The following is a 121,896-nucleotide window of genomic DNA, read 5'->3' on the forward strand; positions in this document are numbered from 1 at the left end:
GGAATGATGACCCATGCCTTTATCCTAGCACTGGGGAAGCAGAGTCTGAGGGATCTCTGAGAGTTCAAGCCAGCCAGTTCTGCATTGCGATTGCAGTCCAGCTGGGCTACACAGAGACTCTGTCTCAAAAACCACACATTTACATATGACATGAATGTAGAAGCAAAACTGCCTAAGGGACAAAGAACTAGTAAAGGGGAAGAATATATATATATATATCCTACACTCAGGGCCTTGAGAGATAGCAGTTAAGGACACTTGTTCTTGGAGAAAGCCCAGGTTCAGTTTCCAGCATCTACATGGTGGTTTACAACCTTCTATAACTCCAGTTCCAGAGACTTCCTCCTCTGACCTCTGAGGAGAAAGGTCACCCAGCATGAACTGGGTTCAAATACACACATGCAGTCAAAACACTCACACACATAAAAAGAAATAAAATCATTTTTAAATGTACTTTAGAGTATATAAAGAACTTGTGTGACTCAATAAGAAGAGAACTCAATGGGGAAATGGACAAAAGATTCAAATAGATGTTTCACCAAGGAGGACTAATAAATGATGTGATTATGAAAAGGTGTTCAACATTATCATCATCAGGGAAATCAAATGACAATGACAATGATATTCCCCTCCGCAATCACTTCAATCTTAAACGAGAACAAACCAGACTATGGCACGAGCCTTGTTTAAGTTGGGATTCCATTCCTGACGAGTTCCCACTTAGGGAACTAGAACTTGGTTGAACTGCCAAAGGGATCTTTCCCAACTTAGGTACACAGCCAAAACAACACCTAATGTGACCACTAGTCTGAGATGTGGATGATGCCAGTAAGAGAACTTGCTGAAAATGAGAAGAATTTGCTGCACCGATTCACAACATGAAAACATTTCACAACTCAGCTCCTATAATTACAGTTGCACCCACAAACAATGATCAATTTACAAAGGATTCTGAAATTACCATGGTCTTCCTCCCCTCAGTCTAGGAAGAACTACTTCTGAGCAAAGTTCCTGGGCCAACGAGAAGCCTCAGTGGGTGAAGACACTTGCCACCAAGTCTGACTTACTTGCCTTTGATCCTCAACCACCCAGGACCCACCATGGCAGAAAGTTGTCCTTGCACTTGTACATGAATGCCATGGCATACATGCATTCACACACACACACACACACACACACACACACACACACACACACACACACACACACAATAATAGTAATAAATAGTAATAATAACAATAATAATATGTGGGAGTCTGGCTCCCACCTTTTGAAAGGTTCTTAGTGGAGGAGAGAGGAATTAAGAAATGATAGATAGATAGAAAGAGAGACCTAGCTGGTGAGAAGAAAGACAGAAACACAGGATAGCTTCAGGAGGGCCTGGGTCAATACCCAACTGCCTTGTCCTTTATTGAAAAGGGCTTTTTATAACATGCCAAGAGGAGAGGCAAAAGACCTCCCCCTTGCAAGATCAAAGCACTCTGTATAGTCAAGTGTAGACCCTTCCAAACACCTGGTAAACATGCCCATGACCAAATCATTTCATTATGCAGCCCTGCTGGGTAACGCAAGCTTAGATTCTCTGACCCTGAGTAAGTTCTCACTAGGAAGCCTTTGTGGGCTCCCACAGTAATAATAAAAAAAATAAAGGCCTGACCCCCAACTCAAACTTCACCATGGAGTAGCTGAGACCTTAGACAAGTTACATAACATCTGTGGGTCTGTCTCCTACATGAAGTGGGACCATTCCCCTTACAGAACTGTCATAACAGCCTGTGAATCGAGGATCACTTGGCATGTGGCTCCATTCTCCCTAAATGGCTCAAGTGACTATCAATGATAAACCTGTCTGGCTTCCTGTGGTCTGCGAACCTACGCGAGTCTCACGAGCTGTAACTTGCTGTTCTGTGCCAGGTGCTTACGCCAGCAGTGAGCCTCTCTGTTCCCAGATCCTTTCTGCATTCTGCCCTGCTCACTGTCACATCAGGGACCACCCTCCAAGCTGTGCCATCCAGTGGGAGGCATGAGTGAGAGATGGGAGGGCGGGAAGAGGAGAAGCCAGAGTTCTCCCACCTGTCTGCCTGCGGCACTGCTTCTCAGGGCAACTCCTCCTGAGCCTCAGTCCCACTGAGCAGGCCTGCCCGGGTCCAGAGCACACTGGACATCAGCAGCATCCTCTCTCCCCTTCACTTCACTAGTCCCCATGGGTAGGTACTGCTTCCTGTCCTGGCTCAACCTCCTCACAGAAGTTCCTGTTTGCCTGCTGGGCTCCTCCACACCATCCGTGTAACCAAGTCCCTGTCTCACATCCCCTCCGCTCTGAGTAGCTGGTGGGGCTGCTGCTTCCCTGGTCGGCTTAACCACACAGATGGCCGGTCACCTGGTATGGAGGGCCCTTGAGATTTGAAGATGGTTTGTTGTAATTGCTTCCTCACTTGTACAGGGCCCACTGTAAGTGCCAGTCTGTAGCAGTCACTTTGCTCAGGAAGCCGTTTATCCTCTGGTCCTTTTAGGAAAGAGCGTGCTGCTAATTACTTATTACCCTAGAGGATGCTTCCGAGGCTTTGCGGCCAGATGCCCGGCTCTGGGCATTTGCTTAGGAGTTCGTCTCTGCTGGTGAGGCAGGAGGATAGAGAATATGCTACCTTTAGTACAGGAGATCGATTTTCCTGAATGAGATCCCTGTTTATGGCAGTTCCTTCTCACCTCTGGGCGGAGCTCTGGACACCGTGTTTCTTCCTGTATAACAGAGTTACCACCTCTCCACCCTCCTACCCCACACTTTCTAAGCCCCAAAGCTCAGGCCTGCTGCTGTTGATTTTACACACAACATGTAAATTCCACTCCATTTACACGGTGCTGGGTTCTAGGAGGTAGACAAGAGTTTGTCCAACAAATGTGCCCTTCTGGAATTGACAGCATAACTTAAAAATATAGAGCACTGAATAATCGCGCGCGCGCGTGTGTGTGTGTGTGTGTGTGTGTGTGTGTGTGTGTGTGTGTGTGTGTGTTTACACACCTGGTTGCACATGTGGAAATCAGGGCACAATCTCGGGTGCAGGTCCTCACCTTCACTGTTTAAGACAGGATCCCCTTTTGTTGATTGCCTCTGTGTCTGAGACACTGGCTGGTTGGAGAGCTTCCGTGAATTCACACTCATCTCCTCACAGAACCCTGGGATTACAGGTATATGCTATTGTACCCAGGTTTTATGGGGGTTCTGGGGATACAAACTCAGGACCTCTTGCTTTATGGCAAGTACTTTACCCACTAAGTCATCTCCCTGCCCTGTGATGGTTATCTAACTGTCAGGTTAACTGGGTTAAGAGAGAGCTAGGAGACTAGTAAAGCACATTCTGGAGGAGGTTCTGATTTCCAAGGACACTAGAGCAGGAGGGCCCTGGCCCAATGAATGGAATAATCCTTTGATGGAGTCATAATATGATGGCATTATCAGGAGAGGGTATAAAGTAGGAGGTGGAGCCTATTGGGGGAAATGTAGCACTTGGGGTGTGTCCTTGGGGTCTACATTTGCCCCCTTTCCCCTTTCTCTGCTCCCCGGCCACCATGATGTGAGCTGTTCTGTCAGCCACGACTTCTCTGTCATAGTAGACTTGACCTTCTGAAACGTAAGACAAAACCAAAACTCTTTCCTTCCTTCCTTGAGTTGTTTCTGCTAAACAATCTTTCCTGGAGATGAAAAAATTAACTAATAGAGGCACTATTCAAAAAAGTCAAAGCATTCAATCAGGCACAAGGCCTTGTCAGTGCACAGGTGCATTCTGGGCAATCAGTGCTCCCCACGGCTGCTTAACAGGCTGGACTTAGACGCCCAGCATGTGTTAAGTAGCACGGAATAAATAGCCCTGTGTGCACGGTCCTAGAAGGTGGCTGTGACAGGGATAGAGGAGTTCTCTTGACCACACAACAGAACTCAGGAAAGACATGAAGTGAGGAAGGAAAGAAGGGTTGTACGCTCTGATCACCAGGCTGCAGGCCTTTTCTTCATCCCCCATGAGCACGCTGTTGGGGCTTCTGAGTCTCTGAAAGCTCAGACACCTTCCTCCTCCTATGGTTAGCCATGTGATTTTCTGTTCATCACCTAAGACCCAACCACGTTCAGAAGAGGTGAGCAGGATCCTTTACCTGGGTCAAGGACGTATCAGTCAGTTACAATAGTATGTCTCATCAACCTGCGTCTGGAAAATGAAGCTTCTATTTATAGACATGAGAATAAATCAATCTGCAGGCCATCTGTTACCATTAAGACACCTAGACCTAAGAAACATGCAAAATAGGAATGGTCTCTATGTTTTATTTTAGGGTTAAACTCAAATATGTAAAAATGTGTGGCCCAGAGTACGTGTAGTAATGGCTCTCAAGAAAAATAGTCACTCTGTTGGGATACATCCATGACCCATATGGCTACATCCTTGCCTCCCTGTACTAATTGAAGTCTGTGGTATACATGCATAGCAAGAGAAGAGCATTCCATGCATTAATGTCAGTGTGATTATGTAGTATTCTACTGGACAACTTTCTCCAGCTCCCCTCCGCCTAACCCCAACCAGCACACCAGATCTTTGGCTTGTGCCTTCTCTGCCCTGGGAAGAAAGGTCTCAGGTGTTTCCCACAACCTTTCTGATCACCCTTCAACAGCCCGGAGTCTCTTGTCAGCCCCCACCGTCTGCTCTCAGCAATAAGTGTATCTTCGCAGTAAGTTCCAACCTTTACACACACCGGGTTCTCCCCAGGCTGGGCCAGCCTTGGGCAGGGGCAGGCCAGCATGGGATAGGGACTACAAGGCAGCTTCCCCTCTGGTTCACAACCTTGTGATCCTGCCATCTTCCACGAACCCTTTAGGTGTTGCTAGAGTTTTCCTGCCTGGCCCACAGTCAGGACAAATCTCTCTCACCCGCCAGTCCCAAGCCGCTCAAACCCGACCAAGTAAACACAGAGACTTATATTGGTTACAAACTGTATGGCCGTGACAGGCTTCTTGCTAACTGTTCTTACAGCTTAAATTAATCCATTTCTATTAATCTATACCTTGCCACGTGGCTTGTGGCTTACCGGTACTTTACATCTTCCTTATCCTGATGGCGGCTGGCAGTGTCTCCCCCACCCAGCTTCCTGTTCTCTCAATTCTCCTCTCTGTTAGTCCCGCCTATACTTCCTGCCTGGCCACTGCCAATCAGTGATTTATTCATTGACCAATCAGCAACACATTTGACATACAGACCATCCCACAGCACTTCCCCTTTTCTTTTCTTAAAAAGGAAGGTTTTAACCTTTACACATCTCCAAAGTCAGCTTGGTATATTTGGGAATTTGGACGTAGCTTCTCTTACTACTTCCTGCTGGAGGGGGGCGCTGTATCTTCTGGGGAAACAAAGAAAATTTTAGGATCATGGAGTAGTCCGTGAGGCTGTATCATCTGAGCCAGTTGCCTTGAAACGGTTCTGGATGTTGGATCATCTGGGCCATGGTGTCATCGGAGACCTTTCAGGTGGTCTTGGCTGGTCAAACCTGATGTGTCTTAATCTGGAACAAATCCATAGCCTCTGGCTTTCTGTGGAAACAAAAGCAGAGTCTCCTTTCCAAAGTAACATATCCTTATATCCAAATTTTGAAGTCAAGGTACCTTTAAAATATACATTTTGGCATAACTCAACAGCTTTTACAATCAAATGTTTTTCTGCAGTTAAAAATCCCAAAGACAACACAATCCAGATTCTCTGTGTAATATTCATCTTCACGTGGCTTATTTTTTTATATTAATTTTACTGTCTCTTTAAAGACTTTATTTTTTAAAACTATGTATTTGTTTCTGTAACTGTATATATCACCTTTTTAATCTCTTTCAAGCCTACGTATATTTTACACACATTTTAAACTATTACATCTGAATCTGTCTTCTCCCCAACTTCTCTCCCAAAGTGAATCCAAACATAATTGAGAGGTGGACTTGGCTATCATGGATTTCCAAAGTTCCATCTACCCTTAGAGAGGTTTCATCTGGGTTTCTCTGAGTCTCCCCTGCTGGGAATCACTCCTTCTGCTTCTTAGGAGACTATCTCCTGCACCCCAAGACGTTCCCCATTCAAAGATTGTTAGTGAGGCCATATTGTCCCAGTTGCCAGATTTAACATGTCCTGCCTACAGGTCCTCTTGACTCTTGAGAAGGTTCATGTATCCACCATGTAAAGCATAGGAACACGGGTCAAGGTTGCTATTCTTCCTTGAGCTTATCTTCCTTGGCTTGAGAAGGAAAGGCTACCTGTTAGGTGGGACAGAGTGTGCCAAAAGGGGTCATGACATGGGGAAACATACCAAGTCCAAGAGGACTCCAAATCTTCTGTCATGAGTGCTTTACTATAATCCTTCCATACCTTCCTATGGAGTATCATTTTAGCATCCATATGTGGACAGGGATGTGACCTAGTGGTAGTGGAGTGCTTGCTTCGAATGCATAAGGTCCTGGGTTCCATCCCCTGTATCACAAGGGAAAAAAAAACAACCTGCGGCTGACTCCCATGTCCAATGTAGTTTTAGATGCTCTGACCACACCTGCTACTTCCAAAAATTACCTAATCATAACAACACTCCCCACTCCAGACTTACTGAATTGTGTTGGGAGAAAGGCATGGAGAACCTCAGAATCAGTATTTTTAACTGCCTAACAGCAAGTTCTAGGACGTTCATCCAAGCTGTTCCCATGCTAACCCTGGGCTGGAAGCAAGCAGGGAAGTCACTTCACCAAGAGTGCTGGAGCGGGGAGGCAGGCAGGTGGGTGTGTCTGGCGGATGGCAGCCTTGTCTTTCTTGAAAGCTGATCAAACATAACAGCTGTTCCATCCCGAGCAGAGAGGCCAGCATATAGTAAGTCGCAGGTATAAATCTCCCTCCTGCCAAAGCCCAACAGCAGTGGGTGTCTGTTGTCCCCATCTTCCCAATCAGAAGAGCAGATCCCGCCCCTCCTAGGAATGTGAAGGCGCCTAATCAGATACTGGCAGCTCAACCTCAGAAGTACAATGCTCCAGGCAAAAGTGCCTTTATTGCTGTCTCAGGGAACCATTAGACCGTCTTTGCCAAGGATTTCCTGTCATAAATACTTCTGTTGTCTTGACTAAAGAAGTTGTTGATCTCAAACACCTTGTGCTGAGGTATTTCCTCTGCCTTCCTGTCCATGTTCACCTGGGCTAATGCTGAGCCCGAGGAAGACAAGTGGGTCAGGGAAAGGCCCCTCTAATCAGTGTCATTTTCCATCCAATGTTGTGTGAAAACCAACGTGGGAACATGTGTTAGTTGACAGAATTTTTAAAGTTAATATTTCTAAATTAAAATGATAACTACAGACATGCAGCCTTCCATGCAGCGTAGCTGGCGATGTGTTCTAGAATATTCATGATTCTCCATCTGTGCAGAAGAGAAGAAGCTGCACTAGCCTCGGTCTGAAGGCAGAGTTTAGGACTTGCTCTGCTCCTATGTACCAGCCAGTGCAACCTCAAGACACTCTTAAATTTCACTGGGTTTGGATTATTTGTCTGTATAGTACCCACCATCTAATCAGCTGACCTCTGACCTCAAGGGCTATTGGGGGGATCAGAGGATAAAGTGGCTGTGAGTCATGCCCTGAAAAGTGTTTTCATACATGAGGGGCTTTGAGGTACCTAAGCAGGAACAGACCCAGTACAGACCCCAGACACAGTGGGAAGAGGAGGGTGGACAGCACAATGGCCCAGGTAGTAATGTTGGCTTTCAATGGAGCCTTCATCCTCAGCTTGTTAGTCTAAGGATGTGAGATGTCACCCATTAAACCAGGACGTAGTGGCCAAATGTGCCCAAGTAGTCGTCTGTCTCCCTGCATCTAAATGTGGCCTTGTCATAGACAGAAGTTACTTGCAGTCCCCAGAGCCAACTCACACTGGTCAATCATACACATTGTGCAGCCAGCTGGATAGAAACTCTTACTCCTCAGAAACTGGCCAACACAAGCCAGGGCCAAGCAAGCCATACCACCAAGTGACTGCTAAGATGTTGTAGCCACTGCAAAAGTGGAATGGAGCAGACTGCAAAGATACCCCTCCATGGTGCCAGAAGGGCCCAGCGTTCAGGAAGTCCGCAGGAAGTATCTGCTGATGAAAATGCAATTGGAAGCAGCATGCCCTTCCTGTCTATGACTTCTATACACAAGGCTGGGCAAAGCAGAGATAAAAACATGCCAGAGGGGACAGGTCAACACACAGGCAGGCAGCATCCAAAGTACCAGTGGTGCTCGGCCGAGACCCAGTCTCAAAATGCCTTGACTTAGAAGAATCGCCTGGTCCAAGGTCACACACTTCCCTGTATAGCCAATGTTCTAGGCATGGAGTACAAAGACTCAGACTTCTAGCCTCCATTCACAGCATCTCTGAAGGGCTTCCTCATCTCCAGAGGTCCCTGGAGTCATCTGTGGCCTCAGTTATGACTGTCCTGAGGCCCATCGCCTCTCTCTGCCCCACCCTGCTTCCCTCCCCCTTCTGCTTGTGCCTAAGTGCACCTCCTGGGATGAGACAGAGTCACTGCCAATCCTAAAGAGCAGCCACTACGGACCCTGTGGCTGTCTGAGTTGTCTGCACACCGCAGTGGACAGGCCACACAGACCACCAAATGAATGATAAACACCATTCTGGAGTGTGGATAGAGACAGCGTGCTTCCTGAGCAGACCCTTGACTCTGCTGTGTCATCAACGATTCTCCAACAATTAAATGTGTGAAACTGAAGTCACGTGGAGTCACACCGCATGGATCAGCATCTTGTAAGTAGACAGTACAGACAGCTTCAGACCAGTAACACAGATCTCCATGTAACTCTACTTCCACTGCTACCAGTAATTTGAGTAAAGTGATTTGTCCCAGAAAACGTAAATATAAATAAAACAGCATCCTCTAACACAGATGTATGTCTTCTGTGCTAAGCTCTGTCTCGGGCTAAGGTCCTACCTAGCCCTGCCCACTGCCACTGCAGATCTGAGTCCTTCCAAAGACGTCACCATCATCTGTGAGTGTGATTTGTTCTCACATGAACTAACAATGTCTCAGGAGACCTCTTTCCTGCTCCTGTGCAGCCATCCCTTCCCCCACTCCACCGTCTCCTGTCACCTTCCTGACCCTCAAGCCCTTCCCTGTCTGATGGGGGTGTCAGAAGCAGACCTGAACATGGGGATTTATATCTTAGTAACTTCTTAGAGAGGGGCTCCCAAGAGAAACCAGAGGTACAGCACAAGACAGGAAAGTCCTAGAAACTCTGCAGAGACTTCCAGGTGGCTTTCCAGCTCTCACTGGGAGTCTTGGGGTGCTGGGCCCCAGTCACAGCTCTGAGTCTGTTCTTCCTGCCAGTGGAAACACAGGGCTCCTCTCCCTTCCTCACCCTGCCTCCCTAGCCTCCTCCCCACAACCATGGTGTGTGTGCATATGCCTGTGTCTGTGGTGTGTGTGCACATGTTCACGTATGTGAATGAGGGAAAGCCTCAACTCACACGTGACTGTCAGAAGACAACCCCAGGTGTGGATCTTCATCTTCCATCTTGTTGGAGACAAGGCCTCTTGTTCACATGCCACACTAGCAGGCCCTGAGCTTCTCTTCCTTAGACCACAGAGTAATCCTGACAGCTGTCTTTCCCTTCCCGTATCAGGGGCCTGTGGGTTTACAGACACACACTACTGTGCCCAGCTCTCTGTGGGTTCTAGGAATCCAAACACAAGCCCTTATGCTTGTGTGGCAAGTGCTTTATCCACTGAATCCTCTCCTTGGCCTCACATCATAACCAAACTCAGGTTGTCAGCCCTGGCAGCAGGCTCTTTTACACACTGAGCCACCCATTGAGCCACCCTGCCTCCTTCCTCCACACTCTGTCTTTTGACAGAGTCTCTCAGTGAGACCTGGGCATCATCAGTTTGGCTATGCTGGCTGCTCAGTCGTCTCCAGGGATCTTCTCATCTCCACCTCTCCAGAACTGTGATTACAATCATGAACCATCTTTTTTTTTTTTTTTTTTTTTTTGGTTTTTCGAGACAGGGTTTCTCTGTGTAGCTTTGCGCCTTTCCTGGAACTCGCTTTGGAGACCAGGCTGGCCTCGAACTCACAGAGATCCGCCTGGCTCTGCCTCCCGAGTGCTAGGATTAAAGGCGTGCGCCACCAACGCCCGGCTCCATCTTTTTTTTTAATGTGGGTCTGTGTGTCAAACTCAGGTCCTCACACTTGTGTAGTAGGTCCTTACACTGAGCTATCTCTTCAGACCCATGAGCAGGGACTTCTGACTGCTCCAGAACACCAAAGACTGAGGCCATGAGCTCTCAGGCACCCTAACCACCTGTGTGAATCACATGACTCCAACTCAGTACCAACCTCGAGGGAAGTTGTATGTGCCAGCCACAAAAAGAGAGCCAGAAAAGGTAGGGGTGGGCATGTGGTTAGAGCGAGGAACTCACATAGAACTGGGAAGACTATATGAGCAGCTACTGCAGCACCTCAGAGAAAGTGCAAAGACCTTTTGTGGAACCCTGTGGTGTTAGGAAAAGAAGGAACAGCCGCCTGAAACTGGAATCCCAGCCTGCTCTCTACGTTGTGACTATGAGCAGGTCCCAGCACCTCCCTGAGTCTTCCTCGCCATCTGTAAAATAATGAGACAAGCAAACTCTCTAAGTTCTCAGCATTGCAGTGTGATCTAAGTAGAATAACGTGGTGGAAGTGTTTGGTAAATCGCAGAGGGATTCCTGTCCTGGAAGATGCAGCCTGCTGTCACCAACACCGTCAAGTCCTATTCCAGCACTTGGCCTGGGATTTCCTCCCTTCTCCCCTGCATGCTCTCCCTTGCCAACTTCATTTACCAGCTCTCCTCACAGACTTTTCCTTCTGCACTGTGCACTGTTAAATTCCTAATTCAAAATAACCTGATAAAATGCTCTGGGGGGACTTGCTGCTTCCAAATAGATATACAAGGGTTGTGTTGGCCCCAAATACAAAATGCAGGGCTCCAGCACAGCAGAGGTACATTCCACAGGCCAGCAAAGCTCACCCCAGCCTCCAGCTCTCTGCAGCCAGCTCATTAAGACCTAATCACCAAGGGGCTGATGGAGAGGCCAGGTGGAGAAGGCTGTTTGTCCAGAAGTGCTCAGAGGAAATCAACTCATCCGCAGCAATACTAGCCAGGGAAGGACCCCAGCCGTAGGTCGCAGGTTCCTGCTCTCTTTCCCATCCTTTTCCTTGTTGTCTGGCATGCATCCCTGAGGTGGGGACCCAAAACACCAGCAACTGTGGGGGCTTTTTGCACCTCAGAATATGCAAGTTCAGCTGATCTCCAGGGCCAGCCGAGAGTGGACCAAGAGACTGCTGAGCTGTTTAGTTTTGTCCACATTCATATCAGCCCGCTAAACCAGAAGCAGTATGAGTGCTGCCATAGTGCCAGAGAGCAGGCCCTGGGCTCTGCTGATGACTTCTCAGAGTCCCTACCATCCTACAAGCCTCAGTGTCTTTCCCGTGCCTGTCAAATGCGCCAAGAGGGACCGGGAAGATGGGCAGAGCTAAGTGTGGATTCCCGGCATCCGCGTAAAGAGATAGACATGGCTGCCTGCATCTACTGCCCCAGGGCAGTAATGAGCAGAAGCAAGTGGGTCTCCAGAGCTTGATGCAAGTTCCAAGTTCAAACCCAGATCCTGTCTCAAAACTGAGAAAGACATCCTGACTGCAACCTCTGGCCTCCACAGGCACACACACAGGTGTGCTCACACGCACACAAGCTCATCACACACATGTGAGCATGCACACATCCAAAAGTACCACAAGGATCACAATAGAAAGAGATGTTCTCTCCAAGATAGGAAGTTTGTACAGGTAGAAGAGGCTTGGTGACATCTTTTCTGTGACTACCTGCTGTGTGTCAAATGAATATACCTTCTCCTTGAGCCCAAGGGGCATGTGATAGCCCTGGTACGGATGAAGAGACTTAGGGTCTGGATCTAGAGAAACCAACACAGGCAAATAGTCTATCATTCATTCATTCATTCATTCAGCCAGGGTATCTTGAAGACAACTGCTGGGTGCTAGCTGGTGACACACACTGCCGCTGACAGAAAGCACCATTCCTTACTGAAGCCCCACTTTCCTATGGATTGGAAGGCCTCTACCATTTATCTCCAGCCATGGTTAGCACAGAGTCTCCTCAGTGCTCCGTCCCCATAGTCTGTACTTGACTTCCACTGGAAGCATCACTGAAACAGGGAAACTAACTCGCTCTAAACTGAGACGCAGCACAAACCAGGCTTACTGACAGCAACAGTAGCCAGCATGGCAGTAGCTGGGCCTGTGAGATGACTCAGTATGCAGTTATGAGGATAGGAGGGAGTCATGCAAACACAACCCCAGTGCGAGGAATCCAATGTCCTCTTCTGACTCCATTCACACAGCTGCACACAGGTGCATGTATTCATACATACACTCACACACACAAGTAAGTGAATGAATGAATAAAATAATCTTAAAAGGGACAAGAGAACAAGTCCTACAGCTGTTATCTTAATCCTGTCCTCACCATCCTCCCTATCCAAAGTCCTACAGCCATCAAGGAGCAGAGGCAGGCCTCAAAGCCGTATCTTCCTGTCACCAGAACCCACACACTTGTCCATAACCCCTCTGCCTCCAACACAGTCGGTAATAAGCAAGTCCTTACCCACTGGGCCTCAGCTTCCCCATCTACAAGTTGTTAAGAGTTAGACTTGCTCTTCCACTCTTAACTACCTGGTGTCTTGACCTAGGGAAATGACCTAGGGAAACTAACTGGGGATTATCATGCTAAGAAAAATAGGCCAGACCAGAGAAACAAAATATGTAAATTTTTTCTCATACCACATTAGTTATGAGCTGCTATAGCAATGATTCTCAACCTGTGGGTCGTGACCTTTTCACAAGGGTCGTCTAAGACCACTGGAAAACACAGGTATTTGCATTACAATTCATAACAGTAGCAAAATTACAGTTGTGAAGTAACAACAATAATGTTAGGGTTGGGGCTCACCACAATGTGAGGAACTGTGTATAAAGGTCAAAGCATTAGGAAGGGTTAGAACTGCTGCCCTAGAGGAAGAGAATCAGCAGGTTATAAAGAATTGATTAGCCGGGCAGTGGTGGCGCACGCCTTTAATCCCAGCACTCAGGAGGCAGAGCCAGGTGGATCTCTGTGATTTCGAGGCCAACCTGGGCTACAGAGTGAGTTCCAGGAAAGGCACAAAGCTACACAGAGAAAACCTGTCTCGAAAAACCAAAAACCAAAAAACAAAAAGAATTGATTAAACCAGTTGTCTCACAGATGAGAGGCTCAGAACCGGGAAGTCGCTGTCCTGGCAGTCCCAATGTGGTACCAACAGCCTGGAGGATTCCTGGACAGTCAAAGGCGGAGGCCGGGAACTCACGGTTCTGGTACTAAGGAAGGTACCAGCAGCAGGGTGAACCAACTCAGCAGCAAGAGGGAAGGCCGGGTGGACAAAAGGCAAATCATCTCCCTTCTGCCATGCCCCTCTTTATCTGGCTGCTAGCAGGTGCCGCCCATGTTTGGGGTAGGTTCCCACATCCAATAAAGCCATCAGGACAGTTCCATAGTAGAGGCTTCCTACTCAGACATTAACACCAACCATCACAGGCACTGTAAGAGGAAGGCAGGTGTCTGGAAGGAGGGCAAAGCGAACACGAGATGGTGACAGGGAAAGAAAGCTAGAATGCTGTGTGCTTTCTCTCATACAAAGGAAATAGATTGGTGTGTGTGTGTGCATAAATGTGTGTGTGTGTGTGTGTGTGTATGTTGCATGAAAATAGAAGAAATCTATTCTATGAGCAGGAGGGGAGAGGAGAACATGGAGGGGAAATATGACCACAGTACATGATCTATCTATATGTGTGAAAATGACAAAACCCATTATTGCATATGCTAATTTTAAAAAATTAAATGTCTTGACCTAGAAGATAGAATAAGGGAGTTGGTCCTGTGCAAGCCTTCAGGAAGATTCCCTCCCTAGAGAAGGGGACGCAGTGCCCAGATAGGTGGAGCCTGAGCCTGGAGGAGAACAGCCTTGAGGAGGACGAGCCCCATTGCACAGCTTCTCCCTGGAAGCCGTGTGGCTCCCTGTGTGAGCTAATGGCCTCAGAATGACAGATTCCACCATGGACAGAAGGCATGGACACAGCACAACAAAACACCGAGGGATACACGGGAGGAGGTTGGGCTGTCTCACCCTTACGTGGTGTGGATAGTAGCATCCATCACTGTGGCACAAGAAAATCAAAACCAAATGGAATCCCCAGGACAAGGCAAGGATCTCTCTGTACTTGTGCAGAGGGACAAAAGTCACTATAGTGGGCAGGCACCTAGGGTAAGGAGGAACCAAGACTTTCAAAGTAGCCAATACCTGGGTCATCCCTATGATCTCTTATCTGGGTCTCTAATGATTACAGAGCAGGTGCCCCCCCCCCCAGGACACGGAGCCTGCCTGGCTGCCATCTCTGTGTAAGACCATCTCTACCTTTTTTTTCCGAAGGTCTTGAAGCCCCACCATGCCACAGAACTCTTCTGCTGTGAAACTGACATGATGGATCTCAGGTGGTGCCGTGAAGGGTATGGAGGGCTCAGGAACCTTCTAGCAAGTATCCTAACGGGAGAATGCTGCTCTCCTTGGGTCACAGCAAGGGGACCCCAAACACACTCTCCCTTCTGTCACAGTCCACAGGCACAGCTCCAAGTCATTCCTCATGAATACCCCTGTGCAGCATGCCTGAAAGCCCAAGGTGCAAGAGAGGACATGCTGGGCCAAGGTCAGGCTGGGACCACAGCCTGAAACCCACTTCCTCCAGGAAGCCTTCCCTACTCTCTTCTAGCATCTCCTCTGCAACCTCCCGATATTATAAAACAGAGGTTCTTAACCTCCCTAATGTTGCAACCTCATGTTGTGGAGACCCCAAACCATAAAATTATCTCATTGCTACTTCATAACTGTAATTTTGCTACTGTTACGAATCATGTAAATATCTGATATGCAGGATATCTGAAATATGACCCTTATAGTTTTGTTACCCCCTGCTTATAAGGCCAAGCCACACACCATCACTAACTTGATAACATGGTATGTGTGGCTTGCTTAGAACCTCACCCAGCCTCTTAAGAGAATCCTGGGTACTGTGGATATAGTTCTGTATAAATAAAACACTGATTGGCCAGTGGCCAGGCAGGAAGTATAGGCGGGGCAAGGAGAGGAGAATTCTGGGAAGTGGAAGGCTGAGTCAGGGAGACACTGCCAGCCGCCGCCATGACAAGCAGCATGTGAAGATACCAGTAAGCCATGAGCCACGTGCCAAGGTATAGATTTATAGAAATGGACTAATTTAAGATATAAGAACAGTTAGCGAGAAGCCTGCCACAGCCATACAGTGTGTAAATAATATAAGCGTCTGTGTGTTTATTTTATAAGTGGGCTGTCGGACTGCCGGGGCTTGGCGGGACCCAGAGAGAAAACTCCAGCTACACCTGGGGACATTCCATCCAGCTACACAAGGAGCATTCTATACTTGATCTGCAGCTCACAGGGCCCCGAGCACAGTGCATCCCAGGAGAAGCCTGTCTAGTGCAGGCTCAACTGGGGTTGGTTCCACATAGCCCCCTAAAGCAGAGTCTCCTCAGCCTACATGGACAGCATTTGCAAGGCTGGTGGCGAGCAGGGGCCAAGAAAGAGCTTGGTCCTAGCTTGGGGTTTGGGGTACAGTGGGCAGCTGTCCCCAAAATCACAGACAAATGAGTGCAAGCAGACTTCTGGGTTCTGCTCATGAGGGAGGAAGAGAATGTATCAGATTCCATCCCCAGTACAGCTTTAAGCCCTGCCCTGGACCTTTTTCTTTACTTTTTCCCTTCCATCCTTAATCCTAAACTATGATTTCCTGGGTGAGCTGCTTCGATCAGGTGGCTTTCCACAATGTCCAGTCTGTCTCGTCACAGACTTGTGCCCGCAGGGACAGCCTGCCAGCCATCCTGGATGGGCTGTCAGGGTGGCCCATGATGCATTTCCATATGAAAGCTTTCATCCAGAAATTACAAATTTTCTGGTAAGTTGTTTTCTAATTTAAGAGGACATCATCATATATTCTGATTTGTGAAATGTTGCAATGCCACTCAAGAGAACAAGTGGTCCGAGATCAGCCATGCCATACCTTGGATGGGGATGGGACAGACAGCCACAATTCCTACAGAACATCTCATGGCAGTAGCTCTGCATGAGCCTGTGCATTTGTGTGTGTGGTTTCTGTGTTCTATGTGTCTGCTGGGGCGGGCCTGTGCAGAATGTGGGAATGCTTCATCTCCACCCAGCTCTTGGGAAGCACAAGGGTGACGACCAATGACCAGGAATCAGGCTGATGGCGCTAACAGAAAAGACTCAGCCATCTTCCCAGTGAGGTTTCTCATCTAGCCTGGGCCCCCAACCAGCCATGCGGCAAAGGAGAATCACAGACCCATCAGGCTGGAAAGGTCCCTTGGTCAGGCTCCTCGCGTACAGAGGACAAAACGGAATCTCAGAGAGCGAAAGGGACTGGCTCAGAGTCATGCAGAGAAAAAGAGGATCTAGAATCGAGGTCTTCTGACTTCTTGCTCAGGGCTTGTCTTCCTGTATGAGTTGGCATTGTTTGATAGCAGATGGCAGCAACAGAACACAGCCTGGAGCAGTAGTAGAAGATTATTTTAAGGTGTGTTACTTTTGTTTATGTTACATTTGGTTAACTCTGTAAAGCTGTGTTATTGTGCCTGTCTAAAACACCTGATGGTTTAATAAGGCACTGAACAGCCAACAGTGAGGCAGGAGAAGGGATAGGAGGGGCTGGCAGCCAGAGAGAACTAATAGAAGGGAAAAGAGATGGAGGAGTGAGGAAAAGAAGGAGCCAGAGAAGGAGGAAGACTCCAGGGGGCAGCCACCCAGCTACACAGCAAGCCACTGAGTAAGAGTAAGATGTACAGAAGAGAGTGGGAAAAGCCCAGAGGCAAAAGGTAGACGGGATAATTTAAGTTAAGGAAAACTGGCTAGAAACTAAGCCAAGTTAATTGGGCATTCATAATTAAGAACAAGCTTCCATGTGTGAATTTATTTGGGAGCTGGGTGGCAGGCCCCCCCAAAAAAGTAAAAAACAAACAACAACATAGAGCATCATGGGAAAACATTGGCACCACAGCGCCCCAAACCACAGCAATATAGCCAGCAGTGCCCAGCCACTGACTGAGCTTTTGCCACAAACCAGATAAAAGCACATGCTGCCACCCCTAACAACCTGAGTTCCATCTCCAGAACCCATGAAGTGGAAGACTCCCAGAAGTTGACCATTGACCTCTACATGTGCACTGTGGTGCACTCACATGCACACACACACACACAAAATTAAAGCCAAAACTAAACTCTTAAAAAATGTATTCACTTTTATTATCATTTGTAGATAAAGAAATCAAACCTGAGAACACCCCCCAGTTGGAAGATGAGCCATCCCCTTTGCTGGACATGTTTGTTGAGCCAAGGGCGAAAGGCAGCTTCCTCACACCAGCTAACCTGGGTCTGGCCCTGAGAAGATGGCTTAGGTTATAAAATGCTTGCCCTGTAAGTATGAGAAGCTGAGTTTCAGATCCCCAGAATCCACATAAGAGCCTGGACATAGCAACATGTGCTTCATTCCCAGAGATGCTGAGATGGAAGGACCCCTGGAAGCTTGTGGGCCAGCTAACTGGCTTACATGGAGAAGTCCCAGGCCAACACACTAACCACCACATGCATGCCGCACATGCTCACAGATGTACCCCCACACACAAATACATAGTAATACACACACGTGCACACTGAATATGTGAATAAATAAATAACTGGATCTTCAGGCCCTTCTGATCATCAGAGGTCCAGTGACCAATGTGAAGGGGTCCTAGAGACCACAACCTCATCTCACTCGCAGTCTGCAGCCTGCCCCTCCTGTGAAAGGCAGTTATGTCTCCTCCTTGATGCTCTTGCCCAGGTCACACACTTCAGCTGCCATTTGTCAACCCATCTCACTAAGAAATTCCCCAAGACTGCTGCTCTGGGCCCAGCGGGGCAGGAAGTGATCATGTTTCTACCTTCTAGGCTTTGCCTCACGGCTCCCCTGGAGACCAGACACCTTCTTCTCTTTCTCCCCAAAGGCTCTTCCCCACACACCCTCTCCACCCTGTCTTCCCACCATCCCAGCCCTGTTAATTCAGCAGCCATTCCTCCCGACCACGATACCACACAGGTGTATTGTTCCCAGCCTTGTTTTCAGGAAAGAAAGTAGATTTTTGGTTGGTGGCCAGTTAGGGGACCCGGGTATGGGCAGAGAGCCACATACTTGGCTCCTCCTTAGGGAGCGCCCCAGCTTGTTATCTGGTGCCTCTGAAATCCAAGTCAGGCGGTGGGGCAGCCAGGTGTGCCCAAGACAAGACTGTTTTCCTCTCAGAGAGGCCTCTGGGGGAGGGATCCCCTGTGGGGCTCTCGCCTCCCAGCACCCTGGGCCTGGATCTCCTTGTTCCTGACCCCTAACCTCTGAGACCCCCCTTATTTCCCATAGCTCCCTGCGGTTCCTTGGCAAGACCATCCACCTTTCTTCTTTGCCCCTAACCACAACATTTTGCTCCCAACGTGCTCCCAGTGAGCTCCTCCGCCTCCTTGGCACACAGTGCATCCTTGGTGCCACTTACAGACGATCTTGTCCTGAGACCGGATGGCAACTCCGCTCAAATCCCTGCTCAGTCACTTGCCACCTGTGTGACCTTGGGTAAGACACTGAACCACTCTGAGCCTGATGTGCTCGCTCTTAATATGAGGTTAATGAGAGTCCCGACCTCCAGGGATATTAGCAAGAGGATCAGATGAGATCAAGCATGTGCAGTAAAGAGCCCAGCACGGGGAGCACCTCATAACTGTAGCCTCAGTCGCTGTCACTGTCAGGGCAATACACAGACTGACAGGTTCCTCTGCCTTGACTGGCGTACATGCTTCACTATATGCTCTCCCAAGCATGTTCTATTTCCCTTTACAATGTATGTAGATCTCTTATGCATCACTAATTAAGTTTACATGCGTTCCCTGTGGGCCACCTAGAGTATTTTTAGTAATGAGGCAGGAAAGGCAGGCAAGCAGGGAGCACACAGAGATGTATAGAAGTGAAGGGAAGAGAGCTACAGAAAAGACTGAGGGCTGGAGCCAGGAGAGCAGGAGAAGGGGACTTGACCTACCTGTTTAGAAAGCAGGAAGCCAGGGGGAGTGCTGTAGGCTGTATGGAAGATGCTTCCTTGCATTCCTGGAGGTAGAGGGCCCCAGCACAAACAGGCAAAGTGTGGCACTTCAGACCCCTGTAAGTGAGAGCTGAGACCTTGAAACCTGGCTGGAAAGTTCCTCATCATCACTCATCTTAGCACACACCCATTACACACACATGCACACACACACACACTCACTCATACACACCCATACTCACAACTATCTACACTCACATTACACACACACTATATCCATACCTATGCACACACACCTGAGCACACACCCTATATACATACACACATATGTATACCTATACACATGCATGCCTGTATATACACACATTAAATACACATGCACACCTATAAACACACACCCTTATCTGTACACACAACAGGAGAGTTCACCATCATCATTCATTTCCCCAGCACACAGATGTTACATGCACACCCATATGCACACCTACACACATATACACATATTAACATTCATACACACATACATACATACACTTCATACACTTAAATATGCACTTACACATACACACAACCATATGTATAAATCCATATACAAGCATCCTTATCCATACACACCCACATACAGACACATACATGCTTATATACACACCTATTACCTATGTGTTACCTATTCACATACACATACACCCCATATATATGTACCCTTCCCCATACTCCTGCCCATGCATATACACCCATACACATTCACCATTAACTATACACACATAAACATAAAGTTCAAGGCCAGCCTGGGCTACAGAGTGAGTTCCAGGAAAGGAGCAAAGCTACACAGAGAAACCCTGTCTCGGACAACCAAAAAAAAAAACCAAAAAAACAAAACAAAACAAAAAAACATAAATCCATATGTACAAATTTACACCTATATACATACTCTACAAATATACATAAATCCATATGTACATATTTATGTCCATATACATACTCTTACAAATATACATGCATGCACAAAGCTGTGTACATATAAATGTATATACATACATATATACATAACCTATGCATATCCACATATACTCTTGTATACACATGCCTCACACACTCACAGAACATCATATAAACACACATATCTATGTTCATAAACACTCATGCATGTTCACACACATATCTATGCACAATCATACACACATCCACACACATACTCACATGTACACATATACAATCATATGTGAATACACCCATATATATACATACCCATATATATGTATACCTACATACAAATATTCATAGTAAATATACCATATATACTCACATAGGATCCCTCTATAAATAAATGTATATCCATACCCTTATGCATACACAATACATCCTGCACATATTGGTAGATGCACACCCCTTCAGAACCCTTTGGAGGGCCTCTCCACTCCCTCAGCACCCAGTGTCATTGACATCACCTACACAGTGTCCTAGGTCACACCTATGGCTGGTGAACTCTCCAGCCCTATTTTGTGTATCTGCTGCTGACTTTGGGGTGTTTCCTACAGCTCTCCAAGGGCAAGAAGAGATGGCTACCTAAGCCACTAGGGCATCCCACCTATCTACATCCTCACCCATCCAGTCCAGGTAGTAATTCTGACTTCAGCCTATCTCCCCTTACCTGAGGCCTACACAACCCCCTAGATCCATGCCCCACAACGGAGGTACCCATTGCCCGAAGACACACTTTTTCAATGCAGTTCAGAGGAAAAGGGATAGGATGGCTTCCTTGAAAGAGGGGTCAGAGACACATTTCCTAACTACCCAAAGGCGATGTTTGGGGTAATTAATCAACACTTCATCACCACCAAGATGTTGTTTTATATCCAAAACATATAATTAAGGAAACAATAAGCAAGCTTGTTGTGTATTTTTGTTCCTAAAGAATGGTAATTACATTCAGCACCCTGACACATCTAAGAGCTCTCCCCAATATTTAGAAACCCAGGAGAAGTTGCCTTTGAGGTGTCTCAGCAAAGGCCTAGCCTAGGCCTTAGAACAAACTCTTCAGGGTGCTGCTGCGCAGCACTGGGGAGGAGAGGCACCCACAACAGCTAAATTGCACACACTATTGCTTAATTACTTCAGATCAGCACCTCATTTGCTGAGGGTGCAATTGAGCTGCTGCAGATGTAATTACTTGCCAGGGACACTACTTAACAATGCAGCCACAGCAGAGGAAATGGAGAGCCTCACATGGCTCTGTTCTGAGAGGTCATGACTTCACATCCCAAGGCTGTGCACCCTGGCAGTCCAGGGTACCAGAAGAGCCTAGTAGCTCCCAGGAAGCAACATGCAGGCCAGGACCTCAGAAAAGTCCATTCCAAGGTGTTCAGTGTTAGCAGCACACTCGTGGGATGATCCTCCCTGGGGGGTGAATCTGGGGTTCAAACAGCTCTACCCAGGCTCTCAGATATCCCAGGCTAGATACTTCTGTTGGTACATACTCCCATGGGTGATCTGAGCTAGGGCAGAGCAGGGAGGTAGTAGCTAAAGCTCCTGGCATTGAAAAGGGACAGAGGCAAAGCCACTGGCATTCAAGTTCTCAGGTATGGAAGCAAAGCTCTCCTGAGACCCAGGAAGTCCTGTTCATGTCTGCAGAAGGGCATAGTAGCCATGGTGAGATCCCAGTCTACAAAGGAAAAATAAAGCATTTCACATACACAAGTGTGCAGATGCATGCACACATGCACATACATCATTATGGAAAGGAAATTCTTGTTCTGTCCAGAAAGGATTAGCAACCAAATACCCTGCTTTCTGTGTTCGAGTCTATGTACGGGAGGCTTTTTCAGTCACACCCTCACAGAATCAACCACCTAGGGAGGGTAAATGCAGGTTCTAAACTATGTCACTGTCTCCTGGTATCACCCAAAAGTCACTTAGTCACAGAAAATAGATTGAGTTGAACTATAAAAGGTTAAGCATTAAAGGATTTGGAACCAAAACATCTGGACATCAGAGTCAGATTATCATGGGTTGAAATTCTAGGTCTCCACTTTATTCAAGGGCATCTTGAGATCCTCACTTAGTTCATGGACCTCAGTGTGTTCATCTATAAAATGGGTGTTTAAGCAGGGTTCCTTAGAGGAGCAGAATTGATGGAATGAATGTATATTAAAGGAAGATTTATTAGACTGGTTTCCTAATGCTGTCTTGGTAGTCCAACAGTGGCTACAGCAACTAGGGTAGCTGCTCAGTCTGTGGGGCTGGAAGCCTCAACAGTCCCACTCCGGTGCTGAAGGTCTGCAAAATTCCTAGGGAGCTGCTGTTCTTCTGCCTGTCTTGAAAGACAGAAAAAGATTCCAATGTCCACAAAGGATGGCAGCACCAGCAGAAACGGCAGCCACAGGGTAGATAAACCTGCCAGTGAAGCATGTAGGCGGGCAAGCCAAAATCAAGAGCTTTTCCCTCAGACTTCCTCATAGGTAGGCTGCTAGAAGAAAGTGAGTGAGTCTTCCCATTTCAGATTCCCTAATCAAAATATTCCTCATAAGTGTGCTCAGGGGCTTTTCTCAGGGGTGATTTAGATCCTGTCAAGCTGGCAGTCATTACGGACTGACACTATGGGTTTTCTCAGAGAACTTCCCACGAGGAACTACTGTGAAGATTGAGTGAAACAGTGCATCATGACATCAGCTCAGAGCCAGGGCCCCGGGACCACAGTTCAGAAACCAAGTAAACCGCGAGATCACTCCCACCCTCTAACCAGGTGCTAGCCAGCCCTTTCCAGCTCTGAGACCTTCGGCCAGAAGCTCTTCTGGTCTAGTCTCTGACCTGCAAGACAGGAATCATCTTATGAATTTACTTCATGGCTTCAGGATATGAGGTGCACCTGGCACACAGGGGTCATCCACAGTTGAGGTTCTGAAATGGGTTCTCCACCTTCATCGTTTGTTTTGGTACCTTTGGGGTTTTTTCTCTAATCCTTTTCTCTCTTTTATTATTTTTTTCTTTTTAAATTAATGTTTTTGGTTAGCATACGAAGGAATGGGCTCTGCATGGCATTTCATTCCTCCCCTCCCCCTCTGCCCTCCTCTTTGTCCTCTCTTCCTAAACCTCTTCCCTTTCTACCTGCCCCCACCTCAGTCAGTCCCACCTTCTGCCTTCTTTGCAAGTACTCCATTATCCTATTTCCTTCCTCTCTAAAGATCTCTTCCTCCCTCTCATGACCCCACTTCCACTTTTATCACACACACACACACACACACACACACACACACACACACACACACACACACATTTAAATCTAGGTTCCAAATCAAATATGAGAGAAAACATGGTATTTTTCTTTCTGATTCTGGTTTATTTCACTTAACATAATGATTCCCAGCTCCACCACCTCCCTGCAAATACCAAGACTTCATTTTTCTTTACACCTGTGTAAAATCCCACTGTGTGTGTGTGTGTGTGTGTGTGTGTGTGTGTGTGCCGCATTTTCTTTATCCATTCGTCTGTTCATGAACATCTAGATGGGTTCTGTCTTCTGGCTATTGTTCATAACGTATCAATAAACATGAGTTCACAAGCGCCTCTGTGATATGCACCATATCATATGCTGAGCATTCTATTTTCAGGGGTTTTTTTTTCTGTTTTCCATAATGTTTCATACTGTTTTCCACAATGGCTGTACATGTTTGTATTTGGTTGTTTGTTTGGTTTTTTTCATGTTTATAGTTGTATTCCCACCACAAATAAGTGTCGCTGTTTTCCTGAACCTCAACAGCACTTGTTGTCATAATCTTGTCTTTGTTCATAGCCATTCTGACTGGGGTGACATAGAACCACAGAGCATTTTTTATTCCAATTTCCCAGATGGTGAAGGGTGTAGAACGTTCTTTCAGGTATTTATTGGTCACTTGTATTTCATCTTTTGAGAACTGTTGATTCCGTTCACAAGCCCATTCATTAACTGGATGATTTGTGTGGAGCCTAGTGTTTAGTTTTTGTAATTCTTTATATATCCTGGATACTAATCCCCTGCCTGGTATATAGCTGGCAGAGACACCATCTCTTCATTCAGGTGATTGTTTCCTTGACTGTACAGAATTCTTAATTTCATCTAAAGCCACTTGACAGTCTATTATTGGTATTATTTCCTGTGCTATTGAAGTCCTGGTTAGAAAGTCCTTCCCTGTGCCAGTGTCTTGAAGTATTTTATGAGTCCTCTAGTGATTTTTGAAGTTTCAGGTTTTACATTCCAGTCTTTGACCCATTTTGACTGGTATCTGTGCAGGGTGGCAGACACAGGTCTACGTTCATTCTACATGTGGCCAGTTTCCCCAACACAGTTTGTTGAAGAGGCCTTTTCTCAATATATGTTTTTGACAGATGTGTTAAAAATAATGTGACTTTTGGGTCTGGAGAGATTGCTCAGTGGTCAAGGGCACTGTCTGCTCTTCCAATGGACTTGGGTTTGATTCCCAGCATCTCCATCACAACCAATTATAGCTCTAGTTCTATGGGACTGGTACCCTCTTCTGGCCTCCGAGGTTACCAGGCACACTAGTGGTTCACAGACATACATAGAGGCAAAATACTCATATACATTAAAAAATCTTTAAATATTTTTAAGTTAGGTGGCTGTAAAGTGTGAGTTTATTTCTGAATCATTTACTCCATTGGTCTACACGCTTTCTGTGTGCCAGTACCATGATATTTTTGTCACTTTGGTTCTGTAGTATGGCTTGTAGTCAAGTATTGTTACACTCTAGCATTGTTCTCTTTGCTAAGTTTAATATTCTTGACTTTCCAGACTCATGCAATAGATCTTCCCTCCAGGTCTGTTTGTGCCCTTGTCCTTCCCAGCATGCTGCCGTTAGTGCTGAACAGGATTTGCTACTTTGAGCAATGTTTCTGGAAGTTTCTGAGACTATTTTATGAAGTAAGACCCACAGGTGGTACAGAGGTTCTTGTTCTATCACCAGGCTGATCCTTCCAGAGTCTGAGAAGACTCCAGAACCTAGACTGGTTGACCAAGAGTCACCACACAGATGTCTCATTCACAGATCAATGCATCACCTCATGGACAGAATTGTTAAGGAATCACAGCATTATTTGAAAATAATCCTGCAGGAGATGCATCCTAAAATTGTTACCAAGGAAAATACATAAGTCCAGAATTTACTTCAGAATAGTCTGAGATAGGGAAGGCATGGGAAGGGTAGACAGAGCAAGACTCACCTTGATGGTCTGTGTTGGTTGGCCAGGGTCCCCGCGATGAGGTAGAGGTGCTGGCAGGATGGCTTGCACAACGGTGTTGTATTTTATTTGTGATGTATTTGTATTTACTGTGGTTCTGGAGGCTGGACCCCGAGATCAAGGTGCAGTGGGGGTGGTCCAGCTGAAGGAGGGTTCTTCCAGGTCTTGGTTTGTAGTTACATGGCCCTGTCTTCACGTGCTCTTTTCAGTGTGCCTGCATTTCTTCCCCTTTCCTTTTCTTCCCTTACTCCAAGGGTTGAAACGGAGTCCGGAGTTTCGTACAGACCAGGCCAAGGCTCTACCACTCAGCTGTATCCCCAAGCCACGTTTCCTCTTTTATAAAGTCACCAGTCATTTTCTTACATGTGCATGTGTGTGCAGTGTGCATTCACATGTGTGGAACACACGTCTGTACGTGTGTATGAGCAGGCATGTGAAGGCCCGGGGTTGATGCTGAGTGTCTCCTTAGATCAATCTTCACCTGATATATTGAGACACAGTCCCTTGCTGAAAAGTGAACTTGTTGTTTTGTCTAGTCTGGCTAGCCAGCTTGGGTCAGAGGTCTTCTGTTACGGCTGCCCATGCACTGGGATTAGAGACCAGATGCTATGTTTAGCTGGCTTTTCCTTAAGTTCCAGGGATCTGAACACCAGCCTCCTGCTTGCATGTCAAATACTTGTGTGTTAAATGTCTGACCCACTGAGCCGTCTCCTCAGCCCATAAATGATCACTTTAATGACTGCATTTCAACACAATTATCTTTTTAATGACACTGCCTCCAAACAAAGTCCCATTATGAGCTAGCAGAAGTTAGAGCTTCAGTCTATAAACTTGGAGGACACAATTCAACTCACAGTGTATTAAAGGTGGATAGCTGTGTATTACACTGTTTGAATGGTCATTATTTTAGTTGATTGGTTTTTTTTTTCAAAACAATGGAAAGCAGCAGACAGACAATGCTCCCAATAACCATCATGTCACCTGTTTAAACTTCAGTGAAAATCCTAAAACTCTGTCATAGTTACTTTTCCATTACTGTGATAAGACACCACAACCAAGATAATTTATATAACAAGGCATTTGATTTGGGGCTCATAGTTCCAGAGGGTAGTAGAGCCCATGATCATCACGGTAGGGAGCATGGCAGTAGGCTGGCAGGCATGGCACTGGAGCAGTAGCTGAGAGCTTACATGTGGAGAGAATAACTACAGGGTAGAGAGATGAGGGGGACTGGGATTTGGAGTGTGCTATTGAAACCTCAAGGCTCACCCCAATGACACACTTCCTCCAACAAGGCCACATCTCCTAATCCAGTAGTTCTCAACCTTCCCAATGCTACAAACCCTTTAATAAAGTTCCTCATGTTGTGGTGACCCCCAACTATAAAACTATTTTTGTTGCTACTTTATAACTATAATTTTTCTGCTGTTATAAATCTTAATGTAAATATCTGTGTTTTCCAATGGTCTTAGGTGCCCCTTTCACAGGGTCATAACCCACAGGTTAAGAGCTGATGTCCTAATCCTTTCCAAGTAGTTTCGCCAACTGGGAACCAAGCATTAAAATATATGAGCCTATGGGGGATATTCTCATTCAAATCACCACACTCAGAGGTTTGGGGGAAGAGACAGACAGCTTTGGGAGTTCTTAGTTCTTCAGCACTGAAGGTCAGATGATCTTTTGTGGGAATCCTTCTTGGGGAGATAGCTGGGTTGGCCACACCCCCAACTAAACCCATGACACTTGGGCAGTTTCCAGAGACAAGAGAATTGAATTCACTCAGCACTTAACAGGACAAGGACCACCATGTATCTTAGGCACTCTGTGCTGGTTGTCATAACTGTCAGCTTGACACAACGTAGAATCACCTACAAGAACCCTGGGCCTCCACTGGTGGAAACCCCTATGACAAAGGAGACATTAGTGTTCAAGAAGTACTGAGCTACATCTTCAGGAGGTAGGGGCTGAAGGAGATGGGAAGCCACCTTTCTGCATTCAAATCAAACTGTCAGCATGCCTCTACCAGTTCCCTCTGTGTTCTTCTAGAACGGTTCAAAGCAAGTGCCAATAAATACACACATCGTGTGTGTGATTTCTTCTATACTGACAATGGTTCACGTATGTTCCTTTTATCAGTTAACATAGATGTATCTTAGGCACTCTGTGCTGGTTGTCATAACTGTCAGCTTGACACAACGTAGAATCACCTACAAGAAAATCTTAATGAGGAATTATCTAGATCAAGTTGGCCTGTGGACCTGTATATAGGTGTTTGTCTTGGTTGTTAATTGATGTGGGTCCTACATTCCTACATTGTAGGAAGACCCTGCCCATGGTTGGTGATGCCATTTCCTAGGCTGGGCCCTAAACAGTAGAAGGGTAAAGAAAGCTAAGAATATGCAATCAAGAATGCATGCATTTACTCTCTTTCCTCTTAACTATGGATGTGAAGTGTCCAGTTGCTTGAGTCCCTGTCTTAACCTCCCCACTATTGTGGACTATGGCCTGGAACAGCAAGCTAAATAAATCCTAATTATTTGCCACAGCAGCAGAAATGCAACTAGAATACCCTCCCATTTTAGAACTCCAATTACGGCTTACTCTTTTAACTGATGTGTAACACCCATCTTGGCATATAAATCTTTACCAATTCCCTATAATTGGACATTTAAATAGCTTCAGGAATGTTAGGTATTGTAGAAGGAAGGAAAGAAACAAGGGAGGGATGTCCAGAGATGGGAAAGGCAGGTTTCCACCCTTCCTGAGGACAGCTGCTTTCCTAGCCCCAAGGCTCTTGATGTCCCCCAGATATGTTCCATCACCTCATTGTTCGACTCCAGAGAACTGATAACATAAAATCCTGGTTTCCAATAGGTGCTTGGAGCAGAAGCAATGACTATTTGTAGTTCAGGGTCCAGGAGAGGGGACATGGTTGTGAGATGAACATCAGCCTGGATGTTCACAGAGACTCCTGGCCAACCTATCCCCTTCAGAGGACAGAAATTGAACTCTGTCTTCCAGGGCTGTACACAGAGAGCTGATGGAATGAACTGTAGCATCAGCCTATATACACACACATCACACATGAGCATATAGGGGAATACATACCCTCCTCTGCCATACTCTATATTCTACATCATGCAAATATAACATATTCTAAATAACTTATTTCCAATTGTGAAAATAGAGCTTTGGGGAAAGTACATTGTGGAGTTGCAGAGAGTCAGAGCGAGAAGAGGGAGCCCCAAAGTGTTCCAGTTATCCTTAAACTTCGGTACTCCCCTCCACTGCCGCCACCTTGGACTAAGCCCCACCCATGCTGCTCCCTTACAGCAAGTAGGACTTCACCATCTGAATCAGCATGGCATCATTTACTTAACAAAGCAGCAGCCTGCCACTTCAAGTGAGTTACAGTATTACAGGCCACTTCTGGGTTTTGTGGAAGGGCATAATTGCAGTTGTTTGGAATGAGGGAGGAGGAAGCAAGGAGGGGTTGAGGTGAGCCCTCAGAGACAGACTGTCTTTGCTGAAAGGAGCACTGGGTAGTAGGAGAAACTAACTGTGTACCCCGTGAACCTCACTGAGGCTCCCACAAGCATGCTGAGTCATGCCCCATCCCATCATCACACCTGTGTCCCCAAAAAATGTTCAAAACACTCACTTCTAATTATTCCTATGTGTACATGCATGCCCAGCGACTCAGGCCTTACATGATGTTCAGGAACTCTGAGGGTCACAGGTGGTGGTGGCAGTTGCAATTTAGAATATTCCTACTGTGAAAGGGGCAAGGGACAGTCTTCAGCTGGATGTGTACCGGTGGGGGGTAGGACTTCTCAGAAGAAATCTCAGTAAGCCAGGCACCTGCTGGGGATATTACACCCAACACAGACACTCTTGCAGCTCAGATTGTACAGTGTAAGAAGCCTAACCAAGAGGCTGCTGGTGTGGGGGGGGGGGGGGGGCGGGGTGACTTCACAGAAATCCAGTCACTTAGTAGGACACAAGACAACCACCCACCAGGAATAAAGGACACCTGTTTCTAAGCTGTGCACACAAACATCATGCAGGTAACGTGAATACTCTCCTCTGGGACCATATACATGCTCATACATGTGGCATATGTTCCACATACTCAGTGTTCCATGCTGCAGAAGCATGTTCAGGTACAGATACATCTGTTTGCTCAGTCTGCAGCACGCAAGACACATTGCCACACTCAGGCATAGACTCTTGTCATCAGACTCACTTCCCAGAGACCAGACACAGATTCCCTACTCTTCCTTGACCTGCACAGAAGATGAGGCTAACACCCCAGGATCAGCACCCCGTGGGTGTTTCCTCAGAAGTGCCTAGACCTCCAAGGGTCCTTCCTTGAGCACAGGATTTAGGAAACAGAGAGACCCTCAAAAAACACACTCCATCAGCTCCCTTCTGCCTCATCCAGGATGAGACCACTACTGGGTAGTTGGGGTTGAGGGTAGAGACTACACACTGTGGGGCCTGCTGGGTGATCAAGAACATGGCAGGGGCAGCTTTTGGTCTGCAATTAGTGTGCTTGTCTGGGAGAAAAAGGAAGCTCTGCTTGAGGAAGTTCTAGCTCCTACCTCTTAGGACCCTGCAGCTCCAGAAGCCAATTTTAGGAGGGACTATCAGAGGATCCATCCCTTCCAGGTAGGACCTACTTGCCCAAGGAACACAGGGGAAGCATCTTAAATACCCTGAAGACATTGCACTTTAATGAGCTTCCTGGGGAAGTCTGAAAACTCCTCACCTCCCCTGAGCACCCCCTGTAAGAAAGAGGCTCTCCAGCTGACTCCAGAGGGAGAGACCGCAGCTCTCCATCCTGCACAAACAGGTGCCCTACAGGCAGGTGATGATGCACAGAGGAAGCCGGCCCAACCCTGGCTGCCTCCTACTACTCCACGCTGAACCCAGAGCCTCCGCTGACCTCTACAGCTCCTCTGCTGGCTCTTCCTCCTCCTCCGGTTTGGGGAGGAGGAGGGGCGTCCACGTTCTCTGGAGAGTAGAGCCCCGCGAAGTGACCCCGTTTCACAATGAAATTGAGCTGCCATTTTCATCTTCTTCCCAAATGTCAGCAGCGCTAGATCAGATTAGGAACTAATCTCTTGCCCAAATTCATTTCCGAACAGGAGAGGTGGCTGCGGGCGGGGCGGAGGTTTGTTGTCTCTTTCCTTATTCCCACCCTCCTTCCCCTCCCAGTACCTGGGGTGGGAAAGGCGAACACAGGGCGAAAAGGAGCGCTCGCAGGCCCTTAAGGGACCCTAGGACGGCCAGGGCACCTAGGGGAGCCCTCCTTGGGAGCGGCAGCAGCCACCAGGGCCTGTGCTCCGCAGTTTGTTCCCAAATAGCTCCCACAGCGCAAAGGGGCCCCCCGGGGCGTCCATCCTGGGCTGCTGAGAATCGGAACCAGGGACTAGAGCGGCGCAGGGTCCCGGAGACAGTCTCTGGAGGGGACTGTGCGTTACCATCCTCCATTTAGACTGAGGTCGCTCCCCGTGCCTGGCCCTGGCATTCCTTAGCCATTTAGTCTCCCACCCCAAGGACCAGGGTGGTAAAGGGAGAAAGGAAAAGAAATTGCAACCTAAAGAAAGAGAGAGGAAACCGCAAATAAACGGCCAAAGGAACTGGTCAGTACCTTGCAGGAGGCCTCACTTGATGAGTGACCAGAACACAGCCGTTGGCCTGAATACCTAATAACCCCCAAGCGAAAATTCCCCATCTAATCTGATATTTGGTTCTCTGCAGAAGCTATAGCCTTCGTAAATAATATACAAAGTAAGAAACCTAATCCCGCCTGCTAGAATGTTTAATTCATCATTATGCGAGCTAATTGGAAGGTGATTATATGGTAATTGCTCATTAGTGGTGTATATTTATCGCTGTACCTTATGTCAAGGCCATGGGAATTGTGTAGAGTCTGTTCTCTCATTTCAAGGATCAGTTTCAGAAGCAGGAGTGAAGCAGGCAAGATCAAGTTCTTCCTGACGTCAGGGTCCAGTCGGGGCTGTGGAGACCCGGGCTATATATAGACCCGACCTGGAGGTAGCTGGGGACAGGAGCAGTTCCCGGTCCTATATATAGGTTCAGTCACCGAGATCGGGGAGGTTACAGACAGCCAGTCCACAGCCTGGCAAAGCTGGTCCTTCTGGCTCATTTTCCAAAAGCGACCCCCAGTCCCCAGCCTAGCACAACTGGGGCCCCTCAGGTGCGTCTTGGTCCTTGGGTGTATTCTGAGAAGCCCCGTGCTGTCTAGAGTTCCTCTGGAGAGTGCGCAGAGGGACAGTAAGGGTGGGGTGGGGCACTCAGGTTCGGTTTGGAAATTATGCGTGGGATGGGAGATAGGTGAGTTGACTTAGAGATGGACAAAGAATTTGGAACGAGAGAGGCCCAGTTTCCCTCCCCCATCTGGGGTTGTTCCCACCTCCCTGACTTGTGTCAAAATTTCTCTCCAGTCCCCTTCTCAGTGAAGTGGGGTGCCGGCTCCACGACAGTACGGGTTGGTGCCTAGGGAGAGGAGTGCAAAGTCTGTGGGGTGAGTGGTGAGCCAGGACAGGAGCTGGAAGCATGGCGAAAGGCGGGGTGTGAGTTCGATCCAGCCACACCAGCTACGTCTGGGCTGGAAACTTGGGAGAGGCCAGAAGGCAGGTTTGAAATCTCCAGGGGGCAAGAGGACATCTCTGTTTGCAGAGGAATGTGAAAGGGACGTGGAGAGGAAGCCAGAGCTTCCGCAGCCCCAGGATCGGCCGGCCGGGACTCTTGGAGGCTGGCCTCCAGGAACGCATTTTTGCACGTGGTTGTGATCTTTGGCGCGCTCTGGCGCCCCCTCGGAGGAGCGCGACGGCTTTTGCCCTTATGGAGACCTCAGCCTGGGACACAGGCATCGTCCCCTAGCCCGCACCAAGCACCCCGACTTGCAGCCTGGGGCCCTCCCAAGCTCCCCCGCTGGGCAGCAGGCTCTAATGAACAAAAGACCAATTAGACGCTGGGGCGCGGCTGATGAATGGACCTTTCGCTTTCAAGCGTGGCACCGCTTCGGGTTTCCTGGCGCACAGGGTCGTGCCTGGAGAAACTGCCTCCCAGAGCCGGGTCACTGCTGGGGTCAGAGGGTTCTCAAAACTCCCACTTCCCCCTCGCTACGGGCCTGGTTGGGGAAAATAAATCAGGGGGTTGAACTGCAAATTCGACATCCGGGCTCGGTATCTCGGCATGGTGGCCCAGCACTGTAGGCCTGCGTACTCCTCTACCCCGCCCGCAGTTGCTCTGAGGCAGCACCCAAATAAATCAAGCGCTGATTCCGGAAATAATAGAGACCGTCCTAGAAAAAGATGCGCAGTTACGAAAACGCGCTGTTGTTTACTGAACTCCTGGAGCTGGTGGTGCACTTCCAGAACACCACCCCAAGCCAAGCCGCCACTCCTCTTAAGCGTAGACCTCAAGATACAAAAATACTATTCTAAGTGCTGGGCGTGGATGCTCATCAAAGGAACCCCCTACTCAAACAGGAAGAAGTGTCCCCACAAGTCACACACTCCATACTATCCTCTAAAATGCAAACGAACAGGAGTCACAGACATCCTGTGCAACCAGACCTGGTCACAAACCGAGTAAGCTGCGTGTTCACACCTTAATGGGCACTTCATCCGCAGCGCTGTGACTGCAAGTTCTTGTCCTAACCCAAAACAGACTAGAGGCACAAGGGAAGACGGACATCTTGGCACAATCTATGCAGGGAACGCTAACCTCCTCAGTTTCTGACTAAAGCAAACGATTGGCACCGCCACACACCGGCTAGAGCCCTAGGTGGGAACGCTGAATCGAGTTTCCACAATCCACAAACACAGCCCCATGGTGGACTGAGACGCATACCTACTGCAAAGGTACAATCACAGACCTCCACTTAACTCACCCATATGCAACTGCCCACTTGCAGACAGCCCAGCCTGGCCCCTATCTTACCACCACGGAGCGGGGCCCAGAGCCAGGCCTCCGAACTTCCAGAATCCTCCCCAACCCTCCAGTGTGTCCCGGATTTGGTTTCCTGAGACTCGAGGCGGGACGGGGAGGAGCCGAGGTTTTCCAAGCCGCGCGCAGGCCGGAGCCCCCTTTCTGCGGTGCCGGTGCCGGCTTGGCTTTCCTCTCAGGCTCCCACAATCCGCCCCTACTACAAAAGTAGCCCGGCAGGTTCCGGGCCTCAGCCAACGCGTCCGCTCCGGCTCGGTTCTGCTGCCAGGAGCAGAGTCCCAGGGAGCTGGAACTGCATACATCCAGAACGTTAGCTAGGAACGGTGACAGCCGGAAATCCAAAGTTTCGGCCAGCACCGGATGATTTTAGTTGCTTCGAGAAGGCATAGGTTCGAAGGAAGAACCACCATTCCGCCCAGGTGTATATCACAGGAGAATGTAGACCTGGCCCGCTTCCATTTGACCCTATTAGGAAGAAGGAAACTGAAAACCTGGACTCCTGAACATCCTTTAGGCACAGTTGGGACCCACAGGGAGAAAATCCCGCAAACATGTCATCAACTTACAGCCTACAAGTCACAAGCAAGACACAGGGCAACCAGCATACAGTTGTCTGTGCTCTGGAACAGCAACACAGCCCTGAATACCATTCACATAGAGAGCTCCCTGCCCAGGAGCATCCAGGCCTGGCACCTATGGAACACGAGTGGGCACACAGCTCCCGCGGGCTACAGCCAAGCTCGAGTGCACAGAAAAGGGGACGGGCCGCGAAGCATATGCGCCCCCCCCCCCCCCGCTCACCCTGCCCCAGCCCTACGCCCAGATAGGCATCGTGGGATGGCATCTCGCAAATATTTATATTCCTCAGCGCCACGGCAGCCCGCGCCCACATTAGACGCTCTAATCCTGCCACTTTAAATAGATGAATTAATAAAGCAAACGAGCGGCTAATAAGCTGACTGTCCTGCCTTTTTGAGGCGGGGGGAAGGACTCGAAAGTGCGCCAAATTTGTTTGCAGTGGATCAAGGCGAGCCGCCTCTGCTTCACTTTCTTTATCTTAATTCCGACTTGAAAAGATATAATTATCTAGTTTGAACAGAGCGGCTATCAAATCCTTCTTTGGGCCGGGAAGGGGGGCGTTGGAGTGGATTGCGGCTCTCTGAGCCGCTCGGTGCAGCCGGAGATAGCGCGTAATGAAGATGTGGAGGCCCGAGATACAAAGGGCATTAACCTCATTAGCATGAAACCTTTTCTTCTTACCATTGTGGGACCCTTTCAGCCGCCTAATCCCCCCTATTTTCAAAGCTTGGTTTGTAATAAAGCTTTTAGGTTTTTTTCCCCCTCAAAGCTAATAGTATTCTCTGATGATTTTATTGCTGTCACACTGTATAGGACATTTAGAAAAAAATTCTTCACCACACCTCCCTTTCTTGTACTTAAATTTAAGTATATGGTTACTGCAGAAAGCTTTTTATCAAGATGGGACATTTTTTACGGAAGGGTCAGCCTCAATTTTAACGAGACTATACTCTATACTCAAGCCATTCTAGGTTTGGGAAGGTGGGCAGAATGAAAAGGTAACCTGCCCTTGTTCAAGCGAACAGGATGTATCCTTCAGGAGCCGCTACTGCCAAGCACTGAGTAGAACTAACACTCACCGTCCGTCCCACTGTGGAAGCAGCCTAAGCCCCCGCGAGTCTGTGGAATTCCCGAGTTGCACCTGTATCTTCCTGAAACTGCCTCTCTCTGCCTGTGGCCCCTATAACATGAAGTTCTGAGGAAGGGTCTTCATGAGCTCAAAGTATGAGCAGCCAGGTCTACCCAAGGACCAAGATACAAGGGTGACTGAGATACAGGGATCCAAAAGATAGGGAGAGAAGTAGAGAATGAATTCTTCTTTAGAGGAGGGGAGGAAAAACAGAAAGAAAAGATTCCATAGTGCCCTATAGTCCCCACACGTGCACAGAATGTCTAATCTTAACTTTTCAAGGCAGGATGTTAACAAAGCTTGTATTTTTGCCCTGCATTGTAACTTGGCCTTATCACAGTGTAAAGGGTGGGGGAGATTGTCCTAAATTATGTCCAGGCAGCCCCCCTGGATCCGTGGATTAAGAGATTAAAGGAGACCACTGGGCAAGGCCTCCTCTTTTCCCTTCATATTCCTGGTATGATAATTGCTTAAACTGATTTGCACTTTCACAAAAGCTCACAGGACGCTTTGTAGCTCGAACAGAACAGACGAGGTTTCTCTATCAATGGAAATAAAACTGATTAATGCAGCCTATCAGGATAGGAAGCAAATGAAGCATGCAAAAACAACCTCATACCCCAGAAGGGGGAGGGGGGATGGAAAAGAGTGAAGTTTTCTTTGAGAATGGTTACAACTTTTTCTTTTCTATGTTAAAATTAAGAGTGGAAGATTTCTCAGAATGCTTGCCTTATAAGGCGTCTGGGACCTTTGAGCTCATCTCCATCACTTTTGGCAGATTAGAGCCAAAAGAGAGAGGAAAGGAAGGAGGAAAAGAAGAGAAAGGGGGTCGACAGTGAGTCCTTAAGGGGTTTGAAGTCAGAAACAAAGTTAGAAGCCTCTGAATTCAGGCTCTAAGAGTTTTCCTGGAGAATGTTCTTCAATTCATAACTATATTCTAAACTTTAAAAAAGAAAAAAGAAAAAAAAACAGAGATAAAGAGAAGTAAGAATTTTTTTCAGTTTTTTTAGCCAGGAGTTGAAACTAAACTCCTTCAACCAAGTTGCTTGAATAACTTCTCACCTTTCTTTCCCTCTTCTAAAAGAGTTTGGTTGTCTTAATCATCTCCCTTCTCCAGTCATATTTCTTTAAAATACATCACCCCCCACGCCATCAGTGAGGCCCTTTTGTGGGTGGGGAGTCAGGGTCTCGCAAGTCTGGTTGGAGAAAAACTACATTGGAATTAGAGAGTTACTTTTGTAAAGATCCACTTCAGTTTCCCAAGACAACTACTCTGAGGGCATATTGATAAATCTTTATTGACAAAATATTGACATTGACATACTTCTTGGAAGTATATAGTGTGTTAGAATTCTAACAAATTAACACAAAACACAAAAATATTTACATTCTGGTATAGAAGACACTAAGGAAGCATTTGTCACCCTCTTTAATAAGTCTATGGTCTTGGAAGAGAAACTCAGTGCTTGAAAACTCCCATGTCCTTGGCCACGCTACCACCCAGTTAACTATCGTCCTTCCTTCCACTTTTGCGATAGACAGTCTTAAAGTTCTGATGGCCATTACTTTGAGTGGCTGGATGCAGTCAATTTCCCCAGCCACTGAAAGGAGACATTGACTTGGTGGTTTTAAGTCTTAGAATGTTAGGAAAGGAAATATCCAAGAAATAGAATTAATTTAGGTCTTTGTTGTTATTGTTGTTGCTGCTGCTCCAGTTGTTCAACCCCCCAGCACAAGTCCTGATTCTTCTCAGGGGCACCCTCCCCCGCCCTCCATCCCAATGCTGCTCCCTCATTTTTCTGTAAGAGGACCACTATCTCCGAGCCTACTTCATTTAGCTTTCACAATCACTTTGACAACAGAAGGTATCAAAAAGTGTTTTTACAGACTGCACATTTCTCAGAAAAAATAAAAATACACAGAACCTGTCTTTAACAGAAAAATAAAATTACAATTCATTTTTTAGACACCATTCGCCCAACAACTGCTACATGCAATTCAAGTTTTTGAAACAGGTGTAGGATGGGGCTAGACATGGAATTTTGTATGTTATTTCTAAACAAAGATGGGGGAAACACTGTGAAGTGCAAAATTAAAAGTCCTGTGCCTTTTTTTAAAAAATCATTATCATTTCTAAATGGACTTTGATAAGTGGAATACCTGCCAATCATCTTGTTTCCCTGGTTTGGCATTTGACTGACAGCTTCTCTTGTCAGAATGTGCCTTTGCCTCACAAGGACCGGATCGTGTTCCTGTTCTCTCTCTCTCTCTCTCTCTCTCTCTCTCTCTCTCTCTCTCTCTCTCTCTCTCTCTCTCTCTCTCTCTCATTCTTCCTTCCCCTTCCTCTCTCTCCCTCCCAGTCTCTGTCTCTCTCACTCACTCAGCTGCCTCTTTAGACGAGGGTTGCATGTTGATGAAGGGGCCTCCGTCCTCTGCCATCTCCTCCGTGCGCAGTGCCCGGTCCAGTGCCCTCGCTGTCCAAAGTCTGCTGCGAGCCGCTGCTCTGACTCCCTCTCTCCCTTTCCTGGTGAATGTGTGTGCAGTTTGGTTTGGTTTTGTAGGGTTTTTTCTTTCTTTCCCTCCTCTCCCTGTCTCTTTTGCTCCATGCTGTCCATTTCTGTGGGATTAGGTTTGTACTTTTAATCATCTGAGGTCACATCTATTTCCTCCGGACTCGCCTGCTTGGTGGCAATTCTCCACCGATTAATGTGGTGTGTCCCTTTTTTCTTCTGTTGAGAATCTGAGCCTTCTTCCTCTAGCTTCTGCCTTTTGAATTTCGTCCTCCGGTTCTGAAACCATACTTTTACCTGTGGGGAGAGGCAAGCGGGCATCGTTAGATGCTTCACAGTGCCTTCCTATCAAATGCCAGAGGCCTGTCCCTTGCTCAGGCCTGGCCTCAGCACCCCCAGACACGTACTCTAAGCACTGACCCCTCCATGGTCTCCTCCCTGAGAACAGGACTCCAGGTGAGAAGCCTAGTCCCCTTTCCTTCCAAAATGTAGTAAGGACCCTTTCCCCCAAGGGCCGAAGCTGTTTCTCCCGCCGAGAGCAAAGGCTTTTTTAGAAGCGTGCAAAACTTTGTAAAAATAATTAAGTAAGGAAAAATGTAAAGAAAAAATAAAGCATGTTTCTTGTTTGCCCATCCAGTGAGTGCAGAAAAGACCTCAGTCTCTGCGGGGCCTAATGTGCTTTCTATTTTCTGCCAGTCTGAAGTTGTCTAAATATAGTGCCTCCTCAGCCAGGCCAAGGCCCTGAGGAGAGGATAGGGGCTTGCCTGTCCTCAGGCCCTGCTGGGGGACAGTGGCAGGTGAGCAGGACTAGGGACCAGCCTGGCCCAGAGGAAGCCAAGGGGACAGCGACTTTACAGGCCTCACTCGGGGCCTGGCCGAAGTGAAAGCTTCAGGGAGACTGTGACTTAGGAAGGAAGTAAAAGAAACTGAACAGGGGGCAGAAGGACAGAGCCTCTTTCTCCGCTGCCGTCCAGCCCCCAGACAGGGTAGGGTCAGCTTCAACCTCAGCCACAACTCTTCCCTCTGGAGAGGGTCTGATAGCCTGGCCTCCCCAGAGCTTACAGCTAAGAGTCTAGGAAGCAGTAAGGTTGAAGTCAGCTGCCATCAATGGCCGCCTGGGGAAGTTGGGCGGTGGGTCCTCCATTCAGCAGCACTGCCCAAGTTTGTCCAGCAGCGTGGTACAGATGAAGAAGACTGTCCAGATGAAGTAGTGGCTGTAGCCCGCGTCCTGACCAGGTGGCGCAGTCAGAGCCCCTGGGCTCCTGAGATACCACTCCACTCCCACCTTTAAGACTGCCACAGGGTCCTGTTGTTCTCCCCAATGCCCCAGTCCCCCAAAGTGCCCCCATGCAAAAGCAGAGCGGGAACAAGGCTGAGTTTAATTTGCTTTGAGTTCGCTAATTAAGGGGGAGGACAGTTCACCCACCCCCACAACCCCTGCGTTTGCCCAAAGCGCAAGTCGGTGTGCTCCGGGCTTGACAGGCACACAAAGGCTCTAGGCAGTGTGGGCAGCGAGGCGGACAAAGACCACCGCTGCCTCTCGCCAGTCCAGGCGGAATCAGCTGGGCCTTGCCTTGTGCCCACCCTGCACAAACCCGCAAGACATTATTATTATTATTATTATTATTATTATTATTATTATTATTATTATTATTTTGCCCCCGTGGAGGAGAACTTTTTAAAAATAAAAACCTCGGTTTGAGCTTCTTAGAAAAAGCAGTACAACTTATTCTGCCCCAAAACGTTACTGTTTACTGGGAACTTTGACCCTGCCTCGCGGCTGGGAGTACGGTAGCGCCTACTGTAGACCGAAACCCCCTCCCCGCCTTGGGACTAACCCAAGCCAGGCCGCCAACACTTGCAGCGCAGGAAGGCCGGGTCCCCTAAGGGTAGCTCTCTGTGAACTGTCTAGTTTTCGAGATCGCCCAGCCTGCCTGGCCTCCGGCTCCTGACTCCCGGCATTCCCTTAAGAAGAATAATCGAGTGGACCCTGGAGTCTTTCAGAACGTGTATCTGAACAATTCCCTACCCTCTCCGGTCTTGAACCCCAGTCACCAGAACACCCTGCCGCAATTAGCCGCATCTCGGACCCCGGTTGAGTCTCCGTGATTCTCACCAAAACTCTCAGCAAAAGTACAGAGGTGGCTTGGCTTGGAGTTGCCCGGGCCTGAGCAGCACAGCAGAAGAACGAGCTCATCCCTGCAACTCATACTGCCCTAACAACGCCGAGCACCTGGAAAGTTACAGATCCGGAGCTCTGGCGTGGACATAAACTCCGCGAGCCCTCTCCGATGTCGGCACTAGTGGGTGTGCTGGGCTCTGAGAGCCTGCGTCTGGAGGGGGTATCCTAGAGTTGGGCCACACTCACCTGAGTTTCCGTAAGGCTGAGGCTGTGCGCCAGCTGCTTCCTTTCCGCTCCCACCACGTAATGATTCTTCTCGAAAGCGTGCTCCAGCCTTAAAAGCTGGGATGGCGAGAAGGCGGTTCGGATCCGCTTCGGCTTTCGGGCCAGAGCGTTGTGCAAAAGGAAACTCTCGGGACTTGTGTCGTTCCCTGTAGGGGGCACAGCAAAGTACCATTAGGGGGCCTCCCAGGCCCCAGTCGCCAGCTTCTCCGGAGCCGGGCTGGCCCAGCATAGCTCCCTGGGCCTCTGCCGAGTCCGCAGCACCAGATCCGCCGGGCCGGTGGCTCTCCCTAGGCTTTTGAAAAGGACACCGGCTGAACCGCCGGACCCTGGCCCCCGGGGCTCCAACTTGGGCGGTAGCCAAATAGCAGTCGTCTCTGAAGGGCCACTCCTCAGGCTCCAGACCTCCGCGGGCTCCGCAACTGCCCTGGCACCGCAGGCCGGGATACCTCCATGCCGGGTGTCGGGAGCAGAAGCCAGGACGACAGAGACCGGGCCGGGAGATTGCTGCCCACCATCCAAAAATAAGAATAAGAATAGGTTGTCTAGTTTCTAGTCTATTTAAATTTTTTACTTAAGCGTGGAAAGAACAGCGGGACTCTACCCTTAGTTTTCTCACGGATTTATTCAAGAATTTTTGTCTATCTCGCTGGGAAACAGCAGAGGCCGGCCGAGTCGTTGCAGCCGGGCCGGGACAGAAATCCTGAGGCGAGCACGCCCAGTTTCTAAGGCATCTGCCTCCAGAGTACTCGGTTCTGGGGGTCCCAGGTTGCAGAAAGCTAGGAGAGCAGAGTGGAGGGACCGAGCCTCAGGGTGTCCGCGACAGTCTGCGGCCACGAAGATCCAGGCTGCTCCTGAAGGTGGTGGGCGACCGAGAACTTGGCTGGCCGAGAATGGGGAAGCTGAGCTCTCAACTTTGAAACCAAGGCTGGGTTATTTCGGCTTCTCTTATTAAAGAAAGTAAATCTATTCACTAAAAATCCAAACAATGAAAAATCAGCCGGTAGTTCCAGCGGGAGTGGAGGTAAATTCAGTACTGAACTAAGGGAGAAAGGTGTATTACTTTGGTTTGGGTTTTTGTTTGTTTGTTTGTTGTTTTGTTTTTTAATTTTCAATACAGCGACGAGGTGGCATTTACCCGATTCTAGACTCTGACAGGAATGCAAAGTGTTATTGAACGGACAAGCCCCTTGGTATTGATCCTGCCCCGCCTGAGGTGGGTCTTTTGCGGACTCCAGTCGACAAACTAAATATTCGAACCTTTTTCCTAAAGTTTTACCTTCCCTGCCAACCCCTACCCCGAAGCAAACAAAATTAATAAATTAGAAAAAACGAAGACACCCAAACAGATCTTCCCTTGCTGGGCCTTCTTTCGATTAGGTTTTCCCTTTCCTTTTTCTTAATTTCTTTCCTTCTTTTTTAAAGAAAAAAAATCAACCAAACAGAAACCAGACGGAACCCGCCTTCCCGCCGCGTCCGCGGGTCCCCCGAATTAAACAGGTCGAGAGGAGGGCTAGTGGAGCTGCGGAGGTGTCCGCTTGCTCTGTTCCGCCCCTCCCTGGGCCTCCAGAGCTGGAGGAAGGAAACTGTTTGCTCTGAGGTTGCGAAGGTCCCCTTGCCTCCGCAAGGGGTTTGAAGACTTAAAAGTCTCTGATATGGGCTAGCGGGGCGTGGAGTGGGTGTAGAGCGGAGTTCAACAGTCCGATGAACCTGGCCGAGGGGCCCGGTCTGAATCCCTAAGATACGGCAGATTGGCTGGGGACACGGTGCAGGGGACCAGGGTTCTGGGGACTTCGTGGGCTCGGGGCTTCTTGACACAGCGGTAGCTTGTTCCAGCCAGCCCGACCCCGACGCATACCACCGTACACCTCGTTCGCGCCCCTTTCCAAAAGGTCAAGGGGTGGACAAGTCAATAACCCAAAGGAACCTCGGCTTCAGAAACTGGGGACCCACGCCACGCGGGCCCCTCGCTGCCTGGTTTCAGAACCGGGCACACGGGCTGACCTCCGCCCAGGCCTCGAGGAGCGCCCACCTGGAGCAGGCCCGGCACTGTGAAGGAGGCGACCGGAGCGGCGCGCTTCAGTTCCGCGACGTGGCACGTACCTTGGAAGCGATGACCCAGATATCGGTAGCGGTGGATGAGCCAGGGATAGAAGGTGGATGGGTCCCGCTGCTGCGAGGCGAAGAGGGGGTGTGGCGAGTGCGAGGAGGGCAAGGGGTGGGCGGCCAGGGCGTGCGGCGGCGGCACCGGGTGCACCGGCACGGCGGGGTTGGGTGGGTGCGAGACCGCCTCGGCGAACACCAAGTCCGGGTTGGAGTAGACGCCCCTGCCAGCGGCGGCGGCGGCGGCGGCCGAATGGAAGCCGTTGAGGAACGGATTTATTGGGCTGGAGTTGGCGTAGCTGAGCGCCGCGGGACGGATGGGATCCTCAGAGCGCGAGGCAGGCAGGGGACTGTCCTTGGCCACCAGCGACTCGATGGTGAAGCAGCGCTTGGGCGCCGGCTGAAACATGCTGCGCCGAGGAGCGGGCGCCCTGGGCTCCCTGCTCCCCGCGACCGCAGCGCGCTGCCTCCGCCGCCCGCTGCCCGCGGCGAGGACCGACGAGAATTGGGGACTCGTTTGTTTGGGGTGGGGGTGGGGGGAAGGAAAGGGAAGGAAGGAAGAAAGAAAGAAAGGAAAGGAAAAAGGAAAGGAGGGGGAGGGGGAGGAGAGGCAAAGCCGAAGATCCCGAGAATCTTGCACCAAACGCGCCCAACCTGGAGAGAGGGGGGAAAATCCTTCCAGAAGAATTTGCAGGCGTGGATTGGGGTAATATTTTTTTGAGCGAGATGGCGTGGGGGGGGAGATTGGAGTTAGAGGCAGGGAAGGGGGGGTTCTCGGGGGAGGCAAAAAAAGTTTTCTCTCCTTTGCAAAAGGCGGGCAGGGCGCCCTAAGTCCAAGGACAATCCATGGAAGTGTTCGCTTCTTCACTAGTAGTGCAAACGATTTGTTAGTTCATGAGCCTAATTAGTGCGGGGATCACATAAACAGCTTCCTCCGAAGCCTGGTAAATGGCTTGATGATTGGTCGCTATTACTCGCCCTGAGGTGGAAGGGGGGAGACTCTTTAAAGTGCGTCAGAGGGAGGCGAGCGCCTGGGAACCCGGAGGCCTGGATCCCGGCCCAGAGTGGAACGGAGTCGGCGCCGCTGCCCCGGCTGTGCCTCCAGCCGCCCGCTCGGCCGCGGACCTCTCGGTGCCTTCGCCCGTCGCTCCGGGCCAGCTCCCTCGCTCCCTCGGCGCCCGCTGCGGCTTCTCTCCTCCTCTTTCGCCTCCTCCGCTCCCCTCTTCTCCTCCTCTTCCTCGTTCTCCTCCTCCTCCTCTTCCTCCTCCTCTTTCCCCACCTCCTCCCCCTCAGCCACCGCCTCCTACTGCACTAACACCACTCCCTCCGGGGCACCCAGGTCCCTGCAGAGTCTTCGGCCCGCGCAGCCTTTGCTGCGGACCCCTGGATCCTAAGCCTGCGGGGCGGGAGCTGCTAGGACTGAAGCACCGACGGATGCGCAGATTTCTTCACGCCCTGAGCTCCGCTGCGGCTGTCCTCTGCCGCCCGGCGTCCGGGTCACTGAGACGGTTTCGGGAGTCCGGCGAGGGTAAGCGGGCGGGGACTGGTTCCGGGCGAGGGCTAACCCGCTTCACTCATACCAATCCCCACCCCCAGCAAAACTCCCGAGGTTTCCTAGGCGCGCGAGGAGGGGGGTCCTCCCAACCCTCCAACCAAGCGTAGCTTCGAGGTTCCAGGGTCCACGCGTTTGCAGTCTTTGACCCGGCTGGTTCGTTGCAAGTGGAAACCTGAGAAGCCAGCCGTGCCCGCGCGGTTGCGGTGGGCTTCCAGCTCTCACCCTAGAGTGTCTGCTTTTCCTGTCCCGAGGGCGCTCACCTCCTTCCCCAAAACAGTTCTCTCTGGGATATGTGAGGATATTTGGGAAAGGAGTCTCGGGTCAAAAGCTGAAGTGGTGATTGTGTTATCGCTCCGTTGTCGTTAGTAGCGTTGACATTGTTACCATTATTGTTATTATTACTGTGCCTATTTTTATTCTGACATCTGTGGTCCCCGGGCTGAGTTGCTCTGCAAACCTGGGTTTCACTACTAGGCACTTAGGATCGCGTCTCCGCTCCTAGGCCCTGTCCGTATTTTCGAGCTCGCCTTCGGTTTTGGGATGATTTTAGGGCCGACTTCTCCAGTCCCCATTGGCTCACGCTGTGGCATAATTATGATCACATCCCCCAGCCTGCTGGCGCTGCTCTCTGTTTATTGGTGGTTAAAGATCTATTATCTATTCATCAGCCGCCTCCCCCACCCACCCACCCTTTGCCAATTACATTCTTCTAAAGTGGAGTACCAGCAGGTATTTTGCACGTTTACAATTAATGATAAAAATTTTTCCCGGCGTCCTTTAAATCTATTACTCCCAGGTTGAAGCCATTTATCTTAAGAGGGATAAAATGTCTGTGTTTGGTGACTAGGTTGCCTGAGACCCGGGAGAAGTAGATCTGCAGAAGAGAGATGTGAAGTCCTCTAGAGGGAGTGTGAAAGCCATCTGATTCCACCAGGGGTCTGGGCCTTAGGACGCTCCAGGAAGTCCGGCAATAAAGGGTTCCTTTCCCTGTTTTTCATCTGCTGTTGTTTAGGTTGTGTGTGTCTCTTGTATAGAGTTCTACCTGTGAGAAGGTAGAAGCTCAGGGACCCCTAGGTAGAATGGGAGCTGAGAAAGGAGTTTCTGGTGTTGTTGAGGCTCCAGACAGATTCATTTGGAGACCACAGGAGCTATTTTTGCTGCCCCTTCACTTTGAATCCCCCAAGAGTATTCAAGTGTGTGCAAACACACTCTCACAGATAACCCAGCAGACAGGCATGAGCCTGCCCAGCTTTGCTCTCACAGAGATATAAATCTGACCTTGCCTTGGACTTCAGACCTTGAACCACCAGTCTTTCGTCCTGGCCCGTTTTCACCTTCACTTCCAGATGGCCTTGCTCCTTTGCCCCATTTTTGGAAAGCCCCACGGTTGTAGGCATTCGATACAGCACTATGAAAATGGTGTGCATTTGAAGGCCACGCTCTTTCAGGCCTGAACCATTCCCCAAATGAGAAGTCTCTCCCTGGTCTTATCTGGGCTGTGGAGATAGAGGCCTCTCAGTACTCAGGTCTCTGAAACACAGTGAAGGGTAGAAGTCTTGGCCTGTGCCTGGCCAAGCAAGCTTCAGAGGAGCTGGGGGCAACTGGGAGCTTCTGAAGCTAGAAACAAACACTCCCACATGTCACACCACAAATCCTCTGGAGGAGGGCAAGAAGGTGGGCCTGGGCCTCCAGAAGGGGCCTGAAACTCTGACTCCAAATTAGGACCACTAAAAGCTTCACTCAGGCTGTGGGACCAAATGTGGGTGCCTCCACCCCCAACTCCACCCAGTTAGCACTTGTGAACTTGGCTGAGGGTATCACAGTTACTGACTTTGAGGGCTGAGGAATCCAGGCCTGTCTGGGAGATTTGATTGGACCCCCATAGTGTGGGTTTAAAATGTTTGTCCTTGGGTGCTTCATGTGCAGCTGGTACTGGCTAATGCCTCACCACTATGTGCCAACATGTACCAGGGAAATGTCCTAAGAGAATGAGCACCTAGCTTCAGACAAGGGCCCCCAGTCTCTTGCCCGAGGCAGTGACATTTCACCAATTTCATGGTATCTTCGGCAAGCCACCAACCTCTTGCAAACTGCTCATCTACCACTAGAATTGACACTGGAGGTGGGCTCTGGGTGGCCTGCAGGTCCCTGAATTTTGAAGGAAACTGGAGTATTCAGTACCTCTGCCTCAAGCACCTGAACCTTAGGGGGTTCCATGCCACTCCCACCCCACCTCTACTGAAGAAGAAAGGCAGGTTTCAGGTGAGTCCGGCAGGGAGCAGAAGCCCAGGAAGCCCAGTAATCTATGCTAATTCATGCCTTCAGCCCGAGGTGCCCGGTAAGGATCTGGCCTCCCAGGTGGGCGACCTGTGGAGGAATTAACTAGAGAGTAACTCATTAACCACACTGGCCAGCAGAGGCGCACCAGGACTCTGGGCTTCAAGTCCGGCTTGGGACCCAGGGCTCAGAGATGGAGACCCTCCATCTGGCGTCTGGCCTAGCAGAATTCGTACCTCCGCTGTTCCTTGAAGACCCAAGAAGGGGCTGTTTGGTTAAGTACCTGTACACACACAGTTGGGGCGCCCCAAGTCACTGAGGGTTGAACATCATAGATTTTGCAGGCAGAGGAATAGAAGGCACATGTGATCAAGATCATATATTTGTCTCTTACTGAACGACCTGGGTCAACATCTCAATCTCCCCTGACCTCATTTTGTTGTATGTAAAATACAGCCCTTGTGTCTAGGAAGCAGACAGTAGCAGTGGCCGGTAAGTTTCTGGATGGCAGCATGATCAAAGTGTTCTTTATCAGAGTGAAGATAATTACACAACCCATTTTCAAAACTGTACAGTACGAAGTGAATTTTTCTATTTGTAATCATACCTAATCAAATTTCCCCCATCACACTCATAGCTTTACTGTGTGACCTTGGGCAAGTCACCTACCTTCTTTGCCTCTTTTTTCTCTTCCTCTAAATGGGAATGATAATAATGCAGTAGCATTTGGGATTATTTCAAGAGATAAGCAAAGCAAATTGTTAGGACAGTGTCTAGCGCATAATGAACGTTAATTCATTCAATAAAAGCCAGCTCCTCTCGCGGATGTTGCTGTCGTTTTCTGGCCCCAGCCAGGACTTCACAGAATGATCAATGAAGTTGTACAAAGGCATTCACACTGACTTCACTCCTGCCATACTCCCTCATGTTCCCCTCAAAGGCCGTGAACTTCGCTCAGGAAGTGCTGGGGGTGAGATCAGCCCGGATTCTTGAGTCTCTAGAAGTATCAAAGGGCAGAGGTTTCTGGGAATCTGTGATACCCATCTGCTGTGCTGATTTTCCTGCCAGGTCTCTGCTAGCAGAGAAGCAGAGCCCTCGCCTCCGCCTGTGTGGGTGCTAGGCCAGGGGTATCTGGGGTGGGTGGATAACATCGTGCAGCTCTAGTGGGTCGGGGTGCCTGGGATGACTAGTGCGTGGTTATCACACAAGGCAGAATCAGTGTCTTACAGGCCGTTGGGTATAGATGAGCTTGGCTCACTTTCAGCATTCTTTACATTTTCCTTAGTGTTAGGATCATGCAGTGCCCTAGCATGGTGAGCCCCACTGTTCACCAGTGGGCCCCGGGCTTGTGCAAGGTGTCCTGAGAAGGACCAACCTAGGGTTGGCTACAAAGTTTCTCCAGCTCTGTAACTGTGATCCCAGTCCCTCTGGTCTCTGAACGCTAGGGCGGCTGTGGGAAAACAAAAAGGAGAATTAAGACCTTAAAAACATTTTTTAAAATTATCACGGTAAATCCCTTTCTGGCATCCTCCCCAGAGTTCTCTCATGGAGCCGGCAAGGCAGCCCAGAGCCGCAATCTACGTGTGCGCAGCGGCACCTAGTGGCAAGCGACGCGCACGGGCGCGACACCCTCGGAGTTTGCTGAAAGTGCAAGGGGTTGCAGCCCACTGCCACCAGTCACGGTTCAAAACAGAGGAGGACCTCTGAGGAGGCTCTTGGCTACTGAGAAGGGAGGGTGACTTGACCTTGCGTCTCACCTGCTTCCTTCGGCTTCAACTCAGCCCCAGAGTTCCTCTCTGTATTTTCCCTTTCTCTAGGAGCCAGCCTTTCCTGTAAAGGGAGCAGGGAGGAATGGACAGGTTCCGCTCTAACAAGGACTTGGAGACTGGGACCACCTAAGGCAGGGAGACAGTCAGTTGTTGCGCAAAGGCGACCACAACTCCATGCCTGAGGACCCAGATACCACTGCCCAACCACTGTGGCTTAGAGAATGGCCCTGTGTTGGTCCTGAGTAGGGTTAGAACTGGGTTGCCAGGTGCCGCTCTCCTAGATGTGCGCCCCCTTGCGGCGGGTGCAGGACAGTCCGAGATGGGGGGAGTCTCTGATTATTGCGCAGGTGCCAGAGTATCACTAACTGCAAACCCACAAGACAAGACTGGGCTACAGCGATGGGACTATGATGACCCTTCCTGTCCCTGCCACCAGACACGCACAGACCTCATCTTTCACGGAGCAACCGAGCACCTCTCTTGAGGTGACGCGGTAGAATCCGTATAGAGCCTGCTGGAACCCCGGCTGGTATATAGAGGGCCTTGGAGTATTGCCCTCTGCCTTACTGCTCAAACTGCAGATTTGGAGGTGGTCTCTCCCGGGTCCTGGCTTCTGCTGTGCTGGGTGACTGGGGGAAAGATGCGTTGTCAATGACAGCCTGTGAGTTTCGGGGTCTCTGGAAACCATTCTTTTCTAAACCCAGCGTTCCAGTCCAGAACTCCACATACTCCAGGAGACACACCAGGCCTTTGGGCTTTACTGCCGTCACTGAAACTCGTCAATCCTCAGCACACACAGCCCTGATGACTCATTATTGAAAGCAAAGAAATGATCAAGAGGGGAGGGATGTCACCATTTCCTTCTCCATCAGCTGCCTTCAAATGAGAGATTAAGGCCAAGCAAGGCAAGGAAAACAGATGTTCTCACACACAAGGACGCAGGAGCCAGGGGACACGGACAGGCTTTCCTAGGCGACTGCCCAGAAGAACATGAAACAGCCTTGTCTGCAGATACTCCTGGGTGATAGGGTGTGGCACCACCCCACCCCACCTCCCACCCCCACCCCCACCCCCGTTACCCCAAAGCTGCTCCTCCAAGGCACATCTAGGTCCAGGGTGTGTGCATGGAGTCCTTCAGGCACCTTCCTGGGCTCTCATGCAGTTTTGTTCCCAACTGCTTGAGCTCTCCTTGAAAGTTAGGGAGAATGCCAGAAAAATTCGAGAAACAGCTCCTCTCCCATGTGAAGTTTGGGCTTTAAGCATGTCCTTTCACACCCATGAGTCAGTGAACCTCAAAGTGTGGTGAATGGTAAGATGCCCATTTTCCAGGTAAGAAAACTGAGGGTCAGAGAGGTTTACGCTCACTCACTGTGCCACCTTGCCATCTCCTAACAAGATGCGTTGGTTGGACCCCTAGGAACTCTGAGCAACACAGTCACCCTCCCACCCAGTCTCTAGAGCACACACTCCAGCCAACTTGAAAGGTCAGCAAAGAGTCCCCACCCTCAGATGGGTCACCCAAACTGACCCAAGCCACAAAGCCAATTCATGCTTTCTTGCATCTTTGTAACCCTGGCTCTTGATTGCTTGCGCTGGCCCACCATCTGTCCTGAAAGCCACATTCCCCTCTGGGAACTAGCAATGCCTAACTGGGAGTTGGGGGTCGAGGATGTGGGTAGGGGCCTCTGTGCTTCTGTGGGTGGAACAGCAGCCCTGTTGCCTGTGTGCTTTCCTGTGTCTTTCCACATTGGAGATTCAAAGAAGTCTTGAAACCTCTTCTAGTGGTCACAGAACATCATCAGCATTAAGCATGAGGCAAAAAGGAGTGTCTGGGGCTTTCTTAGCGCTTTAGTTCTGCATACCTACCTATCGTGGAGATTCCTGTGACGCCCGAAAACACCCTCTTGAGTATCTACCCTTTGCCAACAACTCTAGACTTTGAAACGAGTAGTCTTATGGCTTCTTCTAGGGCTCATGACTCTAGCTCCGGTGCCCAAGCTGCCCATGCCCCATGAAACACAGCAGTCAGGGGCCCCTGGCACATACAAGCCGAACTCACCAGGCCTGGCTTTCCTGTTTGCATCACCCTGTTGGAGAGCTGGGAAGCGCGGTGTGGCTCTCTTTCCACTCAAACCAGCCACTGCCAGTTAGAGAAGAGGCCGCCAGGGAGTGGGGGTGCTGAGAGGCCTCCGGGGGTGCTGCAGCAGCTGCAGTCCGCCTGAGGCCGACGAGGGCCCCGACCGCCGCAGCCCTCCGCTTAGCTGGGCTACCAGAGGCTCGCCCGGGGCTGCGCAACAAAGGGAGGCATCGTAGCGGCGCGAGCAGGGACCGCATTGGTTCAATATTAGCTTTTCATTCCGGTCTATTGTGCCCATCTGAGATAATATTGACTCTGAGGTGAGAGCTACAGACTTCAGGGCTTGTCTAACACTCCGCCCGCCACAGGGCGCTAGAAAGATCCAGCCACCAAGAGTTAAAGTGATTGCAAATAAACGCTCTTTGCTCTCGCTGCCCGGGCGCTGTCCGCAGCAGCTTTGGGGCCTCAGACTCCGGAGCTGGGTAGCGGACCAGCCCAGCAGCGGACCAGCCCCGCGGCAGCTCTAGGCCTGCCGGCTTTCCCTTCGAAAATAGAAGAGCGCTTTTGCTTAACGCACACACCCAGCTTTCAACCGAAGTCGAGGTTCTAGACCTGGGTGACTTCGGAGAAAATTAATTGCCAGTGTTTCAGGTTGCAAACCCCATCCGACGCTGTTTCCTCCTTTCAGATTGCGTCCTTCTTTTGGGTAACATTCCGTGGAAGTGTTTCTCTAATTTCTCCTTCCTGGGAAGAGCATGCAGCAACTAATAAACTGCTTTACTTGTGAAAGCGCCCTTAATATAATTTTTCTAACTGTGCGTTTTACTTTGCTTTAAATCTCCAACTCGTCCATGGGTCTCGAAACTTCCTTTCCAACCATCGTGCTGAAGGGCCTCTCCAGCGTTCAGATCTCACAAACGAAGATTCATTTCAAGGTTTAAATTGACTGTAAATGCCTAAGTTGGTAAACGGCGAGTTAAACTGTTTTTGCGTGCGTGAGACAGAACACTCAGGCATACGCTCTAGGGACCGAACAGGCTTACAGTGACCATGTGAGTGTGCCCTCCTGTGTCATTTGTGAAATTTGCGCCCTCCCCCCAGTCAGATTCTGACCCTTGTAAGAAATCCTGCAATTCCGTTATCCCAACAAGAAACTGACCTTTGGAGGGATATTTTAATCCGTCTTGAAGACCGGGTCGGCTCTGGGGAATTAGGATAGGTGAAGATTTGGAGGCTCGGCATACACAGCAGATCTAGATCACCGGTGGCTTCCTTTCCCATGCTGCAGACATAAAACTCCAACACACCTTGTGTATTTCAGAAGAGGTCATTGTGTTTCATACACAGGATCTACAACTTATATTGGTTGCATTGTATACTGTTTACGGTATAATATGTATCGATTTTCATCTAGTGTTGTTTAATTTATGGCATCTAACTCCTATGTTATTTTATAGTCATGTTAATTATCTAATATTTATTATATACATTATATTAATTATACATTGTTCTGGTATATATTTGCATGCTCTATGTATTTGCCTGTGTGTGTTTGTGTGTGTGTAGCCTTTAATCTCTGTAAGCACGTATTCGATGTTTTGGTTTTTGTTTTGTTTTAATCTAACTTTACAAAGTCCTAATCGAAACCATTTTGAAACCAGCTACAAAATACCTTGGGGTCCAATTGCATTTCCAGGAAGAAGACTTGGCAGTGAGGAACAGCAGGGCCACTCTGGTCTCCCATATACCCCCTCCTTGGGGTAGCCTCCTCTATTCGCTGAGACTGCAGGCGTTGTTTTGGTTCTGAGGACGGTTATTTAGAGGTTCCCAAAGTTATGCTATGAATTAAAAATTGCTTAGAAGAGTGAAGCATATGCTCAGCTCAGGCATCTGGGAAAACAGAGGAGGAGGTCTCTCACCTCGGGTTCCGGCTCCAGGCAACAAACAGCTGGGCTCCAAGCTGTGGAAGAGTCTGCTGCGGCCCCATTGCAGTCTCGCAGCCCTCTAGACCCCAAGCTGTAATGCCTGCTGAGGACTGACTCCAAAGCTTTCCAACTCCAGTCTGGCTTTCAGAGAGATTGAAGGCTAAAATCAGAGTTGAGCACACGGTGGCCCTACCCCCTACTGCCACCCCCACAGTGCCCTCTCCGCAAGGTCAGGGACAGGTGGACTCAAGGAAAAGAGTACGGAGTTCAGGTGTGGGTAAACCCTTTTAAAAGATGAGAAAGAACCCTTCAAAAAGATTCAGCTGCGCAGCGGGAGAGGCAGTCAAGTCCGTCAAGCATGAGAAAGCCCCCAACATTCCAGTATGAACAGCAAAGTGGTAGTTCAGAGGCCTAAGTGAAGGGAAATTAGGGTGGGATTGGAAAGCTGAGGACCCTCACCAAAGAGCAAATGGGTGGGAGGGGCCGTGTTAGCCGACTTGCTTTTTCTTAAAAGTATCCCCTCTCTCAAATGGTTACCTGTTGCAAACATTTTGTACCAGGAAACAGTGAATTTGGCTAAACCCCAGACCACTTGGCTTCAGCTCCCATGTCTAGCAAAACCCAGGGATTAGAGAGGCCCTTAGCCTGCCTCTGAGACTTGGGGAAAGGTTTCTGTGGATGTGAAGGAGATCCTAAAGAGGCCCCTAGGTATGTACTAAAATGAGCTGGGGGAAGGGAGAGGATTGTGACTTCTTGTTGCTAAAAACAAACAACCAACCCCTACTTCCCTGGGCTACAGTCTCTGGTCCCAGCTGCTTTGGAGCATCAGAACATGCCTTCCAGATGAGGAGGGCTGCATAGTGCCAACCATGTGGCTGCAGCTCTCCCCCAGATGGCCTCAGGCATATCTGGCCCATTTTCTCAGTCCAGGTGATCCATCTTGTCCATGTCCAGCATGGTGGAAAACTCCATTCTAATTGTGTAAGCATCAAAGCCCCTTGTTCTGAGCCCCCATGACCCTGGTTTACAGAGCAGCTGCTCAGGTGTGCTGGAAGATAGAGTCAGTTTCTTTTCTTGTCCTTGCCAGGGCCTCTCAGGTGAGAGATAGTCCATTCCTATCAATGATAGCTTTTGTCTCAGTTGCTGTGCTACCCACAAAATACACATAGCGATGCGCTGAAGCGATGATTAAAACCACTGGAAGCTACTCCCATTTCCCACATGAAAAACTGAGGCTCTGATGTTCATACTGGCCCCAGGTCACACATACAGTTATAAATCAGTGAGTTGGAATCCCTACCCAGCTCGGTATGACTCCAATGGCTTTCCCTTTTTCTCCCCACCTCTAATTCACTAACAAAATGTCCCTGTTTCCTCAATAAGAAAGTAAAAGCCTATAAAGATGGAGTAAAGAAAGACCACCTGACTCAAATTCATGACCCTCTCTGAAAGTCAGCAATTCTAAGATACAGAGCCTGGATCCCAGAGCGCTGACTCCTGGTCCAGAAGAGTCAGTAAGCTGTTGGTACATGAATAGTGTATACCATTTTTATCACCTTTCCCACTACCCGTCATCACCCCATTTTAGAGAAGTGGAGACAGGCTCAATGAGGTTCTCAACTTGCCCACGTCTAGCCAGTCTATACAGAGTACTGGCATCTCCCGGCAGCCTATGTCAAGTCCCACCCCCCCTCCCCAGTTTTGGTGGTTACCACATATGGGATCATTTAGCCAATGGAGTTGGGCTTTCCATTCTGCCAAGAAATCAGGAGGCTGTTTTTCCTCCTCCATGTTTTGAGTGTTCCTACAAACACTGTGTCAGGATTCCAAACTTGCAAAGTTTTTATGCCTCTGCTCGTCACTCCTCTGTGTGTACACGTCTGTATTACAGAGACACAGGGCACAGGAGAGGAAACTGTCCCTTGCCTGCTGTCAGCTGACCTACAGGGAAATTTACCAGTTTGACAGACAATTGTATATTTTTCTCTGCTACTGTTAGACTCAAACATACCACTAAAACTCAAATGTATAGTCAAGGTTTTAAAACATATGTGTGTATAATTTTTTCACAAGTAAAGAGTTTGAAGATGGCAGAATCTTTTGGTCAAAGACAAAACCAAGAATCCCAACAGGAAACAGTCAGAGTTATCTGACCATGGGCTGATGTTCTTCGGTGCTCACTTTTCCACAAGAGCCATGACCCGGTGAGAAAGCTCTATTTTCCTTTGATATTATAAAACTAGATGTATAGTTTTATATTAAACAAAACTGAATAAAGAAATCATTAACTGTCCTTGAAATTCCCCCTACCCGGAAGCCACCACCACCCTACATTTGATGTTGTTAACTTTTGACATTTTGGAAAATAAATTAGATTATGTCTACAACTTTTGCTATTGTTCTAGTGGATAAAATGAAGGAGGGGAAAGGAACATGTCATTCTGCTTACATGGAGCTCATACCCAGCAACCCCACTGATGATATGGACTCTGGAATAGGACTGATTGGGAAGAATCACGGGGGAACTTCCCAGGGGCTGGAAACACTTTCTCGCTCCACTCATTCCGGTGATGGTAGCAGATGCACGAGATGCCAAAACTCATCACACTTACGACGTTAGAATATTTTACTGCAGATCTTTATGTTTTAGCAAGAGAAAAGAATCTTAGACAAATACTATAGCAAAAGAACATGCTGGAAAATTAAAGACTAAACAGAAGAGAAGACTGTTGGCCCATCAGATGCTAGGCTCTGACAAGCTACCCCACCCTTGCAGTAGCAGAGAGGGCAGGTGCCGCACCCTTCAAAGGGGGAATTCCCTGCTCTGCCAGACCTCTCCTTTGGTTTCTTTCCCCAAACCTTCCACCCCACACTGCACTTCTCCATAAAGAGTCCAAGTCAGGTCGAGAAGGAAGACAGAAGGGCTCAACTGTCAGGGAATCCAGAGACTTCTTTCTAGTCAGTATCTGGCATACACAGTGTCGTCCTTCATAAAAACAAATTATATGAAGTGGTTAAGAATCCACCACGGGCCCATTAAACATCTCCTTATAAAATATAGAATTTTAAGCTTGATGGGAGCATAAGAATACTAATAGAAACTGTGAAAAAAAATGAAAGCAACATTCCTCCACTGCCCCCTCCCCCAATGTATCTGTATGTGACAGTTGACAGGCATTGGCTCCACCTTTGAAGAGCACACTGCCTGCCAGAGGAGACCCAGCTTGTGCATAGTAAATGCAATGAGACCTTACAGGTGGGCTATGTCCTTATTGTCCCTGCTCTCCAGGAGTACTTTACCTTTTCCAAGGCTGCTGGGTGTGTTGATTGTTTTCACTTTTGCATTATTTGAAAGGTAATGTGAGGGAAGTTGCCACTACAAAAGGCAAAAGGGTAAAATATAAAGGCCACCGTGAACTCTACCCAAAGAGCTGCCTGAGGTGGGTCTGGTTAGGCAGAGGCAGAGACAAAAGCAAAAAACCTGGCTCTGAGGAAGAAAGAAAAGGCAGTTCCTCCTGAGAGCCCAAAGGGTAAAGCTGGCAGGGTGGCTAGGGCACTGACTTGGAGCAGAGTGGATTAAGAGGGGCCCTTAGAAACACGGAAGCATGGGATCACTTAAAAATCAGGTATTTGTAGACGTTTTAGGTCATTTTCACTCTACCAATGGAGCATTTACCATTTACAAGGAAATTTGTAGTTGACCTGCAATTAACAAATTTAGTCAATCATAGTGCTGGCCCTCAAGAGCTAGCTGGGGGACTAGACAGCTAACTGTTATTAAATGGGATCAGTGTCCAAATGAAAAGTGCTCAGAAGAAAGCTACCGCTATTACATTTGAATGATTCAAGGCAAGCATATGCTTCCTGTGGCATTTCCAAGACACTCCTGGAGGTGAAGGAAGGCCATGAAGGAGATTCTTTACGGAAAGCAGTGAGGTATCTCAGGGGCTGCAAAACTTGGCCAGTATGTAGGTAACTGACTCTAGGCAGGTAGAAAGGACATGTGGGGCAAGGGACAGATGGGATCAATTATTTATTGAGTTTTTTGGGCATGAGGTAGTTGGTATAGACTGTCACATTTAAATATCATGAGCCCCTTCAAGGAAAGTGTGTGTGTGTGTGTGTGTGTGTGTGTGTGTGTGTGTGTGTGTGTACATGTGTACATGTGTGTACGTGTATACGTGTGTGTATATGTGTGTATGTGTGTGTGTATGTGTGTGTGTATATATGTGTGTATGTGTGTGTGTTCACTATCCCTATTTTGCATGTTTAAAAATTGGGACTGGGACCAGGGAGATGTCTTATCCCATAAAAGCCCTTGCTGCACAAACCTAATGACCTGAGTTTGAATCCTTGGAACAACCAATAGAAAAACTGGTTGTGGTAATAGCTAACTCTAATCCCAGCACTACAGCGACATGGGATGCAGATACAGGAGAATCCACAGGAAGCTCACGGGTCAGCTAGCCTGGAATGTGCAGCACAGTAGAAAACAGCTAGAGAAACCCTGCCTCAAACAAGGCAAGGACCAGTATCCAAGCCTCCTGTCCTCTAACCTCTACACGGGCTTTATAGTTTGTGTACACACACACAGAGACAGAGACTCACACAGAGAATCAAAGACCATAAACACAAAATAATAATAGCAGTAAATACTTGAAAAATAGTAATAAATGGAGCCCATAAAGGATAAGTAGATTCTCCAAAGATCAATACAGAAAGTCTCAGGACAAGGATTCAAACCTTGACCCTTTGTCTCCCAATCCCTGACTTCAGGCCACAGTTCATCAGGAAGTCATGACCTCATGAGGTAGTTCTGAGGATTGAATATGATTAGGAAATCAAAATGCCTTTGTAAACTGTGGGCCTTTGACAAGCATTAACTGTAAAAATAATTTGCAACTATATCTTCCTCTTAATGATCAATTATTTATTCAGCAAATACTTCCTGCATAAAAACGCCACATGAGGCACAGTTCTGGGCACTGGAAAAGTAAGAGAAGAAATCTCTTCATGACATTGTGTAACAGATCAATGGGCTAATTCCATAAAGGACAGACTCTGAGAGAGAAGCAGAAATCTCAAGACTGCAGGATAGTATGCAGTCACTATTTCAAATATTGAAAAAGTAAAAGCAACTTACATATCCATTCGTGGGAGATTTGCCTCAGAAAAAAAGATGCTTCCTCACTACAGAAAATGGAAGTAGTTTTCTGAAGTATCATGGGAAGATCTCGAAGACGCATCAAGGGAGGAAAAAGCAAGTTCTAGAACAGCATTCTCAACCTGTGGGCTGCAACCCCTTTGGGGGTTGAATGACCCTTTCACAGGGGTCTCCTAAGACCATCAGAAAACACAGATATTTATATTACAATTCAAAACACTAGCAACATTACAGTTATGAAGTAGCAATGAAAATAATTGTATGGTTGGGGGTCGTCACACCATGAGGAACTGTATTAAAGGGCCGCAGCATTAGGAGGGTTAAGAACAACTATTCTAGAACAATACATGATATGATTCTGTTAACGTTTAACACAAACACCCACTTGTGTGTCCAGCTGCACGCACAGACCTAGATGGAAACTTGGAGAAACTTTCTGGAGAGATTTTCACTAAGCTGGCAGCAGACTGACTCTAGGACAGAAAAGGGGACCTAGAGAGTCCGCTGTAAACTGGGCAGTTTTCCTGGTGACGCCATGTACTTCTTGATTGTTTAATTGCTGACAATGAGAGTGCATTCATGCCCTGCCTGTGCAGTTAAGCAAGGAGGAACAGGCATGTGACCAGTTTAGTTACAGCAATATGATTATAGATGGCGGTTGTTCCTCTTTTAATCTCCTTTAATGTTGCTTTAATATGTCTACACAGTGATATAGACATACAGACGAGATGGTGCCAAGACATAAAAGGAGGAATTAGAACACGGCATCCTGGCTTGAAAATCTTGCCTCTCCCCTCCCCAGCTGCAGTTTATAGTGAAACCCTTTTTTAAAGAGCATCATGGATTGTTGGATAGAAACCCTTGCTCTCCCAGTTCTGAGACACATGTAATTATTTCTCAGCTAAGTAGCCCCAAGGATCTTTGTGATAGATATGACTTCATTATAAGAGCATCAGGCCTCTCCCAGGAGTGACTGAGCTGGAGAAATCAATGTAGGGGTTTTGGATGAGGGGCAGTTCTCCCTAGGGGTTCCCCTGTCTCTTAAACAATGCCAAGCCAGCTATCCCTCGCTTTGGCTGATGTCTTCAAGCAAGCTCATACAACCTGTCCTAATGCATGGTCTCTGCAGCCTTGGGCAAGCTGTTGCTGTTTCGGGGTTTCTGAGAGAAGGCATTGGACAGTGCAGCCTATAAAGTCATTTCTAGTCCTATACTTCTGATTTCAACTGTGGAAAATTATGGAAGGATGTCACCATCCATACATTCCTTCCTGGGCATCTGTCACAGGCTAATGAAGGTGCTTGGAAGATGAATCCAGAACAGAAGCCTGGGTGTGCTCCTCCCCACTCCTCTACAATCTGCCTCTGGATCTCCCCACACATTAGTTTCTTTTCTCATGGCTATGACGAAGTATTTGGCAAAAACTCCTTCAAGAGGAAAAGCTTTATTTTGGCTCACAGTCAAGGGTACAGACTATCATTGTGGGGAAGGCACAGGGTCAATCAGGAAGCAGACAGAGATGGATGCTGGTGCTCAGCTAGCTTTCTCCCTTTTATTCAGTCTTGAACCCTATGGTAGGTTGCAACCCATAGTTAAGGTAGGTGTTCCCACCTTGATTTAGCCATATACAAACTCCCTTGAAGATATGCCCAGAAGTTTGTCTTCTAGGTGATTCTAGAAGACAAATATTATTTGTCTGTCACATGTGGCCTCTAATCTTCAGTGTCTTGGTTCTAACCTGGCCGTGCTCCTCACCATGCCAAATGGCTTCATGTCCTTACAGACTACATCACACCTATATTGCAAAGGGAAAAGAGAGCCTCCAGTGGGAACAGAAATGGCCTGAGGTCAGCATGAGCTCTGAGAGGATTAGAGATAGGACTCCAGGTCTCCCTGGCCAGCCCACTGACTCTGCAAACTGTCATATGCTGTGTGCACCTTCTGTATACAAAGCCCTTAGTGGATTGGGGGAATGTGGGTGGGGACCAAAGAAACCTCCAGCTTATTGACAAGTGTGTGGAGGGTAGACAACTTCCTAGGGAGGACAGTCCCCTCTGGTGGAGTCTCCAGACCTAGGCCCTTCCTGGGCTACCAGAGAACTGGCCTGGCCAAGCTTGTTTCCAAGTAGCAAGGAAGCCCAGGAACACCAAACACCAAGTGAGGAGACTGTGGCAGGAGACTCCACAACACTCTTGTTAAAGCTCAAGTAGGAACAACTTGCATCTGTGCACTAAGGGGGTGTGTTCATCCAGAAGGAAAAAAGGAGATGTGGCAGAAGTAGAGGCTGGTCCAACTGTTCTTTATCTTCAAGCCATGTGACCAGATGACCAGGTAAATAAGTGCTCAACTGCCAGACACTCAGTTTCTTCTTCTACAAAATGAGAATAATAACAATTACAAGTGTTCTTCCTTCAGAGGGAAATACCAAAGATAAAAGTCAAGTATAAAACATGTTGGATCCTACGTGAATGCTGTTGTAATTTTGGAGAGGCATGTCTTCCTGTTCCAGCTGAACCCTAAAGACCAATGGTCAGTTCTATGAGGTGTTTCAGGAATGATGTTTTCAGGACACTGGGGCCTCCTTGATGGAAAGGTTATGCTGTGGTCTTGTGGGCTTCTCAGTAGAAAGAATAGACTCTTAGGAGACCCCAGGAGCCTAAGCATCAGTAGACTCAGTCTGGGTCTTCTCTGAGAAAGTTGCCCTACATTTCCAGACAAATTTGCCATGTGTGTACAATGTTTTTATTATAAACATAGTATATGAGGGGCTGGAATACAGTGTAGCTGGTAGAGTTCTTGTCCAGCATTCAGGAAGCCCTGGGTTAGACTCAGCATCACATAAACGGGTTGCAGTGGTGCACACCTGTATCCCAGCACTTAGGAGGTGGAGACAGGAGGATCAGTAGTTCAAGGTCATCCTTGACTTGCATACTGAGGCCAAAACCATCCAGGGCTACATGAGACCCTGTCTCAACAACAACAACAAAATATTATATGATCAGGAAATATGTGGTAGAGGAACCAAAAGTCAAATTTAAAAGAAACCTCTCCCATCCTGCTACTGTTGACAATTATGTATGCTTGTTAGACAGACAGACAGACAGACAGACACATGATTGTTAGACAGAAACTAGAATGGTAGTGAGTGAAAATGTTTTTTTCCGGTCTTAACTTGTTTGATAACTGTCATGCTTAGTGTTGCTCTGTATTTCTTTTGTAGAAAGCTTGCTTCAGTCTTTCCAACATTTCTTTGGGGATGATGGCCTTTGTTTTGGTTTCATTTGTTGTTTTCTTTCTGTTTTTGTGACGCGGAAAATAAACTCTGGGTCCCTGGTTTTTGATGGTCTTTTTTATTCTAAAAAATTTCAGATTGCGTTTTTAATTTACTTATTGATTGACTGATTGATTGATTGATAGAAGGGGAGTCAGTTCTCTCACTCCACCATGTGGACCCAGGGATTGAACTCAAGTGGTCAGATGAGGCAGCAAGAGTCTGCTGTGGAGCCTGAGGTTTGTCTTTTTTCAGTACTCAGTCTCTGGCTCTGGACGTCTTCTGCCCTTGAACCTGTTCTGCATGTTTTATGTCCTCAAGCAACGGGCTCACCTTTAATGCACTTGGATCTCTTTCTCTGTGAATGGGTCACAAAGCAAAAAAACAAACATTTCCCCCTTCAGACAAGTAAATAGTTACTCCAACACCATGTTGGTACCGTCTAACCTTGTTCTAGTGTAGGAAATCAACCTCTAACTCATTCTAGACTCCATATTTATTGTTCTGACCTACAGGACAGCCAGAGCTACACAGAGAAACCATGTCTCAAAAAAGAGAGAGAGAATTTTAATATACTCAATATTACATATAGTATATGCAATGTACATAGTTTTCAAAGAGCAACATAATACACATATCTTATTGCATACCTTCCCCACTTGGTGTGTTATAAATCTCTCTTTGCTTTATTCTTAATGTTATTTTTTTCATATAATCTGCATTAAGCATCAATCCCCTGATGTCAGACATTTAGATTGGTCCATCTTTTAGCATTGTAAATAGTTACATAGAGAACATCTTAGAAGCTCCATCTTTTTGTCTCTTCATAAATTATTTCCTTACAAAAAGTTTCTAGAAGTGGAATTTCTAGGACCTAAGGCATCCAACAATCTCAGGCATTTGTGACAAGGTGACAAGTAGCCCTTGAGAAAGCTGAGGAACATTAATTCTCCCACCTCCACTTTTTAATATGGATTTTTTTTTTTTTTAGACTCTGCCTTCTCCATTACACCAAAGGTGTCTCTTAGGTTCTTAAGCCAGCTGGTGTCAACAGTGGCAGTGTTTCTGTCGGCCACCAGCTGTGTTCTGGCCGTCTACAGCCTGAAATAAGCCGTAGAGTGCCAACTTCCCAACTGAAGATCTATTTCATGAAGAGATGGATCCTCAGCTCTGGACTCTGACATCTAAGGTTAAACTAAAATGGTTAACTCAGCCATGATCTTTGCTTGCAGCAGAAGGTGTCTGAGTCCCGGGGAGATATAAGTCACTCCAGGATTGCTACTTCTAAGTACCAGAAGATCCGTCTAGAGCTTCAAGTAAAATAAATAAATAAATAAATAAATAATACCTCTTCCTTGTCAGTTTTATCAGGGAAAGGGGTGTCATATTTCTTCCCATCAGGTGTTCTCTTGGCAAGAAACATGCCTCATTGAGAACCGCTTCCAGCAAGCAAGTGACTACAAACACATCTGCATTGACAAGTTGAGACTTACATCCTTCTGTGGTGCTTTTGCTCTTTTGAAAATGTTAATAAAAACTTAATGTGGAAAAAAAACAACTTTTTCCAAATATGTGCACCAATGGGCCTGAGGCAACTCATACTTTCTTATAAAATAAAGTAGGTCACTCACATCAATCATGTCGTCTTAGCACATTTTTTCCAAATTAGGAATTCTCCATCCATCATCCCACAGCATGGCAGCCCGTTTCCAAACATTTCCTTCTAATATGCTCTTTAACATGATAAGCAAATCTAATAGAATACATTAGTGTCACTTGTTAGTGATGGAGTGTTTCCTCCTGCTGCTGTCCTCCATGAGGAGTTTGGGGAAACTTTTTTATGAGTGCTCTCCTTGACAGTCATCAGTTGTTGAAAATATGACAATGCTCCCAGAGCTAACCAAGGCCACATTTGAGTTAGCAGCGTTAGAAAAATTGTCAACAATCTAGATTCTAGCTCACCAACTTACCTGTCATAGATGTAGAAATTCAAAAGATATGTGCGTCTCCAAATAACGGGTCCAGATTCTACACACAGAGGAGTGTTTAAATTTAGCCTGTGGCTTCAATGATGTTGCACACCCCAGGCTTCATGTCAAGTCACATTGCCTGCAGAATAATTCTGAGTCTCCCAGATTATGCAGAAAGAGAGGATCCTTGGCTTCAGATGTGTGTGATTCTATGGAACTTGTTGCCATTTTTTCCAAGTGACTTTGAACCCTGTATGAGAGGCATGCTATGATTATGACCCACTTGAGATAAATGCTAATGCATGTTTGTGTTTGTGACGTTTACCTGGCAAAAACGGGGTGTTGTTTCCACTCCGATCTCTGGTTCTCCAACTCATGTGTTCAGTGTTAGCAATTGAATTTCTGGAGGAATTTTTTTCGGGGGGCGGGGGGAGACTGAGTTTTGGCATAAAGCATTCAGGCAAGTTGAGAAGGGGAGATGCGTGCAAAGAAAGTCTAGGAATTCAGTTGTCCTGGACTGTTGGCCACCCAACAGGGAAGCATCTGAATGAAACAAGTTTAGAGCAGTAGGGTCTTGAAGACACTGGCTGGGGTGAGCCACTGGTAAAGGGTTTGCCCTGTAAGTATGAAGACCTGGGTTCATCTCCAGAACCCATGTAAAAAGGTAGACAAGATAGTGTACAGCTAAAGTTCCAGAGCTTCCAGACAGACAGTCTGATGCCTGGGGCCTGTGAACCAGCCAGCTTAACCTACTTCTCAAGTTCCAAAGAGACACTGTGTCTCAAAGTACAAGGTGGGGCCACAGAAATGTCTCAATGCTAAGGGTGCTTGCTACCAAGCATTGTGCTCTGAATTCATCCTCAGAACCCATGTGATGGAAGGAGAGAATCTACTCCTGCAAGTTGTCCTCTGTCTTCCACACTTGTAGTATAAGGTGGCATTCTCTCTCTCTCTCTCTCTCTCTCTCTCTCTCTCTCTCTCTCTCACACACACACACACACACACACACACACACACACACACACACACAGAATGCCTGATGCAGTAACCATGTTGCTTTGTCAACCATAGCACCCAGCACTACAGTGTTAGGTTCAGAGCTAAAGACCTGAGGTTGTGAGATTGTGTGTCCCATTCATCGTCAACAAAAAGGACAATATGTTGGGGACACAGGAATGAGCCCAGTGCTTGCTCTCAAAGCATCTCTAAATCAGGCTTGTGCAGACGGTCATGAGGACAAAGAACAAAGGAGGTGGGGGAAGTAACCTGGACTGGAAGTGTCGACTGTGACCTCTGCATTAGGCCCTGTGATGACTAGTGTCTGAGCACGTGCTAACAGGGCAGGGTGCTCTCTGCAGCCAGATAACAGGCAGGGAGGAAACAGCATGGAGCAAAATTGTGTGCAACAAAATATTAAGGACCAATGGCAGGTAGCTGCACAGAGAGGCACAAGTGGGAATCAGTGAGGGAAGAGCAAAGTCTGTGTGGAGGGAGCCTCAGACGTCCTAAGGTGCAAAGTCACTCAGCAGTATCTCCTTCCAAGTCTTATCAACACACCCACCTGCAACGGGAAGATTATTAAGGTCACGTTGATGCATGTGAACCTTGAAACTTCTGTTTTATGCTTATCCTCTTACACTAGGGAAGTGCTTTTGCAATGAGGAGTCCCCTGATGTGGTTCAGAGCATACTCCCAGAAAGAAGGCTTCTTCTGTTTGGGGGTTTCTTAGTGGGTGGTGCAATTTGTAGAGGTTGTTACCTTCCCTTATGACCTCAGAAAAGATGAGGAGTGCAGAACATTGGGTGCTCTGATGGATTGTTTGTTCAGCAAATGTTTTTTGAGCAAGTTGCATCTACTTCCCATTGCCCTGGTGTTGGGGGGCGATGCAGATGGACACAACCTCAGGGTCCCACCTTTGTAGAGTTTGCTTTCTGGTGGGAAGACACAAAGTGAAGAGAGGGCATCAGAGAGTTACAGGAAATCAAAGAGTCGAGTGGAGCTGTGGGACAACAGTGACTGAGTCAGGAGGGGGAACAGTGCACCAGAGAAGGTGGAGGAGGAAGAAGAGGGACCATCCAGACTGAGAACAGGGGACAAGCCCCCTAAGCAAGGGTCTGCTGAGTGCAAATGCAGGGTGAGTCAGAAGATGCCCTGAAGAGTGAGGGAAAGAATGGCAGCAGCTGAGGCTGGAGGTGGCAGGACAAAATTTGGTGTTCAGGGGACAATGGGAGCCACTGTGAGTCTTTAGCAGAGCAGTGACTGAGTCGTGAATATCGGGGTTCCGAGTGAGAACCACTCCTAGCCACCATCTGACCTTATCATCACCAGGTTCTCTGCAAAGTCAAAACAAGTGTTCAGAGTGCATCAGCTTTTATTTCTACAGCAATCTTTGTACCCAACCACCATAGCATTTTTAATAACAAACTGGCAGAGAGTCAGACATCTGTACTTGAAAAAAAAAAGCCAGGCCAAGTATTTCTAAATGTTTTATATTTACTTGTAACATTAGAATAACCACGAGGTTGCTTTCTACATAATCGGAACCATTCTCATTAGGGTCCCACAAACCTCGTCCTCCGTGGGTCTAGATGGTGGTTTTCATTACGGCAGTAACATTGATCTGACGGGAGTGAATCTCTCCTTGAACATTTGTGGAAAAAATGGGGAAGAAGTTGAGAGGAGCCAGAGCAAGCCGGGAAAATGAGAACTCAGGGAAGATAACCATCAGCTTGGCACTGGGGTAGCATCGAAGGGGTCCAGGCTTTGAAGTCCTGCAAAGCTGGGCTAGCCATGCAGCTGGGCAACCTTAGGGGAGTCACTTGACATTTCTGAGCTTCAGGTCACTCAAAGACCCTACTTCATGGAGTTGTGTTGAGGTCTAAGGGGAATATCACCAGTGAAGGGTCTGATCCAATTTTGCTCCTTGACGGGAACTTTCAAAATTACTGTTTCCATTATATTGTATCTTGAAGTTTGCCTACAAAATCTAACAGATAAAATACAAGATTTCCAGTTAACCTGAGATTTTTTTGGATTGTACTCAGCAATTATTTAGTGTAATTGTGTCATGTTCAGTACTTAGAATACACTTGGAGTTATAAAAATACATATGTATACTTATCAAAAAATTAAATTTGACCAGGCACTTTATCTGGAAACTTGATTCTACAAGTTTAATTGTCAAAAGAATATCAAAAGGAGTGACCTTTGAGATCTGACCCAGTCGTGCAGCACTAGCCAGGCCTCTGTGTCAGGAGCTCTTTAAAGCATAGGCCACATAGAGCAGACTTGACTTTGAGTAGGGGCTTTGGAAAGACAGGGTCCAGAAAGCAGCTCACAGAACTTGTGGTAAGCCCACGTGATATACTTTGCAGACATACTATTCAGAGGCAAAGGACAAAAGAATACCAGCCCCACCAGTGCCCCAGAATAAACCTGGAGTCCAGAAAAAGGAGAGGTCTCATGTCTATCATTCCCTGCACCCAAGGGGGAGCTAGATCTGGGAGCCCAGGCTGTGAATCTTCCCAAACAACACAGAGTACAGGGCTATTTGCCACCTACTTATTTTACGCCTTATCAGAAAAGGAGGTAAAACTCCCAAGAGCAGTGCCCACTCTTTTAATCTTCCTCTGGTTCATTCATGGATGACAGTGGAGCTGGGAGCTGGGCATGGCTAGGCACAAGCTGAGAGAAGCCACTGAGGCCTGGTCCCTATCACATCCCTGCAAGCTGTGAGTGAGTCAAGTCCTGAGGACTTCCCAGGAGACCTGGGCTTGTATAGAAAGGATCCTAACATCAAGAAAAGCAGCCAGCCAGTAAATTCCTACTTACTTCATTTTCTAAGACTTCTGAATGTGTTTTGAATTTTCTCTAAATTAAGATAATCATGAAAGGTTAAGATATTTCAACAGAGTGCCACCTGATCCCAGGGCTTGAATTGTATGCCTAATTAGTTCCCGAACATATGGTTCAGAATGTCTTATAAAAACAGGGTAATGACTTGAGGTATATTTGGGTATTAGATGGAACGATGTTAAAGGGACATTCAGACCCATCTCAAAGCGTTGAACCTGCCCTTTGGGCCATGAGCTTTGGCTGGCATCTGTTTCAAAGAGATATAAATAAATAAATAAATAAATAAATAAATAAATAAATAAATAAATAGAAACCACTTTCCAATGGCCTCATGGTAAAACAAAACTCCATATGGAGATAGACATCAGGCATTAAAATACTTCAGATACAGCACAGCTGGAGGAATGTGTGGCCTAGGAACAGGAGTTGGGGGCAGTGAAGAGGGGCTCATGCCAGGATACACAGACCTAAGAATTGCTGGGGAAATAGGCCTTACTGGGTCCAGGTAAGAAACTAATGAGTCACAAATGTCCCCAAGGCCTTTTGCTCCATCCTGTGCTTCAGCTGCCAACAACCCATTGGGTATACTTGTGTGTGGAACCTGGTCTGTGTCAGAGTCACTCTTCTCCACATCCTACTCCCATGGGATCCCAACCTCCATATCCCACTCTGGAAGGCACTGTTGAGACTCTGCAGCAGGAGGGCCTTGCTGCATGAACACCCTCAGTCTCTGATCTCGCTGTGGGGACCATGTCAACCTCCTGTCCTAAGAAGGAGTGAACTTACTATACATTTTTAAAGTATATGGTTGGTCTGCACATGGCAAGGTCCAGACAAGGCTCCTCTCTAAATGCGCTTTCCATTTCTGCACCACACCCCTCTTCTCCAGACACTCTGGATCCATCCTGTCTGTAACATTCGGGCCACATGTTGAAAATGGCTACCCAGGTGATATAGTTCAGTTGGTAGAGTGTTTTGCCTAGCATGTACAAAGACTTGGGTTAACTCCTCAGCACTCAGTGTTTGCATAAACCTGATGTGGTGCACGTGGCTGTAATCCCAGAACTCTGGGGGCAGTGACAAGAGGATTGTGAGTTCAAGATCATGCTTGGTTACATAGAAATTTTGAGTTTGAGGCCAGCCTGCCCTATAAAGACTCTGTCACAACAAAAAGCAAGAAAAAAGTAATTAAGAAAAAGAGAGGGAAAGAGAGACTGCCTATTAGATATCTGTCATCTCAGGTCTTTAGAGAGACTACAGAGGACATTGCCCATCCCTTTGTACCTATCCTCCTCAGGCCATGCATCCATCTATACCTTCTCACCCTTTGAGTACGGGTTCCTCAGAACCAGCTGGGTGGGCCTGTGATACATGGGAAATACAGGGCAGCTCTAGTGAGGAGGGGTTTGAAGGCAGACTCAGGAAGGAGCGTCTGAGAGTAGGGTTATCTCAGAAACAGTTAAGTATAAGAGGGAAATGACTTCCAGTGGAGGAGACAGGGGTGTGTGTGCCCAGCTCTAAATGAAAAACTGTTTGGGACAACGGTGGTCCAGGGTGACAAGGCCCTGCAGGGAAGTGAAAGACAAGGACCAATCCCAGAAGAAAGGAGGCCACAGTGTTGTCCCAAATAGCAAGCTGTTGTCTGGGTTACAGCCATCCACACCTCACCTGCCCATCACTCCCTCAAGCATCCTTGTCAGGTCCACAAGGCAGGTACGGTCTGTCTTTTTGTTGTTTGTTTTTTGTTGTTGTTGTTTTTACAAGTGGGAAAATCAAAATCCCACAGCTCAGTTGTAATGTGACTCACTTTTGAACCTGGACTCAGACTTCCCAAGTTCTCATTATGCTGAGAACTTCAGACAAGGGTCAGATTACAGAGGGTCTCAAAATTAAAGGAAGGGAACAGGGCAACCATACGCAGGGGATGCTAGAGCAGAAAGAGGCATGGGCAGTAAGCTGAGAGAAGCAGCTAGAGTGTTCCCTCTGAGGTTGCCAGAGCCGAACTGGGCCAGGGGCCAGGGGAGGAAGGAAAAGATGAATGCAAAAAAGGGAGGTAGAGGCCTGTCGTGCAGAAGGCAGGAAAGAGCTTCCAAGACTCACTGCAGCTGCGCATCTAGAGGGCTGCTGGCATTCTTCCAAAGCTAACTGATGGCAACTTCCAAAGCAGCCACAGCTCAGGGCAGATTCACAGAGCCAGGAGCTCTTACACACATGATGTCATTGGGCCACTTAACAACCCAACAGCAAAGCTGTTCTTACCTCTGCCATCTTAAAGATGGGCAAGTTGAGGCACCAAGAGGTTAATGAATTTGGCTGTGCCCTCTTTGGCTGGAAAGTGACCAGAGCCTGAGTCCCTGACCACTGTCCACAATCACTCCGTCATTGCATAATTCAGAAGGCCAGGTTTTGAGGGGGGGTCCTCACTGACCATCAAAATATATCTACCTAGATTGTTCCTAGCCTCCAAAACCCTCCTCAGTTCAGCCCAAAGTTACCTTTTTCCTTTGTTCCCTCCTGGGGGAGCTCAGAGGGCTCCTGCTGCCACAGTGAAGCAAGTAGGAGGTCAGATCTGAGCTGTGATAGAGTGAGGAAGCGAAACCTTGTGAGCTGGGGACCCATCCTGGGGCAACGCAGCAGGAGACCTCCAAGCTGGGCCAAGCCAAGTGGGATGAAGATCAAAGGCAGTAGGGGGTGTAGGCGGGTGGTTCCAACAAGGAACAAAAGTGGGTAGGGTCCTCTGAGACTGCTTCCATATCATTCCTGTGGCTGTGGGGATGGACAGGCCTCTTTAAAGGCCTAGGACACACCAACAAGTCCTGGGTCCCCAGGCCTGCCAAGATCTCCCCACTCCAGGGCTAAGGATGTAAAGATCGGGAAGGGTTCTATGACTACATACCCTCCTTCACCCAGGCCATTGCTACTTTGAAACTTGTTGGGGCTCAGTCCACAGACACGTGCTCAGGCGTTGCTGCTCTCCCATCCTGGGTGGTACATGGAGCCTTCATGGTGCTGTCTGTCACACTCTTAGTGGCTGTGAGCATAATGCCACCCACACTGTAGGTCTTCCAGAAGTCTTCAGACATGCTCAGTGGAGACACATTCCTAAATCCCTAGATCAATAAAATCAGTCAGCAGGGACATGTCCTAAGAAGCAAGACACACCCCTAGCAAAAGCACTGTCCAGGGAGCTCAGGCCCAAGATTCCACGCAAAACACACTGACAGCCATATTCACTGAGAAATGCAAGACAGAGTGCATTGCTTTGGTCCTCCTCCTGTGGCCCCAAAGAAAGACTGGCTGGTCTATGTTCCTTCAGAGGGCTGACCTGGCCAGTCTGGGTATAAGTCAGGAGTCCTTATTGTAGGACACTTAAATTGCTCCCAGTTGATAACTACTATTATTAAAGAAAGAAGATGCATATTGTGTTCCTGTGTACCGTCAGTCTCTAGCAGTGAGCGTGGACCTCCTCTGTCTAGTAAAACCAGCCACAGGTCTTAGCAGAGGTTGTATCCAATGGTATTTTGAAAATAAAAGGTTTTCCCCTCCCAGAGAATGTGGTCAATTATTTTGCACTTGTGTGTACACACATGCACATGCACACACACACACGCGCGCGCGCGCGCGCGCACACACACACACACACACATTTATGCATTTCAACAACTGTTTGACAGTTAGTATGACAGTACACTTAGTATGTTCTGCTTTCCTATTACAAAAAGCCAAGTCCAGTTACTGGGTCATCATTTGGGCAGCTCTGGTCATCACAAGAGAATGAGAACCACCATCCTGTCCAGCTGGTATCATTTCAAAGCATTGCAAATGAAGGAGGCGTCGGGTGTCAAACAGCCTCTTTGGGAGTGTCCACATTCATCATCATTCCAACACACATGACAGTCTCTGCCACATGACTATCTTCACCAACCCTGAAGACCTGACTGGTACCTCTTTGGCTAGAAGGCCAAGGTTGGCTTCTTCTGGAAGCCCCTGAAGGAGGCTCTGTTGCAAACCTCTCTCATAGCTTCTGGCACTTGCTGGTGTCCCTTGACTTATAGCAACATGGGCCCAACCTCTGCCCCCATTTCACATGGCATTTTCCTCTCTGTGTCTCTGTTTCCAAATTTTCCCATCCTGGGAAGAGCCATACTAACGATCTCATGCAAACTGGAACACATCTCCATGGACTCTGATTCCAAGCCAGGGCACATGCAAGTGAATTTGGGGTAAGAGAGATGCTGGAGACCCAGAACCACATGGAGAATCAATAATTAGATGGAACAAATAGCAAGCTGTTTCTCCAGCCAGTTTGCTGCCAGCTTCTTTCCACATCCTTGGAACAGAAGCAGGTCTAGTGTGCAGGAGATTCTTCAGGATGTCCAGTCCTGCTCACTGGGCTGTGAGCTTGCATCATTGTGATAGGCTGAAGTCCTTTGCTTGGAGGCTGTTCAGAGACACCTCCCATCATAGCCATCAACCATCTTGCTTTATAAGTGAAAATACTGAAGTCCTGAGAAATCATTTCCTTATGTTGTACCATTGATAAATGGCAGAGTCAAAACCAGGGTCAGCCCTTGACTCTGCCTAGTTTCCCTCATACGTGGACATTCCAATTTCTAAAAGCACCTATGGGTGGTTTACAAGAATCAGGGAAACTTTAATTCCTCTGCCATCACTCGTTGAAGACACTCCAGATTGTTCAAAAACAATAATGCTGTTATTATTTGACATAAATATGTTCACAGCCTTGTGAGAGGTGTGAATAAAAGCATCTTTGGAGAAGTGCAAATACATTTTCATTGTCACACAGGACCTAAGATGATGCAATAAAGGTGATCTGCAAATGTTACAGCCTCGGGAGTGACCTCCAGTGACTCTTTTCCTTTCCAACCAGATTGCCCCAGGGCCATTCCATTATTCTAGCAAAAGAATGACAATGTCCACTACCACCTCTTGAGAGCCTGTGACATGCCAGGCTCTAAATGCTGGGCACACCTTATCTCATTTCTCCTCCCAACAACCCTCCAGGAGAGGGCGTTCTTTCCCCTCTACCAAGGAGGAATCTATCTAAGTTTGGTCCACTGGTCTTAGGTGTTTTTTTCTCACCAGAATACCTCTGGGTGGAACAAGCACTCGTCAGTGGCCACAGTGTCATTATCTCTTGTCACTATAGCCACATTCATTGCAAAAAGTAAGGAATTACTTCTAAAAATAGCATCATTGAGATATCCACATCTTGCATTAGTTATTCATTTCAAGTTTGTGTGAAAACCTTCATTGTCAACTTGACTAGATTTGGAGTCCTCTAGGGAAACACACATCTGCGTGTATCTGTGTGGATGTTTCGGAGAAGTTTCACTGAGAATGGAAGACATGGATGGCACCATTCCATGGACTGGTGTCCTAAACTGAATGAAAAAGAAGCAGGAAAAAGCCAGTTAAGCTCATCATTTGTCTCTGTGTTTTCTGGCTGTGGACATGATGTGACCCACCGCCTCACTCTTCTCCACTATGTATTGCCTGCCATCCTCTCAAACTACGAGCCTAAGCAAACCATCCCTCCCTCCCTCCCTCTCTTTTTTCCTTAAGTTGCTCTTGTCAAGCATTTTGTGACAGCGATGAAAAAAGTAACACAAACTGCTGTGGGATGTTCTGTATGGCAAATGTGTTGCTGATTGGTCAATAAATAAAACACTGATTGGCAATTGGCTAGGCAGGAAGTGTAGGCGGGACAAGGAGGAGAATAAAGCTGGGAAGTGGAAGGCTGAGTCAGAGAGACACTGACAGCCGCCGCCACGATGAGAAACAGCATGTGAAGATGCCGGTAAGCCACGAGCCATGTGGCAAGGTATAGATTAATGGAAATGGATTAATTTAAGCTGTAAGAGCAGTTAGCAAGAAGCCTGCCACAGCCATACAATTTGTAACCAATATAAGTCTCTGTGTTTACTTGGTTGGGTCTGAGCGGCTGTGGGACTGTCAGGTGAGAGAGATTTGTCCTGACTGTGGGCCAGGCAGGAAAACTCAAGCTACAACAAACTGTGCTGGAGTTTTTACACACACGGGTGTACAAAACCCTCACCACAGCCAGCCCTTGAACATTCCCGTCACCTGAAAGAGAAGGCCAGTGCCCTACAGCAAGCATCCCTCTCCTGCTCTCCCTCCATCAACCTGAAGCAACCACTAATTTACTTTTTATCTCTGTGGAGTTACCGATTCTATACATTTCATATAAACAAAAGCACACATGTGGCCTTTTGTGCCTGTCTTCTTTAATCTAATCTCTCTTCCAAGCTCATAGACATTGCAGATGTGCCCATACACCACTGGGTGAACAACATATCACTGTATGGATATGGCACACCAGGAATGACATTCCAGAAAACCATCCTCCTGAAATGCAAATTAATGTTTTTATTCAACAAATGATGTGTGATTAATAAAACCTGTGAAGGAATATAGTTTGAAGCCTATAAAGGCCTCATTCCTTAGGTCCCAACAGAACTGTTTTTATGCTTTTTTAAAAAAAAAGATTTATTTATTTATTATATACAGTGTTCTGTCTGCATGTATCCCTGCAGGCCTGAAGAGAGCACCAGATCTCATTACAGATGGTTGTGAACTACCATGTGGTTGCTGTGAATTGAACTCAGGTCCTCTGGAAGAGTAGCCAGTGTTCTTAACCTTTGAGCCATCTCACTTTTACCAAGAGGCTAGGCTATACTTCAGCAGGATTTTGTTAGTAATCTTTTCTTGATATGAAGTGAACATTAAGAGTATAAACAGAACTGAAGAAAATGGTCTCAGGCCTCCTTAGAAATCACAGAAATAAGGGCTGGAGAGAGATCTCAATAAGTATATGCCTTGCAAACAATCTCACACACACTTGTCATTCCAGCTCTGGGGAGGCAGAGGTAGGCTGATCCCTGGGCTCACTCAGTGGCAAGCTCCTAAGTTCCAGGCCAGTGAGGGACCCTATCTCAAAAAAGAAAAGAAAAGAAAGAAAGTCAGATGGAGTCTGAGGTACCTGCACACACATGCACGTATGTACACATCCATACGCAAGAAGCAGCAGGAACAGGCAGGAGCAGCAGGGACAACTCTGCTGAGAGGAAGTGCTAAACTCTAAACTGCCATCTCAGACTCAACAGACTTGCTAAGCAGAGCACTGCAAATGCCGTGGTATCAAAGCCATAATGACCTTCCTTCAAAGCATGCCATGTTGCAGATCCACCCTTGGTTCTTGGGGCCAGAGCCCTGGACCACAGTTTCCTTTTACAGAAAGGTTGTTCTCAGTCAATCAAACAGAGCTAACGAATGAGGCCCCCTGCACCCCTGGAACCGCCTTAGGTTGAGAAGCAGTCTAGGAACCAGCAGGAAGGAAGGGATTGTAGAGGAAATTCTTGACCTTAAAGCTTGAAAAAATGTCCCCCATTCACAAAACCCTGTTGTTCTTTCCCCAGGGAAATCCCACCAAACAGAAATGTCTAAGGCCGAGCAGGGGGAGACAAATCCTCATACCTTAAACTGGTAGAGTCCTGGTTGTCTTTGACCCAGGAATTTTCTGTGGTTCCGCAAGTGGGAGTGGGAAGTGTCTACTCATGATCTAAGTGTCCAGACAGAGACCTCACACTTCTTTCTAGTATCTTAGACTCTGAGTTGCAGTGTTGCAGGTTCAGGCCACCCCACTCCACCCCGGTTTGATCCTCTGCAGTCTCTCAGGAGGCCCCTTCTATCCACCTGACAGCAGGGTCAGTGAGATTCGACTGCAGAAGCAGAGAGTCAGTGAAACACAGGGGTTTATGGCCCTCGTACCTGGCTGATGTGAATATAAAAGGCACTGGGTGGAAAAGCCAGAGAGCCTAGGCGTGGGTCTGGCTTCCTAGCTAGTCCATATCTGGTTTCTTACTTCTGGGTTCCTGTTTATCCCTCTCCAAAGTGAAACATTCAGTTGAAGGCACTGTGAACTACTTTCAACTCATGTGGGGACTACAATCCATCGGCAGAGGCTGTCTGGAGGGCTGTGTTGAGTAGATTCTGATCTGGGATCAGTTAGCAAATGTCTGCTCTGAGCAAAGACAGAAGGGCAGGGACCTCAACTCCCCACATACTGCCACTCTTGGCTTTGCCGTCCACAGTCCTCTCGGTCTCAGCCCTCACGTGATTTTATGATTTTATTTTATTCCTCGTGCCTCGGCTCTGTATTTGTCTTCTTGGAGTGACAGTGGTCTACAGATAAATTAAGAGTAGGACTGTGCCGTGTAAGTCACAGACTGCCAGGATAGAGGAGGCGAGGTACCCTAGAGATCAGAAATTAGCATGAAAAGCTAGTCAGCCAGTTAAATCTCACAGGTCATGAAGCAGCTAACATGGACGAGCCAGTCATCAGGTTGTTCACTATGAGACAAATGCATGCTGTTGCCTCCATCCACCTAGACAGATCATGGAGGACTGAGAAAGTAAACTCCACCTTTAAAAAACAAAAATGAAGGCTGGGAGCTTCTTAAGCCAATAAGGTCCTGGTGTAATCATGAGGACCTACGTTAGATCCTTAAAACCCATGTAAAAATGTCTGTCAGGTGTGGTGGCATGTCAGGTGTGGTGGCATGTCAGGTGTGGTGGCATGTCAGGTGTGGTGGCATGCACTTAGATCCCAGTGCAGGGGAGACAAAGACAAAGGGGTCTCTGGGATGTGTTGGCCAAATTGGTGAATTCCAGGCAAAGTAGGAGACTGTTTCAAAAACAAGATGGACAGTACCTGAAGCAGGACATCAGATGTCACAGCCTCTACATGTACATGCGCACATACAACAAGTGAACATATCTGTGCACACACACACACACACACACACACACACACACACACACACACACACATATGCTAAATAACAAAATGGCAAGAGAGGCCTGGGATGTAGCTCAGTGGTAGCAAGAATAGAAAAAGCAAAGAGAGTTTGAAGCAAAGGCAGACTGGACATGTGCAGTGCCGCTGTCAGTAAAGTGAGGGTAGGTTCTTCCCTGAGGGGGTCTCTGAGACCCTGCAATGAGAAACCCATACTAGGGGACTGGGGGAGTACCTGGCACTAAGTGATCCTTCTTCATCAAAACAACCCAGCATCCTGGTGCTGTTCTCCACGCAGTCCTCAGTGGTACAAGGCCTGGGCCTGTGAACTGTTCTGAAACGGGCCGTCCCTCCAGCAGGGCAGCAGCCTGCTGTTCACCACAGAGACCCCACACTCACCAGTTCCAATAACACAATTAGTCATTTTTCATTCCTGAGATATCTGCCCATGGGTGGGTGCGTGTGTGCATGTGCGAGCGTGTATGTGCCTTTTGAGAAGGGGAAAATCCATATTCTCTCTCTTCTGCCTGAATTAATCAAATAAATCTTCTGTAAGGAGCTGCTAAATGAATCACAGATGGCTCTGCCCTTTTACAGGTTACAGAAAGCACCCGTTACAGTCCTTTTAATTTATCAGAGGAAAAAAGATGCCCTCCTGTGCCCCTTCCCTCTCACAGTAATAATCAGAACCAGCCTATTTTCCAAGGGTCCGAGACTCATTTTCAAAAAATGTGTATCAATAGATGTAACAGTGGGAAGAGTATTTTGCCAAGTTCCAGCCTCCAGCACGGCAAAGGTGCCCTGGCTGGGGAGAGCGTTTATAAAACCACATTTAATAAAAGAGAGTGTTATATTAAGTGTGTTTGCTAGTGTATTTCAGCATATGGTTTCCATATCAGGCAGAAAGATGGCAAACACATGCTTTCTACCTTCCTTCGAACCTTTCTGAGAGGCGTTCTTTCTGATGGGTAGTGGGATGGGAAGGTTTTTGTTTGTTTGTTTTTTGTTTTGTTTTGGATGTGAGTGTGTTGTTTTGTTTGGTTTTACAACTCAAGCTCACATCGAAAAGCACGGAGGGACATTCAGCAAACGTGTGAAAACTGCTTTTTTTACTTACGTAATTAGCCCAAGAAAGTTGCCTAGCTGGCTTTCTGCAGAGGTCTTTACATTCTCCCAGATTCCCCCCCATCCTCTCCATAGCTAACTTGAGAGCGTGAATCCAGTTCAGCTGCACAGAGCTCCTGGATTTTAAACGTGAACTTGGCAATAACAACCTCTGAGAATGACTGCCTAGCTTTGTGTCCCCAAAAGTTTCTGCAGATCAACCACTCCCCTAGCCGTTTGTCTGTCCAGAGACCAGGTGTGGCACTTGGGGTTTTCTGTGTGTTGTATGCGTGTGTGTGGGTGCACTTGCCTCTGTGTGTGTGTGTGTGTGTGTGTGTGTGTGTGTGTGTGTGTGTGCGCGCGCGCGTGTGCGTGGAAGCCAGAGGTCAATGTCAGATGTCTTCTCCCTGGCACTCTTCACCTTGTTTTCAAACTAGGATCTTTCACTGAACCTAGAACTCATTGTTTGGGCTAAACTGACTGTCCGGTGAGCCCCAAGATCTGCCTGTCTCATCCCCAACACCTAGGTTATGGACACACGCCACCCCAACACCTAGGTTATGGACACACGCCACTGTGCTTCATTTCTAAAGTGAGTGGTGGGACTTTGAACTCAAGTCCTAGTGCCTATCACAGCATCTCCAGTACTGGGGATTTTATCTGCTAGGATCCTGTAGGTCAGAGGCTTTGGGATATGATAAGCATGGGATTCCTGGAAGGCAGCTAGAAACAACCTCTCTAGCCTACCACCATTAAATAATCTAACAAGTTCTCAATTTTAGGACGATCAGAGAGGCTGAGAGGCTATATTTGATAGGAAGTGGGTGGGGGCCTCTGTAGCCAGGCTGACTTGCCTCCCACCCCCTCCCTACTGACCTGAGAAGATCTGCCTGGGCCAGCTATAAATCTACTGGTACCATTTCTTTTTCGTCACTTTCCTAATCCTGTGCCCTTGGTTTCATGTGCTGTAATTATTAACATCTGCTTTCTGAGCCCAGCTCGCATGGAGTTTGCAAAGGCAGTTCTCGGTCCAGAACAATGGTGACAGCTGTTTCATTTAGCCCAGGGCCAGCACTTCCTGTTCAGTCTACATCTGCCCTTCTGTGTCCAATTTTGGTTTCGGGGGTTTTGTGTTTTGTTTTCTATTTTTTCCCTTCATCTGACCTTACTATATGTTTAAGAAGAATGTCTAACTTAGCACTGTAGCTAGAATTTCTAGCACATCTGCTTACTCTGTTGGCAACAGGCAGAGAAAGACATGAGAAGATCCAGACTGTATCCAGAGGCTAACATGGTAGAGGGAGGGGACAGAGTGAGGAAGTGGCTTGGGACCCTAGTAGCAGGCTCTGAAAAGATTCCTGAGGCCTGAAGGTGACCTCTCTGGAACTTAGGGACAGGAAAGAGTAGTTGATCTGTCTCCCAGTATGGGCTCATCTCCTCGGCTTCTTTGATGAGGGATCACCTGAACAATCCCCTCCAGGAAGAAGCACAGGGGTAGCCTCTCACATTCAGAAGCCCCTCTTCTTTGGGCAGCAAACAAGCTACTCAAATGAGGCAAGAGTTAGAGAGGTCCAGCTTCACTTTTCCCCTGAAGACAACAGCTCTGTGCCCGAAATCCCTTGACTTACTCAGGGAGTCCCTCAGGTTTAGTAAGGCAGTATGAAATGGATAGAATAAAGGAATATGGCTTTGCATGAACTGCCTGGGTCCCTTAGCATATGTGGGTATGTGTGTCTGTCTGGGACAAAGAAAATGGGAACTACACCCCTTTGTGCCCTCCCATCCACCCCCTCCCACCCCAGCTTAATTCCAGCTGACCCTCCCACCCCAGCTTAATTCCAGCTGACCCATACTTGATGTTTTCAGCCTGGCTGGCACATAGATAACAAGCTGTTAATCTGAGACCCCACTACAAGTGCCAAGTTAGATGCCCTCAGGCCCTGCTGGATAGTCATCACTCTGGCAGGGGAAAAACCCAATCTTCCTATGGATAAAGTCTTACAGGAAGGTACAATGTCCTGTGGATGCCCAAGGCACAGCATGAGAGTCTCAGGGGACAGAGGCACAGTAACTCGATGTCTGTGCTTTTCATTGGACCCAGGGAGGGCAAAGGCCCTGGAGTCTACCATCTCTTCCTTTATTTTCCTTAACAGAGAAAATTGAACCCCAGAGAGAAGAAACTACTAGTCTATAGCTTTGGTTTGGCCAAGCTTAACCTAGCAACACAGAGCCGTGTGTGTGAAGGACATCTCACCTGTGTGCTTCTCTTCACATCGCTGTAAAGTGTCCTTTTCCATCTTAGCTCTTCTCTGCTTTCCTTTTTAAGATTTGTTTTTTTAATCATGTGTGTACGTGTATAGGTGTGTTCATATGAGAGCAGGTGCCTGTCGAGGACAGACAGCTCAGATCGCTCTGGAGCTGGGATTACAGGGGGCCGTGAGCCTCCCAAAATAGGTGCTGGGAACTGAACTCAGGTCCTCTGCAAGAGCAGTATATGATCTTAACCACTGAACCATCTCTCCAGCTCCTCTTCCTTGACCTTCTAAGTGGCTCTGGACCCTATTCCTATGTAGGTAGAGTGAGGCAGCCCAGGGAGACCCTGAAGTACAGTTCTCTTGTCTGAAGCACACTTAAGCATGGTAGCTTCTGGCTGCTAATGGACAGCTGTCTCCCAGAAGCCCCTGAGGTAAGAACTGGCTTGGACCTGATATACCTGATGAGTGGTCAAAGACCTATGTCTTTTCAAGGCTGAGTACACAAAAGGGAGAGAAACAAATGAAAAAGTGACACAAGGAAGCGAAAAGCCCTAGGCTAGAGGTGACCACTTCCCCTCCTTGACTTGAACTGGAAGTAGCCAAGAGACACAATCCAGGCTGAAGGACCTTCATAAGCCCCTTCCAAAGCACTAGAATCCAAGATGCAAATTGAAGACTCTCAGTGAGGATAGCCAGGGCCTGCCACCTGCCCAAGAGCCTGCTCTGTGGTGGCTATGCCTGGCCATGCCCACTGTACCAGTCCCTGCCCCCACTCCCTGGCCCTGCCTCCCCCTCCACATTTCCTTCTCTTTCTCACTCACTCCTTTTCTTCTTAAAGTTAATTGCAACTTTTTTCTCAGCGCCCTGATCTGGATAAGCCACATCTCATTAGAAAAAGATTTAGCCAGAGCCAAAGCAGCCTGGAGAAGGAATCCCTAATCAACAGAGAAAAGATTTGGGTGTAATTGCTCTCTCTCGCCATTCTCGCCCCCTCCCTCTTCCAATCTTTTTCTGCTCATTAATCTGAAAAGAAAGTCACGGCTAATGTCTCAGTGTTCAAGTATCTGCTGCAGCAGCAAGCAAATCCAGGAGCTTGGGGATGGGGGTGAGGGATGTCTCACAGAGAGCTGTTGGTGGTTGGGGTGCATGAATGAAACAGTTGGTTTGTGGGGGCTGTGGAATCACTTGTGTTGGGAAAGTATGCATGTATATTTATGAAATGCTGTGGCTGTTGGGTGTGTTATGATTGGTTGTTGGTATGGGAGTATAAAGTGCTGATAATTGGGTATCTAGAAGAAGCCCTTCATATGCTGTGTGTGTGTGTGTGTGTGTGTGTGTGTGTGTGTGTGTGTGTGTGTGTGTGTGAAGCTCTTTGGTTAGTGCTGTGGGCATAATAAAATGCTCTGATTATTGAGTGCATGTATGAAGACTTTGCATTATTGGGCAGTGTGTGTGTACGTGTGTGTGTATATGTGTGTGTATGTGTGTGTGCTGTGTGTGTGTGTATGTGCGTATGTGTGTGTGTGACATTTTCTTCACAGGATATCGTGTATCACCTAATGCATGGCCCCTTTTTTTTCCCCCCTGCTTGAGTTATATTCTGACAGGTGCCTAAATGTTGACACAGGAACACTGAGCTAAGGAGCAAATCCTTTTCACAGGTGGGAGCCCTGGCCTTCCACTACCCAGCAATGCAATAGCACCATATTTTTATGTTACCCCTTCAAAATTCGGACTTTTTCCCAAATGACAAATTATCACTGGTTGGGGCAAAGTTGGATATTTGAATTTTTTGTTTGTTTTTATTTTTGTTTTTAATTGAAAAGGTAATGTGTGCTCAAAATTAGAAAAAAAAATAAAAAAGGCAGAAATACTCTTCCAGTAAAATGTCACTACTAAGAGGGGCTGAATCACAGAAGACACCCTCCTTGTCACCTGGACATCTTCCCTGTCCCCAGGTCTCCTTCCTAGTGACTCTTACCTGTACCTTCTAAGTGCAGGTGCTACACAGGTATGACTAACCTGAACTTGGTTTTTTACTTACCATACACCTCAGAGATTGTTCTCCCTAAGCACAGACCTACACTCATGCTTTGCTCTGATTTTAACATATAAAATGAGTTAATTCAGAGAAATAACAAGCAGGGCAGTGGTGGCTAGTGGCCCACTGAGGAGGCAGAGGCAGGTGGATCTCTGAGATTGAGGCCAGCCTGGTCTACAGAGTGAGTTCCAGGATAGCCAGGGCTATACAGAGAAACCCTGTCTCAAAACAACAACAAAAAAAGAAAGAAAGAAAGAAAGAAAGAAAGAAAGAAAGAAAGAAAGAAAGAAAGAAAGAAAGAAAGAAAGAGGAATAACAAAGTGCCTCTTTTCTGGACAGGCAGGGTGCTGGAGAACCAGTTCTGCCCAGTGAAGTATAACCATGGTGCCTGCATGATGCTGAGCCTCATGCTTTCATTCAATGTGCAGAAAAACCTAAGGAATCATGTCCCCATTCACAGATGAAGACACTGAGACAAAGAGAGATGCTGTCCAGATCCACATGCTTCACAACAAAGCCAGAACACAAACCCAGGCGGCCTGACAATGGGATTCTGAACAAGGGAAGGACCTTCAAGAAGCTAGGGACAAAGAGATAACAGATGAGTCTCTGATGCCCTCAGACGCACTACGATGCTTACAAGCCCTGAATCTGTGCCAGACTGCCTACGTATCTCACATGGTCTCATCCCGGGCATATAGGTCCTCACTGATGACACTTTGCTTCAGCTCTGTGGGCCTGACCTTGGCCCCCTCTGGAGCCTCAGGGATGGCTGCTGCTGGGAGAACTCAAGGTCCCACTTCTTGTTCCATCCAGGTAGGTAAAGCCAGGCTTGAGCCTCTATATGTTTCCAAAACAGCTCATTCACAATTACGATCTGCCTCCCTAATAATGATCAAGTAGTAACTATAGCCACAGAGGGCACGTTCACTCCAGCCATGGAGTTGTCTGATGCAGAAATAGCATCATTGTCTCAGGTGGCCAGGATCCTGGTTCCAGCAACTCTTCCATCAACACCTCATCCCATCTCAGATCACTGTGCTTGTGAAAAATCACTGCAGGACAGATGGCACAGGAATATTTACAGAAAGTGTGGAGTACTTGAAAGAAAGATTATCAAAGGTTGTTGGTGACCTGTTGAGAGCAAGGAAAAGCCAAGAACAAGACTGTCCACCTGGACAGTGAACACTGGTCACTCGAGGCTATAGAGCATTTGAGAAAACTGAGGTCAGTCAGGGTACACTGCACCAGACTCTGAAGACACTGTGTGAAATCAAACTGTAAGAGACCTGGAGACCTAGCTATTCACCAGACACCAGCATGTGAGTTTGAAGATGTGACATGAGATAACTTATAAAAACCAATAATGGTTCACATCAAATGCTTTGATCACCTGCCCCAAGTGTTTGTTTATTAATTTATTTATCTAGAGACAGGCCCTCGCTCTATAGCCTGGCTGTGTCTTTATGTGAACAATGCTGTCTGAACACAGATACGACTAACAATGGGAGAAGGCAGAAGTCTCATCACAAGGGCCAGCAGTGCCCACAGAGGCAGCCACAAGTCAGTAAAACTCCAAGAGACAAATTGTTGCCCTTGTGACATGCTGTGGGGAAGAGTTGCCCCAGTAACAGATGCAGACTGGGAATCAGGCTTTGGTTTGGTTTTGTAGGCAGGGTCTCATGTAATGTAGCAGAGGATGACCTTGAATTCAGATCCCCCTGCCTGTGAGTGTTGGGGTTACAAATACGTACCATCATACCCAGAATATGGAATCAAGGAAGGAAAAATAAAAGCCTTTGAGAGGACCTGACACTAGCCAGGGATGTGAAGCTATAGGATCTATCCTTGTACACACGGTCAGGCAAGCTGCAGGGATTAGTTTCTCTGTGTGAACTTGGGAAGTTTCTGTCTCAGTTTCTCCGTCTAGATTACATGCTATTTCAGTTCTGAGGGATCCATGGAGATGTCTCCTTCCACATGATTGAGAGTGACCTCAGGGCTAACTGGGTCTTTTGGTGAGGAATAACCTCTCTCAAGTCACCTGTAAATGAGAACAAAGAGCCTAGACTTTAAGAGTTGGTTGCTCTGAGAATTCATGGGAAAATGCCACTGACATATCTTGCATGTGTCTGGCATACAAGAAGCGCTCAATAAACGCTGGTTCATGTGATCATCCAAACAGTAATAGTCTGACCAGCTGATTGGCCAGTTCTGGGTCAACAGACTCAGGTGCTCTGGCAATGCCGATCTTGAAGCCCCACCCCAACTTCCAACCTGACACACTCAAATGGTGATTTGATCTGAGGCAGCTTCACCTTGAACTTGGCTTTTGAAGGTTTTGTTACCACGGCAATTCAATTCCCTGATTGAATGGGTAACAGAATCGCCCGTGAAGAGGGTTGACTGGCCCGGGTTGGGTGTAGGGTGTGGATCTGCTGGGGTGTCAAGAATAAGACTAGAGGCTTTGCAGCTGGGGTGGGTTAGGGGCTAAGTTCTTTCCCTAGATAGTAGAGGGCAAACGACATTTTCTGTCCTTTGGAGGAGTGACGCAGATCCTCTCCGCGGGCCTTCTCCACCCTCCTTCCACCGTGGGAGACTGGCTGACCTTGTTTCTATTCAACGCTCTTTCAAATTTTTACACCTGAATTTTGGTAAACAACCTCCTGTGCCATGGATAGGGGACTTATCGGCTCCCCAGCGGCCTCCTACACCAAACCCTTTTGTTAAGGGGAAAAGCCTGCCTTAGAAGTAAGTGGGGCGGGAGTTCACTCCTCCCCAGCGTTGCTATCTCAGGTTTCCAAGAATCTTGAGATCAAAGCGCCGCCGCTCAGCGGTCTCTGGCGTTCCTCGGCTGCCCTCTTCTGGGAAGTCCTGGTATGACGTGGTCTCCTGGCAGTCAAGCTAATTCACAAGGGATGAGGCCCGGTACTCAGTCAAAAAATATTTATTGAAAAGAAAACGCGCATGCGTCATAGTCCTGGTCACTTGGGATTTATCACTGAACAAAACAGACACATATCCTGTTCCCCTGCATCGTGGTTGTGTGAAATGGCCAGGGAGTGAAAAAATAAACAAAATGTAATGCGTGGCGGGGCCTGGAAACAGCGGGTGACACACAAAGCGAGCCGCAATTTAGTTTTCAGAGTCAGCTTCACGGAGAAGGTGACTTCTGGCCAAAGACTTGAAGAAAGCGAGAAGCATTGCTTTGGAAGTAAGAGTGTATAAGTGGCAGGGAGATAGCTCAGTCGGCGAAATGCTTGCTGTGTGTCAAGTCAGGTTACTGTTGCTGCGATGAAACACCATGACCAAAAGCAAGTTAGGGAGGAAAGGGTTTGTTTGGGTGACATATCCTGAATCACAGTCCACTGAGGGAAGCTGAGGCAGGAGCTCAAACTTCTCAGGAACCTGGAGGCAGAAGCCGATGCAGAGGCCGTGGAGGGTGCTGCTTACTGGTGGGCCCTCCTCCATTAATCACTAATTAAGAAAATGCCTTACAGGCTTGCCTGAAGCCCGATCTTAAGGAGGCATTTTCTCATTTGAGGTTTTCTCCTCTTAAATGACTCTAGCCTGTGTCGAGTTAACATAAAGCTACCCGACTCGCTGTGTAAGCGTGGGGACCTGGGCTTGATTCCCCAGAACACCGAGCTTATATTTTAAAAAAGCCAGGCAGGGTGGTTCATGCTTAGAATTCCAGTGCAGGAAAGGCAGAGGCAGGCAGATATCTGGGGTTCCATGGCCAGCCAGCCTAGCTGAATCAATGTACCTCAGGTCCCAATGAGAGACCCTATCTCAAAACACAAGGTGAGTGGTTCCCAAAAAAGGACACCCAAGGTTAATCTCTGGCCAAATTGTTCACACCACACATGCATACTCACACACATGTACATACACGGAAAGAGTGTGATTGGCAGAGGAAGTGGGTGCAAAGGCCCTGGGTTGGGAGTGTATGTGGGATATAGGGTGGCTGGAGGGAGGGAGCTAGAGAGGAGCCAGAGGGGTGAGCAGAGAGAGGAAGAAAGCCAGATGTCAGGGCCTCTTGGGCCAGCTTTAGAGACCACCTCTGTGACTGTACTCTGACTGATGGCTGAGTAGCTTAAACAACACACGTATATTTCCTTGCGTTTTTAGAGGGTGAAAATTCAAAATCAATGTGCCAGCCAATTCTGTTTTTTCAAGGACTGTCTTCCTGGCTTCAGGCTGCTGCCCCTGGCTGTTTCCTCACTGGGGTCTTTCATTGCTAAAGGTGCAGGCATGCAGCATTCTACATAAGAATGTAGGGGAGAACTTGAACCTTCCGCCCACTGGCTTTTGCTTCAGAGGTGCTTTTGGGGCCGGAGGACCATGATGCCAAGACAACAGGAAAATGGAGACCCAGAGATACTCTCGTGAGTCACTTCATTCACTCAGTGATGATGTAAATAGAATGGACCCCAAATTGAAGACTGCTAAAGTTGAAAGGCATTATGTGAGGGGAAAATGATGTGACTCACTGTGTGTGTGTGGGGGGCAGTGAGTGTGGGGGTATGAATGTAGGTGTAGAAGTGTGAGCATGTGTCTGTGTGTGTGAAGGTATGAGTATGTTTCTTTGGTGTATTGAGTATGGGGGTGTGAGTGTGTTTGTGTGAATGTAAGTGTGGATAGGTGTGCCTATAGAGGGTGTGAATGTGTCTGAGTGGGATATGGATGTGTGTGTATGTGAAATGTGGACATTGTGTCCACACTTATGTGTAATACCCAGCCCTTTGCTGATGCTCTGCAGATGTGACAGCTGGGAAGGTCCCATCTGCTGGCACCCCAGAGATCTGGCTACTGGGGCTGCAGTGCAACAGGGAAGCAGCTCAGGAACTGGAGGAGCCGATAACGCCCTTTGTCCTAGTCACCTATGCCCCAGCTTTTGCTCCATTGGGAAAAGTGTCTCCATCTCATGGAGGAGCTGTGGGGGTGGGTCTCTGCTATTTACTGAGCACGTTCTATGTGACAGACTCTGGCATGTGTGCTGGAGGTATTCTGTTTCAGTGTCAAGTTGTGTCAGTGTCAAAATTTCAGATCTCCTGGGGATGGGTTGCCTTGGCCCATGACATCCATGCCTGTGTCCCTTCCTTCCTCTTCCCTCCCTTTCCCTGCCTTTCTCTTCCCCTCCTTTCCCTGCACACCAGGAGGCTTGGTACTTTCTTCCCCCCTCCCCTACAGATCCCAGTGGTTGAAGGACTATGTGCTTCTAGAACCCCAGGTCTCCCACTCCATACTGTCCCTCCTGGGAAACTCATGAATGCCTCTGTGCGCAGGAAGTCCTCGCTTCCCATCCTGCATGACCCTCCAGTCCCTGATCTGAGAGTTTATTCTAGATTTCAAGTCTCTGCCTCTTTAGATCCAGGGCCATCGTTTTAAAAAGGAGAGCGATTGTGCTATTGTTTGTTTTCCTTAATGTCGTCTGTAACAATGCAAGGCTGGGAGGAGCCTGAAGTCTCTAGCAGGGCATTTGATAAACAGCTCCTTGAGGTTAATGCCTGGCCTGTCAGCCTGTCTTCACCACAGAATAAGTGCAGGTCACACAATAGAGAGAGCAATGGTTTTCTCAGATTTGGAGATAAACTGCTGCTTTTGTACCAACTGAGCTATTGTTCAAGTTGGGAGAAGGAGACCCAAGAACAGAAACAAGACTGGGGATGGAAGTCAGCCTCAGAGTCATCTATCTGTCTGTCTGTCTATCATCTATCATCTATCTATCTTCTATATAGCTATCATGTCATCTATCATCTGTCATCTATCAATCTATATTCTATCATCTATCTTCTATCTATCTAACATCTACCTAGCTATCATCTGTCATCTTCTATCATCTATCTATCTGTCTATCATCATCTATCCATCCATCCATTTATTTAAGGAACAGGCACAATTCTATTTCTAGATGTAATCAACTTCAAGTGAGGGACTGGAGAGATTGCTCCGGGGTTAAGAGTACTAACTACTCTTCCAGAGGACCAGAGATCAGTTCCTAGCACCCATATCAAATAACTCACAATCACTTGTAACTCCAGGGGATTCAGTGACCTCTTCGGAACTCTGCAGGCACATAAACACACACACACACACACACACACACACACACACACACACACACGTACACGCACACACGTAGGCAAAGGAGCTTTCAATCCACTAGTCTATTGGTGCCATTGCACAATGAGGGATATGCCACTGACTGTTTTTCTTTGAGATTATATAGTATGGGGTTGGGTGGTGGTGGTGCATGCCTTTAATCCCAGCACTCAGGAGGCAGAGCCAGGCGGATCTCTGTGAGTTCGAAGCCAGCCTGGTCTACAGAGTGAGATCCAGGACAGGCACCAAAAATGACACAGAGAAACCCTGTCTCGAAAAAACAAAAACAACAACAACAAAAAACAAAACAAAAGAAAAAAAGATGATATCATATGGTTTGATTTTGGGTGGGGGTATCCATCTAGGTCTTGGGTTACAGGTGGCAGAAGCCGTTATGCTTGCATTTGCTTTGCTTTTTGAGAATAGATTGTGTGCTCCTGACATTGGCCCAACATGCTTCTGTATCTTGCTACCACCGGTAAAAGAAGTGTATAGAAGGACATGAAAGTTTTCAAGTCTGGAAGTGAGCATGGCCATTGGGAAAATGACCCAGGGGCCCTGGGGCTGAACGTATGAGAATAAAACCACCATTGAGAGGTCAATCGCTCACTGTGATAAGAAGTGAATTTTCTGGGCCTGGGAGATGGCTCAATCAGTAACTTGTTGCTATGCAAGCATGGGGACCTGAGTTCAGATCCCCAGCATCCATGTTAAAAAGCCCTGCATGGTTGTGCACATCTATCACCCTAGCATAAAAGGGCCTGGGAGATGGCTCAATCAGTAACTTGTTGCTATGCAAGCATGGGGACCTGAGTTCAGATCCCCAGCATCCATGTTAAAAAGCCCTGCATGGTTGTGCACATCTATCACCCTAGCATAAAAGGGTGGAGACTAGCCAGAAAGTTTTGACAATTGATGAGCTCCTGGTTCAGTGGGAGACCTTGTCTTAAAAAATAAGGTGGAGGGGAGGGGATAGATATGATCACATTACATTGTATGACATTCTCAAAGAATTAAACACTATAAAGTAAGGTGGAAAAGGGTAAAAAAGATAGCTATCCACTACACACATGACCACACTCATTCACAAATGAGCACACATGCACTCACATGTGTACACGCACACACACACAGATAGACACTACACATACAGATGATTTTTTTAAGTGATCTTTCTGCTGTTGTATTAAATATTTAAATAATGACCTGGGGGTTCAGAGTAGACCTTGAAATTTTTCTGGCAGCTTTCATTTCAGCAGAAAGGTGAGAAAGGCTGTATCTTTGTTCTGAGAACTCCACCCTGTTCTGCAGCACTTGAAGTTGCCTTGGAACCAGTATTGTTGTTTGAGAGGCATTCCTAAGATCCCCGATCAGCTTTGCCGAGGGTGTGTAATTATGTAATACAATTGTTACATGCCCTAAGTGGGCCATGAACTTGAAGAAAAAAGAGCCCCATACATGAGTACCCAGTGAGGCCTGAACAGGGCACGGGTCCCCAGGACCTGGAGTCACAGATGGTTGTCAGCTATCTGACATGTATGCTGGGAACTGAACACTGGCCCTCTGGAAGAGGGGTGAGCACTCTCAAACCCTGAGGCGTATGTCCAGCCCCTGTGTTTTCTTTCACTTTGTGTCAGTCTTGCTAGAGATGTGTCTTTTTTTAAGAACCATCTTTCTGTTTCATTGGTTTTCCTGATCTCTGCTCCTGTTTTGGTTTCCTTTATTCTGCTTCCTTCTGGGGTGCTTTTGCCCACTGTTTTTTGGTTTCCTATGGGGAGAAACCCTGATCACCAGCTTAAAGTGTTCCTCCTTTCTAATCTCAGCCTTCCGTGCCATGAGCACTCCCTTGGGCACTGCAGTCGCTGTGCCCAGAGTTCTGTGCAGTTTTCGTTTCTTTTGAAACTCCTTTTTTGGCCCCATGAATGATTCAGTGGTGTGCTCTGTGATGTCTAAGTGTTTGGAAGTTTTCCTGTTATTTCTGCCTGCTGAATTTTAACAACAATCTAGGGCATTGTATGGCATGTGGTCCATGTATTCAATCACGACGTCACAATGCAGAGCTCAAGATATATGTGTTTGATAAATAAGAGTGAATGAATGATTGGCACGTTAACTTAAAAATCAATGAAGAGAGAGCTGCAGGCTGAAGGGGTGAGGAAGATGGCAGGACACTGACGGTGACTGTCCCGGGTAAGGAAATACAGCTGCCTCACGCTTTCTTCCTTCTGGGTTCCACACTCTCTGTCCTAGCAGACACAGCATTCACAGCCAGGCTACTGACTGCTTTCACTCTCTCCTGGCAGGTTGATCAGAATCTGAATCACTGAGAGAGCCAACAGGGAGGCCATAAAATGACCCCAAGGAGATCCTAGAGCTAAACTACTCCACACTCTTGCTCAGGTAAGGAGCCTGCTAGCCTCTCAAATTATTGCCATGTGTGGTTCTTGCCATGGTTACTGCCCCACAGAGGTCATGCATGTCCATCTAATTGGCAGGCCAGCTCATCCCTCTGTTCTCACTGTGCAAAGTCCCTAGACATCCTGAGAGTTAGTGTTCACTCAGGATATCTTTTTAAGTCTTTGCAATCAACCAGCCACAAAGCCACATGTGAAATTTGGTGGCCATTGTAGAGATTCTGGGAGGCAATCAAGTCCTTCAGAAGGGCCTGTGCCATTCTGCCAGCCAGGGGCAGGTTGACCGTACTGAGGGGGGCTAGTTAACTAGCTGGTTCTAAAAGTGCACTCCACTGCCTTGCTTTCTCCCTTTCTGCCGTATGATCTCCTCTGTCCCTCTACCTCCCCAGGATCCAGGCTGATGCTGGGTCTCTCTTTCTGGATGTCTGGCTTCCAGAACCATGCATAATCAAAATTGTCCCTTTATTATCAGTCTTGGGTATTCACTTTAGCAAGAGAAAATGGATCAAGATAGCTGGAATGTGAACAGGAGAAAAAACAACCATCACATAAAAATCACTGAGATCTGACAGTTCAGACCCACTATTGTAACATTACCTCAGTGGTACATGTACAGATACACATATACACACAAATGCACCATGTTTTGCAAAGGAGGAACCCAGGACCATGGAGGGAATCTCATAATAGATACAACCTCTGTCCCCAAAATCTTTCCAGCTGAGTTGGCAGATGAAATTCCTAAGCATTGTATAATAATGATCACAACACACGATGATTGTGCTAGTCAGACTGTCATTATTGTAGCAAAATAACTAATATAATCAGCTTATATGAGAAAAGGTTTATTCTGGCTCACAGCTTTGTAGTTTCTAGTCTATGTTGACCCCATTGTTTTGGAAGCCTATGACGAGGCAGCTTATTATGTCAGAGCTAGTGGCAGACAAAAACTGCTCAGCTGATGGAATCAAAGGAGAGAGCGGGAAGAGAAGAGAAAGGGGCTTGGGGCCCCATGTACCACCGGTAGAGCACAGCCTACAGTCCTTCCATTTGGCCCCACCCCCAAGCAGCTACAGTGTCAAGAAAAAGGAATAAGGAAACTAGACAGGATGGATGGAAGTTCAGCTCAGATGTCACCAAGCTTCTCACAAGCTCTCCTGACCCAGTCATTAAAAGAAAATTATACAATGAGCATGTACATGCTTTTGTGTGTGTGTGTGTGTGTGTGTGCACATGCTACATCAGGTACATGGAAATCTAAAGACAACTTGCAAGAGCCAGTTCTACCACGTGGAACACAGGGATCAAACTCAGGTCTTCAGTACTGGCAGCAGACACCTTTACCCAGTGGCCTAGCCTACCAGCCCCATCCAGTCTTGACCCTTTTAATTGGCTCTCTATCCTGTGAAACTGCCCTCTGTACACCACATTGTAGGCTCCATCCTCTCATTGTAGACCACATTAGAGGCTCCTTCCTCTTCCTGAATACCATATTTAAGACTCCTTCTCCCTGTGGACCACATACAGGTTCCTGGTTAATCTGGCCAGTGGAGGCCAGGGCAGATGGCACAGGGCAGAAGGGTGAGAATGGGTTGTTCTTCCTCTGTCTTGTTTCTCCAGTTGTCTCAGATTGACTGCACTCACCACTCCCCAGCTTCTCTCAAGATCACCTTTCCTCATAACAGTTTCCTTCCAGATTCAGGTAATTCTCTCCCCCCCTTGTCCCTCAAGGCCCATAATGAGTTACCAGCTCTAGACACTCCTAACACCTTAGGAGTCCCCATACCCTATCTGAGCACTTGTAAATGGTTCTTGTATAGTGCATTCCATAGGGTACTCATCTGAGTGGCCTTCTGTTTCCCTCCTCACGCGCACAAACTTGCACATACTCCCGTACACACACACACACACACACACACACACACACACACACACACACACACTAAATGTAATAATTTTTCTTTTAAAGACAGTGTGAGAAGGGGCTGAGATGAGCTTGGCAGCCCTCCAATCCATCCATACCCTGCCTGATTCACTTTTCTTGACTTTGCTGTGTAATTAAATGTGCATCTGGTAATGGGGGAGGAGATGTGAAGAAGTGTTGATTCTTATGCAAGAAATGAGTGCTTACAGGGCTGAGTGTCTCCCCACATGAACAAAAGGGTCTTCTCTTAAAATACAAAAGCATAAGGAACAGGTGGTGGCTTTTCCACCCAGGACGAGTAAGGGACCATCATTAGGGTCTGGGTCTAACACAGCTCTTGACAAATCCTGGAGACACAAACCAGTCAGGATTTCAGGTCATCATCAAGCTGAGAAGTTTCCTGATGCTTCCTTCTCTGCCATAGTTGACACCAGGGTTCCAACTGCTTGTGCTCAACTTGAACTTGGGGACACAGGCCTAATTTCTACAGCTCAGGGACAATTTGGCCTTTCCTTTGCAATTCCATGCAGAGATCAAAGGTGCTTGGAAAAGGAGTTAGTGCCTAGATGCCACCTGGCAGTCCCCTTGGGGAGTCCAGTAGAATATTCACTGCAATTCTCCATTGATTAGCTTGTTTTCAAAGTGGACAGTGGAGATGCCAGGAGCTGGGCTTGGGAGAGTTCCAGGCCAGTGCTCACTTTCCACCCTGAGCCCACTCCTTAGCTCCACCTACTCTGGGAAGGTGCCCCAGGAGGAGGTGGACCCAGGAGTCCTACTAGAGTTCCCAGAAGCATCTGGAGATGCAGACAATGGGGTGCATACTGGGTCTGGATCCCAGCGAGGTTGGGTTTGGGCATGCCAAGAAGCAGAGTTAGAGGAAGCTCAGGTGGTAATTTGGAAGATTTAGGAGTTCTTGGGCTGTCATCGGATTTTACTGCCACTGGTGACATGCTAAGTTCTCTCCAGAGTAGGAAAGACAGGAAAAAGGAAGGCCAGGTATGCCCGTGTGCCAGCTCTGCACAATTGGAGGATGAGACAAGGCATGGAGGAGGGGGCCAGATGCTTTAGAAGGCTGAGAATACATGCTGGGACCTGGGCTAGTACTCACCAGGCAGAAGCAGAGGGCTGATAAACTCCCTGCAGTAGAACTTGCCTTGACAATAGCTCTCATGAAAACGAAAACGTGCTCTTTCAGAAAACAAGAAAATGAACATTGTTTCCGTCCATTCCCCACATAGTAGAGATGTGTCTCATAAGAAAAAACAGGTTGGTGATGAGTGGCAGAGGAGAAACATAAGAAGGCAAGAAGAGGCAGAATGGGACTGCCCTCAAGCCTTGCCCCATTGGTCAGCTACCGGATACATGTTCTGCAACTCCTAAGAGCTGGACTTTCCTTCAAGGAAGACCCAGCTGGAGCTTCTCAGTGTACTTGATAGCATACATGTCTGTCCCAGGTCTTATGGAACAGTAAGTAACGACTCCCTAAGCCTGACCTAAGACTCTGCATTTAGAAGAGGCCACCCCTAGTCAGGGTCGATGTTGCAGACCCGTGGGACACACTTAGATAAGTAGCAAAACCTCAGAGGATACCAGCTCCATTTGGGCATACTTCTGTATATCTCCAACTTAACACAAAATCACAGCAGATGTGATCTAATTCAGCATCTTGGTGATAATGACCCATGCCTTGACATTGTGCCCATGTGGCTGCTTCGGGAGCATCATCTCCACCTCCTACCTCAGCCCTCCCCAGTAAGAGTAAGCATCAATCACCCTACATAAGATGACCTGACCAGACACCCCTGCAGCAAAGGCCAGCCTAATCTCTCACCTTGGGGAAGGTCAAACTTAACTTGGCCTTAACTTGGTCAAGCTTTGTCTTGTTAAGAAAAGGCAGTGTCTCCTCTTTCTTGGGACTCCCTGTCTACACACGTGTACCTGCACATTTCTGAGGGCCTCAGTTTTCTGGGCATGTCTGATAGTCTCTGCTTGGGACCTATCATGTTCCTTTTACATAATTCTAAAGATAACCCTATTTCCCTGAACCCAGGGTCCAAAGGAGTCCCCTCTAGGGTTCAGAATTCCTGTCAATGGCTCTGTGGGGCCACTTCCCTTGACACCTGAAACACACAGAAATGTTTGAGATGGTCCTAGCATAGATGACGGTTGAGAATATACTCCACCAGGAGGTTGGGTAGTCTGCATCGCTCAGTGCAAGGGCCAAGGCTGCCTGTTTGATGAGCAGGAAATGCCCTATGTAGCTTACTCACCCACACCAGGCTTGACCTTGGCTTGCTACTCCTGCACAACTCAGCTGCCCAGTGTATGCTGGGACTTGCAGGTGGCCAGCATTCCTTTCCCATGTTCACACTGCCATATTCCCTCCATTCTTAATCACATCAAATGGGGTAGCTTCTGCTGGGCTGTACTTAGGTCCAAGAGCCTGTGCTGTGCTCCAGAGTGAGGCCCCTTAGGAGCTAGCATACACATCACACAAGCTGAGGAGTCATGCTCAACCTAGGACACTCTGTGAGAGGGAGTCCTAGAGAGAGGAATTGTAGAGTGGAGAGCACAGAGGGCTTCCTGGAGTAGGTGAGACTTCTAAGCCCTTTAAGGGTTGACTTATTATGAGTTGGTTCAAAGTTCAAAGAGTCAAGTACCTCAGAGCAAGCTTATTCAGAAGCAAGGTCATAGTAAGATCATAACAGATATAATTAGGTGAGACAAGGTCATACTGAAGTAGTAATGACTCCAACTCAATAGGATTGGACACCTAAAGGGGAACTTGGAAACAGGCACATGCACAAGAAGAGAGCATCCCATGAGGGTAAGGCAGAGCTAGGCAATGCTTCTGCAAACTAAGAAATGGCAGATGCTGGGGATGGGCAAGGGACCCACACGCTCTTACCAACAGAAGACTGAAAAGAAGGAGTCCTATTGACCTGGATCTTGTACTTCAAACCCCCAAACCAAGCTAACAAATGCCTGTTGCTTAAACACCTAGACTGTAACAGTGTCCCAGAAGCCCTAGCAAATGACGCAGCTTAGACACACAGCAGGGGACTGATGTGGCACCAAGAAGGAAATCTTGCTGCTGGCTGGGGCATCAACATTCCCCACCCCCACCACAGTCAGCAAGTATGAGGACCTGAGTTTGGTCCCCAGAACCATGTAGCAATCCAGCCGTAATGATAAGCAGTTGTAATCCCAGCACTGAGAATGTAGAGACAGACAGATCCTTGGGGCTCCCTGGCCAGCCAGCCTAGTTCAATTGGTAAGGCCCAGGGCCCAGTGAGAGACACTGTGTCCAAAACAAACAACAGCAGAATGAAAGTAAATGGCTCCTGGGTTCCTAAGGAATAACACCCAAGGCTGACATCCGGCTTTCAAATGTTCCCATACATGTATACTTGCACTTGCATGCACACATGGGTGCACACACATGTACACACACACACACACACACACACACACACACACAGTGTTGAAAAGGGTGTGGCAACTAGACACAGAGACCAAGGCAGAGAAGTAGGTAGCCATGGGCTCCAGAGCTGCAGAACCAGCCCATCATCCAACTCTTGCCCGATGAGCCCCCATGGCTAGGGAAAGAAGAAATTGAAGGGGAAACCTTGGCTACATCCCCACCAGCCTCCGTAGTCCAGGTGTGCTCCTTGCCAGCTGGCTAAGCTCTCCACTGCATACCTGGCTAAGAGTCAGTAGGAAAACAGTGTGTGTTTGTCAGGCCCTGAACTGAAGGGCAGTAGATCAATGAAAAGCTAATACATTAGAGAGAAATGGGATTTTTTGGTTCACAGTGGTTAGAGCTATGGAATCTAGTGTGAGCTTGGGGTCTTTTCCGTGGCCTGGGGGAGCTCCAGCTTAAGCCTATGAGGGAAAGTGCAGTTCTAGGTTGAATTGTGTCCCTCTGAGTTGAAGCTCCCAGCTCTAGGACTTGGCCTCATTCCTAGGGAAGTTTGGGCAGATATAATCAAGTATACCAGGCACTCCAGATTCAGAAGCCTTAACCCAATATCCAGGGTCCTCATGACACAAGGGTGGCGTGTACAGGAGCGCACAAAGTGGAGAAGAAAAAGCATATGCCCGAGAGGGCCAGGGACTAGAGTGATGTGTTTGCAAGCCAAGGAGTGCCAGAACTTGCTCAGCACCATCAAAAGGTGGAGGCGATGAAGACACCATCCCCACGTCCTCAGCAGGAGCCTGGCCTTGCCAACACCTTTCAGGCATCTATCTCCAGAGTGGGACGAAAACACAACGCTGTCATTTCCAACTCCGTGGCTCACAGTGCTCTAGGAAGGGGCCACAAACTAGCGGTCTGGAGAGGCTTTCAGTCAGTTCTAGGGCCTTTTTGTGCCTTGTAGAAAAGTCACTCTTTTCCCCAGCGTTCAAGGAGTTTTACAGGTCAGCTGCACTTGGGTCCCACCCTCATCCCTGTACTGAGCTTGCTTCTCACCCACCCCCACGGCATGTTGTCCCCTAGCACTATTACTTTAGCTCCTGCCCCTTTTTTGTCAAGAACCCTCCCTCCATCACCACCGGATTCACCACCGGCAGCATCACATCCTCCTAGTCAGGATTCAGTTCAGCACTTGTGATTTCTTTGCCAGCCTGGGCAACTTGGTAAGACCATGTCTCAAAATAAAAAGCAAACAGAGAGCTAGGGATATAGCTCAGTGGTAGAGCCCTTGACCAGCATGTGCACAGCCTTGAACCTAGTCCCTAATACACACACACACACACACACACACACACACACACACACACACACACACACACACACACAAATAAAAACCCGAAGACTACACACTCTCCAGCTTTCCCTGCAGCTAGGTGCAGCCTTGTGATAAACTCTAAACAATGAAATGCAAGTGAAACAAATCACAAATGACTTCCAGAGAGGATCACAGAGAGGAATACCCTACTCTGCCCCAAATACATGCCTTTGCTTGAACTGTATACATGATTTTATACAGACTTTATACATGACTTGAACTGTATACAGATCTTTAGGCAGCTGTATTGGACCACGAAGGGCTGCTTCTTAGGGATGACCTTGAGTTACTCTGGAGTCTAGATTTGTCTCCAAATTTGCTTCATCTAAAAGAGAAAACTAAATTCTGTCTTGTATTGTTTAAACCATGTGCTCTTGTTGGAACCGTCTGCTTCCTGGTCACCATGAGCCCCTTTTCCACATCAGCAGGAACAGGTTGTAAAACTCTTCATCCACAACAGAAATCTTAGGAGGAGCAAAGCCCTCAGGCAGGACAAGAGCATGAACCAAGCTGTCCCTTTTGGGTAGCCCTTTGCATGAGGTGTGGTCTTGTAACTACTGCTAGAAACTCTACCCAAAGAACAAATTCGGTATGTTTGGGGCAGAGGGTCTTGCCAGGTTGCACACTTGTACAAGAGAACTATGTACAAGAAAACTATGCCTGCCCACACTGGAGTCTTCCAAGTCTGGTTTTGTCTGGTTGTAACTACTCTTACACCTCCCATTCCATTCCTTAGCCTCCTTCATTCCTTAGAATCCAGACGGCTCATGCCCCCTGGTTTTTTAAATACTAGAAGTCACAACGTATAGCCTGCTTGCTTGGCCGGGGGCCATGCCTACCCAGTGCTGACTGCCAGTAGACCCACAAGTGACACAATGCTATCATACACAAAGGAGCTTACATCCCTGAATTTTTTTCTCTGTAAAATACATCTGTCTAAAATATGAAAGTGTGATGGGCTTGGGCTGTAGCTCATGTAGTAGAGCGTTTGCCCAGTATATAGGAAGACCTGGGTTCAAACCCCAGCACCACACAGACAGGTGGCACACCTATAATCCCAGCACTAAGGAGGTGGAGGTAGGAAGACTAGAGAAGTTCAAGGTCATCCTTGGCTATATAATAAGTTCCAGGTCAGCCTGGGCTATGGGAGACCCTGTTTCAAGAAAGGGAGGAAGGAGGTGGAATTTTGGGAAATATCTTGTACCTAACCACCCAAGGAAGTCAGCTAGCTCTGTGATTGGTTTGGGGAGAGAAGCTGGACCAAGTGGCAGGTATACCATGTCACGCTTTACCCACATGCCACCCTATGCCTGCCATTCCTGTCACTGGACTTGAGACAGCATTTAGGCTAGATGCCTGGACCTCCAGCCATCTCCAGTTCCCAGATTTCTTTGCTCACCCTTTCATTATCCCTCACCTTCACAAGCAGTGCAGAGAGTGGACTCCCCGTTCTGAACCCTGCCCTGTTTCCACCTACATAAGGGACCTCAGAAGCCTCTTCATCATAGACCTCACACTCCTTCTCTAGAACGGAGGCCTTGGGACAGTGCCCTTTGTAGCTCACCCTTGGACACTACTTCGGAGGAAGAACAAGGGGATCCTCAGCCCTGTCCATGACACTGAGGAAGCAGACTTCCACCCCATGAGTCCTTAGGCTATCACCCCACTAGGGAGCCCTATGGGAGCCCACAAAGATTCCAACTTGTGGTTTGACTCAAGGTGAGATTCAGAGTTTATGTTGGTCTCCAAGGCTACATAATAGGGTGCAAAGGTATGCATGGTTACCAGGTGTCTTCTACTTCACGGCCTAATCACAAGATGCTTTGCCGTGGGGCGTGGTTACCAGGTGTTTTGAAGGGTCTACTCTTGGTTGTATGCTGTGCTTTGATCTCAAAAGGGGGAGGTCTTTTGCCTCTCCTCTTCCTAGTGTATAAAAAGCCCATTATGAATAAACTTGAGGCTGCAGGGTATTGACCCAGGGCCCTCTCAAAACTATCCTGTGTCTCCGTCTTTCTCTTCATCTACATCTATATTTCTTCCTATTATTTCCCAATTCCTTACTTCCCCCTTCAAAGGACCCTTCAATATGTCAAGGCTGAACCCCAACACTGATCCCCTGACAGAGCCCCACATGGGCTTCCTGTCTGTTTGGAATGAAGAAGCCAAGGGCTCTATGCTCTCCTGTGAGCATGGAAATTTCCTAACATAATTCAGGAGCCTCCCTTACTCCATGATAGTCAGGTTTCCCTTCACCCCAGCCCACACCATTCTTGTCTAGACACTAGTATATATTTTAAAACATTTAGGGAATGTAAACTTAATCCATCTTCAATGCTCCAAGCAGGGGCCACAGGTCAGGCACTCACCTAACTACCAGCTCCTAGGGTGGGCCCACTCCATGTTAAGGGACACATTTATGGAAGCCATTCTGATAATGGTGTCTAGAACTCCATGGAGGCACCTGCCAAGACAGGGCTCAGCTTCATTCCCACAGGGCAGGACTCATCCCCAGGAAGACTCTGACCCAGATGCTATGATCCCTGAGGAAGAATCCACTCCAGAGCAAAGAGAGGCAAGCTTTTGTGCCTTGGAAAGAGGGAGGCCCACCTCCAGGAGCCTGGAAAGCTGTTCAGGTTAAGAGAAAGGGTTAGCCAGAGCCCTTTAGGGCTCCTAAGTCACTTTGCATTTTTGAGCTCAGCCTGGAAAGCTCAGGCAGGGAGCACTCTGAGAGAATAGAGACTGTGGACCAGGGAAAATTCCTAAGGATCAGCTTCACGTGATCTGAGAGATTATGTCTAGCCAATAGGGAAAGGGCTGCAGTCAGCAGTGTTTGGATTGTAGCAGCTGAGTCTTCTGCGAACCTGTTTATTCATGTACATCATGCATCCAATGTGGATGGAGGTGTGAGATACAAGGATTTTAGGGACTGGCTGGACCTGTGCCCCCATCACACTTACCCCACCTCCCACATTACATCTGTGCAAGTGTGCCCTCTTTCACACTTACCCCACCTCCCACATTACACCTGTGCAAGTGTGCCCTCTTTCACACTTACCCTGCCTCCAATATTACACCTGTGCAAGTGTGCCCCTATCACACTTACCCCACCTCCAACATTACACCTATGTGAGTGTGCCCTCTTTCACACTTACCCTACCTCCAACATTACACCTGTGTGGAGCAGCAGGCACTTCTTGGGGATTAGGGGGTCAGAGAGTTGGGTAGTGGAGTGTCCTGTTTTGACCCCTAGGAATCCACACGCATCCACAGAGCCCCAGAACATAATCCCCATTGCTTAGAACAGTAGCTTCTCCCCAGAACAAGTTAGAGTTTTCTCCACACATGGACACAAAAAAAATCATAGCATATGAAGTATTACATTAGTAAACATATCCATAATGCGTCTATGGCTTTCCCCTCTCTTAGTCCTTCCCGTCTGAGGATTACTGTCATTGCACATCATTGGTGGGTTTTATTTTCTTGGTTTTTTGTGGGTTTTTTTGGGGGTTGCTTATAAATAGACATTCACCTACCAGCTTCCCAGCCCTCCCTACCAGACAAAACTATAGTACATATCCTGAAACTTGCTTTTCAAAAATCTGATAATACATCCTGGCCATTGCACTGGCTCATATGAACACAAACTGGATCAACAGAGAATGAAGAAGAAGTAGAAACAATTGTAGTTGGAATTTTCTTTGGGCTGCCAACCAGTTCCCAAATAAAGACATGGAGACTTATTATTAATTATAAATGCTTGGCCTTTGCTTAGGCTTGACCCACCAGCTCTTTTAACTTAATTTAACCTGTTTCTATTCATCTATGTCTTGCCTTGGTTTTTTTTTTACCTTTCATTGTGTATGTCCTACTTTCCTGCTTCCTCTGTGTCTGTCTGTCCCCCCCACATGTCTCCCTGGTGTCTCTTCCCCGCCCCAACCTAAATTCCTCCTTGTATTTAACTTGCCCTGTGTAGAAGTCCTGCCTACACTTCCTCCCTCACTAGTAGCCATTCAGCTTTTTATAAGACCAACCAGGTGCCTTAGGTAGGCAAGGTAAAACCAACACATTTGTTGTGGAATATTAGTTTAAAGATGTGTTGTATTCTTTTATGTTACAATTGTTTAACTCTGTAAAGCTGTGTTACTGTGTCTGTCTAAAACACCTGATTGACCTAATAAAGAGCTGAATGGCCAATAGCTATGCAGGAGAGAGAGATGGGCGGGGCTGGCAGGCCAAGAGAATAAAAAGGAGAAGAGGACGAGGATGCTAGGGGCCAGCAGCCCAGTCACACAACCAGCCGAGGAATAAGAAAGAAAGAGATATAGAATAAAGAAAGGTAAAAGCCCAGAAGCAAAAGGTGGACGGGATAATTAAGTTAGCAAAGCTGGCTAGAAACAAGCTAAGCTAAGGCTGGACATTCACAAGTAAGACTAAGACTCCATGTATTTATTTTGGAGCTGGGTGGTGGGCCCCCAAAGAGCAAAGAGTTAAAAAAAAACCCACACACATCTTTATGTAATTAAACAGATGCAACACATAGTTACATAGTTAAACAATTATTCTACAACAAAAACAAATGCAACACATCTTTACATAATTAAACAAATATTCTGCAACATAAGAAAATGCAACACATCTTTACATAGTTAAACAAATGCAGAATATCTTTGCATAGTTAAACAAATATTCCACAGCAAATAATCTCAAATTTGGGTAGGAAGCAACAGGAAGATTGAGAGGGTTAAAAGAAGGGGAGTTAGGGGCACACATATGTTCAAATGCATTGTGTGAAATTTTCAAAGAATTAAAAGAATGCCCCCAATGTTTCTAAAATTTAGGGTCTGTCTAGTACAGAAATGCTCAAACATGCATGCCATCAGCCCAGAGGGAAGACACTGTCATCCATCATTATATGTATCATCACGTGTCACTCACCAAGGAGAACCATTCACACCTCTGAGAGACTGACAGGGAAGAAATAGCTCTGACTTTGTAGGTCTCTCAGACACCAACCAAATACCCTGTGGTTGCAGCTGGCCTGTTTTAAAATGCAGGTGGAGTCTCTGGTGGAGAGGATGGGAATGGAGGAATGAGGTGAGGTCATTGCACTGGGAAGTTGTGTGTGATGGAAAAGGCCATGGCCATAAGTGATCACAAAAAGGCTGAAGGCTGTAGAGAGAAGGGCAGTCGACCAGCAGGCACACAATGTCCCTGCAACTGGAAAGTTGGGCCCACAGCTGCCCATACCCAACCACCAACAAGATTATAGTTTCTGGCCCTGGGTAGTTAAACTTTCTGGAAGATTCCTGAGCTTGTAGCAAGAAGGGGTGATGATTAAAAGCAGCTTTGCTGGCTGCCAAGCCTGGAAAGTCATATCCACGCCCGGTGACGCTCTCCACAGATCCTACATGAGTGACAGCCAGTTTTTAATAAGGCTTATTTAAAAACAAAAAACAAATCAGCTTATTTTCAGTGCGAAATGGGTTGTGTTTGGCCCTAATCCCCTGCGGTCAGCCAGCATTCTGCGCTACACCAGCTGTCCAGGTCCCCGCAGACCGCCTCAGTGAAGGTTATGTCCCCTGTCTGGAGACAAAAAGCAGAAACCCTCTAACGCATTCAGTGCTGTGAAAATGTAATCCAAATATAATTCCCACTCGTATGAGGAAAGTGAGCTGGCTGGAGATTCAACTCAACAAACACTGTTTCCGAATTGAGGTCACCATTCTCTTAATGGCCCTATTGCTGCCCCTGCAGGGGATTGCACCAGGTAGCAGGTCAAAGTATGCTGCTGGATTTTCCTTATTGTGTTTGTGGGTCCTCTTGGTAAGTGAAGTCAGTGGGGAAGGATGTGCAGTGTGCCCCACGCATGCCCGCAGATCTCCCGGGATGCCTGGGTATCCAGTGGGGAAGGATGTGCAGTGTGCCCCACGCATGCCCGCAGATCTCCCGGGATGCCTGGGTATCCAGTGGGGAAGGATGTGCAGTGTGCCCCACGCATGCCCGCAGATCTCCCGGGATGCCTGGGTATCCAGTGGGGAAGGATGTGCAGTGTGCCCCACGCATGCCCGCAGATCTCCCAGGACGCCTGGGTATCCAGATCCCTGGCACAGGGATGTTAAAAATGGGCCCCTCTGAAGCCCAGGCACCTTGGAGAAGCCTCTGCTGTAGGGGCTCCTTTGCCAGGGGGATAAATGATCGGGATGCTATGGGCCTATAAGGAGAACCCCAGATTCCCTCAGCAAGGAACTGGATCAGCAGAGTTCTCCAGAAGAAAAAAAAAAACAGTCAAAAGGCTGTCTGTAGAGAAAGACTAGATTGATTATAAGGAATTAGTTCACATGATTATGCAGGTGAAGCCCCACAGTCTTCAGGTTGAGCGGCAAGTTCAAAGGCCATAAGGCAGTGTGGTAGTTTGAATAAGAAATGTCCCCGCAGACTTGGGCATTTGTGTGTTTGGTCCCCAGTTGGTGGCACTGTTTGGGGATGTTTCGGTGGTACAATCTTGCTGGAGGAAGTGCATCCCTGGAGACAGGCTTTGAGATTAAAGCCTAACACGACTTCCCATTCCCACTGTATGCTTCCTGATTGCATTTGAAGACGTGAGCTCTCAGCATCCAGTTCCTGCTACCACGCCTGCTTCTTGCTGCCACGCTTCCTGCCATGATTGACTCTTATCCCTCTGGAACCCTGAGTCCAAATAAACTCTTCCTCCTATAAATTTCCTTGACCACAGTGTTTAATCACAGCAAAAGAAAAGTGACGGTGACGAGCATAGGAAACACTTGTTCATTCCAGAAAATAGCAGCCTTTTTGTTCTGTGCAATTGATGGGTGAGGTCCACCCACCGCAAGGAAGATCATCTGCTCTTCTCTGCCTACCAATTTAAATAATTGTCTCTCCATAAACACACCTAGGATAATGGCCAGCCATGGATCCAGGCACCCCATGGCCCAATCAAGTACCCCAGGCCTCAAAAAAAGAAGGGAAGTAAAGGTGGCCTCCAGGTCAGGAGGGAGATTGGTGCTCACTCTGAGCTGGAGAAAATGAAAACAGAGGTAACCTTGGGCTTGTGTATGGCGGCTGGGGGTCTACTGTATGAGTTCTTCCTAGGAACCATGATGTGAAGGGCAGCCAGTTCTGTGGGGCCAGCAGTGCCCAGAACCATTAGCAGGCTTGACATTGGGCAATGGTCTCACTTCCGATACTGAGATCAAATGGGGCTACCCCTATCTATGAGGCCCCTTGAGATAAGGCCATGTTTTCTCTGAGCATCTCCTCTGCTGATTTCACTCTCACAGCTTTCTTACTTAAGGTTGAGTCTGGTATCTCTAAGTCAACTATAAGGGAAGAAGAGGGAAGGAGAATTCAGAGAACTTCCCTATATCCCATTCCGGATAACACTACACACATATTATCTCATTTAACAGAAGTGCCAGGGCCTGCCTATCACTGGTCACAATTATTCATAATAGGCACCACAGTCTAAATACCTGCCCCTATGCCTTGTGATTTTAATCACTTGAAGTGTTACCGGTTTAATTGGAACCTCCCTCAAAGACAGGAACCACTATCCTTCTCATCTCATAGACAACCATAAGACATTCCAAAGTAGTGTCTTGCCTGGGCCCCACAGTCACAAGAGTCAGAGCTAGGATTTGGACCTAAACAGCCCTTTTGGAATTAACCACTCCGTACCACTACATCCTACTATGAGGGAATCCTTCCTGCGGGCTGCCCTAGGTTTAGAGTTATATACTGGGCACCTGCTTTGGCCTGAGAAATTGCATAAGAGCCTTCCCTCCTAGATCCCTTTGGAAATCTCATGTTCTATCTGTTGGGAACATAGAACTTCCTAGGATAAAAGGACAGAAAACAGATAGCCACCAACGTGAGGCTTAAGGGAGGTGGAAGCTGTGTGGGCAGGAGTCAGGGCCCCTGACTTCAAAGAAGGCTTCCTACAGGCTGCCATGCCTTAATAAGCCCTGGAGTAACAGGGACCCTATCTCTCACTTTGCCGCAGACACCAGCACCCTAACAGTACCCATCCCAACCGCCTTCTCAAGCAGGTCTTTTCCTGAAGAAAGATTAAACCTGCTGAGCCCTCCTGTCCAGAATGACTGATGCATTTCAATTCTGAATTTAATCCTGTGGGTTGATCTGGGAGCCACAAGGAGATGGATTAGCAGCCCTGACATTCGGCTTCTAGTCTTTGGGAAAAGCAACATAAATTATTACCCACCAAATCCAGCCACTCAGCCCCTGTGGGTTTCTCCCTGTGACTCAGGTGGGGCTCGCAGGCAGTGACCACTTCACCCTCCATTTAGGGATACTTCTTTGAGCCTGGCAACATCATGAGGAGGCAACAAAAACAGGAGAACGCAGCAAAAATATGAGGATTGAAGCATGGCTTCCTGGACAGGAGGTCTGGGGGCCCTTGCTGAACACCAAGGAGTGCTTGCTGCAGGCACAATGGGCAGGCTGTGCAAACAGAGCTGTTTGAGCCATAGTACCCCAGAGACAGGATTAATATGTGTATGGGAGAGGGAGGGAATGAAGAAAGGGGAAGAGAGGGAAGGAGAGAGAGTTATCTCTTCACCTCACACAGTTAAGGAAGCTGAATAGAGTCCATAGCCAGCTGGCTGGAGCCCAGGGAGATCAGCACTACCCCAGTCAGATACTGGAGGTCTACTCTCTTAGTTTGCTTTCAATTGCTGTGATAAAGATCATGACCAAAAGCAACTTGGGAAGGAGAGGATTTATTTGGCTTACACATCCTAATCACGAGATCAGTGAGGGAAGCCCAGGAACACAAGGAACCTGGCAGGAGCCTGGAGGCAGGAACTGAAGCAGAAGCCATGCTACCTACTGGCTTGCTCCCTGTGACTTGCTCAGCCTGCTTTCTTATACCACCCAGAACCACCTGCCAAGGCATGGTACCACCCACGGTAACCTGGACCCTCCCACCTCAGTTATTAATCAAGAAAATGTCCCCATAGGCCAATCTTATAGGGGCATTTTCTCAACAGAGGTTCCTTCTCACATGACTCTATCTTGTGCCAAGCTAACAAAAAACTCAACCACACCCACAACATGTGGTGGTATTGTGTTCCCCAAAATATTGTGCACCCTAATAAACTTATCTGGGGTCAGAGACAGAATAGCCACTAGATACAAAGGCTAGAAAATGGTGACATTCACGCCTTTAATCCCAGCACTCCAGAGGTAGAAATCCCTCTGGATCTCTGTGAGTTTAAGGCCACATTGGAAATGGCCAGGCATGGTAACACACGCTTTTAATCCCAGAAAGCGAGCCTTTAATCCCAGGGAGTGATGGTAGAAGACAGAAAGATATATAAGGCATGAGGACCAGGAACAAGAAGCATTTGGCCTTGTTAAGCATTTGGCTGGTTAAGCATTCAGGCTTTCGAGCAGCAGTTCAACTGAGACCCATTCTGGATGAGGACTCAGAGGCCTCCAGTCTGAGGAAACAAGACCAGCTGAGGATTCAGCGAGGTGAGGTAGCTGTGGCTTGTTCTGTCTCTCTGACCTTCCAGCATTTCACCCCAGTAACTGGCCCCGGGTTTGATTTTATTAATAAGACTCTCTAAGATTCATGCTGCAACTACGTACCAGGAGAGCCACAGAACAAAATCCAGAACACTGTTCCCAAATCCCAAGACTCAACAAGAGGTAGATCAGATCCAGTCACCATAAAGTTCAATCAGCAGGCTTGCCTCTTATTTCCAAGACTGCCAACCTTTGAGACCCACTTGGTCCTGCAAGGTGCTAGAACAGGCCAAACTGCGTGAAGGAAGCCATCTGCTTTACTCTGCAAAACACATGCAAAGAAAAAGCTCAGAATGGTGTTTGATCACATATCTGGGCGTTTAGTGGCCAGTCAAGTTGATACACAAAGTCAGCCATCACAGGACTCAAGGAGGGAAAAGAGGGGTACAGCATGAAAACACTTCAGCTCTATATCACAGGAGGCCCCATGGTAGCCAGAGGCTCATGCAGGGGCAGGGGCAGGTAGAGCAGTGAGGAGACACTGGGAAGGCCTGTGGGCAGAGGCCAGGGTGAGGGCATGCACAAAGGACAGATAACCCAGGCTGTGAGTCATTGATTAATGCACCCATCAGGGCCTTGTAGAGACTATAATCTTCTGTTTTCTATGCTGGTGAAGCTACTTGTCATGGTTTTGTCACAACTATCTCCCCACAGGCTCATTACCACCGTGATATGAGAAGCCATGTGTTCCTGCTGCCATGAACTCCATATACTTTCCCCTCCATAATGGGCTCAAACTTTGTCCCAAATAAATCTTCCCTACCTTAAGTTCTTTGCCAGTTAGTTTGTTAGAACAATTTTTAAAAGCAGTGAATATATTACTTACACCGGTACTTCTTTGAGACAAACATTACAGACGTTCTATTCACGGAGTCCTTGGAAGTCTTAGCAACTCATTCATGGGTAGTTTTCTTTTTTTTTTTCCTGGCTTCCACTGCTTGAGAGGCCCTCTGTGTGAGGACTGTCACAAACACGTACAGGGCCATTCCTATCACACTGGTTGCTTGGAACTCTGGTCACACATCATTGCTGGGAACGTGGTCACAGGGCTGCCTGCCCTCCACGGTGCTGTCGCCTCCTTCCATTGGCTGTTCTGGAGTGGCTGGCAGGTCTGTCATCACTCTCACTGTCTGTCCCCTCTAAGCCCTCATCTGCTGTGGCTTCTCTGCCATGACCGCCTCTTCTGAGCTGCTGGGGACAGTGCTCCTGGCCGGTTTATAGTCTGGTTGACTCACACTTTTTACCATCTGGTGAGAGATTTCAGTATTTTAATGAGACATTGGCAATATGTTCCCAGTGGCTGGCAAGGCTGCCTGAGTCACAGGGACCAAGGGGCACAGAAGGGGTCATGAAAGAGAAATTCAAAGTAAAGGGCTTTCTTTATACAACCTTAAGTGCCCAGTGAGGAACTCCAAGATGAACTGGGAAGAGAAAAGAATCTGGGAGTACAGGTGTGCTTTAAACATCTGGACTCTATATTCTCAAGGACCCAATGGCAGAAATTAAGGGTAGATCACTGAAGATAGATGATTGATTGATAGATAGATAGATAGATAGATAGATAGATAGATAGATAGATAGACAGACAGATAGCTGCATGTACCCAAGCCAGGCCATCTGGAAGGCATTCCATACTTTCTTCCACATTTTTCATATTTCCCAAAAACTTATTTAAGGCATTTATTATCTCACATTTCACTTGAGACCAGTGGCATTCAATGGGTATGTCTTTGTCACCCCCCAGATGAAGGTGTAGAGGCTGTACCAAGCACAGGTATTGGCTGACTCACAAAGACAAAGGTCTTGCTTTCATAAGACCCAGCAAGGCTGGCATTAAAGAAATGCTCTCAAGGTAATATGCCTTAAAACACATGGGAAGTAAAAAATATCCCATGGAGACTGTGACATGGGATCAACATCTCATTACTAAGTAAGCTGGGATACGAGGCTCACCAGTATCCCCTTCGTGGTCCAGTACTACACATGTGTTACTCATACTTCAGCCATCAACATTCAGGGTTCTGCTGCTGGAACTCCCTCGCTGGTTTGTCAGAGGGAACTGTGATGTCACCCAAAAGAAGCTAATGATGCTCTTCTATATTTACTGCTGCACTGTGCATAATAGTTGAGGTATGGAACTAGCCCAGAGGTACATTAACAGATGAAAGGAGAAAGAAAATGCAGTACATTTGCAGGATGCAACTTTGCTTATCTGCAACAAAGAATTAGATCAAAACATTTGTAGGAAAAGGGAGACCATTATGCTAGAGAAATAAAAGCTCAGAAAGACATCAAGTTTTCTCTCATATGCAGAATATAGATTTAAATTTATATGTACGTATGCATATGCACACACAAATGTAAAACATGAACATTGTAAAAGTTATGTGGGAGGGGAGGACGAAGTTTAAAGGTAGCGTGCAGAGAACGAGAGAAGGCTATGGAATGTTCATGACTTGAAAGCAGAAGGAAGGAGAGCAGCAAGAGAGCAGTGGTAGTAAGTTGGTGACATTTCATCAATGCAGAGTGAGACCTAGAGTCTATCACCCAGAACGAGTCTGAGGCAAATATTCTGCAGGAACTACAAGAAGCCCAGCAGTGATGGGGGTCCCCTTTCCTAAGTGCCAGCCACATGCCAGAAACTGAACCATGGTTTTGAACCAGCTGAACCTTCTTCTATAGTTGAGCATCATCCTTGGTTCTTCACCTCTACATCCTCACCCTCACCACGTCTTGCTGGTGGACTGAGTGCATGCCCCTGTTTCTACCCCTGGGCTCAGCCTTGGGACTTGTTCTAGTCAATGGAATGTAAGTATGTAAGGTGCCCTAAGGGCTTGAAATGTGCTTGAGCAGTCACTGGCATTGACTCTCTTCCGTGTCTCGTCATTGCTGTCAGAAGAGCCCTGGGCTATGTGAGACTCAACAAGTGGGCTTGAGTCCCCCAGACCATCAGTTTGAAGTGGTGAATAGTCTGGCCAAGATTCAGAAATTTTCCAAATGCTCGTTCGTTACTGTATGCTACTGAGAAAGGATGGTTGGTGGTTACACAGCCATTATTGACCAATATACTTTGAAACACTGCCACTCTGAGAGGCAGGCACTCTTCTCTCACATCTGACAGCTGTAGACTTGGAGGCTTACATATTGGCCCACATCATAAAATTAGTAAGTGGCATAGTTGGGATTTAGATCTAGCACACTCTGGAACTAATATCCTAAGTACAGGTTTTATTGCTGCTTCAGGAAAACCCCGCAATGATGCACACACATGTGTCATGTAAATTTGGATGTGACGTAGTGACAACTGTCCCCTAGATCTCAGAGCTTCCCAGTGCACAGACTCAACCAGCCCTGTCACAAACTTCCCAATGACGCTCTTTGCCTTCATGTCTGGGAACATCCGGTCCTCATTTAGCAGCATCACAGCAGCTTTTACTACACTACAATGAGATGAAAGTCAAGAGTAATTTTACCATAAAAAACACCAGTGCATGCTGGGAAAGGGGGAAAAGGGAAGTGAAAGAAGTGGACTGTATTTTAGAGGCGAAAGTCCCAAAGAGAGCAATATATGATTGTTATTTGCTGCAAGGGGCTGGTGTGGTGTCCTCACCCCAGCAAGAGATCTGGGGAAGGTGGGAGGTCAGGGATGGGCAACTCAGTCCCCTGGGCAAATGAGCAGTGATGTGATCTTGGATGAGTCAGGTAGGGAACTGGAGACTGAGTGTTCAGGGCCTGACCCATGTGCACTAAGCCATAACCCAAAGGAATCAGGCAAGTTCAAGGCTCCCTGGAGGTTTTTCTCCCCAAACATTTCCTGCTAACTGGGCTCCTGATCCTTTCTCCAGCCTGGGACAGGGATATAAGGTGACTGCAGGATCAGCCAGAAGCAAGGGAAGTTCCTTGTCCTTGAAGCCCCAGACAGTAGGAAGGGCTGCTCCCAAGTGGTATTATTTATCCCGACTGTGCTCAGTTGGGCAGAGAAGCCACTGATGGCTCCCTATCTCTGCTTGCTGCAAACCCAGATAGATGGAGGGCTGCAGTGCTGGGTCACATTTAGCAATGGGTCACAAATAGGGAGATTTGGGAAGGTCGGGTTTTCATAGAGGCCATGTATGGGGAAAGAGCAGCCAGGGGAAAAGGAATTTGGGTTGAACTGTTTTGGATCCTGGCCTGGCCTCTTCTCTGCTAATGAATTGAAAGCCAGAAGGACCTTAAATTCTTCCTTTTTCTTTCTTTCTTTCTCCCCTCCCTGCTTCAGGCTGAGTTCCCAAGGGAGGCCTAGGGGACAGAACATCCCACACTCTTGGTAAGTGTCAGGTTGTCTCAGGTAGCTACAGGCATCTGCTGCTTATACCCTCAGTGCTTCAAAGGAAAGACAAGGAAAATTAAGGACAAGTATGTGGCTCACCGCAAATGCACCAGACCTCAGCCTGCTGCCTCCCCAGTGCCAGTTCTGCCCAGGGTGGGTCGCCTCTCCCAGATTGGGTGGCTGGGTCACAGCTTTGCTATGTGTTTGTTTCTGAGCAGCCTGACTTCAGCCAGTGACTAAGCTTGGAAGCTGTAAAGCTTGGTCATAAACCTGTCAGTGAGGCTGTGGGCTGAGCCAGGATACTGACCCTGGGTGTCTTCCTCAGCAGGGCAGAACCCCCAGGTCCCACTCTTTCCAACACCCAAGCAGCCCCCCTGCCATGCACTGGGATCCGGGTACATCCCAGGGTCTTCCCGTGCATCTACAGCTGCTCCAGGTTGAAGGAGAGCCATTCTGTTCATCGAATCTGTCCTTTAGTCACAGTGGGCAGAGAGAGCTGACGGCGGGGATCAATGTATGAACATGAGCCAGGCAGGGTTCCAAGCCAATCTCCACTGTTACAAGTCAACATGGCCTTGGGCACCTCAGCTACACCTCAGCTTACCAGCCTGAAAGGTAAGGACAATGGTACTTTAGGACAAAAGGACAGTGTAAGCACTTCCTGAGGTCCTGAGGATGAGGGTGGATCCAGGTGGAGGTCTGTGGGATGAGCCGAGCACAAGCAAGAGCTGGGAATGGGAGAGGTCTTTCTCTGTGGGAGGATTCTTTTCTCAGCGTGTTGCCCTTCTCCCTCCTCCTCCCTCCTCCTCCCCTTTCCTTCCCTCTTCCTCTCGTCCCTCCCTCCCTCAATCCACCCTCTCTGTTTCAAACCTCCCCTTCCTTCCTCCACCCTCTCACCCCTCTCCTCTTCCTTGCAAACACTTGGGTCCAGAGAGAGGTCCAAGCCTGCCTCTGCCCTGTCCCCGGGAGCAAGGGCGGTGACCCAGGTGGCTGAGAGGGCTCGCTCCGGTCTAGCTACTAGCGACAAAAGCGGGCACAGCTCCCCTGTACACCAGCTCTGTCCTTGCTCTAGTGTCCTGCTCCTGACCCTTCCCTCTGAGGCTAAAGCTGCCTTGAGTTCCAGCCAGGCTCCAGGCGTAAGACCCTCTGGTAGAAGAGGGAGGCCAGGAAGGAGGAACTGGCCTGGAGTCCTCAACCTGCCAGAGCAACGTTTCGTTCAGGAGTGCCCAAAGTGTTTGGTCAAAATCCAAATTCCCAGGCCAGGCAAGGGAACTGTCATGGGAAACCTGAGACAGGCTCTAGGGGTATGCATTTGGCAATCTCCATGTGACATGCTTGGCCTTTACCACAAAGCTTCAAGAAGGAAGCTGGGGCATAGTTTGCTTAACAAAATCATACCAATCCTAGACTAGAAGAAGAGATTGCATTTCATGTTTCTTCACCCATAACCTCTCACTCCTTCCTTCTCATGGGTGGGCCTGAAACAAAAGCATTCAAAGCCAGAGATGGATGAAGGGTAGAGATATTGGGCTCCGGGAGAGGTCCATGGTTCTTGCCAGATCATCTGCATACAATGAGTACATAAATCAGTCACCACCAAATTTTATCCTGCCCTGGTCCACCCATTACTGCAGAGGCTGGAGGCTGGTCTGAGCTTCAAGCAAGGATAGGGTGGGGGAGGAAAATTGGGCACCTGACCTGCCTGGGTGACTGTGGTCCTGGAGCTGCCACCTATCCTGCTAAGGGAGACCTGTATCCAAGGACACAGGGAGACAGCTTTAGCTTCCATCTGGCACCCACAAGTGTAGGCAAGGTATCCCCAGCATAGTCTTCCACTGGTTTAGAAAACAAGGTAATGGGCTGAAGAGGTGGCTCAATGGTTAAGAGCACTGGCTGATCTTGCACAGGACGTGGATTCAATTTCTAGCACACACATGGCAGCTCACAACTGTCTGTAACTCCAGTTCCAGGAGATAGGACACCTCACACAGACATACTTGCAGGCAAAACCTACTCTGGGAACCCAGAGCTCTCCCAGAAACTGTCTTTAGCTACATGAGGAAGCCCTTACCAGCTGCTCTGCCCCTGGCCCTCCCATTTCCTGCATTCCTCCTCCTCTTCCTTAAATAATAGCTTCCAAACCTTCAAGGAAGATGGGACCTTCAGCCCTACCTACAGTATGCTGTTGCTCTGGAGACTACTCCTAATTCTTACGCAGAGAATGACATGGTACTTACTGCCTGTTAGAAGCTTATGGGGGAGGTAAGTGTGGAAATGTCCTTGGCCACAGGAGACACAATTCAACCTTGTGGATTGTAGAACCTGAGAAGCTCCCCTTAGAGACAATTACTCAGGTGCAGCTGGGATCTGGACTTATGCACGGATAAGAAATTCAGGACCAGTCAGTGTGAAGCAGAGTTGGAGTTCATTAGATAAAGGAGAGTACGCACCGGACAGATTCCAGTGTGGACATTAATAGATGCACTTAAATGTCTTAGTACACCGAAGTGTCTCTGTAATTCATTGGTTTTAGCTACACTGTTCAAAGGTTTAAAGTTTAAATTAAAAAAAAAACGCTTTAAATTTAAGTAGAACAAACTAGTTTGCTTGTTTCTCTTAAAGAATTTCCTTTTGCAAATGAAACTATAAAATCACTTTTCAGATGCATTGTTCAGGCTTATGATTGAGAAAGGAAAGCTGGAAAGATTAGAACTGAAGGGTTTAAGATATGTGTTTTGGCATTAAGCATGGTTCAATAGCTGTTTTAATATTCTTGTTTGAGATATTGCTCCTAGAATGGCTAGAGTCAGAGCCTGGGCAGCCCAAACAAGGCTCAGCCATCCATTCAGAGTAAGCCAACTAAATAAATGAGTAATAGTGAAAAGCAGATGTAAAGAGACGTATTTGAGGTCATATGGGGAAAGGAACAAAGAGGTCCTATGACAGAGAGAGAGAGAGAGAGAGAGAGAGAGAGAGAGAGAGAGAGAGAAAGACTGCAAAATTAAAAAGGGACTGCAACTGTAAACAAAAACAAACAAACAAGCAAACAGGCCAGGTGGTGGTGGCACAAGTCTTTAATCTCAGCACTCAGGGGTCAGAGGCAGGTGGATCTCTGTGAATTCCAGGCCAGCCTGGTTTACAGAGTGAGTTCCAGAACAACTAGGGGCTACACAGAGAAATTTTGTCTCAAAAAACATCACAAGTTACCATCTAAGGAAAAGGAGAGAATGTCATTGGAGGTACTGTAGTCAGCCACAGCCAAAACTGAAGACTAAATGTTTTGGGACACTCCTTTTAAAAGAGTATTTTTCCATATACGGAATAGACTTCAATAAGAAGTACACAACAATTAATTCCCAAAAGTGATCAAGACGCAGTATGTTTCCAAGACCCCAGAAAGCCTCCCTCATGCCCAAAGAAGAAGCTTAGTTACAAAATGAAATGCCAGGTCTCTAACCTTCCGATCTCCAGTTGATAAATGAGAACTGAGAAACATCAGTCTTTGGCCCTAGAGACACTGGGTGCTGCAGCCCAGGTTCTCTCTGGGGACCTTTTCTCCCAGTGAATAAACTGACCATAACATCGGACACCCTTGGAGAACACCTGGCACAGGAGGCCATCTCCATGGAATTAGTTGTGACTGTGTGACATGGACGTCACTTCCTGGACATCTATGAGGAAAGAGTCCCAAGAGAAGGATGTTGGCTTTTTAGACAGGAGCCATGTTTTCTCTGCTATATCCCTGTGTCCCTGTGTCCCTGTGCTTCTGGATCTGATTCTGGCTGGGACTGTGTAAGTCTCTTAAATTTGAGGTCATTTTACTACCAATCAGACCAGCTCTTCTTTAGCAGTGTGCTTTAACTTTTGCACAGGTAATAGCTGGACTAGCTCAGTGATACAGTTCTTGCTGCATCTGTGTGAGGCCCTGGACAGAATCCCCAGTACAAGAGGGAAAGAAAGAGATGGGTGGGGGAGAAGGGAGGGAAAAGGGTGTGGGGGAGGGCAGGGATGCAGAAGGAAGAGGAGGGAGAAGAAAGAGAAATATTTTGCTCAGTTCAAGAAAGAAATCATGAAGTGGCAAGAAATGCCATTGCCCTGAAGCTTGAGCTAAGAGGACAGAGTTTGCTGGGTGCCCTCTGGGGAAATAAAGAGGAGGGCTTAGATAGTCCAAGGTGTTTGCTGCCACCACCCCCAGAAACCACTGGGGACGTGGCATTCTGTACTTGCCCATTTCTCTTGCTTTGAAGGAAGCTGCTGGTGGGAGCAAGATAAAAATGATGCTTGTCCCACCAGATCCTGCTGCCTGTTAACAGTGGAAACACCAGTGGAAACTGGGCTTTCCTTATTCTGTCTCACTTTCAGCTGTCCTGCCTTAGGCTTCTCATCTGAAAAATGGAATAGCGTTGAGATGACCCCAAGAAAAGTTGCAACCTACAACTGTGAAGCTCCACTTACAGACGCCACTTTCTCCCCTTGGAGACAGATCTCTACACTGTTAGGCACCAGCCATCCCCATATGTATACCAGGCTAGTATCCAACTTGCCACCCTCCCACCTCTGCCTCCAGAGATCTGGAATCACAGGTGTGCACTACTGAGTTTTCAATGGGGTCTTGCTATGCCACCGAGACTGGCCTTGAACTTTGCAAAATGCTCCTGCCTCCACCTCCAGAGTGAAGAGATCAGAGGAGTGTGCCACTGTGACAGGCCTGACTTCTATTCTTTGAGACAGAAGCATCCCCTACTATATCAGAGCTGAATGCCCATCAAGCTCTAAACACTGGATCCACAGAGCCCAACGCTGACTCTGACTTCTTTTTCCTTTGGATCTGGGCAGTGATCCTGCTGTGGCAGCCCTCGCTAAGACTTCTGGAACATTCCAGGCTGCAGCCCTCTCTAAGACTCCTGGAACACTCCAGGCTCTCTGTTTTACTTTCATGCTACCTCCTTCTCTCCCTTCAGTGCCCTCTTCTTTCTGTGCCAGCCATATATATTTAGCTCCTTTAATCTTATTTCATAAATCATTGCTGTGTGTCAAGTCCCTGCAGTGCTGCCAAAGCATATCTAAAATACTTCCTTTCTGGCCAGTGCACCAAGGCCTGCCCGGCCCATCGGAGCTGCCTCTTACCAGGACAGTCGATAAGGAGACTGCCAGAGCAGGCTCTGGCACAGGCTGCGGCAATTCCAGGCCCTCTCTTTGAGAGCTGTTGAAACTGCACTGGACAGTCCTGGAGGTTATTGACGTCACAGCTCTCCTCCAGCATCAGCATCTGAGCTAAAATCTGCATCTTTTATTTGCTGAGGATTTTGGCCAAGTTCCTTAAATTCTCTGTGCCTCAATATCCTGAGCTAAAAGGTGGGCGTGGATGCTTGTTTTGTTGAGCATTAAATGAGGTAATTTGTGCATTAATATAATTCTCAACACAGTGCCTTGTACTTTGCAAACGTTCAACAGCTACTAGCTTGTTTGATTGGCTTTCCCTATGGTTCGTCCACTTCATCCACTCTTTTCATCATCCTGATTTGCAAAACCTGGGTTCTTGTTTTTTGTTTCGTTTTGTTTTGTTTTTTTGTTCTGGATGCCAATACACCCGGTTGAAAAAATAATAATGAAAACTTTTTCTGTCTTCTCTTCTAGCCAGAAGTCATCATGCAACATGGTTCTTGCCAAGGACATGTCAGCTGGAGACTGAAAAGCTTTTAAAAGGGCACAGATTAGATTGCTGTAGCCAATCCACTTCTCTTTTCCTCCCTTTCCTGGTCTAGAATGGGAATGTGATGTCTGGAGCTTCAACAGCCATACCACACCACAAGTCCAATTTGAGATCCGCAGCCATGGGCTCAGGGACAGGAGGGACCAGAGGCTCAGGAACAGAAGGGAAAGGGAGGGAGCCTGTATCTCTTCTCCCAGGCTGCACTGTGGGGCTGCCCTACCAAACCTGGACCACCTGCCTCCAGAATTTTTGTTGGCAAATAAATGAATAACTAAACCCCTCAACTCTTCTTTTGTCAGGTTCCTATTGCTAGCGGTCTTCCTGATGAGTAACAACCCCAGTTAGAACTGAGTAAGATAGGGAAGTGCTTTGCAGAGCAGAGAGGTTCCAGGGAGCCACACTCAGACTGGGGAGTCAACGGGGCAGGAGTAAAAAGCTTGCTGTCTCTCCTACCCCACCTTTCTACTTAGTGTGCATTAATGTGCTGTGGGGAAGAGAGGTGACCTAGTTAGGTTTTGTTTCAAGAACAGATTCTAAGCAAATAAATAAATAAATACAAGTTTAGGAAAAGAGCCATTCTCGTCCAGCCTCCTCATTTTCCAGATGAGTGATCTGAAGCCCCAAAAGTAGCTTGCCTAGTCCACTCAGCCAGGCCCAGCCAACGGGAGCCAGGGCTGCTGATCTTCCCCTGGCCATGGTAAAGTACTGGAACAACCACAAAAAAAAAGCAGATGCAAAGAGCTCCCCATTGCTGCCCAACTTCCCAAACCCGCAGCTCTGAGATGCTGGCTGCAGGAGGGCAGGCTTCTCCAGTGAGATTAATGAGGCTAGGCATGCCCCTTCAGGGCCTTCTGTGCCAGTCTGCCCTACTGCTGGGACAGAGTTGGACCCACTTCCTCTTCTGGCCCTGCAGCAATCCATTAATTGCTTGTTTGTTTATTTAAAAGCACACACTGTGGATGTGTGGAGCAAAGGGGGTGGGGAGGTGGGGAGGCGGGGAGGCGAGTGCCTAGAGACATGGGGTTCTTTGTCCCAGGGCTTGTCTTTCTCCTTTGCAGGGGCTGGCTCAGCTGGTTGCTTCATCAATGCAAGATCAATGGCTGCTAAGTCACAGCTGTAAACACCACCTCATTCAAGGTCAATTAGAGAGCAACAGAGTGGTTTATGAAGGGGAGGGGAAATGCTGGGGGCTTTTATCATACAGTCTTCAGTAACTGCCAAGAGGTCCTGTCCTGTAGATCTGCCCTGCTAGGGCACAGTTGGTCAAATGGGTAAAAAATAAATGGCTGTGAGTATAATCACCAGATGCTATGGCCATTGAGAATATCTAATTCCAGGATTTCAGCTAGACACTCTTCATCATCCTTCCATGCCATTCCATCTGTCCAGCCTATGGTTCGCCATCCATTATTGTTGTTGTTTTGTTTTTTAGAGACAGGGTCTCTCTATGCAGCTCTGACTGTCTGGAAGCTCACTGTGTAGACCAGGCTGGCCTCGAACTCAGAGATCCACCTGCCTCTGCCTCCTGAGTGCTGGGCTTAAAGTCGTGCACCACTATGACTGGTTTTTCTCCATCTGTTTCATCATCTACCCATTCTATTGACCCATCAATTGCATTGACCTACCGATACATTTCACCCGTCCATTCTGTCCTACCCATCTATCATATCAGTTTCTCTATCATTTATATCCATTCAACCCACTCCATCCCATCCACCCACCCATTCCTCCATTTTGTTCATCCATTACATCTGTCTATCTATCTAGTCTATTCCAGCCCATCTATCTATCCAGTCTATTCATCCTTCCACCCAGCAATACCAACTAAGCACCTGTTCAGCTGTGTAGGCAAGGTCTCTCCACTTGGGGGAGTAGGAGGAGCAAGTACACACAACTGAGCCTGTGACAGGACTGGCAGTTCAGGGGGCAGCCCACCCACCAGCTTCCGGGGATAGCCAAGACCTGCAGTCCCTACTCAGTGGTCTGATTTAGAGTGTGCTAACTTAAATCAGGTTCAGGACATGAGTCAAGTGCTTTCTATGGATTCTTTTCCTTAACTCTTTCTGGAAACAGGCTTCTTCCCATTCCTCTATCTTCCTCCCAAAGCTGCTCCCCTTTTCCCACCCTCTCCCAACTTTGTATCCTTTTTGTTTGTTTGTTTTAAATAATCGACTAAATCAAATTTGTGCTACCCATATACTCATCGGTGGGGGGCCAGACACACCCTTATAAAACCTTAACTCTCCTTCCCTCAGAAGCCATCAGCATCAGTTAGGAGTGGGAAGCTCATAAGTCCCTTCTCCTCCATGCTGAACACTGCCTGGCTTGGCTTGGCAGGAAACCTGAAAGGGACCATTGGTGGGGAAGGCCAAAAAACTCCTGAAGGAAGAGGAAATAGCAGAACATAGGTGATGTGAGGGAGAAAAGTGGGATGGTTGGGACAAAGGTTTAAATGGGGAGAGGGATGAAAGAGTAAGGCAGGGGAAGCCATGAGGTGAGGAATAAGCAACAGTAAGAATGTTTGGAAAACCCATGTGGAAATCTACCATTCCGCAAACTTTATATATACTCATATGCATGTGAACAAGTTTAATTATGGTTACCCTACACAGGGAATAATGTAAATAATACTAATAGACTCATGTGCCAAATTCTCTCTATCATCTCAGGGGAGTCCCAGAGCCTCAGAGAGGACCACAGTTCTCCACTCCTGAGTTTAGCCCTGTGAAATTCATGTCAAGCTGTAGACCCCCAGAACGGGAAGACAAATTTGCATTACTACAAGACACCAAATGTTCAGTCACTTGCTGCAACAGCCATGGGTAGTTTAATGAGTGAGATATTCCAAGTACAGGGATGAGAAGAGATGACATGGGAGAAGAGTGGCCTAGCAGCCATCATGTTTGGCGAATCCCCACACTGCTGCTAAGTCACTTTGAGGCTGCAGGAAGTCCCTTAACTCCTCTTCCAGCCATAGATTCACTGTGGAGAGGAAGTTGGTGTGGGTGACTTCTGGGGGCCTGCCAGCTCTGCCACTGACCACAGGCCCAACTCTCCGGCTTTTGAACTTGGGCTATTAGACAGTGTCAGCAAATCCTACAGGCGCTGGGTTTTATCTGGTTTGTCAGAGAGGCCATGCTGTGGGGAGATGATAACCATGGAAAGCCAGCTGCCTTCTGCAGAGGTGGAGCCTTGAGGGGATGCGAGATGCACCGATCTTGCCATGACCACAGAACATTTTTAAACAGCCTCACTCTGAAGCCAGGTGCTTGCTATGTAAGTGTGAGGCGCTGAGTCAGTATTCCCAGCAACTGTGTCAAAACCACAGGTGTGACTCTAGTCCCGGGGATTGGAGACCCTCTTCTGGCCTCCACGAGTACTGCATGCACAGGGAGCACAGACAAACGTGGGCAAAACTCATACTCATAAAAATAAAATGAAAAAAATCAGTAAAATTCAACTGCTTAGGTGTGTGTGTAGACATGCATATTCCACATTATGCAACTGGAGGTCAGAAGACACCTTGAGGAAGTCACTTCTCTCCTACCATGTGTGTCCTAGGGACTAAACTCATGTCCTTAGCCATGGAAGCAGGTGCTTTTAGTGGCTGAGACATTCCTAACAAGTTTGATTTCAGAGTCCTCCTCAGCGTTGACCTATGGAGCAGGATTTAAGGTGAAGGAGAAACTCTATGGCAACTCTAGGGCTGACCAAACTTATACTGCACTCCTTAAAGACCTTTGCAATTAGGTGAGGCCTCAAAATGGTGTTAGTTACGAAGAGCAGACCGTGGGTTAACTAGTTCATCAAGGTTCTGGTCAGGGGTCCTGATTTCAGTTGCTAGAAACCAACTCTGGCCAACTGGAGAAAAAACATCAAAACCATAAAGAAAATTTTAGAATGCTCATGGAGTTCAACAGCTAGAGAGACAAGGCAAGGCTGCTGAAGTTAAAAGTGGTAACATAGTTGTCTTTATACCACAGTAAATCTCAGTTAAGACATCGCTGTTGGAAACACAGGCACTCCCCAACCTGGCAACTGCTCTGATAACTCAGCCGCTGCCACCCTGAATAACCTCTACCAGACTGGAAATCCCAGGCCCTTGCCTGAGTATAGGTTACGTGCTGCCCCCTGCTGGTTGAGTGTAAGCAGGCAGCCTTTCTTCTGACCCAGCTTCCTCAGTGATCTGGGGAGGAGGTGCCCACCCGCCTCCCCGCCACTTTCACCCACAGGATGTGGCAAGTGCCAAGGGGTTTCACATGCCAAATCCTCTTTCAAAGGTTGAAGGTTCCTTTCACTTTTCCCTGGGATGTTCTTACTTGCAAAGTTCTACTAGTTTTTACTAGATGTTTGGATCTATTAGTCTGTCACTTCCATACCCAGAGGGCTGGTTAGTAAGCCCTGGAACCAAGACTAGAACATAGACCTCCCACTCTGCACTGTCCCGAAGATTCCAACTGCCCTGTTCCAGTGTAGGACTAGGAGGCCGAACGAGAGACAGGACTATTGCCGTGACAACCAAGAAGCACAGCTTTATCCAAGACAGGATGAACTTCTTGGACTTTCATACTTCTCTGAGGAGGGGTGTGTAATCACTCTCAGTTAATCTTTATCCCTTTGTAAACATAACTTCGAGATGAAAACACGGATAACACAGCTAAACAAGCCTTTGCTGGGCGTGACCTCCCTGTGTGTTCTTTTGGAGAATATGATTGCCACAGAGACACGTCCCAAGGGACTTCTGTTTGAAATCTGCAGTGAGGGTCTCTGGGCAGTGACTGTGTGTGTGGTGGGGGGGGGGTAGCACAGTGTCTTTGGTGAGAGAATGAAGAGAAGGCAGGAGGGAGCACAGGCAGCCAGTCCAGGTCTGGAGCTTCCAGAGACTTCATTATTGTGCAGCAGGCTGGCGCAGCCACACTGTGTCTCAACTGGACAGGGCAATTAACAGCTCCCTGAGATCCTAATGAGTAGTTTTCTTGAGGTTTAAGCTGCCTGCAGAGTTTCCCAAGGGAACTTGTTCCTGGAAGCCAGTTCCTCAGAAGTGGCCTCCCCTGGGCGCACCTAGTCCAAGGCTACTGGATTTGGCCAGCTGTTTGGAAGCTAGACTTCTAGGTCCAACACCAGCTTGTAATTGTGTAAAGTTCTAACTCCAACATTTCTATTGGGACCAGACATCCCTTTCTGAGGGAGCTAGGGAGCCTTTTCTGAGACCCTCTCTCCTCAAAGATTCACCATGCTTTGTCCCTCATTCATGTGAGAATGAATACAGTCAGTCCTCAAGGTAGTGTTTATAACTGCCCACAACCCAAAACTGCCCTATACCAGAATCTGAGCCAACCTGACCATCTCCTGCAGAACTTCAATTTGAGACAAAGAGAAATATCTCTTCCTGGGAAGTAGTAAGAAATGTGGAGCTAGGAGCTGAGAGACACCAAGTCTGAAAGAAAGAGAAAAGGTCTCCACTGGGCCACTTGTAAACATACAGAGCTCCCTCACAACATTCCTTTGACCTGAAACAGTCTGACCTGAAGGAACCTACACACATCTTCACATACGCACAGTGGGTGGTACTGAGTTGTCATCTCATTCAAGACAGAGGGCTCCCCTTCGTCTTCGTGTGAGACCCAACACAATTCAAAATGCCTCTTCAAGTCTTTGTTTCCTTTTGTCTATGAAACAAAAGGGTTAAACTCTAGAAAGGACACTTCCTCAAGAGGGATCAGTCTTCTCTAGAATTTCATTCTTTAGAGTTCCTAAGGGCAGCCAGAAAGACATGTTTCTTCCACCCTTAGATGATAAAAGAGGCTGGGAGCCCCTCTGGTCCTATTGGAAGCACTGTCATCCATTCCCGGGGCACAGTCCCTGGGCCTGCATATTTTAGTATGACCTGCAAGGTATGGCTGGTCCCTGCAGCCTGAAGCCCACTCCTGACTTGTGCATGAAGCCGCAGCCACAGGGTTGCTTCTGAGGTGCTGTCTCCTGTGCCCATGGTTCTTGCTCCTCAAACCCTTCCTACCCTAGCTGTGTAATCAGCTCCATCCCCACCTTCAGGACCGTATGGTCTAGGATATGGACACTGGCTCAGATTCCTGGAGGTTCTGGGACAGCTTAGATAGCAAAGGTTACTTCCTTTCAATAAGGACAAGAGAGGATCCCTCATGAATTTGGGGGTTGTCACTCTAGAAGAACAGAGGTGATTTCCCCACCCCCATGCAGGGAACACTGACACTCAGTCATGATTAGTGGTTGGATGCTGCAAATGTTCACTGGGTGGAGCCCTACAGATACTATGAACATTCTGCAAAGCACCCAGGATCACTTCTTCCATCCCAGCAAGGAATGGACCAGTACAAATGCCCCTAGTGCCAAAGTCCAAAGTTGAGAAGCCCAGCACTAGAAGGGCTCCTGTCATCATGACTTGGTTCCAATGACACCCAGTCTCTGAAACTTGGTTCAATAGGAGGAAAACTTGATTGGCTCAACCCGAGTACTTAGCCACAGCCAGACCTATCGGGTATAACCAGAAGGGACCAGTCATCTAATGTAGACTTGAGATGGGGGTCCCTTCTCTCCTATTTTGAATGTTCCTTTAAAAGAATGACTTCTTGTGTTCCATGCAATGAGCCCCAAAACATTGGGGTCAAATAACAGAGAGACTAGTCCCTGCTAGTCTGCTTCCCTACCCTGTTAGGTAGAGACATCTCCTGTCCTTTGGGTCACCATTAAATCTGGCATGTTTG

General features: G+C 47.7%; 1 protein-coding gene and 2 long non-coding RNA genes across 12 annotated transcripts; 1 reads left to right on the forward strand and 2 right to left on the reverse strand.

Annotated features, from left to right (window-relative positions):
- Positions 1 to 36,490: 36,490 nt before the first annotated feature.
- Positions 36,491 to 42,645, reverse strand: Emx2 (empty spiracles homeobox 2). Of its 2 annotated transcripts, XM_052761690.1 has the most exons (3): positions 42,234 to 42,645; positions 40,095 to 40,279; positions 36,491 to 38,023 (listed from the first exon to the last, which is right to left on the reverse strand). In XM_052761690.1, exons 1-3 carry the CDS (start codon positions 42,640 to 42,642, stop codon positions 37,856 to 37,858), a joined length of 762 nt encoding a protein of 253 aa, XP_052617650.1. In that variant the 5' UTR covers positions 42,643 to 42,645; the 3' UTR covers positions 36,491 to 37,855. The 2 variants fall into 2 exon arrangements, with proteins under 2 accessions (XP_052617650.1, XP_052617651.1); XM_052761691.1 differs by lacking the exon at positions 40,095 to 40,279 and having other exon boundaries at positions 37,920 to 38,023.
- A 199-nt stretch (positions 42,646 to 42,844) lies between these two features.
- Positions 42,845 to 115,728, forward strand: LOC128124890 (uncharacterized). 9 transcript variants are annotated; one of them, XR_008223041.1, is made up of 8 exons: positions 43,651 to 43,761; positions 80,674 to 81,150; positions 84,581 to 84,722; positions 88,743 to 88,839; positions 109,393 to 109,440; positions 109,921 to 110,058; positions 113,806 to 114,798; positions 115,081 to 115,728. It is a non-coding gene; the product is annotated as an uncharacterized LOC128124890 (long non-coding RNA). The 9 variants fall into 9 exon arrangements; XR_008223038.1 differs by lacking the exons at positions 80,674 to 81,150; positions 84,581 to 84,722 and adding an exon at positions 42,845 to 42,939 and having other exon boundaries at positions 43,573 to 43,761; XR_008223036.1 differs by lacking the exons at positions 80,674 to 81,150; positions 84,581 to 84,722 and adding an exon at positions 90,474 to 90,555 and having other exon boundaries at positions 43,649 to 43,761.
- On the reverse strand, positions 46,419 to 48,884 carry LOC128124892 (uncharacterized). Its single transcript, XR_008223042.1, has 2 exons — positions 47,823 to 48,884; positions 46,419 to 47,515 (listed from the first exon to the last, which is right to left on the reverse strand). It is a non-coding gene; the product is annotated as an uncharacterized LOC128124892 (long non-coding RNA).
- Positions 115,729 to 121,896: the final 6,168 nt, after the last annotated feature.

The sequence above is a fragment of the Peromyscus californicus genome, unplaced genomic scaffold (assembly GCF_007827085.1).
Source record: "Peromyscus californicus insignis strain IS unplaced genomic scaffold, ASM782708v3 Scaffold_4__1_contigs__length_199733344, whole genome shotgun sequence".
In the NCBI taxonomy this organism is placed as follows: Eukaryota; Metazoa; Chordata; class Mammalia; order Rodentia; family Cricetidae; genus Peromyscus; species Peromyscus californicus.

Excerpts from the sequence above, each read along its gene's own strand:
- Emx2 (XM_052761690.1), bottom strand. The coding sequence starts at position 42,642 with ATGTTTCAGCCGGCGCCCAAGCGCTGCTTCACCATCGAGTCGCTGGTG. Across the intron at positions 40,280-42,233 it reads TCTGGGTCATCGCTTCCAAG|GGAACGACACAAGTCCCGAG; the intron begins GTACGTGCCACG and ends TGCCCCCTACAG. Across the intron at positions 38,024-40,094 it reads TCAGCCTTACGGAAACTCAG|GTAAAAGTATGGTTTCAGAA; the intron begins GTGAGTGTGGCC and ends CTCTCCCCACAG.